The 121414-nt window shown below is 39.9% G+C and overlaps 5 protein-coding genes and 1 long non-coding RNA gene across 13 annotated transcripts; 3 read left to right on the forward strand and 3 right to left on the reverse strand.

Annotated features, from left to right (window-relative positions):
- Positions 1-8250: 8250 nt before the first annotated feature.
- On the reverse strand, positions 8251-63616 carry mib1 (MIB E3 ubiquitin protein ligase 1). Of its 7 annotated transcripts, none has more exons than XM_034314510.2 (23): positions 63451-63615; positions 62211-62450; positions 59114-59285; positions 57293-57422; positions 54951-55055; positions 53885-53951; positions 51530-51734; positions 50437-50620; positions 49178-49322; positions 47957-48090; positions 46208-46315; positions 43044-43241; positions 42748-42899; positions 22042-22174; positions 20477-20563; positions 19099-19257; positions 13518-13699; positions 12805-12994; positions 12267-12345; positions 11792-11878; positions 9792-9860; positions 9305-9405; positions 8251-9016 (listed from the first exon to the last, which is right to left on the reverse strand). In XM_034314510.2, exons 2-23 carry the CDS (start codon positions 62437-62439, stop codon positions 8876-8878), a joined length of 3057 nt encoding a protein of 1018 aa, XP_034170401.2. In that variant the 5' UTR covers positions 62440-62450; positions 63451-63615; the 3' UTR covers positions 8251-8875. The 7 variants fall into 7 exon arrangements, with proteins under 7 accessions (XP_034170401.2, XP_034170400.2, XP_034170399.2 ...); XM_034314509.2 differs by having other exon boundaries at positions 9792-9863; XM_034314508.2 differs by having other exon boundaries at positions 11759-11878.
- LOC128317131 (uncharacterized) lies at positions 33185-39393 on the forward strand. The gene is made up of 2 exons (XR_008300645.1): positions 33185-33536; positions 33639-39393. It is a non-coding gene; the product is annotated as an uncharacterized LOC128317131 (long non-coding RNA).
- A 1357-nt stretch (positions 63617-64973) lies between the features above and the next one.
- Positions 64974-76380, forward strand: yme1l1b (YME1-like 1b). Its single transcript, XM_026946259.3, has 18 exons — positions 64974-65161; positions 65827-65937; positions 66778-66958; positions 67599-67697; positions 68439-68548; positions 68757-68907; positions 69171-69254; positions 69520-69693; positions 69817-69969; positions 70479-70611; positions 70698-70760; positions 71388-71500; positions 71653-71808; positions 72368-72519; positions 73368-73494; positions 73987-74060; positions 74952-75038; positions 75157-76380. The coding sequence occupies exons 1-18, from the start codon at positions 65129-65131 to the stop codon at positions 75298-75300; spliced, it is 2145 nt and encodes a 714-aa protein (XP_026802060.1). The 5' UTR covers positions 64974-65128; the 3' UTR covers positions 75301-76380.
- Positions 76381-76387: 7 nt separating this feature from the next.
- LOC113546399 (patched domain-containing protein 3) lies at positions 76388-82716 on the reverse strand. Its single transcript, XM_026946253.3, has 4 exons — positions 79664-82716; positions 78724-78845; positions 78485-78630; positions 76388-78397 (listed from the first exon to the last, which is right to left on the reverse strand). Exons 1-4 carry the CDS (start codon positions 80435-80437, stop codon positions 76881-76883), a joined length of 2559 nt encoding a protein of 852 aa, XP_026802054.3. The 5' UTR covers positions 80438-82716; the 3' UTR covers positions 76388-76880.
- An 89-nt stretch (positions 82717-82805) lies between these two features.
- Positions 82806-94555, forward strand: rab18b (RAB18B, member RAS oncogene family). 2 transcript variants are annotated; one of them, XR_008300644.1, is made up of 8 exons: positions 82806-82965; positions 85324-85379; positions 86198-86259; positions 87279-87351; positions 89225-89343; positions 90526-90592; positions 92335-93581; positions 94366-94555. XR_008300644.1 is itself a non-coding variant. In XM_026946314.3 (7 exons), exons 1-7 carry the CDS (start codon positions 82898-82900, stop codon positions 92505-92507), a joined length of 618 nt encoding a protein of 205 aa, XP_026802115.1. In that variant the 5' UTR covers positions 82806-82897; the 3' UTR covers positions 92508-94555. The 2 variants fall into 2 exon arrangements, 1 of the variants encoding a protein (XP_026802115.1); XM_026946314.3 differs by having other exon boundaries at positions 92335-94555.
- A 5260-nt stretch (positions 94556-99815) lies between these two features.
- Positions 99816-113442, reverse strand: mkxb (mohawk homeobox b). Its single transcript, XM_026946298.3, has 7 exons — positions 113142-113442; positions 112455-112695; positions 110251-110398; positions 109907-110060; positions 108267-108551; positions 100869-100902; positions 99816-100776 (listed from the first exon to the last, which is right to left on the reverse strand). Exons 2-7 carry the CDS (start codon positions 112616-112618, stop codon positions 100584-100586), a joined length of 978 nt encoding a protein of 325 aa, XP_026802099.1. The 5' UTR covers positions 112619-112695; positions 113142-113442; the 3' UTR covers positions 99816-100583.
- Between the last annotated feature and the right edge of the window lie 7972 nt (positions 113443-121414).

Here is a 121414-nt window from a genome sequence, read left to right on the forward strand (position 1 = left end):
AATGGATGTTTTTTGTTTTTCGCACCATTCTGTGTAAAACTCTAGAGTGTTGTGTGTGAAAGTACTCAGACCAGTTCGTCTGGCGTCACTGAGATCACTGGGATTTTTTTCCCCCATTCTGATGTTTGACGTAAACATTAACCGAAGCTCTTGACCTGCATCTGCGTGATTTTACGCATTGCTCTGCTGCCACGTAATTGGCTGAATGAGCAGGTGTTCCTAATAAAGTGATCAGTGAGTGTATTCACTTTGACTTTTCAACAGTCGACTGTGTTTAAATGTAGCTACCTTTTGACTCACTCGAGTAGATATCTGGCTCTATACTTCTACTTTTTCTGAGTAAGACTTTCTGACACTTTTTTTTCCTTCACTGTAAGTAAAGGTCCTCTGTATATTTTTTTTTTGCGCTCCTGAACGTCACACACCCTCTAAGCTCTGCTTGTTTTCCCTTGCTGTCAAAAGTCATGCCTTTCACTTTATGAGCTCCCAGGAACATTGTGTACCCTCCCAATCATTAACACTGTGATAAAATACAGGCCTTAAGGAAGACTGAAAAAGTAAGAAAGATTAAAAAAAAAAAAAAACAACACTTTAACCTGAACACTTTTGCTCCAATCTGAGAGTTGAGTGTTTCTGCAGGTTTACTATCCAGCCAAAGGTTGCGCTCGGAGAGATTTATAGAATTATTAAGTAAGCAATTATGATAACCCGAACGTTTTAAAGATAATCGAATGATAAGATTGTGCCAGAGGAGCACTAGCACTATCCTTGGCAGCACTGCTTTCTCCTCAGTAGCTATCTCCATTCGTCCTCCAAACATGACACGACGTTGTGTCTCCTGCCTGCTCTGTTTTCATGTCTGAACTCGGGCACTGAGAGCCCACTGGCACCACCGAGCAGCGAGGGTTAAAATGACCCTAACGTGCTAGTGGCATTTTTATCAAAGCTCATAAAACCTTGAATGACTATATATTGATAAAGGCTGTTTAAAGTGTCATTGGAATGATAACATTTGCACTGTAAATGTGGCCGAGAGGCTCCAGCTCCAGTCACAGCCCGGTGATAAGCACCGCAAACGGGGGCCAAACACCTCAACACACCCCTGCAGACTTTCTACACAATTTATAGAACTATGCAATGAAGAGCTGCTGCCAAATAATGAGCAACACTAACAGTACATCAGTACAGTACACAATAACATAGTTACTATTATCTGATGCTCATACAGGTTAAAGGGAAGCAGATTTTATTTTACTGCTAGCATTTTAATGAATTAATGTAAGAGAAAATGATATGCTTCCCATTAGGAGCCATTTTGTAAGCAAAAAAATGTGATTGAATTTCAATTAACTTTTATCCAAATTAACTCCGTTTGCTCCACATTACATAATGATTAATTACAATGAACTTAAATAGCAGCATTTCACTGATATAAGATATGAGATAAGCAATATCTCATTTCTGCAATATAAGCCATATATGATGAAAGCAATCAATGTAAGTTTTAGAAATCCAGATGAAGTTCCATAATTAGGCCGCAATAGAAAATGCATATTTTCTTTCTTCCAGAATTTTTTTCAAATTAGTTTTTTTTATACAGCATGGAATTATGTTCACGTTGGGATTAATACCCACAGAAATGCAAAGAGAATTTTGCAAATAAGTAAAAACAAAGCATAGAGTATTCATAGGTCGGATTTTGACAGAATCATTTTTCAAAATATTTTCTTCTCTAAAATATGCATACAATTTTGGCTGCTTTATAAAATGGCAGTAATAAATAATACTAAAAATTGGGGAAAATTATCATTTTAAAAAATGTAAATAAATACAGTTTATTCAATAAAATCAACTGTGAATTTATCTTAATTCTAAATTATACTGATACATCCACTAAATTATATACAGTGTGTATAATTAGCAATAGAAACAGGGAAATAATTTTTTACTATTTAATTTTTTTAATATAAAGTTTTAATATACTATTTTTCTTACACTAATTTGTATGCAATTTTAGCTAATAGGGAAAAAAATGGGGGGAAAAAATAATAATAATAAATAATTGGCATAGTAATAAAAATATTGGCATACTAATAAAAAATATTGGCATAGTAATTAGATGAAATGCTAAGGTTTTTAGATTTTTAATTTTCTATTTAATTAAAATCTACTGATCAATCCATTAACTTGTATACAGTTTTGTGTTATAAATGAAAAATGAATACTAATATTTCTAACAAATAAATATCAAAAGTGATCATCATTTTGAACAATTAAACAGAAGACAAATAAGAAGGCAAAGCAGAGAGCTTGTTTAAACAAAATGAGGTAGATGTGTGTACGAGTGTATGTGTGTGTGTGTGTGTGTGTGTGTGTGTGTGTAAAATCAGGTTGCAGTGCTGTGAAACTGGGATGAGTGGGGTGTAATGCTTGCACACACTCCTAGTGTATGGAACCGAGTGCTATGGAGACGTTTGCACACATACACACTTTGACCAAGTCCAGATCCATAAAGGCAGCAGAAGGAGGAAGGGAGCGGACATGGTGGCTCATTTATGGTTTAACAGTGGGGGGGGGGGGGGGGGGGGGGGGGATGGGCTGGTGATATGTTGTCTCAGAGCTCGGGTCCGAACTCCACGGCCTCCCGGAGGCCTCGTCCCATCCCATCTCGGTGGCCTTTGCCCGAGCCTGTCATTAACGCCGAGCCATAAATATCCTCCATCAGGCAGCGGCAAAGAGACGCTAGAGGACCTTCAGTCGTTCAGAGCGATGTGTCACAACAACAGGGCAGGTCTTCACTGGGCGTGGTGCTGAGGAGTGAATTTTAGACATTTAGTAGAAGTATAACTGATCAAAAAGCTCCTCACTGAGATGGCTCAGGAAGAAGCGGCCATGTTTGACAACCCCTTGACAAGTCCAGCGTGCGCTGCCACCTTGTGGTGCATCTTGGGATTGAACTCAAGACTAAACAAGGAGACTACACTCATCATCTCCTGATTATCTCCTGATCATGAGCAGCAGGAGATCAGTGTGCTAGCTAGCTCGGGTCGGTTCCCTCCTCCGTGACTCGCCATAACTCACACAGCAGGGCTCTGCGTCTGCTTACTGTTCCCCACTGAGACACACCGGCCCACGTTCTCTAATCTCTATACAGTCAAAGTGGAGGTAGAGGCATGAACAGGAGGCCATTTTATGATCTCAGGTTAGTTTCATGAGCAGTTCAATAAAGTAGAGAGGATTTAGGAGAAGAAAGCAAGCCTTTGAGAAGTTCAGTGTGACCCAAAAAACATCAAACCTGAACCTTATACAAGAAATGAGGTGCTCATGAGAATCCATTACACACACATTTTGTGAAACTCAGTCATTTCATATTAACAACCAGAAAAGAAACTGATCCAAAACAAGTCCATAAATTAATACAAATAAGACTAGCTAATTGGGACAAAAGTAATGGCACCCTATAACACGAGAAAGTTAGTGTGTGTGTGTGTGTGTGTGTTAGACTCACTGCAGTGGCTGAGCTGCATTTTTGGATGATTTAATGCAAATCACGCTTAGGAGGTGGTCTTTCACTGTTCATTCACCATTTTGTCATTTTCAGCTCTTTGTCAGCCTTGTCTTTTATGGAGTTTTGTGGGTGTCACTAAATGCAACACATCTTTCAACACATGGACATACGAACAGCATGAAAACAAGAAAATCAGTATTACTGAAACTTGCTGAAAAATCAAGAGAGATTTTTTTGTTTGGTTTGGTTTACGAAAAACATTTTTTTAAAAATCTAAAAAACTAAAGTTAAATTGATAAATGAGGCCCACTGTCCTAGAGTTAAAAAGCCGTCCTGATTGATGATCAAGCAAGATTCCTCAAACTTTAACTCAGGCTAATGTTTCTGTTGCTAAAATCACCGGTTGTAAAAGTACCCAAAGTTCTTACTCGAGTAAAAGTCCAATTCCTGGGATAGACTCTGGATCCACCACGACCCTGACCAGGATAAAGTGCTTACAGAAGATGAATGAAATGAATCAGATAAGCACAGGGAAGGAATATACAGCTTATTTTAACACTTTAAGTCATCACCTAAGTGGAATATGGTCATTAAAATGTCTTGTAATCTGTCATCTGTCTGACGTTCCTTATGTTTATTTAATCCCTGACTAAAAATGACTTGCTCTTGAAGCATGTTCTACCTTCCCTAAAACTCCAAGGCCTGTTCCAGTTCAGCGGTGCAAGCAGAAGAAGACTCTTGCCTTGACCGAGCCCCATATCCAGCATCCCACGGCACACACTAAAACACACACCTCTGTAGGGAATCAGCCAGGGAGATGGATGCATAACAGAACATCTACTTATCAAAAAGATCTCAGATACTGCAGAGCTGACTGTCAACACACTGACGCATGGTGATCTATTCCCACTCCATTCACACATCTGTCTTTAAAAATGCTCCCAATTCGTTTTTTTTTGGCCGACGCAGCACTTCTCTGATCCGCAGCGGTGGCGTCGGAGGCAGTGAGGTGCCAAGTCACAGAGAGTTACAAATCACTATTAAGGAGCAGTGTGTACTCTGGATTTAGCAGATTCAAGGATATCGAAGGCTAAGGGAGAAAAAAGAAGGGAGTGAGTGTGATGAATTTCTCTGGTGAGAAGTGACTTAGCGTCAACTTATTCAACAGAAGGAGGCTCGGGGGGAATCAGCGGTTATGAATAAAGCTTTTGAACAGCACGAAAATGCTTTATTGAACCTCTCAAGGCCAAGCTGCTGCATCAGTCTCCTGGTGTTCATTTTTCTCTCAGCGCCTTAAAATACAGAATGTAGCTGCAAGCCTAATGAAATGATCTCCGTGTTCACCTAACCTTTAATCACAGTTTAGGAAATTACCACAATTTTAACAATTTACATTACTAAAAAAATGACTCCTTATTCCTGATTCTAAATCATAACACTCTGAATGTTTTTGCTCCACCCTGTCCACTAAATTCTCAATTCTGATTGCTCTGAAGGTGTTGATTCATTTCCTGTAACAGCAGCTCTGACAGTTGTTCCAGCTACAAATCATGGTTACATTCATCCAATTGTCCTAATATGTTATTGTTTCTATAGTAACAACTTATACAGGGATGTTTATGTCATTTAAGCGGGATAAAATACAAAAAGTTTTTGTCCTATTATCTTCAAGAGAAAGTTAATTCTGCTTTAACATAACGGAACGTATAATGTAACGTGACTATAAATGGATAAAAACTATGATATACTGTTCTACAATAAATTAAAAAATAATAATAATGTAATCACTCGTGAACCATTTTCGTATTAGAGGAATGAAACACTTTGGGAAGTGCTGTTGTAGGAAAATAATCAACTTCAAGGTGGTAACAGTAACTCCAGTATATGTCAGGTCACATCACATCACCTTAAACCGTTGATGTTACAGGAACAAACACATCTAAGTGTTTTATTCCTTACACAGAATATAGAAATGGGTGCCGAATGAAAGTGTAAATAAATGTAGTGGAGAAACGTAACAAGTGCAGATGCTTCGGGACTGGAGTTCTACATGATCTAACTAACTAACTACCTAACTAACTAACTACCTAACTAACATGCTCTACCACCCAACTTTGGCCTGTATAAAACTATTGCTCAATAATGGTCCCTTGTCAATGGTAGAAAGTGTAGAGGAAGTGGAAATTGTGCTTAGCAACAGTAATTGTGCAGCTAACAATCTGATAAAATCCTTCCACAGTAATATGAAACTAACACGTGTCACAAGACAATTCCCTTTTTTCAGATTAAATTCAAATGTTACCCCGGTCAGTGTCACGGTTAATCCGGAACCTATCCTGAGAACACTAGGCATGAGGCGGGAATACATCCTGGATGGGACACACACTCATTCACGCCATCTACTGGCCTGTTTTTGGGCGGTGGGAGGAAACCGGAGAACCCGCAGGAAACCCTCACGACGAAACTCCACACGGAGAGTGAGCCGAGCTCAAGATCATAACTTGATTATCAAAAAGCCAAACATCACCACAGTTGTTTCATTAGATCTTTATTCTGCAATGCATTTTTTTTAAAAGCTCTTTGCAATACAGAGTGAATGGACATTTTCCCATGATAAACGTACTGCATACATCAAACATTTTTTTTTTTTAAACCTGGATAATCTTTATGTACTGAAAATAAGGTACAAAATAGACCTTTGAAGTAACCATGACACAATACAATACTACCATTAAAGTACATTAGTGCATCTAAGCCTCGGATGTTAACATGTTTACTGAAAATGATACAAAATATTAAAAAGGCAAAAGTATGAAGCTACTCTTCCCCACCCCCCATGGAGAAAAAAAAAAAAAAGAAAAGTTTTTGCACTGGTAGTCTATAGAGTCATATGAAAATGGCTCCAATAAATTATATAACAAGTTCCACTCATTTAAAGACCTCGGCGTGGTTAAAACACTGTCCGTAAAGAGGATAGAGGTTATAATCAGAATAGCGACGTGAGCTTCTAGACATGCTGAACTACACGAGCACTCTGTATTTTGGTAAATATTTCTCTCAGGCTACAAACCTTTCTCGTCACTGCTCAAGCGAGTGGAAGAAAAGCTACCATAAAAACCTAGCGTCCTACTTTTCATACTAGCTAACCATAAAAAAAAAAAAAAAAAAAAAAAAAAAAAAAAAAAATCTCTGCTACCTGAAAGACGTCTCTTCCTGGCTTTATATTAGATTGTACGCTCAATTTCAGTCTACAAAGACGAGTTAAAAACAAAAAAGGTAAAGCACCTTTTACCCAGAACATATCAAATTATGTTGAGATTTTTGTTTCGTAGATGTTGTTAGCGCTTCATTCTTTCATTCGTGCCAAATCAATCATGCAGCAGGACAGTTTTATCATCCAGTCAGTTTCGTTTCATCATTTTAAGACGACAGGGGGTTCGAGTTGTTTTTCAGAATCTGTGCTCTTAAAATCCGACCTCATGTCCTTAGCAGCTCCATTTAGGAACGTGGAAAATAATACTAAGTGTGTGTACATACTGTAGTAGAGCTGGTATGTAGAGTACATCATTACATACCATGGTGGATGAAGGTTATGCTACTTATACATACTCAAGATTGTAGTTTTAATTTTAAAATGAGGGCTTAAAAAAAAGGGATGTGTCAGTTAAAATGTTGTGACTATAGATTACAATATCGAAAATGGCAGCTAAAAGATTTTGGGCAGTTTTGACAAGATAATGACAGTGTTTAGTGTTTCTCGGCTTTGCTTGCTCACGCTGACCATAAACGTGTTTGCAGAAGCTCAAAGAAAGCAGAGGAAGCTTGTTGATCTTGCGCTTCATGTAAGGATGCACCGATTCGACAGCGAGCATGAAACTCCATCAGTATCCAAGCAGATTTGATTTCTGTTGATCTGATTCACTGGCGTGTTTATATACATTGTGAACAAGTGGGATATTTCCTTATTTTCATGCAAAGTTAAGTACAGTGCTGGTGAAAAGCTTTTAGAAACTTCGTCTCAGCTTCAGACATGGGCCACAGAATGTCTTGTATCTTTTCTGGTCACGAGATTCAGAATCATAAAATGTTGCAATCGGGATCTTCATATATCGCCTAACCAATCAAATTTAAGATGATGTATACCAGATTTACTAATTGCGATCGTTCCAAATGGCCTAATTCGGTGAGAACTTGGATTAGCTGGATTGAGTTGTTTATGATAACTATGCACTCTCATTTTATAATAACAGATTACATTCTGACAAACTGAAAGAAAACCATTAAAAACACTACAAACAAAGAGAAGTGTTTCCAAACGTCTGACTGGTAGTGTACCTCGGTTCGGATTAGGGACGTCCCAATCCCACTTCTTCCATTTCCGATACGATATCAGGTGGCAGGAAACCTGATGGATGTGATGTCGGGCTAGCATCTTGGTTTTTTCATGTCATCAGACATGACCGTTCCACGTTTATTGTGTTTGTTGATCTATCACTGCTGTTGCTTGTGAGAAATCAGCTCCATCCTGTTATCCAGGTCTACGGCGGGGTAGTTAACAAAAGACGCGTTTACAGCGTCGATAACACGCGGGCTCCTCTGAGACACGTGAAGCCAGCTAACTGCATCTTCTCAAACTGCTGCCTCACAGTGTAGCGCAACACAGCGTAACACTCTGAGGAAACTGTTGTCCCACCTCTTCCACATACATGAGCTCACAGATACCCATGACTGGCTAGTGTTGCTATGATTAACAGGGGCTGGAATAACCCCGACCACCCAGACAGTTTCGTTCCACGGATGGCTGTGGCCTGGTGGGGATTCGAACTTCGTGATTTGAATGCTTTTCTGTTGGAATCGGTGCACCCTTTTCTAAGCTTGTAGGTTTGCACCGACACTAAAAAAATAGTACAGGGTAGAAAGCACATAAAGTTGAACGCACATAAAGTAGAACGCACAAGCTTCTGCTCAGCAGTCCCATTAGACGCTGAAGGTTAACATGCTGCATAGGAAAGACCTGTAGTGTTGTAGTGTTCTGAGCTCATAAATGTTAGACAGAGTACTGATACACTCTGTTAAATAGATATACTCCCTAATAAGCAAGTTTACATTTATGGAGAAGCCAAAAACTATGGACAATAAAGCAGAGCACAAGACGCAATTGTTTCCTCATCCACCATGCAATGAGCTTGTAATGAACCAAAGAGAATAAACCATGATGTAGCAAAACTTGTCCAGAAGGTTGCTTTAGACAATAACAAAAAAAATAAAATAAAAGAAAAAGAAAGAATTGACGTTAACACTGATGAGCATGAGCCACAGGAGCAGTGGATGCGGTGAGAAGCACGGAGGAGTCGGAGGCCTGGAGCTCTAGTACAGCAGGATCCGCCTCTCGATAGCCTTCCGGCAGATGGGGCACTCGCTCATGCGGTCGCCGCACAGCTGGCACGTGCCGTGGCCGCACATGAAGATCATGTTCTTCAGACGATCCAGACACACCGGGCACATGGTCTGGAACAAATAAAAGACGGTAGTTTCGATTTTTTCACCAAATTCCCCTCACACAAGTAGCAATGGCTATACATTAGGCTCTGGTTATTCAGGATTGTTACTTGTTGGCCACACTCCAAGCAGAACTCAACAAAGAACCTTCTAGACAAGTACACCTTGGGCCTACTTGCAAAATCCGATCGTTAGTCATCTCTCAAGACTCACACAGCTGTCCACTTGTGATTGAACCATCCACCATGGATATTAATACAAAGTTGTGAGCTTGTGAGTCGCTGCAACGAACCCTACCTGCTCTTTGATATCCTGGAGCTGCTGCTGAAGCTTCTGCACATCTGCGTTGACGTTAGTGTTGTCCTTGTCCCTCTGCAAGGCTGGGATGTTTCCGCTGGCTGCAATGCAAAGACAAAGATGTTGAGAACTCTTATCATATCAACGCCTGCTGAACCATTGGGCTTCAACAAGAACCTTGACCAAAGTGGGATTCTCTTTGGTATCCTTTTTTTTTTTTTTTTGCTTCAGTTTAGAAACTCAAATGATTACTGGGGGGTCATGAGGAAGGCAGCTAGCTTCATTTAGACTTTATACTTTAAACATTGCCTAAGGGAAGATTTAGCTCATTACCAGGAGCTGGAGCCAACAGACAATGACTCCGGAGACTCCCGAAAGAGCAGAGCGGCCAGTGCCAGTGCAAATGCAAAGTGCTCTGCGGTCTGAGAGAGCAGGAGGGAAGTTTTGGAAAAGAGAGAATTGAAGGGGGGAGGAAGGGAATACTTACACCAACTTAGCGCCAGATTGTTGGGCTGGAGTAGATCCTGCGACCCCCCTGCCACTGAGTTAGAGCCCCCTGCTGAGAAGCAACCAATCACAGGGTTACGTAATGCATTGCGCTCTGCAATCGCTCAGGGCTAACCTAGACTGCCCTACAGCACAGTGTCACTGGGTATTCGAGAGCAGGAGTAAAAGGAAAGAGCAGTCTGTTAAGCCGATACTAAGAAGAGGAGGCCTGGCCATTTCACTGCTTGGGGTGGAGGGGGGGAAGGGTCTCAAGCAGCCGAGGTGATCACTGATAAAACACCCCCCCTTCAAAAACCCAGCAGAAGTGCATACGATCAATTCTATCATCGCGTCATTATTGATGAAACAGCCACGTAATGATAAAAAAAAATCTGGTGAAGTGTGTAAAAATCTAACACTCCGGTCTCAAGTCATCTGTGACCTTGAGTAACCCTCGATTCCCACCCTGGGTTATTTTTTTCCACGCCGCTGTGGTGTTCGTCATATCCACTTTCGGGCTGATGAGTCCCTCGGACGTAGATGCTAAAGTGTTCTGGCCTGCAGGGTGTGTGACTACAGCTTCCAGGCAGGATCCATTCGAGGTGGAATCTGAGAATGAGAGTATGTGTGCGGTGTTTGTAGCAGAGAGGAGAACGTTGGCCTGTCTCGGCGAGGATGGATGACATTTTGTGGGACGCTAAACTAAAAGTGGCCCCTTATGACAAACAGAACGCAGGCACTGGGGCGAGGGAGGGGGGCGAGATAAGAGTTACGAGCCGCATTCCTTTGTTGACTGAACTCTGTGTGTGTGTGTGCGCGCGTGTGTGTGTGAGAGACTATGAGACGTCAGCTTGGAAGGATCTGTCTGACATCTAAGCGTGGCTACAAAGAAACAGATCCCTCGAAAAACAAATACCATATAAGTGAACTTACACTAGTGTCCCTTTGAACTCAAACTAAACCAACAGAAAAAATTAGACGAAGGGCTGTGAGCACTGGGATCGTGATGAATGGAGGTGAATAATAACGTACGACAAAAACACAATATACTCATGGCAGAACACAGGACTAAAAATCTTCAGGGGAAAAAAAATTCAAATTGCTTGACGTAAGGTTGTGAAATCTGGAGAGACACAGGAACTACTTTGCGATCACATTAAAGGAAAAGTCCACCCTGAAACACATGAAATATATTTTTAATGAAATATTTGGAATGTTTTTAGCGATTCTGGTTCTGATTTGTTGTTTGGTGCTAGATCTTCATTGTTCCTGTGAAAAGTTAGCGGTTGTCTGTTGCGCTAACGTCACAGGGGGACAGTGTTATGTTTTGCTAGCACAAAATTTCAACTCTTAAACATAAAACATGATGATCAGGTTTTTGAAAGCGGAAGTAGTAGAAATATTGATGCAAACATTGGACTGAAAGTCCCAGAATGCAATGCAGCTACACGATGCAGTTGCTCGGCTAGTTAGCGATCTACGAGATGAGGAGCGTGATGGTGTTGACGGCGGTATTAGCATGAAAGTTGAACTTTTGGAAACTATTATGTTGGAGCAGAGTGTACAGATGTGGAGGTGACACAGCTGGACAGACTAAAGCACTGCTGCATTGCTCTCTCTATATAGAGATGAAGCGAGGGCTAAATCCCACTTTAAAAAAAAACAAAAAAAAAAACAGTCAATTCAGAATTTTATTCTAACATAAATCTTGGACGCCGCATCGTAATCATAAAAATGAATAGGGTGGATTTTTCCTTTAAGACTTTAAAAAGTGTAATACCACATAAGCCTATAGCAGAAAAAAAAAACATATTAGAAACATGAATATGAGCAAAAGTAAAACAGAAGCAACAAGCCAAGTCAAAACACTGAGTATGAATACAATATGAAAAGGAAAGAGAAATCAAAAAAAAAAAAAAAAAAAAAAAAAAAAAAAAAAAAAAAGGGAGCTTGTGGAAGTTCACTCACTAAGGTCCTCATCATCAGTGGCATCCTCCATACCTTTCCCTCCGCAGCACAGGACGAAAGGAGTACGCCGCTCCACCACCGCCCGACACTGCACACACTTCTTCATCAGGCTGGCACAGTCTGCACACGCACACGCACACACACACGCACACGCACACACACACACACACACACACACACACACACACACACACACACGGAGAAGGGAAGCGGTTAAAACCCCATCCACCTCGTCAGTGAGCGAACAATAAGGTGAACACATTTGAGTGTCAGGTCCTACAAGTGATATGACTTGGAGCTGTATGTCAAATGGTGTTTTAATTTAATTCGGAGGTTCTATAATGATATACATGTTTAGATCCCATGTAGTGAGCATATATAGTGAACTGTTTGTCTGATGAAGTAAGATGGTGCCATATGATGGTGGTTGTGTGTGTAAGAGCTGGATAACGCTCTTACACACAGACACACACAGATGTGTGGAAGGAAGGTTCGAAGGCTGACTTACTCTCACACGCGCACATGTGACCGCAGGGCTGGAAGAGCACGGCTGCTTTCTTGTCTGAGCAAACCACACACTCTTCAATCTGCAGGCCAGAGCAGAAAAGAGTTACATACACAGGCACACACGTCACACATAGCCATGACACACTCTGTGTACAATCTCAAAGTCACATGACTGAAGAAACGATTCAAATCAACGGTTTGACGACAACAAGCTAATGCAAACAATTTCTCTGTACAGTGCTGGAGGATTTCGTCTTTATTACCAGGTTAGCTTTGCTCAGACTCAAAATTTTAAATCCATTTGTATATTTTTAATGCAAATTCTGCTAAGGCTTATGGCCACTACCATGAAATGGTATGAAATTATCTATAAAACTTAAATAAATAATTTTGAATAATTTAAGAACACTATTGTCTTAACAACTAATACTAATTATGGATTTTTTTTTTTTTTTTTTTTTTTGAGCTAAACAGACTTTTGGTAGTGAACCCACTTTTCCACCCTCCTGTAAATGTACCGCTGAGGTACTGTGCACTACCTTGGTCCTGGACTGGACCTGCTCTTTACAGATGAGACACTTCTTGACGCGAGGAGAACACAGCGAGCAGGTGGCGATGTGGCCGCACGGCCCGAACAGCGTGTCCCGCTTCATGTCCGAGCACACCATACACTCCTCCAGGGTCTCGTTGTTGCTGTTCAGAGACGGGCTGCGGGACCCCACCTGCCCACTGAGAGACGCGGAGAGGGGGAAAGGACGGCGAGAGAAACGTGACGAGAGGAAGAAGGGAAGCGCCAGCAGGACAGAGAAGACAAGGAGGAAAAGGGAAAAGTCAAACAAAAGATGAATGGGGCGAAAGGAAAACATGACAGGCCGTGAAGATGGATGAGAGTAGGAAGGAGCCGAGGATGGAGGGGGCAGAGAAAAAAAGACATCAGTGGGAAAGACGGGAAAAAATGAATGTAGATCAGACATTGGCAAAAGGTGAGATTATATAAATAAGGCACACAACCGCCTTGTTATTTTGTTATGTATTCATTTTTCTACAGCTTATTGTTCCTGAGAACATGAACATTATGTCTACATTTTTAAACTGAAACACGTAAAATTTTAAATGTGTGTGTATGTGTGATTCTTAGGACTTTTATTTTACCACAAACACCTTGTTTAATCTTTTATAGTAGACAGAGCTTTTGAACTAAAAATGAAAAATGCTGTATAAATATAAATCTAGATTATTATTTTCTGAGTACCTGGTCTTTTCTTTGTGGCACTTGGCCAGTGCTTTGCACAGGCTCGGGTCAGGGCACAGGTCAAGCGGAGACTGGCCCTTCTTGTTGCGGATGGTCAAGTCGGCGCCGTTGGCTGCCAGGAAGCAGGCGATGGAGGCAGCGCTCTTCTTCTCTGCACCTTGAGTCCCCAGTCCCATAATCAGCTACACGGAAACATGAAACGAGTGAGAAAGAAGGCATTCAGAATAACACAAACTACTGAACAGAGTAGTAATGTGTGTGTAATTCCAGCTAGACTGCTAAATACACTATCCGCAATCTTTTGAGGAACTAAACAAGGTTCCTAACTCTCCTAAATGAGAACAAGAAAGTTCCTGGAATATACTGATGCCATATAATTCTTATTCTGGCCTAGGAACTAGAATAGTGCCTAAAGTTTGTGGGTTTCTGAAAAAGATTTTTGAGTTATGAAAAAGTTGCTGGGCTCCTGAAAACGTTTCCGAGTTCTTGACAAGGGTTCCGAGTTCCCGACAAGTTTTTTGAGGTGAACTCATGCTGCCGCAATCACATATTTTTAAAAAGGTCATTATGTGAAGTTTGTGTATGGCCAGCCAAGAACCTTTTTTATAGCAAAGATCCACCCTAATATTTCCCATTCTGCAGCTGGAGCTGAAAATTACAAAGGTTCCAGGAACTATGGCCTAGGAACTAAAATTTGCTTTGGTTCCTCTGGTAGAAATGCACCTAAAGTTCCTGAGTTGCTGAAAAAGTTCCAAGTAACCCAAGGGTTTTAATATGGCAGGCAAGAGGGCTGTTTGGTCATTTTGTAAAGAAAAATAGCAACTCTGGTGCAGCAACTGAAAATTAACTATGGCCTGGGAACTAAAGTCAGTCTTCAGTTCTGTTAAAACGGTTCTAGAAACATTTTAAGGCAACTCAGGAATGCCTAAAGTTCCTGGGTTGCTGAAAAAGTTCTGGGGGTGAAAACATGCTTTAGCAATGACAGGTTTTTAAAATGGCAGGTATGAGAGTTTCATCATTGTGTGAAGCTTGTGTATAGCCAGTCAGGAACCGTTAGTTCAGTCAGGAACCTCCATAATAGTTCCTGATCTATAGAAAACTAGCAACTCTGGGAAATAAAATTTAGGAAATTCAGGAAGCAACACTGGCCTTGATTCCTGAAGGTTCCTGAAAATGTTCCTGCAGTGGAAACACCCATAAACAAGCTCCCTTTACAATAACAGAGGGGAAAAAGACTTGTGTATGTAAAAGCAATAGCAGATGAGTGGACCAAAGACGTATGACTGCCTTTGAGCCACTCTTCCTAAAGTAAATGGAACAATCACGCAGTAAACGGCGCAGACGACCCATAAAGTGCAGAGGCGTATAACATGTTCATCTGGAATGTTTTGCAGTACATTGTGTGAATGAAGAGAACAGCACACTTCAGCATTCTGAGCCTCGCTGGAGGAGTCGTTTTAAATGAATGGCTTACACGGCGGGTAATGGGCGAGAGATTTGTCACGCCGATTTGCCTGCGTTATAAATGACAAGCCTCTGGCACCGGATCAGCCTCCTGCCATCGGCCGTGTGATTTAGACTGGTCGCAGGGAGCGGATGCGGCCCGCTGGCGGGTCTGAGGGCAGAGGGAATGAGGAAGTGGTGATCGTATCTGTGCAGGTCAGAGGTCAGGTGTTGGGCGTGATGGAGGGAGAGACAGAAGGTCTTAGGGATCTGACTTGTACAGACAGCACGAGGTGTTAATGAGGATGAGAGCTGGTGTTTAATGGGAGTTCGGACAGCAGGTCAAATAGAGGTGCGAATAAAAGAGCAGGAAAAAAAAAAAATCTTTAACAAGATGATGTGCTCACTCGTAGAGCAAAATGTCCACAAAGTCCACCATAATAATTCAGTCAAGAGAACAACCTAGACTATGCAGAGAAGAAGCACTAATCAGTCTAGAATTTAGGAGTCCTAGAGTAATAATAGTTTTTGTAGAGCCAGACCAACATATTGGATCATGAATCAGTGTTTCCTCCAGGTGACTGACTGATTGATGATATCTGGAGGAGAAGCCGTTTTCCTTTTCCTCCTGCCTTTATTTCATCGTCCACAAGAGGGCATTTCTCATCAGTCGTCTAACGTTTGGGTCTAACTTCATCTTCACAACAAAGCCAGTAATCATGGCAATTTTTTCAGCGAGTCATATCATTTGACTCTTAGTTGACTCTTTCAGGTCCTAAAGTGGCTCACTGTGATACTAGAAAATGGGTTTTTCTATTTAAAAAAAAAAAAAAAAAAAAAAAATGATGTACTGGATCTAATTTGTGTCTCAGCACTATATCTACATCAGAAACATGCCGGACACTCACACGCTGTTTGGAGAGATGAAGAAATTAATGTTTTAATTAACAAATGTGCCATCAAATCGGTGTGTGCATTATATGTAGCGTTCCTAACACATTATATCACCATGCCCCACTTTGCACAGTACATTATAAGAAGATGTAATGTGTTATAATGTGTTATAGGCACTACTTCTAATGGTTTTTTAAGTGTGTAAATGCATTATAAACAATGGTACAAACTGCAACTGCAACCGTAACAGCAATTCCTTTATCTACAAACAAAAAATAGAAGAGAACCTCATCCAAAACTGGACAATTGAAGACTGATCTTTAATTGTCCAGTGTGGGTGAGCCTGTGCCCATGATAGCCACAGATTGCTGTTCTTGGCTAACAGGAGTGGAACTCAATGTGGTCGTCTGCTGTTGTAGCCCATCCACTTCAAGGTCAGATGTTTTGTGCATGCTGAGATGCTTTTCTGCTCACCACAGTTGTAAAGAGTGATTATTTGAGTTACTATATCCTTCCTGGCAGCTTGAACCAATCTGGCCATTTTTCTCTGACCTGTCTTATCAATAAGGTTTTCACCCACAGAACTGTCGTACTCAATGTTTTTTTGTTTTTTTTTTTACACCATTCTGTGTAAACTCTAGAGACTGTTGTGTGTGAAAATCCCAGGAGATCAACAGTTTCTGAAATACTCATACCAGCCCATCTGGCACCAACAACCATCATGGTTAAAGTCACAGAGATCTCACTTTTCCCCCATTCTGATCTTTGATGTGAACGCTAACTGAAGAGTACCTGTATCTGCCTGATTTTATGCATCGTGTTGCTGCCACATGATTGGCTGATTAGATAACTGCATAAATGAGCAGGTGTACAGGTGTTCCTATTATAGTGGACGGACAGTGTATGTGAATAGGTCTGAACATTCAGCTCAAAAAGACGACTGATGTCACGATTTCCAATTTTTGGTCAAAGCTGCATGATTATTTTGATGAAAATGGCAATCAAGGTTATTTATTATATTTATTCAGCTTAAATATAAAAGAAAAACATTCGGTTTTATCAGGGTTCTGACTGCTTTGCTCACATCCACGCCTTGTATTTAAATTGAACAGGTGTTGCCTGCCTGCAGCCACATGTCAAAACTGAACACAGGAAAAGAGACTGGAACATAGGAACACATCCCAAGCGACGCTATTACAACCTCAATCAGCGTTAAGCTCCATTCCAAGTAAATCACGTCATCACTTCACATTTAAACACGTGTTGAGCGGAAAAAAGAACGATACCAGACAATATAGCAATTACAAAATTGCTTGTGTAGCGTTTCTGCTGCACATAAATAGCTTTTGAAGAACTTCATTCAACAGTGACGTGAACAAAATGTTTAACACTTCAGTCAGAATTTGTAATATTATATATATTTGTTAAGTCATATATATATATATATATATATATATTTTTTAAAATAAGCTGTGTTCTGCACCTTCCATCTTCTGAAGGCGCAGTTGCACAAATACTGGAAAAAATTGCATCATTTATAATTACGGTCGGAAAAAAAAAACTGGTATACACTAACTTTATACTTTAGATATCACTCAGAAGAGTCAGTCAGAGAGATGGGTATATTACATCGTCTGCACACTGGCATGATTTATTTCCTTAAGCTCGGTTCATTTATCATTTTACTGTCCAAATATCAACAAAATATGTAAATATCTGCAAAAATCCTACATCAGTGAGACCCTGTTTTTTTTTTTTTAGCCACTAATGGTTACAGTTCCATCTCATTACCTTCTGAGAATACAATCTCAGCAGCTGTCTGTGGTAAACATTATATTAGCTGAGAAGCATTAATCCACGCGCCCTGTCCTTAAGGCTCCTGTACTAAAAACATTTTAAGTTTTTTTTTTTTTTTTTTTCTGCCGTGTTTTAAGGACTGGTCTGAGAGTCACCGATTTGCTGTAAAAGTTCATAAGAAGGCACATCAGAGTGCGCATATTCTCCCAAACTGCCAATACGAACCTTAATGGGCTGCGAACAAGCGATTCATTTAGCAGCTGTTCCGCTATTTTAACTTCGCTATAGCTGCCATTTCTCCTCTCGTGGTGCTCTCGTTTTCCACTTAGGTCAACGGGACAGGCGAGACAGTCGGGGTTGGGGGGTGGGGAAAAGAAGGGGGAACGTTGTCGTTCCAATGACTCTGGATCGTTTCCCTTGATTGTGTCCCGGCTCGCCGCTTCTTACATCTGCTCTGATGGAGCCGCTGGGCTGGGAAATTCAATTTTCTCCATTGCGCTGCTGGATTGTACAAGCGAACGTGCTGTAGATTTCAATTAGGCTTCTGAGCGTGCCCCGGCCATCCTCCTGCTGATCTCACCAGCGCCCTCTGTGGCTCATCGTGCAAAGACGAGGCTTGGTGTGATCAGAGAAGCTGAAGAGCACATGACAGCCACACAGAGACTAAATAAGTCACTGGGCTTCACTGCTGCTTATGCAGGAGGCTTGGAACGGAGATATTTATCTTTTAAAAACAGTGTTCCAGTTTCTCTCTGATTCTGGGTCAGCTCTCTTCCTCAGCTACATCATGGACTTATATTTAAAATCAGATCAGATCAGATAAATAAGATAAATTACATTCATCCACCAAATTAGGGCTGTCTGACAACCTGGTTAACTTCTTGATTCTGATTGGTCAGAAGCTGTATGATAATACGTTATCATACAGGGATTTGCACGTAATCGGATTTTAACAGTTTTCTGTAAGGAGATGTTTATTTGACATTTATGGAAGGAGTCTCCAGTTTCAGCTAGACTGTAGTCTTCAGGGCAGAGGAGTTTACGCTTTTTACGGTTTCTTGGTAACACGACAGGCTGCGTTTTTGGCTTACTAACATTCCACAATGTAAGTATAAATGGTTAAAAAGTATGATGTGTTGATTTTTACTAAATACGAAATTGTATACATCTACAAATTGTTGTGGTATAAGAGGAATAAAATACTTCAGGATGTGCTGTTAATGTGCCGCACCACAGCACCCCGCTGATGATTATTTTCCCACAACGGCCTTTCCCTTTGTTCCTAATTTAAATACATTTTTGAGTCTTATTTAGCATTTGAATATTATTTGAATAATTTTAAAAAATTGTAAACATGAATAATAGTTTAGCCTGAAATATCCAAATATTCACAATTTCTTTCTCCTTATTGTACATGTATTGATTAAATCTGACGTGAGGTGTGTACCGTGTTCTTGGAGGGCTCCCAGGGCTCCACCTTGCTGACGTCCTGCATGTCCTGCAGCTGCCGGAGCTGGGACAGGGTGTGATGACGTAGGGCCTCGTGCAGCGGCGTGTCCCCGTCCTTGTCCTGCACGTCCAGCTTGGCCTCGGCTCTCACCAGCAGCTGCAGAGACACAGACGACTCGCGTTAACTCAGCTGGGAGAGCGGGCACTGCTTTCTGTTTCAACAAGACTCCTAAAGAAAAATACTTCTTTCTGATTGGCTGGGAGGTCTGCACCACTTAGCCTACGTAGATCTAAAAATACAAATGATAGCTGTCTATCAGTGCTCCTCTTACATGCACAGTTACTAGCAAAAATGAATTAAAGTTACATTTCAACATCCAACCAACATATTGAATTTTCATTACATTTGGTTAAACTGCACTGATAACAAAAAGAAAGATGCATATCATGTCTAAAATTTATTTACGCATGTTTTAATAGCTGGTTTTTAGTCTGTGTGTTTCCATCGTAATAATTAAAAAGAGAGAGAAAAAAAAAAAACTGAAGAAGGAATATAGCTACTATACAGAGGGAATATACATTTTTTCATGGATGTTCCAAAACATTAAAAGTAACTACAAACTACAAATAATAATAATTGTTGGCAAACTGCTGTGGTATAAGAGGAATAAAACTGCTGTTACTGGAAAATAATCAACTTTGGGGTGGTAACAGCAAGTCAGCATCATTACAACACACTGTAGTTGATTAGTTTCCTTTAACAGCATGCCTCAGTGTGTTTTACTCTTTATATACACGAGGCACATCGCTGGGTGTTATGTCCTGCATATGAAATTGATTTCCATTTGGTTAGTTTTTATTTGAATTTTTTAATCATGGATTTCCATGTTTCTTAAGGTCAAAACATTTAAATATAAATAACACATCTAAGTATGGTTATTTAGTTCTTTGGTATTATTAATGTAATATATTAATAACACACTGATATCATCATGTGCAAGAATATGTGGCCGCAACCCTGCTACACATCCACAAGATGGCGCTCAAACAATCTTTGAATTCCCCATTCAGACCACACACTCGTTTCTCTCCTAGTAGCGCTCTGGAGTCCTTGGGGCTGAATTAATTCAATCACAGAGGCTAATTCTGCTGCAGGAGGCCGTGCGTGGTAGAGCCAGGCTGGGCCATTCTCGCAGTTTGCGTCCTTAACATTGACAAGCTCAGAATGAGGAGGGGGAGGAGGAGGAGGAGGAGAAGGGCAGAAGAGGGGGATGAGGAGTGCTCGATTGAGATCAGTAAATGAGAGCTCTTTGATTATGAGTGAAGGAGAACAGGAATAAGGAAAAAGCGCAAAGGGAAGACCACCGATCACTCACCCGGACGATCTGTGTGTGCTGCCGCTCCACGGCCAAGTGCAACGCCGTCTGTTGGTTTACGTTCTGTACGTCCAGACTGGCACTTCCCTGGGAGGGAGAGCGAAAGAGACAAAGTGCTTAAATCGCATTTGGCTGAGAGCGTTCTGTCTGGAAGTCGGTGCTCATGCAGTACAAACTATATTCAATCAAATGCCATTAGGGAGATCTGCAATGAACCTGCCAATGAAATATGCAGCAAAGTAAACGATCTGGAATGCTTTAATACATATAATGGACTACATCCTATACATTTTTTGTTTCATTTTCCCACCTTGTAACCTACCACGGCACTGGTTTTTTGGCGCATCTGCACGTTAGCATGTGCCGCATTCTGCTCCCACGGGCTGTGTTCAGAAACGTGAGCTACTGGGACGTAATTTGTATTCAGATATTCCCTGAATGAACCCCCTCAGCAACACGGACTCTCTGCACTGCTGCAGTGCAGCTCCTACTGCGGCTCGGCGGCGGAGGAGGCTCAAGTCACACTGGTGTGAACCCTCTCTCCCTCTCTAGCCCTATGCCTTTCTACTACCAGCTAATGGAATAAGGAGGAAGCGCAAGCACTGCAGCTGGAGCGTGGTTGCGCTATGGTGGGCCACTGGGGAAGCTAGACTCAAGGGGCTAAACGTGGAGAAGTGGCACCCGAGCTTTAGCTCGGGTTACGAGGCGGCTCCTTTGTCTTGAGTCTTAAATTCGCGGCCAGTGAGTCAGGAGTCATGATTGGAAGCCGAGAACAAACCGTACCATGATCGAGAGCATGTGTCAGTTTCCTGACATGCAACAAGACCCCATCCCCCCAAATCTAATGGGATAAGTGTGACAATGATATTGGTCTACAATACCAACACCAAGGGTGCCAATACTTTGAGTGTCAAATTTCTCAGACAACTTTACAATAAAAGCATTTATACAAGGAGTATTTTGTGATGTTATATTCTATATGTGGTGCTCTACACACATTCTACAGCACTGGTACGCACCCTACCCTACGTAATGAGCATAAATAGAGAACAGGAAGTGAACTTGGGATCTAATTTTAAAATGGCAGATTTTAAAACTGAGCATTAGAATGAATCTGAAACATTAAATTGTAGCGCATAGTCACAACCCGACTACTGAAGATCACTGTGCTGTAACGTTCAGCAGAAAAGTGATTCTATCTAGCTTTTTTTTTTCTTTCCCAAAATAGTGGTTGTCTGTCTTGAATGGCGACTCGTGAGCTCCGTGATGATCTAGCGAATAGCATGAAGACTATGAGACTCTCGAGAGCTCTTTTCTGAGCCCACCAACTATAATTACCGTAAGTGGATCAATTATCAGCCTCAATTAATGTTGAGCGTTTTATGGTAGTTGTAAGCGCAGGTGCTTTCACACTTCCAAATGGATTGGATAATCTTACAGGATTACTGACACTCCAGGAGGGAGACGGACTGTTACAACAGGGCATGACAAGAGTGCGAGAGCGTGAGTGTGTGAGAGCGTGAGTGTGTGAGAGAGTGTGTGTGTGTGTGTGTGTGTGCATATACCTGGTGGACTAGAAGCTCTGCCACCTCTACGTGATTGTTAAGCGCAGCCAGGTGAAGGGCAGTGTAGCCATCGTCCTTCTTCTCATCTACTATCCAGGGCCGTGGCAGCTTGGATAATAGCACGCGCATGGCACTGAGAGATAGAGAGAGAGATAGAGAGAGAAAAAAAAAAAGAAAGAAAAAAGAAAGAGAAAGAAAGAAAGAAAGAAAAAGAAGGAAAAGAAAGTGAGAAGGCAAGAAAGAGGCAGAAAAGGAGAGAAAGAAGGAGAAAGAAAGAATAGAAGGGAGAGAAAAAAAATGAAGCGAGAGAGAGGTTATTCTTGTCTTATAGAAGAGGAAGTAAATGCTGTAAATCTGAAACAATACGATCGCAGAAAATAAAAGAGAATGCAAAGCACCGTAAATGCTGACAATCAGCGTAAACTCGGAGGCACCGAGTGTGCTCCTGAAAACACTCTTACATTTCAAACAGACATTTAGACTATGAGGACACCACTGATTTTACGGCTAATACAAGCTGCTGTTAATGGAGGGCTTGCAGTGTGGGGTGTGAAGGTTATGTAGAGGGTACGGAGTCCTGGGAAGCACTGCAGGGCCTGATGTGAGCCTGGGATCAGCTTTCTTATCCTCTTCCTACATCCACTCCACTAGGACCAACACACTGAGCCTGACTCCAGATCAGCGGTAGATAGAAACTGTGCTCATAGATTGGAGCAGTGTTGGGGGGGGGGGGGGGGGGGGGGGCGCGCAAGGAAGCTGATTGGGAATCCGTGCAGCACCTGCAATGGGCAAGCAAACCTCTAAACGAGGAAAGCTCGGGATGAGAAATCGTTTACAGCTGGGAAAAGAGTAGGTATGGGAACGAAAGGTAGGCCAAGACAAGAGCAGGAAGAGAAAAGGTTGTGTGTATCACACACAAGAGAAAGAGAATATTTGTGAGAACAGAAAAAAAAGGGGAGATGAGATCTGAGAAAGATTAGCGCAGCTATTGTGAGTGTGAAGAGGTTATGTTCGGGGAGGATACAAGCAGAGAAATGAGCAGATAAAGGACGTGCTGCCTGCAAAGTATACAATTTTTCTGCCCTATAGGGAAAGCCAGCAAGCTGCACAGGCTTTATGGCTGACAGTTCTCACTGGATCTCACATCTCCAATCAATGTTTAAGCCAGATCAAGACTTCCAGGAAAGCAAGCAGAAGGAAATGAAGTGGGGGGTGGGGGGAAAATAAAGACCAAAAATTATATATCTATCTTGTAGAATAAATTGATAAAAATGCCTGTATTGAGACAAGTGCTGGACTCCGGCAGCCTCTGGGGCTACATGATGGATTCCGTTAAAATCAGCCTTTTTTTTCTTTCCAAGAGAGAGAGAAAGAGAGAGAGAAGTGTCAGCAGCAGTGTACACACTCGGAGGGCTGCAGAGCAAAGCAGCTGCACTGCAGTGTACATGCTGCACACATAAAATCCATACAACCGCAAACCTCGCACACAAACCCAGGTTTTTTAAAATCTGGGTTTGGTTCAGCATTTGTATCTGGAGTCTGATGCATTTCTGGCAGCATTTTTTTTTTTTAAAAGATGCGACAACAAAAAGGTCAATCAAAATCTGGTGTATTCGAGGCTCCCTGCTTTGGTACATCTCATAATAAGGAGGAGGTAGACGAGGTGAAAGGAACTACTTGGTAATGCCAGACCCTAGTCTTGGCCACTCGGTTGTGCAACTGCCAACCTCACACGCAATCCTAGGTATAAATCTGGCTTTGGTTTTGGACTTGCATCTGCACTCTGCTGCATGGCATGGCATTTTTTAATAGACGTGATAAAAAAAAAAAAAAAAATCAATTTTTCAAGAGTACAATTATAATCCTACCAAAGGTCATAGCATCAATGTCTGAACCCAACCCTAGGCAGTTATTCCACTGGCAAAAGAAACCCCATTAGGTTTACTTTTTTCTACAGATGTGCTCGAGTCTTCGGTCTTGGTGTACATGAGGTTCCCTGCTTTGCTGGAATCACATAGAATGGGGAAGGTCGGCAAAGATGAAGGAACTACTTGGCAGTGCCAGCCCCCAGTCTTGGTCACTTGGTCATGCAGTGCACTGCAGTGTATACATCTATACAACTGCAAACCACACAAAGAAACTCCCGTTTAAACGTGGCTTTGATTTTGCACTTGCGGCCGGACATAACATTTTTAATAGACGAAATGAAAAAAACTTACAATCAAATGTGCAATTTTTGGATCAAACGTCATAGCGACAACATCAGACTCCAACACTTGTCAGTTACTCCTTTGGCAAATGAAACCTACACTCCAGAGACGTACTTGAGTCGTGAGCACTCACAGTTCCCTGCTTTGGCAGGATCTCCTAGAAAGGCAAGGGTAGGCGAAGGTGAGGGAACTACTTGGCAATGCCAGCCCCTAGACCCCTGGGTTTACTTTTGCACTTGTATCTGGACAATTTTCTAGGAATGGCATAAAGTTTTACTGGACAAAAAAAAAAAAAAAAAGGTCAATCAAAAGTGCAATGATTCGCCTACCAAAGGTCATAATGTCAACATCAGACCCCAAACACCTTAGCAGTTACTCCCTTGGCACGCGAGAACCCAGTTAGGTTTATTTTCATAGAGATGCGCTTGGCTCATGAGCCCTGGTGGGATCTCCTAGAAAGGCAAAGGACTGGTATCGTGAAGCAGTCAGGACTTGGCAATTCCAACCCCTAGTCTTGGGCACTCAATGTGGTCAATGGATGATGCTCACTTAACACACTGGAGTGACAGGTTGGCAAAAATAGGCAGGCATTAATATTAATATGGCTTTCCGACATTGCTGCATTGCAGTTATTTTGTCCACTGGATAAGCACTGAAACAGAAACTGCAGAATTTCGAGGTACACGCCACCTTTAAAGCTTTCAGGAAGTGATTTGCTTAGCAAAGAAAAATTCTGCTATCGATTTGAATGGGGTTGGGTGGAATGAGGTTAAAGGTTTCACTGACTGACGAGCATTGAGGCTAAAGAAAAAAGAAAAAAACGGAAAAAAAACGCAGAAAAAAAGGAAGGAAGAAAAGAGAGGTGAAAGAGAAGCATGATGGAACTGGGTCACCCTGTGAGACGCAAAGGTCCCTTGGGTGTGCACCAGTGGGGTCTGTTGTCTCGAGCAGCAGCTCTGTAATTTGTTGTAGCTCAGGAGCTCAACGCTGCTGAGGAAAGCTTGGTGTTCGCACAGCACACTTTTATTCCTTCCTTGAGGTGGTCAGGCAAACCTCACAATAGGGTAGCTGGGAGGGCAATAATTATAATGGAAGACCAACCGCATGTCCAGGCCGTCGTGCCCAGAAAGGAAGTGAAGTGGCATGTCATAACTATATCGAATTAATGATGACCTTGCGATGATGTGTGTAGAAAAGAAATACTTGGACATGCTCCTCTTCTCCCCATTAAACAAGGCCTGTTACGAATACCAGAACTTGCACTGTTATTCAAACCATCATAACAGTTTGTCAAGACATCTGTTTCATTTCAGATATGCATACCTTTGTTTCAGTACGAAACTAGGAATTCATCTAAGGAATTGAAATGGGGATGGACCACTTGTTTTTTCTAACATTGTGTAGACCAAATCCACAATTTGGTCATTTTGCCAAATGGGAGGGAGAGTAATGCCATCTTTTCCACCCAGAGAGAACGACCAATTTTACTCGCTTTGACTGGTGTCAGAAGATCACAAGTTCGAATCCCGATGGCAGTCCAAGAAAGCAAAATTACTTGTGCTCTTCTTTTCTGCTACGCCATTCTAATGGTTCTAATCCTTAAACCTGACCAAGGCACACTATTAGTAAGGAGACAGACAAGCAATGAAGGATAAGAAAGTAAAAATATATTCTAGATCAACTGAGAAAAGGTATGAGCTCTTTATATATAATATTTAGAAATTGAGGAAATTAATATGGCTGGAGGAGCATCTCAAGTGGCTCAATAAAGAGCAGCCAGTTGTCAGCTGTGACTTGCATAATTTTCTCTTCACTTTGACCTTCCTCTGTATTCATCAGTGCTAGACTGCATGCTTTGATCTAACGGTATTCGCAAAGTATCCAAGTTCATCTGGTGAATTTCTAAAGAGCTTTTGCTACCGAGCAACTTACATTTGTCGTTGTTCAAAACTGATATCATTACACAAGGTCAATGGGAGGAAAAAAATGAGCATGCATGACAACTCGCTTTAACAAAGTATTCATTTACCATTACAGATAGTCCTTACTCAAATCGTTCAGAGTCAACGAGGGACCCAATGGCACAGTAATATCCATGACCCAATTATATATACATGCTTAGTTCCTCTAGGCACTCTGGTAAAAAGCTCATCCTTTTTCAGACTGCTTTGCTCTAATAGCAACAACACTTTTGGTTTAAATATGAATCAAAGTAGCACTATTTAACGGATACTTTTTCTATTCAGGTGATTGTGACGTAAAAGTGGCATTTACATTTATTTATCTGAGATAATAAAATGATCATGTTACCAAGATACAGTTGAGTCTTTTCTCGGTAGAACCTAAAGCTTGAGACTAAAAGTAAAACTGAAGGATAAAGCAGGACAGAGAGATAAAACGAAAAGTGGAGAATTACTGTCTTCATGTGATGGAGAATTCAATGCCTTGGACTAGAGCCTTCGATCCGTGGCCTACTCCCGCTCAGCCGATGTGGAGGAATAGAGCAGTCTCTGCTGATATGTAGTGAGGTTATAAATCTTAGCCTTTAAATCACTTCATTTCCAAGCCGTTTACCAGCCGTGAGTGAGTTAAGTCCGCCCAAGCAGAGTATGTATACAGCCAACATTGAAGATTTTAGCATAGAATTATTGGGATAGACATCAAAGGAGATTGAACAAAGTCTGAATATAATAGACACAAAATATCTAGCTACTGTTATGCATGCTAGCAAGATTTGTGCTAAAAGCTATGTCTGTGCATATACCATGATGATGGTACAACACAAACATGGTGTAAGTTAGTTAAGAGTTTTTAATTCTGAGTTATAATCAGCTAGCAAGAAAAAAAACATCAAATTCCCCAACCCCAAATAGGTTGTCGTCCTCGGATAATTATTGCTGCCAACAAGAGACGTCTTCTATCAAGGACTTTCCCAGGATTCACACCAGGAAACCTTTCTCGCAATCTTGTAACCATTGTGTCACCTCTGAAAGGAGCATGTTTACCGTAACCAGGGCTTAGACTTTACTTTTTAGTTCACCAGCCAAAATGGCTAGTAGTTTTCTATTTCTTTTAGTGCCTAGCTAGAAGTTTTACTAGCCAGGATACTGTTATTGCTAAAAAGAAAGTCCTAACAGACCAAGCAATTAATTCTTAAATTGATGGCATCAGTGCAATTTCTCAGTATTGATAAACTATTGAGGGTTAGAAGAGTTGTAAAGCATAACATGGATAATTATAAGAATTCTGGACTATATAATAAGACCCAGATGTTTGTCTTAGCTTTGTCTGTAATGCTAAAAATCAGATGTTTACTTAAAGACTGCGACTATACACAGTCGCTACAACAGCTGAATAGCGCAATATGAAGCCTTTTGGGAACTGAATAGCGATTTGATAGACATGACAGCACGGTCTCATAACCCGAAAACATTACAATCCATTCTTCAAAATGACGCGGAGTTCCAACGAGGACAAACGAGGCACGCGAGAAGCCTTTTTGGTCTTTCCCCAAGTCTGTCCTGCTGCTTCTCACTCGACTCGACTTCGCCGTTGTGTACAGCCGTGTCTCTCAGAATTACAACAGACAAGTGAAACTCCTGGCACTGGGCCACAGTCTGACCCAAACCAAGAGGAAGCATGAGCTCCATGATTGGCCCCTGGAGAATTGTTGGACTGATGAGTCCTTTGTCCTAGTCTTGGTGGACGCATGCTTGTAGGGGAAAGGTCGGAATGTGCAAATCTTCTACCCGAGTCATATCAGTATTGCAACTGTATTTTAGATTATTGATGAAAAGTGACAGTTATAAATACTATTTGGATGGGGATAAGATTTCTGGACATATATCAGATAGGTAACATTGAGGACATCTGTAGAAATTATGATGGATTTGGAAGGAACGTGTCTGTATAAATTTCAGAGATGGACATGTCCTGTATAATGTCCTGGTCCTGGACTGAATAACAAAGATGGGATGCTGTGAACCTTTTCTCGTGCAGTGATACATAGTACACTGTGTTCAGAAAAGCTCATTGTGACGGGGTCAAAATTCATCGAAGAGCAGAAAGCCTATCAGGTTGTAACCTACGTTGTAATTTCACATTGAGAGTGGAAAAAGTTCTGACATGATTTATCTTGGTTTCATTTTTTTTTTTTTTTTTTTTACCTGGGGTTACACCACTGCTCATTTTATACTGAATAAAATATGGCATATTTAAACAAGATTAAAATCCCAGACCTACACCAGTAACAATTACATTATCCCACCTCCCCAGACCTCTGGCATTCGCTAGAGAGTTACATGGCCAAGATCTGCCTACTTTCATAAAAATCAGACGATAAACCAACACTGAAAATGACCAGCCACACATCTTTTTCGCCGACAGTGCTAGAATATCTCATTTGCCAATTGCTGTTTCAAAAAAAAAAAAAAAAAAAAACTCCTTAATAAAGTAAAGATGGGATGCCGTGAACCTTTTTTCGTGTAGTGATACACAGTATACTGTGTTTGGAAAAGCTCACTGTGACGGCGGTCAAAACTCACGGAAGAGCAGAAAGCCTATCAGGTTGTAACCTTTATGATTCTGAAGCTTGTGGCCAGAAAAGTATACAAAAGTTATCAGACACTCTGGGTAGACTGTCTGAAGCCGAGTCTAACTGTGGGCTAACCATAAAAAGCAGCAAAACATTTATTGCTACTTTAACTATCAGCAACAATGAACTATTTGTCAGTGCGAGCTGTCAATATACTTTTGATGAAACCTTGTTTAATTGAGAGGATAAATTTCAACCCAGCACAACTGATACAGTTGGACTGAACAAATTAAAATTCCTTACACATTACAAAAGACATTCCGTGTATGTGATGACATTCAGAGGCATGAGCCTGACCACACATCACGATTCAATATCTTTTACAGCATACTTTAAATATATAAAGAGACGGTGCACAGGGTTGAAGGATCGAGGTGGAGTTGCAGCTAAAAGGAATGTAAGCAGGAGCTCGGAGATCGGCTGCTACAGGCTTCCCTCAACGCAACTCGGGGTGGCCTGCCATAAATCACTTTTATGCTGTGTGCCGCTCAGCAGCTTTAGCCACCCGATGATAGAAAGCTTTAAGGGAGAACGAGTGTACCAAGTGACTACTCAAGAAGCCTTGTCACAAGCATTCAGGAGTAATAGGGCTTGCAGTGAGTTCGAAAGTGCACAACACCAAGACTGAAATAGGGAGGAGGGAAAAATTGTGGACTTTGGTCTTAATTTATATGTATGGCTTTCACTTGCTTTATAGCAAGCTCATGTAAATGAGAATTGGCCCCCAGACAGATCTGCTGAGAAGAAAGAAAAAAAAACCAACAAAAAAAAAACCAAGAATTAAAAAAAAACAACAAAAAGAAACCCGTCTTGGTCCTAAGAGCCATGCCAAAATGAATCAGCACCCAATAACATTAAGAAAGTCATTTGTCTTTTTCCACCTGGAGAGTCACAGTAATTAAAAGTCCAGGTTAAAACTTTCACAAATCATGACCGCTTGCCTATTCAAGCCCCGCCTGGTAGATACTGATGTGATTCATGAGATTCTTTGTTACATGGGGATTCAAGCTCAGCACTTATTATATAGGCTTGTTTAAACTGAGGAGACACACAAGGAGTCTGCTATATCGTAAACTTTATTTGTGCGTTATTTGGAGAGTAATTGAAGGAATGCTTTTAGGCACAATGGCTAAATTATGACTAGAACCATCTTGGATATTGAAAACTTTCTTGGCTTGCTGTGTGTCAGTTAAGGGATGTAAATGAAGCTTGGAAAAAAAAAAAAAAAGAAAACACGAGGCAGTTTCCATTGTTTGAAACATCAACATCTGCTCTCCTTGTTGCCTTCAGTCTGTCAAACAGGCCTATAGCTATTAAAAACAGTGACTCAGTTAAAATGACTTACTTTTATAAAGCGCATTACACAAAGTACAGTAGAGTTTGGGGAGTGTTTCAAAATGTTGTTAATAACCTACGTCTGGGGTGACACGGGCAAACCAGGGGTGAAAGCCATGATTTATTTATTTATTTATTTTAAACAATGCTTTACCATTTATTTTTTACTTCCACGTAGTGTATACACACAGAGAATTTATGAAGATGACAATAACAATAACACTAGCAAATTGGTACCAAAGGTAGCAATAAAAAATAAAAAACATTATATATATATATATATATATATATATATATATATATATATATATATATATATATATATATATATATATATATATATATACACATACACACAGTACTATTCTCACTCTTAAAGATAACACACTGCTATAATGCTTATGAAATGATGATGCAATTTCCAGAAAGTGAACGCAAAGTGTAAAAATATTTCCATTTAACAAACACCACGTCCTTTTGTGGCTCTTCCCCTTATTGACTGACTACTCAGCTAAACCATATGGGTTGAAGAGATTGATTGGCATTGTTAGCTCCCATCAGGAAATGAGACTAGAGAGCAACGAATCACTTTTTGAGCTAAATGCTCAGTCCTAAAAAGAGATGAACTGTACAGCTTTGCTAATGGTTACACTGATAGCAACTGAAAGCGTTCCCAGCACACAGATCAGATAGAAAGAGTCAAATACCAAACAGAGTTGGTGAAAATGTTGTGGTTTGTTTGGCCGGGTCTAGTGGCGAAGATGCATTAGTCAGGGGAGTGCATTACACCTGGCACGTAGTCAATCCTTGTACGACCCATAAATACCGAGTAATCGAACGGCTATATATTAGGGCTGACAACACCGTAATTGAATTGCACTTCACACAATACAAGAAGAACTGGAGAGAGCGAAATAAACCAGATCTGAATGGTAGAGCACAACAATTAAGAAATTTGGATTTGCAAGCGGAGACTAGAATGAGTCGATGCTAATCTTAAGATTAGCTTTTAGCTGGAGATTATCTATTAGTTGGAGTATAACTAATAGGAACTAGTGGTGTAACACCGTGTCACTGTCTGCACCTGCATCTGTTTATTGCTGCAAATATCTGTATCTAAACCTTAAGTGGGTGTGGCTTAAACCAGAAGTGTTTTTTTTTTTGTTGTTGCTATTAAATATGAAACCAACTTCTAACGTCTCGGGAAACACAAAGGTCAAAATGCCAGCACTGCCACTGCGTTCTGAATTCTGCTGGACTACTTTTTAAATCTCAGTCTCTCAGTTATATTTCTTCGTACCTGCTCACGATATTTTCTATTGAATTTTGTTGGTTCTATTTCCCTGTCCTACTTTAAACCACTGCAACCCTGAACAGGCAGTTAGTACAAATACCATAAATGCATGCCATGAATGCAGAAACTTTTAACCGGGACTGTGTTTTTTTTTAGTTGTTTTATTGCACAAGGAGCACATCATGACCCAAAGGTTCATGAGCAAACGATTCTGGATATTACTCATCTAGGTAATGGATTATCCAATCCATTTGATCAGACAGAAATTTCAATCAGATTGGCCTTGTATTAGGCGTGTGCTAATATATACTTTTTTTTTATTCAAATTGAGATATCAGTCAGGTTTTTAATGGACGTTTGTTAGCTAAAACCAGTTGGCTCTGGAACTTCGTAATCAGATATTTCTGTAACTTAAGCATTAATGATGGCTCAAAAAGGAACAAGAATATCTGAATCCCTGAGGTAATGCTTGCCTCTGCCCCAGACGTGACCTAAATTATAAAGTTGTGAGTGTTGGTAAAAAGAGAGGGGGAAAAAAAAAAAAAACTACATTTGGAAAAGTAATAGGTCCATGTCACACTTTAGTACTCACAAGACCCTGACTGCAATTTTCTCTCACGCCTTGCTCTTTCACACCCAACTGTGCACGTTACTATGTATAGAGGTAAGCAGAGACGAGATCTACTGTACCATATGCAGCATGTTCCGGCACTATTTAAAAAGACAACTAAAACACACAGAGATTGCGTGTGAGAGAGAGAAAGAGAGAAAGAGAGAGAGAGAGAGAGAGAGAGAGAGAGGTGGTGGTGGTGGTGGTGTATGTGTATATGGTGGGGTGGAGGGTTCAAAAGATGCCAAAAAAAGGAGGGATGGAACTATTGAGAAGCACAGGAGGGGGGAAAAGGGAGTGAGCGAAACACAAGTGGGACCATGAGAGACCACTTTATTTGGCAGTACTAAAAATAGAGCAGCGAATGGCAGCCAGGCGAGCAGGTCCTTTGCGATAATGCAGCCGAGCTTCTTGCCTTGCAGGATGCACAATCGATAGGTGGAACATCGGATGGGAGGCTTCCCGGAGCTTGTGCACCACCGTGGCGGCGGTGGTGGTGGTGAGGAGAAGGAGGGGAAAAGGGGGGGGGAAGAGAAACTGCTTTGGAGGGTGGAGGAGGGGGTTATTTTTTGCACCGCTTGACTAAATATGGTCACAGGGAGATGAGCGAGACCCAAGAGAGAAGCCTAGTGACTGATGTGAGCGTTTTTTTTTTCCCCTCAAAGTGCTAACGGTTTTAAGCTCTCTGCACTGCGCCGTGGTGTGCCTGATCCTTGATCTCTGATCTCTGATCTCTGACCTCTGCCCTGCATGAAACAGATCAACACAAAGTACGCCGATTCCTTATAGATCCTTGGTTCACCTTTGATACTTCCCTCACGACAAATAAAGGGAGTCATAAAGACTTATCAGCCGGTCGCAGCACACTACACCTTGAATACTAATCACAAAGACACATCCTTGTTAAAAGAAGCTACTTTTTCCACCTTCTGAGGACAAATGACGAGGATAGGGCTTGTGAGATGCAAAACTGGAGCACAGCCATCTTAAAGATCTTTACAGAATCTCCCGGTCATGCGTGTGAACACACACAAACACACATACACACATATATGGCAGAGACGATTGTAGGAAAAGTGCTGCAATTATATCTGCCTGGCTTTAGAGTAGCAACAGCAGCTCCTCATGTCAGCATGATGCCTATCCCCTCCTAAAGGTAAGGGTGCCTTCTTCTATCTCCAGCTTCACTGCTCCCTCGCTCCCCTCCTCCCATACTAGACTTACACACACACACACACACACACACACACACACACACACACCCTCTCTCTCTAGCACACTCTCTCCATACCCCTTCAACCCCACCCCCTGGTTAGAGCAGCTGATTCAGCGAGTCGGCATCCGATGGCTGCAGCATCTGGAAGAACTACGCCGGAGGTCATTACAGCTCTTCACACAGTGAAGAAAAACGAAAGAGGGAGGAGTGGAGAGCTGAGGAAAGTGTGCTGCCAGGTAATATATGCTCCATGTTCCACGCTTCCTCCCCCTGAGTGAGACTTTGCATCCCGAAGCCGGACAATCCGCATTGACGTCTTTCCCCCTTTCTCTCTAAAGCGTGTGGCTCATCAGATTGGGTGTGCGTGCATGCATGCATGCATGCAGGAAGAGTACAGTTTACCGTTCTGCAGCAGCGCTACAGCTAACAGATGAAGTGACTGCATCTCAGTGGGATGCGCTACCGACTCAACCTTTTACAGGAAAGGCAATACGGAAGCAGGTGATGCTGGAACTGGGGGGAAAGTTGCTACTGTCCACATGGATTTCCTCGCTCCCTCTCTCATTCTCTCTCTCTCTGTGTCTCTCTCTCTCGCTCTTATCCTCCCTCCCTGCCTCTCACTCTCTCTCTCTCTCTCACTCACTCTCTCACTCACACTCTCTCTCTCTTTCTCTCTCTCTCTCGCAATTCCAGCGCTGCCCAGTCTGCTGCAGCACAGCCTTCTCTAGCTCATTAGCCACTTATGGCTGCAGCGCAACTGATATCTAATGAAGGACTTCTTAACTTAAATCCACTCCACTACAGAGAACAGTCATTTTTTTGGACCTCTGACTTGGACTTTTCCACTTTGCGGTACTTCAAAATGGAATATAGTTTGCTGCTGGGGCACTGACACACCTTTAAAATAGCGCTGCTATATTTGAATTTTTTTTTGTGGCAGCCACCTTTCATTTTGGGAAACCTTATTTGGAGTTCCTGGACTCGTCCCATCACGGTAGGGCGAAAGGTTTATGTTATCTGGATAGCTCCTGATCAAGAGACATTGGTGTCACTGTGGGACGTGAGGTGGGGGGTTGAGAGTGGACTGACGGAAAACAGCTGTGGTGCTGTATTAATTCTCTTGGGTGGTGGGGTGGGATGGCTTCACAGGGTAGCTCCTGGGTATTTGTGTCAAGCACTAAACTGATGACTGTCAGGATAATAACCCACTTTTTTGTGCATGCTGCAGCAGCACCACCTCCACTTCCCCCACTGACTACTGGAGAGGAAACACCCCTCTTTTTTTTTTGCTTGTATCAACGCCACGAGGCCTTGAAACCCAAAGCAAGCCCTCCCACATTGGACCTCTCGGATCTCTGTGACATTTCCTAAATGGGACGTCATAACTCGGACCAGGGCCTTTGCGTCCAACCCCCTTTTGAAAATAGTGGCGTCACCGGGCAGTCGACCATTCGCGTATCGCGCTCAGTCATGCAACGCCAACATATCTAACTCTGTGAAGCACTAAAACTCATCCAGGATTTCCACCAGTGCCCAGAATAGCACGTCTAAGTGCCCTTCTGTTATTTTTCCACCCTCGTCCTGTCCTCCCGGCCTTGTGTCCGATAGGGCTTCAGCAGGGAGGGGGGGAGAGGGGTGAAACGGGGCGGCGTTGACTTGTGGAATGTGTGGAGCGGGAGCAAAGATTCATTAGAGAGTGACTGAACATTTCACGCTAGCACGCAAACGGTTATCGATCTCTAGCATCCTTAGAGCTGAACCACTGCTTCTGGAGTGCATACAATCAGAAGACAAAATGGGACATGAGTAAACTGCGCTGTAAGAAAAAGGGGAGGGCTTTGCAAAAAAAAAAAAAAAAAGGCTTTAAAAAAAAAAAAAAAAAAAAACAAAACCCTCAGTGCACCAGGGCCAATCCGCTACTGCTGAGTGGGCATTAGCCCTTGCATGTGACCTCTGGCCTCGTCTGTGTACCTAAAGCCCAAATCCCAGTCACAATAGCTTCCTGTTCCACTTGGATCAACCTCGTGTTCAAACATCAGCAACCGGACTGATATATGACTAGTGGATGTGGTCAGATGACTGCATGGAGATGAAGAGTGGTGAAATGTGGGTATGAAGGATTGTGCCTTAATTTCCAGGATTTTACAATGCATTTCCCTCAAGGAGTACAGGAATGAGACGGCAAGGACACCTTCCCTTGTGTCATTCCTTTTTCAGTACTTTTTTCCAGGACAAAAGATTGTAGTAACCTTTTTTTTTTTTGCATCAGAAGTCCTGGGTGCTGCTGTTCTTTTCAGTTTTTTCCCTGTGGATCCTCACAGTTCTCTAGAGGACAACCAGGGTCACTGGAGCAGACGGCACTGTGTGGACCCGTACACACTTAATGTATGCTGGTGAGAACAGCCAGTTCTGATGGGTTGGGTGAGAACAAGCCGGCAGGTCTATTTTAAAGCACTGCTCAAAGTCACCTTACGTTATATAGAGAGTATTGCCATAAGATTGCACTGTGCAGAATGGAAAAAAAAAAAAAAAAAAAAAGAACTACGCTTCTGGACTAACCCAGAACACAAATGTTTGTGCTTGTATATCAAATCTCTGGAAGAAAAAAAAAAAAACCTGATGTTGCCAGAGCAAACCAAAAAAGGTAAGGACGCTGAGCTATTCTTCGGGGTTACCTACTTGGTGTACATACTTCTTTATGTGCCCATATGAACATATGACAGCTATGGAATGTAAAGAAGTATGTATTCTTGGTCAGGTGCTGATCATCAAATTAGGTTATTACAGGTAAGTATGGAGACGTTGTGTTGCTGGGTACTGAATTCAGAAATGCAGAGGCTGACTGCAGCACGTATTCTGGAAGAAGTCACTGCTCCCTTTCAGAGATTTCACCAGCAGGCCAATCGTGCCCCTCCCTAATAAAGCAATTTGCATGCTAGATAACGTGTTGGAGCAAGACTGCTAGCAAGAAGCACAATTTTGTTTTATATGGCGTGTGATGGCTAATTTTGGACAGGTCGTCACTGCTACATAAGATCATCAAAAAGACAGTGATTGGCGATTTGCTGCAATATAGGCCTTGAATGGTTGCCAGACGCATCTCAGCCTGTACCTCTGCCACGGCTGAATGATGAATGCCGTAATCTTTTCCAAAGTCCCTGTAAAAAAAAAAACAATGGAAGGGAATTTCTAAGGTGACACTTCCAGAAAAATGCACGGCGCTTAGCGGGATCCCATTGATCCTGTTTGTTCACATTTGCAAGGCTTGCCAAAAGCTTTGACGGGCAACAGAAGTCAGATTAGGACATAGAAATGTGACAAAGCAGGAATTTCCAGCTGTCAGCTGATTTCTTGACAAAAAACATGAGGCATGTTAGAGGGACCACACATTCTACACGCCAGATTACGTCATGTTTTCCGAATATTCCGAGTTAGCATAAATATCACTGTCGTTATGCAGCTTGGGATTTTGATACCTGAGGCCGTTAACTAATCCCTGAATTTTGTACTCCCCCCCTTGAAACTTTACGTTGTTGTCCTCAACACGAGGGCTCGACATACTTGATCTATAAAGATAAATAGCAGGTGAGGGAGCAGATTTAATTGTGTTGGAGTCGGACAGCAGGGAAGATAATGAAGGACAACTTTCAGACAGAGTCGATGCCTTTGGTTGTGTCTGAAACAGAAAGCAGGTGATTCCTCTTTCTGTCACGCACTCTCCCGTCTGGTCATTGTGATACTTTGCTCTTTCCAAATTTGTGCTGTTGGGTCACTGCTGTCGCTCGTGAATCTGTGATCCCTCCCGCCCCCTTACCCCCCTCGGCCTGACTGACATCCACAGCAGATGCTGACATTATAAAACGTTCAGCTGCCGTCCCTGGCTTTTGCCCACTTATGGCCTGCATATTTGGGGGTTTGAGAGTTGCCTGGGATGCCGTGAGCCAGGAGGGGGATCGGCGTTGTAAATAGCACTTCGCCGCCCGGTGCTTAACAAGTGCCATTTTGAGCACAAGCTTTTAAAAGCAATATTCTTTACCGAGTACTGAAACTGTTGTCTTGAGGAATGCACAAATATCAGCGTTCCTTTTCTGACATCAGTACGACTCTCTGAGGAGTACTTTTCCTCCCCACTCTCTGTAATTAAGCTGGAAAATGATCAAACCTTCGCAGTGCACCCTGGGACGCCGGTGTTGATACGAGTAGAGAATGTGATGACTGTTATGGAGCGATGAGGACATGTGACGAACGCCTGAGCGACACCAGGCCCCATCCATCAGCTGCTGTAATTGCTACATGATTCCCCGACATGGCTCAAGTGTACCAGGACAGATTATTATTATCCTTTTCTCTGGGTGCAATTTTTCTTTCTCGGCAAAGAGCAAAGTAAAGGGGACGGCGGCTTGCCGGAGGGTGCAGGGATGCTGAGACGTAGTGGGAAGTCAATAACACAATCCTGTCGCGTGTTCAGATGGAGGGGGAGCAGATCCCTTGAGTAACTATCAAGTGAAATCTTTCCACAGGAGTTTCTGTCGTCTCCGAGCTGGACCGTCTGACCATCAGCTTTCCCACTGAGAAGCCCAATGCTTTGCTAAAGCTGGTAAAATGGAACCAAATCACATCTTCAATGGATTTGGTCCCCTTCAACCAGCTGTAGCTATGCTTTGATGACAACAGGAATGGTTCTGGTTCTCCTATGATGGTGTTGTTTTCATTTAAATAAGTGTATTTATTTATTTATTTATTTATTTATTAAAAGGTTGGGCAATATGACAACATAAAACTGATATAGTGATAAACTACGTCATAATACACTCTTCTGATATATTGTGTGTATTGTGATAAACTCAATTACAATTAATTACAACAAAAATTTGATTGCAAAATGATTGATTTGATTAAAAAATTTTGATTGAAAGCTGATGAAGGCTGATGAAAAGATGCAAAATGTTCATTTAATTATCCTTTTTTACTGTTCTTTTCAGCATCAATTAACTTTTAAAAACAATAAATAAAACTATTTTTATACTTTAAAAATATTTTTCATACTATTGCAAACTCATTGGAAGCAAACGAATCTTTAAGTTATAAAAATGTTTATTTAAATGTTAACTTTTGTCAATAAAGTGTTAAAAAACATTTGCAAACTTTACATGAAATTATTTTGCCCTATTTTCTTTAATGCAAGTAAACTCTCAATCTCTGACTGAACGCAGATGAAAAGATGCAAGGTGTCATTTTAATTACAGATTTTTAAAATTTATTTTTACACCTTTTCAACATTAATTCAGTTTTGCAAGTTTAAATGTACACTAATTCGTAAACCAATTAAAACTAGTCTAGACTCTGACTGGTGTTAATCAGTTGTTAATTATCGCTTTTTAATCAGTGTTAATTTATTTTTGCAAACATTAAATAAAACAACAAAAAAAATTACACTATTTTTAAAACAAGTGAAACTACTGTGAACCCCGATCTTAATTTAATTACAGAACATTAATTATTAATTAATAAATAATTAATTATTAAAAATCATTAATTTGGTTTGTTAATTATTAATTTATATATTAATTTATTACAAACCTTAAATAACACTATAATTTTACTCTATTAAAAATAGAGTAAAAAAATAGAATAACAATTAAAACTGGTGGAAACTGATTCCAAGCAGATCTTAAATCTTTAGATTGTAAAACGTAAATTTAATTAAAAAAATATATTTTTGCATTCTTTTAGTGTTAAATCATTTTCATAAACATTAAATAAAACTTTTTTTTTTTTTTTACACAGTTTGTTTTACATACAGTTCAAACTATTGCAAACTCTGACTTGAAGCTGACGAATCTTTACATTTTCCATTCTTGTCAATGTTAATTTCCACAAACATTAAATAAAACAGATTTTTTTTCTAACGTGACACGAAAATTTTGCTCAGTATTTTTTTTTTAGCAATATTGTGTATCATAGAAATGCTTTGTAATATATTTTAGTTATATCGCCCATCCCTTAATTTATGTCAGTAAGTAATTGTTGTTTGTACTTTACAGAAATATCTTTCCTTTCCAGAAATAATAATAAAAAAACCTCTACAGCTCATTTTCTGTGTTTTTTTTTAAACACAAATCTGTATAAATATTTGCTTTCTGATCTGTCCTTATTTGAAGTACGTGTACAAGACGGTCAGTTTTGTGCTGTGGGAGAGCCAGTGCTGAATACAACAGCAAGGAATCCTGAGAGTTAGTTAAGCCAGGACGCCTTACAGCACACACACACACACACACACACACACACGAACATCTTCATGCCTTATACAGGCAGTGGGAATGAGGAGACACTGCGACACGCTCGAGTTCAGGAGTCTCTCAGTAATCTGGTGCGGAGAGGAGAGAAGATAAAAGCCAGATGCTATAGAGCGTGGGGGGTTGCGCACTCTCTCACACACACACACACACACACACACACACACACACACACACACACACACACACACAAATCAGAGCTAGCCCATCAGAGGTCCTCCTTGCACAACGCTGCCACGGAGACATTCTGGATCTGGATGAGCTTTCCGTCTTTCCTCTCTGTCACACTCTCTGGAATTTAATTTCCTCACAAATTATTTAAATTTTATCATTTGTAATGTTAATTTTTTCTTTCTGTCACTGGTATTATTTATTTCATTATCATTATTTGTTTTAGTTTTTTTTCCCCTTTAAATATGTTTTTACTTCACGCTGTCAATTGGTGTTTATGAATAAAGTTTATATTATTATTATTATTATTATTATTATTATTAATACTGACCGGGCAGCACCAGTTACACGACACAGCATAACTCCACACTCCACGACTTTTGAGGAAACTTGTGTATCTCCGCAGATTTCCACCAAAATCTCTTCTTATCCTCACTATGCACAAAGACACATTCACACGCAACAGCTCGTTGAAGAGCTTTTCACACAAAGGCCAAAAATCTGAGCACTGCCTCATTGCGATAGTCCTGGACTGCCAAAGTCGTTAGAACAATCTGCCTAAACTGTTTTTCCAGCATCCCATTGAGCTCGCACACAGCCGTGTGTTCGAGGACGGAACTCCAACTGGTAATTAACAAACAGCTTGGCCCATTCGTAGGCAAGTTTAAAAAAAAAAAAATGTATAAAGCGTGCAGTGACGCCTCTGCAGGGTCTGTTACAAATGCTGCTGTAAGTCACGGGCTATTAATCGCATTGTTTGGGCTGCTGGAAGCGAACGCTGCGACAGCACTGTAAACAGAGTGGCACAGAGGGAGGACCCGGACCTTTCTGACAACCGGGGACTGCAATAAACACACACACACACACACACACACACACACACACACACACACACACACACACACACAGAGAGAGAGAGGGGGGGGAATACACTACAGAGAACTTCGCTACAACAAATCTACCACCACAAAATCAACTGTTTAATGAAGCTCTGTGTTGATATTACAAAACTAACACAGCGCTAGTAAAAAAAACTTGAAAAAGAGTGAATTCAACGATATTTTTATTTAACGTCTATTAAAAAATGAACACAATTCAATTCAAAAACGGGTACAAAATTTCAGCATCAATTTATCTGCATCCAATCATAGTTCGTCCTTAGTTTTTTCAAAAGCGCGCACACGTATCAGGGCAGGGTAACGTGCGTTAGGTACTCACTCAGATATTTTGCCACCCCATCTGGCTTGAGTATTTTGTGATTAAGTTCCTCTAACACACTTTGGTTAACATCAGATTATCCTAGACTACTGTGTCCTGGGGGTGTGCGAACGTTTGCAATCAACTGCAAGCTATTTTACCAGGTAACATAGTTTGGGAAATGGAGTGCATCATTAGTACCGTATGACATTCTTATTTACTGCAACATGGGGCACTATAAAGATTAAAATAGCTTCTGTACTGAAAAATGTCTTTTCTGAGCTGTTAAATAAAAATACACATTTTTACAGCCACTTTTCAGAGCTATTTTCTGCAACACTGACCAATGTTTTAAAAAAAAAAAATCAAAAAAAAAAAAATCACTGCACTCACAGATCAGGGTTGCGAGTTTTCCCCAACAACGAACTAACCTCAGCTAAATACTGTGTGTCATGAAAACATCTTCAGGTACCGTATCACGTTTCTGCCATACAGCCCACCCATAACGCAGGCACGAAATTAATTCCAATAAAACGAAGTACTGCACTAAAAAAGTTTTGCTACGAGACGCCATAATTGCATCCCACAATGGTAATAAAAACATCCCAGGATATCACTAGTGAGGAATAATTAAACAAAAGCACAAAATATCTCTGTGTGTGTGTGTGTGTGTGTGTGTGTGTGTGTGTGTGTGTGTGTGTGTGTGTGTGTGTGTGTGGACAAACCCACGCCTGAGTGTTCTTGGCAAGCAGACGTCATACTCAGTAGGACACGTGGCATATTCGATTCGATTTTCTCAACGTGGGAGAAAGTGTTTAAACAAAGTTTAAGTCTGAACATAAACGTGGCCATTTTGTAATTGCTGAAAGCAGCCAGTGGGAGCTCGGTTGAGAAATAAAGGTAAGGTAAAGGGGGTAATCTCACATGCGTGGTGTTTAGTCGTTCTGAATGGAACTCTAGTGGGTTCTCTGCCTCGGTGCGGGTCTTTAGGCAGGTGATGACACAGCAATCCCGCTTGGGTGTGAACCAAAACAAGCACGTTCGCTTGGAAGCGCTCTGAGCGAGGTGGTCTTGATCCGCTTCCAGCTAAACTCTAGTGATAAAGCGAATCGACTCTGAATCGACCTGACTGAATCATATATGCCGTGAATATTTTTTTTTCAGAAGATTTGAGCTGCGAAACTGAGCCATGAGGTGCAAACTGAGCCAAAGGACAGAGCTGTAGTGCTCCTGAAATGAAATGTGTTCCGAGGGAAAAAACAAAAACAAAAAACAAACAACACTGGATGTGACGTACACAATGTTTAAGGCAGTTATTTATCACCAGTTCTGCGTTCTCTGTTTTCCATTGCTGTGAATTCTAATCAGCTAAATATCAAAAACAACTGTACCTGCCACGCAGACATGTCTGATATCTCCAAAGTGATATTCCTGATTCTTCCTGATGGAGAAGATGGCATAAAGACGGAATAACATTCCCGATAACGGGATTGAACAGCCCCAAGTTGGTTCAACTCTCGGAAAATTTACACAACCCCATCCTCTTTCAAATGAATAAATTCCAACTATTTATTCTCAGGCAAGGGATAACAAGCAAGACTCCACTTGCCGCTCGAGGAAAACGACTGTGTCCCAAAAATCAGCCGGATTGGGAAAGGCTTTATGCTTAGGCTGTGCTCGAGAACTGTCTTATACTAACAACCACAACTTCCTGCTCACGAACCACGATTCACACTCAGTCTGATCACAAACTGTAGTAAATGGAAAAGAGAAGCAGCTGTACCTGGGGTTCCCCCGCAGCGCTGCGTGATGGAGAGCGTTGAAGCCGTTGTTGTTGGTGATGGTGACGTCAGCGCCGGCCTCCAGCAGAACCGACAGCATGTCGTCCCTCTTCTTGCTGATGGCGTCGTGGAGAGGTGTGTCTCCCTCCGAGTCCTACGGAGAGCACAGAGCTCCACGGTCACGCATACCGCTCCGGTACACAAACCCGAAAGCTGTTTTCATGTCCGTCGTTATGTTAAGTGCTGTGGGACGTCTAAGAAACAAGTTAGCTCGTGTCCCATCTTTAGCGAGGTTTACCTGAAGGCTGGGGTGGCAGCCGAAGTCGAGCAGCGTCTTCACCACCTGCAGGTGACCCTTGTTGACCGCGATGTGCAGCGGCGTCTGTCTGCGCTTGTTCCTGGCGTTGAGATCGGCTCCCCCTCGGTGCAGAACCTCGATGACGGAGCCCTCGTCACCAAACGCGGCGTGATGCACGGCCCGGTCTCCGTCCTTATCCTTCACAACAAGCAAAAATCCACCCTGAATGACTTGCATATTAATCTTGACAATTAAGCGATCAACATGCTGGTCTATTTTCCCCTTGGTTAGCGGTTTCCTACATTACCCACAATGCAGTTCTACATGCTGATAGTGTTGCAGTATTTAACTCTCACTTCATCTCTACCTAAAGAGAGCGATGCAGCAGTGCTTTAGTCCTTTAGACTGTCCGGCTCTCTCACCTCCTCATCTGCTCAAACAGATCGATTTCCAAAGCTTCAACTTTCATGCTGACGCTCGTCATCTCGTAGATCGCCAACGAAAATATCCTCTTTAACTGTGTTGTACAGCTGCACTGCATTCTGGGAATTTGAGTCCAGTGTTTGTACCAAAGTCTCCACATTTTCAAACGTTGGATTTCTCATTAATACTGCACTGAACGTAGCTAGATTTATGTTTGTAGTTAGACACAAATTAAATAACACATTGATTAGTGTGAAACTGAGTTTTTGATTTATATGTTACATGCTTGGTTTCATGCTAGCTTTGTTGCCAGACTAGCAAAGCAAGCTAGCTTCACTAGCTACGTACACTCACCAACAATCTCTTGTACTTTTTTCAAGCTTTTTCTTTTTTTTGTAATATCTTTAGACACATTAACAGAGAGGTCACATACGACAGGATAAGATGAAACCACGGTTATAAATTTTTCTTCCATTTTGCAGGAACTGAAGCTATGAGGGGGGAACTAAAGAAACGTCGGACCACAAGCGGCATAGGACTGGTCTGTGGAACCATTAGAGCTAGTAGTTTGGATTTGTGGCTTCTTTACAGAGTCATATCTAATTTGCATAGAAAATCTCAATTCAAATATCACTTTGTCACTTGCTAGTGTGAACTTCTCACAGGAATAATGAAAACATAGCACCAACCAACAAATTAGCACCAGAATCTCTAATCACATCACAAACATTACGTGTTTCATGGCCTAAATTTTCTTAAAATTCTGGCAAAAACATAACACACTCGGAGGAAAGCGCTATCCGCCGTCTTCTGCATACATGAGCTCACAGATGCCCACGACTGGCTAGTGTCGCTCTGACTGACAGGTGAGAAAGAGTATGCCCCTCCCACCCAGACAGCACTTACAATTTCGCTTTCTTCCATTCCTGGCCTCCTTCGCATAAACACACACACACACACACACACACACACACACACACACACACACACACACACACACACACACACGTCTCGGCCTCGAAACACATCAGAACATAAGCGGCTGCTCCTGATTGTAAGCCGAGAGCACGTCACCTGTTCAGAATAACAATTCTCACCTTTCCAGCCTACAGCCCTTCTCTCTTTTCTCTTTTCTCTCCTCTTTAAGTAAACAGGTGATGTGCCACCTGCATGATAAGACATGCTCCTGCTCCGAGATCTCCTTTTAGTCAACATGAACCTCCAAGGCTTTTATATAAAGTTATGTAAAAATTCTCCTTTAACTCCACTTTATTTTTAAATCGATCCTCATTACGAGTTAAAACCTGGACTGATGTGGAGAAAAGCATTTTCCCAAAACGATCATTCTCAGAGGAAAAAAAAAAACGACTTAAGCAGCTCAGAAATTTGAGTCTGATTAATAGTCTGAGCTCAGGAGAAACAGCAGCGAGTTAGCCGTTGGTTTTACAGGCTGAGTTATTACGCAGTATGAGAAATATGAGAGGAAGTATTTATAAAGCCTGAAGAATTTATATTACAAGTAATCATGGAATTTTCTTTTGAAACTTGGACACATTGTAAGAGCCACAACAGCATTTTCTCTGCATAGCGTTCATTCCTCTGCATAGCGTTCATTATTCCTGAATAATAGTGTTTCACTGCTGCACATGTCGACAAATTCATATTATAGTTGGAACCGTTCCACGACAAGACGCAATGCCACATCACTAACGATCATAAAGACGGTTATGGGGCAATTCCTCCAGGAAGAACATAGATCATTATTCATAATGACAATGGGGTTTTCTTTAATCACTCATTTTTTTCTTTAAATTTCTTTCTGAAATTTTTTTTTTCAGAAAGATTATTATATTTTAGTTATTTTATTCACTTTCTATAAAGGAAATGTATTACAAACCCTTTTTGTTAAAAATTATTTTTGGTTCTCGGAGCAATATTTTTTTCATAACTGTATTCATTTTATGCAAAATTGTATTAAAATCTCTATGTTATTATATCATTATTATTATTATGAAGAAAAGGAGAAAAATTACAACAGAATTTTTTTCTTTAAATTTTCCTGAAAAGCTTGCAATTTGTTTTCTTCTTGCAATGACAAGATTTTTTTAATTTAAGTCCCTATATAAAAATATGACCTTCTTCCTTTATAGAATTATTTATTAATTTTATTAATTTATTCATATCATGTAAAAAACATTTCTTTATACCATCTTCCCAAAAAAAGCTACTTTTTTTTCCCCCTTGAATAATATTTATTTTATTTTATTTTATTAATTTCATGTATAGGTATATTATATGTACTTTATGTTTAATCATATTTTGGATTCTTGGATTATTATTCTTATTATTACTAGCCTAGTATCAGATCTGGATATGTATTTTATAATATGTATTATTTTTAATATGTTATATACTCATGTCCATTATTTTTGATACGAAAAAAGGACAGGCATTGTTATTGAACTTTGTGTATTACTAAGGATAATGTAGAGTAGAAATCCAGCAACTAAATCAGAAATGAATGAGAAACAGTGTATATCAGTGACGTATGATGAAGGAGTCATGAATGTGCACGGCTGCTGCGTGTCGTATCTACAGCGAGGCCGTGTTGCAGTGGACACTATAAACACGAGGAAAGCCGTCTCGCTGTTTCACCTCTCTGTGTTTGTGGTGATTCAGCTGAAACGAGGGGCTCGAGGGGCTCGAGGTGCTGAGGTGCGCTGGACAGTGTGCAGTTTTACCTCAGCCTCCAGGTCCACGTTGTGTTTCAGCAGCAGCTTGAGGACGTCCACGTGGCCGTTCTGACTCGCCGCCTGCATGGCTGTGTGTCCTGCGCACTGCCCGTTCACCTGCGAAACAAAAGGCACGGCTGAGGCAGACGTACACACGTATACACCTGAGGGCGTGCATATAGATGAGTGTGTGTGTCGAAGAGAGATTGTGTGTGTATCCTTGTGTGCGCTCGGGTGTGTGATCTGCAGCGCTGCGGTAAGTTAAAGCGGCGTGTGATGGCATGAATATTGATGCCCGAGCTCCTTGGAGCGTTCGCAGGACACGTCTCGTCCTGACGGGCGCACCGCTCGGACGCACACCCCCTCCTTTTCCTTCTCCTTCCTTCCCTACTCTTTCCTTCTCTCTCTCTGTTCTAAGTGATGAGTCCCATGGGAACCGACAGGGCACTGCGCCACTCACTGCTCCACCACCAGCACGCCATTTTTTTCCCCTCTGATGATCCTTGTGCAGGCGTTACAGAGGGTCAGCAAACTCGTCTGTCCCAGGAGGAACAGGACGCTGCTGTAGCTACAGAGCAGCTAAACAGGATTTCTGACTTAGAAAAGGTCAAAAAGCAAAGGCGTCTAAAGCAAGCGCAAAGCTGGAACAGGGCCAGGAGTTATAATATAGTACATACACATGGTACTAAACTTCTCTAAACTCTCACCATATAAACAGGTTAGCAGGGAACATTGACGTTTCTATCACCATGTTTCAGTACAACAATCAGATGCACATTTTAAGAAAGATAGAGAAAAAGATTTAAAAAACTAAATAAATAAAAAGCTAAAATAATTTAACAAGTGCAAGATTCAGAAAATAAAAATTTAACAACTGAACTAGATGAATTTTTTTTTTTGATTAAAAAATTAACCAGATAAATATTGAAAAAAATAAAAATAAAAAATTGAACCTGACACATTTGTATTCTAAATACAAAATTAAACCAGGTGCATATTTAAAAGAAAAAACAGATTCATCATTAAAGCAAAAACTGACCAGATATTTGTTTCCAGAAAACCTGTTTCAATTTAATCAATTAATTAATTAATAAATGAATAAAAAAATAGAGCCAGAACTTCCATTTTAAAAGATAATCTATTTTAAAATTTACAAAAAAAAATTTTTTTAAACTCCATGAGCTCATCCAGTCCAGTACCACACACACACACACACACATACACACACGTCAGTGTGACTGCAGCACTCAGATCCACTAACACACAGGCTGCACTCAGTAACTGTACTCTACACTGTAATCCAGCAGCTCCGCGTATATTCTACTCGCTGTTACACGTGACGTGAACATTAGTCTCACGTCAGCGAAACCCCTCTCCTGCACTGAACACCAGCTCGTCTCTTTCTCTCTCACACACACACACACACACACACACACACACACACACACACACACACACACACACGGCGCTGCGCTTTGATGAAGAGTTTGATCTGGGAGATGGTGATGAAAATGCGGCGGCGCTTTTCAGGACTGCGGCACTTCAAAGCTCTACGTCTATAAAAGAATGACATGCGATCCTCAGCCCGTGTGTTGTGATCTCAGAGTGAACTGTGATCTCAGGAATACTAAAGGCTAAGAAAGATGATTATTGCTGAGCACTGAAGGCTCTGAAGGTACTGAAAGTACCGACTGAAACAGACCCACACACACTTGTTCCTTATCGTACATAAACATTTATTTTTTTTTTTTTGCTTACGTCCACGTCCGGCCTCTTGAGGATGTCCTCCACTTTGGCCAGGTCTCCGTTGGCCGCAGCCTTCACCAGCTCCTCGTTGATGTCTCCTGACTCCTGAGTCTCAAACAGTTTCTTCAGCAGCTGAGACAGACGCTCTGAGGACAGAGGGACAGGCTTGAGTCAGGATGAACCAGAAAGTTCTCTCTCGTGAGTTTATATACGTCAGTCAGGGATGAGTGATACGGAATGATTAGCACAAGACATTTTAATAATATGGTTCTATAAGCACTGGGGGTGTATCGGCACGACCTCTAGAATCAGAGTCATATAAATAAGAAAAGACTTCTACAACCAGTGCATTAATTATTAAAAACACCTGAACAAACAAATAAGAAAGAAAAAAGTAGGTTCTAGAAAAAAAAAATCCAGAACCAGAATTATGTTCTTTATTTTAAAAAATAGTTGATGTCTCATAAAAACCAAAAGAGCAAAAAAAGAATGCAGATAACCCCAGAAGTATGTTCTATAAAAAAAAAAAAAAAAAAAAAAAACTTTCTACAACCAGATCCATGTCTCAAAAAAAACAAACTTGAATTAAAAAAAAATGTACCAGATGCATGAAAACAAAAAACTGAAGCAAAAAATGAAGCTGATGTATGCTGTAAAAAAACCCAAAAGAACCAAATGCATGTTAAAAATAAATAAATAAATAAATAAAATCACCAGGTTTGAAAAAAATTGAAGTTGATGTATGTATCAAAAATTTAAAAAACGGACACGTTAAAAAAACAGACACTTAAAAAAGATGCATGCTAAAAAATTAATAAGAAGAAGAAAAACAGATGTATGTTAAAAAAATTAACCAGATGAAAAAATGTAAAAAAAATAAAAAAGTATGTTTTAAGAAAAACTTCAAGAACTAGATCTACATCTAAAAAAAAAAAAAAAAAAAAAAAAAAAAAAAAAAAAAAAAAACACAGACGTATGCTGTATATAATTGCAAAGAGCGTCTATAAACCTCTGATTAAAAAAAAAAAAAAAAAAAAAAAAAAGATTAAACCAGATGCACGACTCAGAAAATATTTTGGGGAAAATTTCTTTTTGAAATTCTAATTCTGCGGTGGTATAACACTAAAGACTAATTATTAATTAGAGTTTAACTATAGGCTAATTAACACAAATATAAGGACAGTGTGTGTGTGTGTGTGTGTGTGTGTGTGTGTGTGTGTGTGCGCGTGTTACCTCCAGATGCATTAGTAATGGCAGAACCAGCAGGAGCCACTTTAGTGACGGCGGCCGGGTTGTAGGTCCAGGAAGTACCGCACACCTCCACTTTCAGGTCGCTGTCAGAGTAGATCTGCTGCACTCGGCCCATCTTCCCCAGCGTCTGCAGAGGCGCACACACACACACACACACACACACACACACACACACACACACACACACAGCCAGCAGAGTGAGTGAGTGTGAGAGAGTGAGAGTGTGTGTAGCTTTTCTGAGCACTCTCCTTGACCGTGCCCTTTCTTTAAACCCCACCCTTGAACAAGACATGTATAGGAGTGAGAAGAAGGAAAAATGTAAAATAAATAAATAAATAGACACACAGAGGAAGACCACAGAGGAGGAGAGGAAACGGTTCAGCTTTAAAAAGGAGATGAGGCACATTTAAAAAGATAATACATGAACGCTTGGGAGCTCCGTGCCCATTTCTCATTTTTATTGCTCATACAGTACACACGGATATTGGAAATCCGTTAAGCCTTGTCCATAGAGGGAGACAAAACACAAACACAGTCGCATTTCCGTCTCAGACTTAATAATAATAATAATAACAACAACAACGCAGAAAAGAAGGAAAAAATGTTGTACAAAAAAAGACATAAGCAACAAGCCCCAAAAAAAACCCTCATGTATGTTACATAAAAAAATAAATAAATAAATAAAAAAATAGAAACAAGAAAAAAAAACTTCTAAAGCCAAAAAAATAAATAAATAAATTCAACCACATGCATTTTTTTAAAGAAAAAAAAAAGATGAGTATCAAAATGCACATGAGCACCAAAATTAAATTAAGCGGGAGATGAAGTAGGGCTGGGCGATAGCGCAAAAATAAATATATTGTTATTCTGAAAGACATTTGTACAATAGACAGCATTAAATAAATAAACTGCCATTAAAACAGCAAAAAAAAAACGTTCAATAATTTGTAATTTATTTAATGCCTAGTCAGTTTGTAAATTATTATTTTTTAATCTGTTTTGAACATTTAAAAAAAATTCCCAATCATAGTAAAGGGTACTGTGACGTAATTTATTACGATATTACGGCCGCTCAGGGAATAATGTTCTCCGTACATCTCAGACCTGCTCATGGTTAAGCTTTGAGAAAGATCCTTAAAGCAGTACTGTAGTGTTGCTCTACTGAATCTCTGCGTACAGAAGAGATCTCTCTCGTGTGTGTGTGTGTGTGTGTGTGTGTGATTACGGGATGAAAAGCTCACCGGCAGCATGGCCTCAGCCCACTCTCCGTGTCCCCTCTGCAGCAGCTTGATGCGGTCGATGTCGTAACAGATCTGCACCAGATCCCCCACCATGAACTGGGAGCTTCCTCCTTCAGCGCCGGCCGGGACCTCGCCGCTGCGCGCCATGTTAGCTTTGGTCAGGACGGCCGGGTTAAACGTCCACCTGCGACACAGGACACGTTTATGAATAACAATCAGGCAGGAGAGGAACCGAGACCCGTACAGATGTGTAATATCATCAAGATGCTTCACTGCTCAGCAAATACGTGGCGAAACCTCAGGATTAAAGTGAAAGTACCAAACATCTGGCATCATGTAGGTTCCAGCTGAATGTTTTTTTATTTGGTTCCTACTCAAGATTGGCACCAAGAGTCACTAAAAGGTACTCGGAGGCGCGGCTAGCAGCACTGGTGTACGCCGAGTTGCTGACGGTGTACCATGTCAGACAATGTGCAATACGCAAAAATTACAAAATAGACAAACAAAATAAAAAATGAAATAAAAACCAGACAAAATAAAGTTGCAATAAAATAAAAACAAATGATATGATTAAAAATAATAAATGACAGGATAAAAAAGACAAACTGATGGGATAAAAATAAATAAACTGACAGGATACAAACTAACTACACAACAGGACACAAAAATAAAATAAATACATACATACATACATAATACATATATCTGAAACTTGTTACTTTGATGTGTCGTGTCTGTTGACAACGTGAAATCATTCTGACTTTAATCTAGTCGTATGCTGATTATGTTCCTGCCGTTACGTCTGGTAAAAAGTTTTCGTCAGCATCATTCTCTCTCTAGACAAAATAAGAAGGTTAATCAAATATAATTAAAAAATAATTTTAAAAATGAGTCCTTCTTCCATTTTGGACTTAAGGTCGGTTTTATGCAGAGCAGTAAGGAGACGGTTATATTATGTATTATATGACCGTTAAAGTTCTCTTCTTCTACTAGATCTGAAAAGGTCTTTTTGTCGTGTTTTCTCTCTCGCAGTGATATCAGTGTTGTGATGAAAGTGTTCTTCAGCGCGTGAGTGGGAGTCGGGTGTGCAGACCTGTTGCCGCTGGGATACTGGACGACGATGTCGTGGTCCTCGTCGATGCCGCACACCGTGCCCGTGGTGGTGAGCGTCTCGAACATGCCGTCCGTCCAGCCGCCGTGGCCGTGCTGCAGAGACTGGACGATCTCCAGGTCCAAGTCGATGTTGACCAGGTCTCCGATCTGCAGGCCGCCGGGGTTCCTGTTCCCGTTCTGCTCACCTGGAGGAAGCGCAGGGTGAAACACCGTCAGACACATTTACACCACGTTCTCCATCCTGATTGGTCAGAAGGCATTGATTCGTTTTCAAACACACCTTTCAATTTCGAATCAGAAGCTTATATTAATGCGCACCTAACCGTTTCTATAGTAACAACACATTCACGCTGGGATGGTACGTTTTCCGTTACAGGAATGCCTTCAGGACGTTCTGCAACATTTTAAGTAACTATAAACGAATAAAAAGTATGACATGTTCTTAAATGAAACATTCCAATCCTGGGTAAACTGTTGTACTATAAAGACTGAAACACTTTGGGACTTCGGGACAGTTATAGGAAAATAATCTTACAACAAAAAACCATTTTATTCCTCTTATACCACATCAACTTGCCAATGATTTTAATCTTTTAATACTATAAAAAAAGTCATACTTTTTATCCATTTATAATTACATCAAATGTTCTTTGAGTGTCCAAGGAATCAAGTTCCTGTTCTTGCTCACGTTACAGCAGCTATATATAGTCGCTCCATCATTAGCCTCTCTTTCCCCCCTTTCTTGAAGTTAATAAACTAAAAAAAACAAACAACAAGAAAAAAAAACAGTTTCTAAGAAACCATAAAAGTGTAAATTCCTCTGTCCTGAAAACTTTATCACTGACTGTTACAAATCTCTGACACTGGAGACTCCTTCCATAAATCACAGAAAACACCGTCATTTGTTTTTTAATGTTTGCGAAGCGTCCAAAGCTTCTGTCTAAGCTGTTACCATGGAAACGAAATCATATTAGAACAAGTGCATTAATATAAACCTGTGACTTGCAGAGCCGCCGTTATTAAATCTTCTGACCAATCAGAATAGAGAATTCAGCCAGCGCTCTGGTATAAATCTGTCATGTTTTGATTAATATCTTAGCTTTAAATACTGCTCTGCATTCTCCCTGAAAGATTTCATGACTCAGGCTAGGCAAGCTGTCTCGCTGATGCTAATTTTGTGCGAGCAATGAGACACTTGGCAGGTCGTTATGAGTTTAAATGTCACATCCATAACATTAGAATAGCTCATAATAAACTATTGGCTGCACAACAAATAGCAGAGGATGCGCTAATGCATGCTGAAAAATCAGTATTAATCTCTATCAATGTATCATTTATAATAAACTTTACATTTTATTATTATTATGAGTTAAAACAATGAGCACTTATCTTAATTTTAAGGAGCCTTAACGCACTTTTAGCCCACTTTATTCGATTGAGCGGGTTCGCTCAAATGTGGAAGCGCTATTGAGCGTTTGTTAAGTGAGTACATTCTGTTTACTTCAGCTGCGAGACTGCGGCCGGGACCGAGAGCGGGATCGGGTCGATTATGGCTCCCGGCCAGGAAGGCTTTTAAACTACGAAGCTCAAAAAAGTGCTGACACCTAGTGGACATCTCACACTACTCTAATAACTGGAACACGGAGGACGGCTGTCAGCTTCTGGAAGGATAAAACCCTTGATTTAGGGGTGGGGCAATATGAAAAATATTACATCGCTAATCTTAAAGGCATTTCTATGATAAGTGATATGCACAATGATAAACAGGTTTGTTCACAGACTGCCAGCAAAACAGCAGCTTTGTATTTTAGTTGGATAATTTACGTAACGTCTACAATAACAAATATACCATTTAAAAAAAACCCATCTATTTATTTAAATAAATAAATAAATAAATATTATTCAAAAGAAAGATTTTTTTCCTTTACAAATCAGTAAATAATTTTAACATTTTAATTTTAACAAATAAGTACAAAATTTTAGCATCAAATCAACTGCTCCCAGTCAGTTTGTAATTAAATTTATCTAATAATAACAATAATAATAATAATAATAATAATTTAAAATAGGTATCACAAAATCTCAGAAAAGCACACTGTGATAAAAATCTATCATGATCTCGCATGATATTCTATTGCATCGCTCAGCCCTTGGACTCACACACTCTCACACACTCTCACACACTCTCACACACTCTCACACACTCTCACACACTCTCACACACTCTCACACACTCTCACACACTCTCACACACTCTCACACACTCTCACACACTCTCACACACTCTCACACACTCTCACAGGCACACGCACGAGAACATGGCAGTAATACTCACCCAAGACTGGACAGTGGTCTCTGTAGAAAGTTCCTCCTTTGGCATCTTGCACACATTTCAGGTCCGACTGCGAGGCAGAAAAACAAACAAACAAACAAACAAACAAAAAAACAAAAAAAAAACAAAAAAAACCAAATTTAACTTCTCCAAAAATGACTTTGCATAAACCAGAAGTAGAGAGATTAAAGTTAAGTTAAAATATATGTCACCAAAAACACAATTTCATCCCCATATTAGGAAATGTTTACATGTAAAGAGATTGATTATTTATATCTCTCTCTCTCTCACATACATATATATATATATATAGTTAGGATTGCTTCTTATTATATTTGTAACGTAAGTGAGTTTTAAAAGCAATATTAGATGGGTATTGATAAACTGTTTGTGGGAAGTGCAAATCTTTAGCGTATCCATTCAGAAAAGCAGAAGTGAAGAAGCTCCACGCAGAAGTATTTTATAATCATACTTCCTGCCATTAGTTATTTTTTGTTTTATCTGTCAATAAACAAAAAACTCAAAACGGAACTGAAAAAAAGAAAGAAAAAAAAGCTGCCAATTTCAGAATAATGCAAATCATTATAAATAAGAAGATATGATAAACAGTTGTCTCAGCTAACAGTGGACTGAACTATATTCTCTATTATTATCTACTTTTTAAATACAGGCCCAATAAATGTAGCAAATGACCCCAACGTGATGATTTTAATAACAAAGCCCGGAGCTGTTCCTCACGCAGCCGTCCTATAGGTTCAAATTCAAACCCAGCACAACGACTCTCGGCCAATAAGAAGGCAGAAAAGCGGGTTAAACAAAAGCGGCACGCTTCTCCAGACAGCCGTCCCTCCCCTCTGTTCCTTTGACACACGAGTCCACTTGGTTGTTCCCTCAGAAAACAAAAAGACGCAGCAGATTTCCTTTATCATGGAGATGGAGCTTCCAGCTGCCTGAACAAAAGCGGCTGCACACATGCCGGCTGCTGGGGCTCTCTCAATGGGCCTCTAACCTGGGAACAGCTGTTGCTTTGTGAGATGCGCGCGCGTGTGTGTGTGTGTGTGAGACTCACCATGCCCTCGAAGCCGACTCGGTAAAGGTTCTTAGCCCCGTTGTCCCAGAGGACGTAGGCGGCACTGTGAGGACTCGCTGCACTCCAGTCCTGGATCTCCGTCACCTAGGGGAAAGAGGGAAAAGGTCAAATGGCATCACATGTGCGAGGCCACATTCCCTCCAGGTTCGCCAAGAATAAAGTATTGGCACCCCCCACCTTCCTTTGGATGTGCTACATACTGTGTGTTGACTTTCAACAGTACTTTTAACATTTTAAGTAATGAACAAACTTGGGTGCTTGCTGTTACGGGAAAATAATCAACAACTAGTTGGTGTGATGAAGCAGAGTTACTGTTACCACTTGAATGGGATTATTTTCCTATAACAGCATCTCCCGAGGTGTTTTATTCCTCTTACTCCACAGCAGTTCATCAATGATTAAAACATTATTTGAAGAATGACATACGGTTTTCCTTTTCTGGTTATACTCAAAGGTGCAATAGTCATTCATTTTTAAACTCCTTACTTATACGAATAACCTCGAAAATATATATAACATGATGGATTAAGATGGAATGGATTAAGATAAGGATGGAAAAACCAATGGATTAAGCACTGGCCTTAGCAAGGTTATTAAATCAGTGGGAAAACCGGTTTGGAAAACTGGATCCTGGTCTGGAATGCTTGTTTGTGTTTGGACGTGCCTCCTGTCAGTCATTTCATACACACTATACCCTACCACCTAAAATCCTGGGGGCGGAGCTTCATGAACATGGGCAGGGAAAAAAACAATCCTTCAGATGTCGAACCCACCTACCAATTAGAGACTTTTGAAAACAAGACACTAATCTTTCCTAATTAAGATGACTTATTTATCTAATAACTAATTTCCTATAAAGAGTTGTTCCCTCATCATCCTCTCTTTTTTCACTCTCCTTAAAAAAAAAACAAAACTGAAGACAGGGATGGTTCTGATGAGAGATGCCATCAGATTATTTTCAAGGCATTATCAGAAATCGTCCAGGTTTCGTCTTTATGAGTGACTCAGCGTCATTACAGCAGACAGTGTCATTACATCCCGAGTTATAAAAGCATCATCGTTAAGCGATCATCTCACCTGGCAGCTGGAAACGAGTGAATTAATGGAAACCTGTCAGTGAAACAGAAGTGATGTTTATTTACTACAAAGCACTCAGGTCCTGGGCCGCTTTTAGTGTCGTGCATTAATTTTCTGCAGTGAGCGTAACAGCAAACAGTGAGTCAGCATGTAATACTGCACGCTGCACTGGAAATCCGCTATTAGGCTTTAATGACACGTACATCAACACGCACTACTGAGGTACGAGTACGAGTACGACTACCAACAGCACTATTACACCTGCTCATACTGCCAAGGTCACAGCTACTGTAATTAATAATAATACAGCACAGAGCACATTTCAATCAAACTAATCAGTAACATATGGAAAGAAACGAGCTGCTCTGATGCTAATGCTGCTGTGTGTCTCTGCTTCTGAGACGTTCGCGTCTTAATATTTCAGGAAGTCATCTAAATCTGAAATAAATAAAAAAAAAAAAATACAATTCTTCCCTTCAGTGTTCTCTCCAAAGCCACGCCCCCAAAACACTTCACATCCGGGCCAGAACACCCGACACCGAACTTTCTGAAATAACGTGCAGGCAAATCGAGAAGCCTCCTTATCCTGATTGGCAGGATGTTGGTGGTCCACTTCATCTCATTTTCAGAGCGTTAAGTTCAACAGTGGTGTGTAAAATTTGTTGTGATGTGTAAACTGGTGTGCATGCCTCATTTACCAATCACTTAGTAAAGCAGTGTGTAAAGCTGTGGTGTGTAAAAGTTATTCTTTATAAAGTTGTGGTGTGTAAAGCTGCTCTATATAAAGTTGTAGCATGTAAAGTTGTGGTGTGTAAAGTTTTGTTGTGTGAAGTTGTGTGTGGGGCTCAATTATTAACCACTAAGTAAAATGGTGTGTAAAGTTGTGGTGTGTAAAGTTGTGTGTGGGCCTCATTTATTAACCACTGAGTAAAATGGTGTGTAATGTTGTGGTGTGTAAAGTTGTGGTGTGTAAAGCTGCTCTATATAAAGTTGTAGCATGTAAAGTTGTGGTGTGTAATGATGTGGTGTGTAAAGTTGTGTGTGGGCCTCGTTTATTAATCACTCAGTAAAATGATGTGCAAAGTTGTGCTGTATAAAGTGGTGGCGTGTAAAAGTTGTAATGCGTAAAGTAATGCAGCTCAGCCAGTGCAGCGCATCAGCTGGTATTATTTCTTCTAAAAAAAAAAAAAAAAAAAAATGCTAGTATGCGTTTTACAGTCCACAGCAGTATTTTATGTTATTACCTTTCCTCTCCTGCCGTTTCCCCCGTCCTGGTCCTCCCACTGCCAGTCCACTCCCCGCACCACGCGTCCTCCGGTGAAGATTCCTCGCGCCGTGATCTTCTTAGATTTGCGCCGAGACTCTAAAAGGACCCTAGACACAAAAAAGGACACACTTGATTAGATAAAACCAGACTGGATGTTAACTTTTTGCTAGAAATGCTGTGCTGTTAAAGAATTCATCAATTTAACTGAGATAAGGGCCACACAGATTTGAATAAGATCCACCTAAATGTCATGGTTAATACTGCAATAGTTTTATCGAAAAAGTGGAAAAATACCATTTTTTTGGAAGGAAAAAAACCCTATAAATTGTAGTAGACTGTTTTATAATCCTGATCTTACTTAACTGCATTTTCAGTGCAAATCCAATGATGTAGTAAAAATAAATAAAAATACCCTGTGCGTTCCTTTTTATCAAAAATAATGATCCCATCATACTATCAACATTAATCTGAGCTCCTGTGCAGCCACAACTGAGATCCTTCCAGGCTAATATTTATCCCTGTTAAGCCTCTGATCTTGCCCAAAACACATAAATAACCGTCAGCTTCATTGTTTTACAGACTGTTAGAGCAGACGAGGCAGCTGGCAGGCAAAGGAAAACGCCAGCAATTCCTTTACAGAGAGGAAAATATCCCGCCGCAACGCAGAGCGACGCTCCCAAGAGAACTGCACTTACACGGAGCAGCTGTTAGACAAACCCATTGTTTCCTGTCTCACGATGCGAGCTGTTAGAGAGCGCAGACACGAGTGAGCTCTAACCAACTGCTGGCCTTTTCAACCTTAATCGCCTCACCATATGGAGACAGGAGACTTCATTCAGCCCTGGGGTTAGGGTTAAAGTACACACTGCTCATCTTAAAGCGCAGAAATAAAACACAACCCAGTAGACTGACTTAAAGCAGAGACTAAATATATCCTAACAAACATGTACGGTAATCTTTTTCATATACCAGAGATTTCTGTTCTGCTTTAAAAGTGGCAAATATCTTTGTTAACAAAAAAAAAAAAAAAAAAAAAAAAAAGAGTGTGTGCTCCTTTCTGATGCAAATCATGCATCTAAATTAAGCCTCGCTCTATTTGCGTTTAACATCTGCAATAAGATTAAACACTAATTTATGCTACAAGTAGTATTATATCACTTTCACACTATTCCTAATGTCGGATTGGAGGGAAATCGATTCTCTTGATTTATTTTGCTATTTATTGCATATAATCACAACTACCAAAAAACATCTGCAGAAGAGAGTATGGAAAAGAGCTGAACTGAAATCGTACTCGTTAAACTCTTATTTACTGGTCAGAAATACAACAAATAAATGAAATATGGACACAACTTTTGGGCTTCTGCTTGCTTTTCATATCACTGTTCTGCCAAAAGCTACACAAGTCACCCACTAACACGCGCTAGAGACAGGCGATATGACGCTATAAGACTGATATCAAAATAAATGATGTCACAATATGTTTCTCAGCTGTATCATGTGATATTAATGTTTTTCGTTTCAAATAAATTAATTACACACTGACTAGAAGCAACAAAATTTATTTTGCAGAGACATATATATACACACACACACACACACACATTGTGTGTATATATATATATATATATATATACACATACACATACACACACACACACACACATTGTGTGTATATATATACATACACACACACACACACACACAAGTATAAACAGCTTTTTTAATGTCACACTGACATTTTGTTAGTGAACATATATATAGTGTTATATTTTTGTCCCAGGAAATAACTTCTCACCTCTCGCTGCCTGGCGTGGTAATGCGGTAGAACCTGTGTCTTAGGTGGTGCTTGTCTCCATGGTAACATGTAGTGCAGAGGTCGTAGTTCGTGCACTCGGCACATTTCCAGCGGATGCCGATGATGGGCTGCTGCCTGCAGGTGTCGCACATGGTGCCGTCGTGCTTTATACCTACAAGACAGAGGCACGAGGTCAGAGGCCACTTTTGTCGTATTTATGGAAGGAGCCTCCAGTGTCAGCGCTATGTAGGAAACAGCAGTTTACACCTTGCAGTTACTCTGGAACAAAAACTGCTTAGGTTCGAGAGAGAGAGAGAGAGAGAGAGAAGGAAGAGAAGCTGAGGAGGTAGTGACTGTTCACATCTCTTATAATTAAAGTGCTAACAGGAACTAACTTGTTTCATGGACATTATAAACATATAAAATATAAACGGATAAAAAGTATGATGTGTCACTCTTTAATTAATTAGAACAGTGTTTTTGTTATGGTGTAAGAGAAATTAAACACTTCAGCACACCTGCTTATAGGAAAATAATCAACGTTATGATTAAATGCAGTAACTGCATTTTCGTGTCACATATTGTTGATTATTTTACAAAAACAACACACCCCCAAGTGTTTTATTCTACTGAAATTTTAAAAAAAGGCCCTGATGCTTATACTGAACATCTTTCCAACACACTTAACACTGCTTAACTCTACAGTTACACACTTAAAGAAGTGGAATCACTCAGATGAGGATGGGTTCCTCTCAAGGTTTCTTCCTCAGGTTGTCTCGGGGAGTTTTTCTCTCACCACCGTCGCCTCTGGCTTGTTTAATCTGATTCGACTAAAACCCGTAACTCATAATTCTGACTGAGAAAAACAGAAAAGAAACGGCTCCATCAATACAGAATTCCTTCTCAGAAGGTCAGGAAGGTGTCTTCGTCCTCAAGTCTGGCATATACCATCATGCCTACATGGCCGCTCATACTAATATCACTTCACTACTTTAAACGAGATTTGAGAAAGTAAATATATCACTAATGTTAGCTGGATAGCTTGTTGCTAACAAAACACACGCTTGCATAGAGGTGCCCATGCTTCCAACACTTTACAGTTCCAATTTCAGACCTCCATCTCCTGAGTTAATTCAAACACAGCTTGAAAACAAGAAACCTAATCGATATCTGCAAACACAGGCAATGGCAAACAAAGGGAAAGTGTAAGAGCGGACATGTTATGTATGATGTACATAGCCGTTTCTGTTCTTAGATTTATTGTATACTGGAAATTAGAGAGGCGTGTCCACCACTGTGTGCGAAGTCTGAGAAAACGAAGGAATTTTTGCCTCCCTTTTACCAGTGGCTAGTTTCAGGGCTTTCTGTGTGTTTTAGAGTGAGATGTACATGCGATGGAAATTTTGCTCGGTGCTCTGGTGGTTCCTCGGACTCCATTTTGAGAATCAAGATCCTAGAATGTACTTCAGGCTAGTGCACGAGAGCGTCAGAAGACAGGCGAGCCAATCACCGCTGCCTACTTAGAGACTTTGCCGCTAGATTTGGTGACTTTTTCAGAGCCCTTTAGTGACTTCAATTCACAAAAGAGTCTAGCGACAAATCTAGTGACTTTCTGGGCACATGCTAGCGACTGTCCTGAACTCCATACGGTTCTCATCACAGCTGCTGCTTTGCGAGTTGAGAGAGCAGACTCACTCGACTCACCGTCAGTGTGTAATGCCTGACTGTTAAACAACATGTCTTTAAATCCATAATGCAAAGTAAAACGTATAATCATTGGTATGGTGACGTTTTCAGGAGACATTCAACATTTATGGAAGGAGTCTCGTTTGTAGAGGTAAAATGACAGGCTGCATTTCTTTGAGAGAGACAGACAGAGAGAGAGAAAAAGAGAGCAAGAGAGAGAGACTGGTGAGATTATGACTGTTTATCACAGCTATAACAAGTGAGAACTGGAACTAACTTGTCTCTCTGACCTTCCGCCTCATTAAATTAACTATGAAGCTAAAGCGTTGTGGTACAAGAGGAATAATACACTCTAGACCGTGCTTTTGCGACGATTGCACGTCTTGCCACATCACACCATCCTGCTGCGCATTATTTCTGTAAATCAGCACAGTCTACTTCTAAGTGAAAACGTTCCTTCTTCATGAACCCTAATTTATGGAAGGAATCACACACTCCAGACAAACACAATAAACGGCAGGGTGGAGTGATACGGCACAACACTCACTTCCCACAACACGCACTTCCCCCAGGAAGTGCTTTATTTTTGTATAACAGCACAGACTGGAGTGTGTTGTTCTGCTTACACGACGGCGATTTTCCAGCGATTAGATTGTTTAATTTATTAACACACAAAATGTTGCACATTTTAACGCTTTATAGTTAGTTTTAATATTGTGGAATGTCCAAGAAACAAATTAGTTCCTCTTCTCAAGTATGTTATGGACACGATAAACAATCGTTCCCTCAGCAGCCTCACTCTATTTTCTCTTATTCTCTTGCTCTCTCTCTCTCCCCAAAAAAAAAAAAAAAAAAAAAAAAAAAAAAAACACACAGCTTGTCATTTTACAGAGAAACCAGAAAGTATGATGTAATGGTCTGTCCTGAAGACTTTCCTGAGCTGATAAACTTCACAAAGTACCGAGACTCCTTCTATAAACGTTAAATAAAAGTCCTCTAACAAATAACGTCACCACATCAACGATTATAGTTTCTACTTTACAAACACCACTACGTTTTTTTCTTTATTATCATTAATCGTACATTACTTCATTCGCCTGCTGTCACACAAATCCCTGTGTGTGAGCTGTTACTATAGAAACAATAACATATTAGAACCAGCGCATTAATATCAACCTGTTGTTCACGTTACAGCCGGAACTACTTTCGAAAACAATGCACACCTACTGACCAATCAGATTCGAGCATTCAACCGCGCTGTGGTATAACATTCGAAATGCTAATGAGCATGAATAAATTAGGATGCAAATTAGCCTGTTGCGTCATCTAGCGACTTTCTGAGCGTGCTTTAGCTACTTTCCCCTGAAAGGGAAGCAGGGAAGGAGGTGAGGCGGGCAGAAGGTGGTGTTACCTGTAGGCGCGCTGTCCAGTATCCGGACGTCGTAGGCCCCGGAGCAGCGGTAGTTGGCCGCGGTGCCGTTATCCCAAACCACGACCACCTCCTCGGGGCTCTCGAAGCTCCTCACGGTGCCCACATGGCCCTCTCCGCCGTCCTGCTTCCCCCACTTCCAGTCCGGGCCGCGGATCACTCGAGCGCCCACTCCTTCCATCATGACTCGGTTATTCCGGCCGCTGCTCATTTAACGAATAACTCCAAAGAAAAAAAGGACAAAAAAGGAGGAAAAAATACAACACACACTTTTGCTAGCTTCGAAAACATTTTTTTGTTGTTAGCAAAGCAAGCCAAGTGCAATACAGCGACTGAATGATCAATAGCTAGCTCTGTAACCGTTATCCTCAGCTGTTAGCTAGCTAGCTATCTCAACATATCATGAGTTAACTTATTACCCATACAGCATGATTAGCATTAAACAGATCTAACTCTAAATACCATCAACTCACCACTCGAGTGTCCAAGTGCTAGTTTATTGCTAACTAACTATCTATCTAACCAACTAACCACTTTACCTACTCATTGGCCTACTCATTAACACGCAAAATGTCTTTTTTTTTAAATTATTATTATCACTGATTAATATTTATAGTCTTATGTGAAGTTTAAGAGGTTTACATTTTATTATTGGTGTGTTTACATACACTTTAGACACATTTTTTGGCTAACTAGCTAGTTAGCTAACGTTTACAAACTAAGTTGTAAGGCAGGTTAGCTTGAGCACAGCTGAATGCTGCAAAACAGATAAACACACACACAAGAACGACATTTAAACATGAACTGTGTAAACAAATAAACAAGCAAAAGAGCTTTAACTCGACTCAGAGCTCAACAGATGGATCCGAGCTCCTGTTTCTGCTGGTAAAAAAACACACACACACAAAAAAAAAGGAAAGAAGGAAAAAACCTCCAAGCCAAAGAGGGGGTCAGTTTAGTGCTGCTGTTTGTCTTCACTTCCAAAACAACGGCTGTGTACTAGCTTTCAGCCAGAGCTTATGATTTCTGAGATGAAATGAAATGAAAGGTAAAGAAAAGAAATGAAAGAAAGGAAGGAAAGGAAAGGCAGGAGCAGCAGGTCTCCTCCTGTAAAATTCCACATTTCTGTAAACAGCAGCTCGGAGCTCACAGCCTTTTGTCCGACACCGCGCTTTATTCCACAATCTCCAGGCTTCCTTTCCGCTCATTAAGGTTTACTTACTTCCAGCCTGCGCTACTGTTTCTCTTTAATTCCCTCTGAACGCCGCCGATTACAGAGAAAAGCCGATGCTGCTGAAGGAACCGCGCGGATGCAGCGAGCTGAGACTCGGATCAGACACACAGAGTCGCCATTTACCGCGGCCTCCAGCCTCCTTCCCCCGCCCCCTCCTGTGACGTCACTCACACACACACACACACACACACACACACACACACACACACACACACACACACTCACACACTCACACACACACACACACTATTATTATTATCATTAGTAGTAATAGTAGTAATTATTATTATTATTATTATTATTATTATTGTTGTTGTTGTTGTTATTATTAAATACAATTATAGCCAATATAATAAATTACAACTTATGTAATTACATGTTATATGTGTTATTATAGTTTTATAATCATAAAATAATTGAATAATATTTATCTGCAACTACGAGTGGGAAAAAATAGTGACATAATCTTGTGATAGATAGACAGAGAGAGAGAGAGATAGAGAGAGAGAGACAGAGAGATAGATACATAGATAGATAGATAGATAGAGAGAGAGAGAGAGAGAGAGAGAGAGAGAGAGATAGATAGACTTTTACATGTTTATAATCATAAAATATTTGCACTTTATATAATGTCTGTAAAAATGTAAGTGGAGGAAAAATATCATAACCTTGTTATTTTGCAATAATGTGAAAATTTATACTATTATTATTATTATTATTATTATTATTGTTGTTGTTGTTGTTGTTATTATTAAATAAAATTATAACTAATATAATACATTACAACTTATGTAATTACATGTTATATGTGTTATAATAGTTTTATAATCATAAAATAATTGAATAATATTTATCTGCAACTACGAGTGGGAAAAAATAGTGACATAATCTTGTGATAGATAGACAGATAGAGAGATAGATGGATAGATAGATAGATAGATAGATAGATAGATAGATAGATAGATAGACAGACTTTTACATGTTTATAATCATAAAATATTTGCACTTTATATAATGTCTGTAAAAATGTAAAGTGGGAGGAAAAATATCATAACCTTGTTATTTTGCAATAATGTGAAAATGTATATTATTATTATTATTATTGTTATTAAATACATTATTACTATGTAATTATTATTAAAAAAAAAAAAACTTATTCCACTCGAAAAATGTCCTAAAGAACGTATTTATAATAACTACAAGCCATTAATTATTGTTGCCATTATTCGAGATACACTAATGTGACTTTTGGTTTCTGTCTAATTTAATAATAAAATTTATTACACTTGAAAAAGCAATTTTAAAATTAAGCTCAAACTATTTACATAGAAATGTGTCACAGAAAAGATTTATAATTGTAATGTTTTTATTTTTATATTAATAAAAGTATTGCACTTGAAAACACAGTTTAAAGGGATGAACTCAAATTATGATGTTTGTATTTTTTATGATTTTCAGTTTATTAATTAATGCACTGTAATGATGTAAACACAGGCGTGTGATATCACAGCGTCCACACGGGGGCGCTAATGCCGCGGCAGCTAGCGGAAGCTACCGGGAAAAGCTCGCCGAGGACGCCGGTGGAGGACGTTTCATTTAAACTAACACAACTCAAATCTACTTATATGTGTCGTGTCACTTAGAATTTGTCGTTGCTTTATCGGAAATGTTTTCTTTCTCGTCCACCGTACAGCCGCAGGTAACTGAAGAACTGTGCTAGCTAACCCCGATTAGCCAGTAACGTGCGTTAGCTTGACATGTATTGCAGTTAAGCAAGCTAACGCTAACGCTAATACCAATGCTAACTTTTTAGCTGTATGTCGTCGGTTCTCATTTTGTAAATCAGCTTGTAATCGGAGTACTAGCTGACTTTAAATCACTAGCTTGCTACTTAGAGTTTGATAACTAGTGAGTATTTTAGCTTAGATGCCTTCAACATGACTAGCTGGTAGCTAAATACTGGTTCAATCCCAAAATGTCCACTTTGTTGTATAAGTAGTGCACTAGGTAGAGTGCGGAAGTGGTTATTTTGTAATGTATATGTAGTGCGCCTATGTAGGGAGCAAAGAGCTATTTAGGATTGGGCCACCTAGTTTTAGGCCTAGAGTAACGGAACTGACTGAGAAACATTACTATTGCCATTTTTATTATTATTATAAGACATTATTATATACATTTTAAATTTAATTGTAAACAAAGGAACGTTTAAATGTCGTCTTAAGTGTCGCCTGTAAAAAGTGATTCATAATACTCTTTAAATCATACTTTTACAATTTATCGTGTTGCATCAGAAGCGTAACTGTTGCACTGCGCATGCGTGAAATGAAAACGTGAATGAAGCTAAATATTATGATCCATTTTCAGGTCACAGTTCCACTGAGTCACCTGATCAACGCCTTTCACTCTTTAAAAGGTTCAGTGGTCAAACCTCTGCACAGAGAAAGGAGACCGGAGCAAGAGCTACACATCCCAGAGGTACATCTGTCTAATTCCCATCGAAACACCGGACAGGTACACGGGCCAGAACTGATTTACCTGGTCGAACAATCTACCTGTTGTTCCAGCTGTTTGACAGCCGAACCCATTATATCATCAGATTTTGACGTAGTGCCGCCGCCTCAGCTCCAGGGTCGTGGGTTCGATCCTGAGCTCGTGTTACTGTTCATTCCATATCCATCTGGGTTTCCTCCAGGTTCTCTGGCTTCCTCGCACCTCACGAAAACATGCCAGTAGGTGGACTGGTGACTCTAAATGGCCCCTAGGTGTGAACGAGTGTGTGAATGGGTCCAGGATGTGTTCCCACCTCGCACCCAGTTTTCCCGGGACCCTGACCACAATAAAGTGCCTCCTGAAGATAAATGAATGAGAGCAGTGTTTAAAAAAAGTTTTTTTTTTAAAAAAATTTTATTTAATACCTGCGAAAAAAATATTTAACACTGACAAGAAGGAAAATTTAGTTTTTAAAAATTCTGTAAAGAATATTTTACAATTAAAAAAAATTCAATATAGCATTTAACACATGGATTCAGTTTCCAGTTGGTTTGTATTTATTAAAAATTATTTAAAATTATAAACAGATACCCTGTTATATGCAGCATCTCAGGAAAAAAAGTAATGTAACATAATTTATCACAATATCAATATTATAGCGTTATATTACCCAGCTGTAGTGAGTGCAGGTACTGTGATGCTGCAGTCATGTGGACCATCATAAATGATCGCTGAGTGTTTTGAGCGAAATATATTTGTTAGAGAAGTTTTATATGGTGATGTAATGATATCTGATGATCTTTATCCCGTGTTTGTGTTTCGCAGCCGTCATGGAGCCTCAGAGATGTGGGATTGACGGATCTGGGAGTAGAGCAGCTGGACGAACTTGTGGACAGACTGTTGCCGTGCGTGACTCAGGACGTGTCATCAAAACCCCCTAGAGCTGAATCACACCCCTGGAGGACGTCCTACCTGTCCACGGACTCCTTCTTTCACAACAAATATGGTGAGAGAGATACAGACTGGCGAATTAGTAAGACAGGTTGCCTGTTGTGGACGTGAACTTTCTAGCCTTTATTTATTTATTTTTAATAGTTTTAATGATAACCTAGTAGCTATACAAAGCTTTGAAATGCACTCATAAGCCTTACACACTCGTCTTCACACTAGCTTCTGTACTAGCGAAACGTACAAACTGCATACACTCACTTGAGGCACCAACGATCTCTGCTACTTCCTTCCAAGCTTTTTTATTTGTAATGTCTCTATACATTTAATACGAGAATATGATAACCACGGTTTTTCAAGTTTTTCTTCCAAATAGTAAATGGGAACTAATTGCAGGTAGGAAATACAGTTGTTATTGGGGAACTGAAGAAATGTCGGGCGGAGAAATCATTCGTGCTAATCATTTGCATCATCTGTCGCTTTAACGCATGCTTAATTTGCACAGGATTAAGGAGATCCTGATTTAAAATGTAGATTTGTTGCACGTTCATAGAAATTAAACGGTTTCTTTGTCGCATGTGAGTGTGAACGTAATGTAATGTTAACATTTCAGAATTCTGGATGTTTCTTAAAATGTCTTGGTGAGAACATTGAGGAACAGGGTGTGATGGAACGTTTGCTGTTTTTCTCCCGTCCAGGTTTTTCTGTCGCCAAGATGGGAGCGGCTTCGCCACTTTTTTGCAGACAGAGCCCTTCTGCTCTTCAGACCTTGTGTGCTGATCTAAACGTCTGGCCAGGTAACTTACTCTCACGCCAACATTTATAATACTTACAGCAAACCCCTCCATTTTGTTTCTCATCAGAGTGATATTAGGACAGTGTTAGTTTCTCCGCCTCCATAATGACGCTCTCTCATCCAGACAGTTATGAATCAATGCATAATGAGTGAATGCCCATCACTTTAATTTTTTTTTTCCATGAATCTGGATGTTTGCGTCATGCAGAGTGACATGATCACATATGTTGCAGATAAAAAGATAAAATCACATCTAAAGGATTGATTTGCTCCTCATCAGCTCCTTGTGTTGATCTAAAATATTATTTAAAGATTTTTGCATGGACAATACGACAAAAATGTCATCACGATTATAACGATAAGGCATTTCTATGATACATTTTATGCATAACAATATACAGATTTTTTTCAGAAGAAACTTCCAGCAATGTTGCATTTAACAAAACTGTGAAAAAGTTCAGTGATACGTTTATTACTCTTAATGTCTACAAAATAAATTATTCAACACTGAAAAGGAGAGGGGAGGGAATATACAAAGATTCAGTACAGACTTTTAATGTTAAACCAGCTGTTTGTAATCAGTTTGTATTTATTTTTTAAAAAATATATAAAAAATGTCATGATTTGTGCAATAAAAAAGTGAAAAGTGCATTGTGCATAATTTTGACAAATAAGACTATGGATGATTTTTAAAGATATAATTTAAAGACATGTTCTGGTTTTGCTTTTTTTTTTCTTTCAGTGTTGATCCAAAGACGAGGCTTTAAAACCCTGAAGTCCAAAACGAGGCGTCTTCAGAGTGGCTTTGACCAGTCACAGGACACGGACACATTCACTCCGTCTTTTATGAAGGTCTGATCCACATGCAAGTGTGAAAATCCAGTTAAGCTGTGTTTGTGTGTGTGTGTGTGTGTGTGTGTGTGTGTGTGTGTGTGTGTGTGTGTGTGTGTGTGTGTGTGTGTGTGTGGTGGGGGGGCAGTTTACCTACAGCCGAAGTTTTCTTATATCTCCCAAGTTTTCTTATACTGTTTACCTGTTTACATGACTTTTGTCTCTTTAGGGCTTGCTTATGCGGGACAAAAGCCAAGTTCCTGAGACTTTAGACAATCTTCTGAAAAGCAGAAACATTCCCGACGCACATCACGACGCTTTCAAGACGGGTTTCGCTGAGGGCTTTCTGAAAGCTCAGGCTCTCACACAGAGAACCCAAGGTAAGAGCTGCTTCGGTTCATTATCTAAAAAACTTAAAGAATCTTAAAAACAACTTTAAAAACTTTAAGCTCTGAAAATAAAGATAAATTAGTGATTCTGTAATATACCATGAAATTCCAAACTCGCAATCTTGTTGCAGAGGAAATGTTCAAGTATTCACATGACTCCTGTGTTTCATTCAGGAGTTATTTTGACGTTTATCTGGCAACATGTACAACCTGCAAGCTTTGCTAATGCTACTGAAATATATTTTCCTCTTTAGAGTCTTTAAGGCGAACACGGCTGATCCTGTTGATCCTCTTGCTGGTTGGATTGTACGGACTCTCCAAAACACCGTTTCTGTCAGGTAAAGGCTTCTGATCTGATCTGTTCCGTGCTTTCCAAAACCTGCTTTGTGTGTCGTGTTCGTGTAGCTGCAAATGATCAGCGATTTACCTTTCGTGTATGTGAGAGATCTAAAATCTGAAAAAAATATCTAAAACTAAGCTCAGTATGCTCTCATACTCTAATCCCTATGAGCACGGCAGCAGGTTTTGTGAAGTGTGGTGTGTGTGTGTGTGGCGTGCGGCGTGCCTTTGGTGTGTGAACTGTAATCTAACCGTTCCGGACAGTGCGATTCCGAACCACATCAGGCCTGGACTCGGCAGTGGACCCCGTCCAGATGAAAAACGTCACCTTCGAGCATGTGAAAGGAGTGGAGGAGGCCAAGAACGAGCTGCAGGAGGTAGTGGAGTTCCTCAAGAACCCACAGAAGTTCACCGCCCTGGGAGGAAAGCTCCCTAAAGGTAAACCCGTCTAGCTTATTGAAGAACACCAACGCAGACGTGACGTATCATTTGTTCATTGTTCGGTGAGTCTTTAAGTAAGTTATGTTGCATGCTAATGTCCTACCTGATGTTTCTCGGCAGGGATTTTGTTAGTCGGGCCTCCAGGAACGGGGAAAACTCTGCTGGCACGCGCCGTGGCAGGGGAAGCTGACGTGCCTTTCTACTACGCCTCAGGATCAGAGTTTGACGAGATGTTCGTTGGGGTCGGCGCAAGCCGTATCAGGAACCTGTTTCGTAAGCACCGCCCTGATGCAGAATTTTCTCTGACCATGTCTCGGGTACACTCAAGAAAAATTAGAAAAGATTTACGATAACGATATTTTTGCATTCCTTTTCCAGTGTTCCACTTCTCCCTCTTTAGTTAGAGTTCATATAAAAGAACAGTCAGTAATGTTCTCTACACATGTGGCCTACTCTGGAATGGAAATGGAAAATTAACCTTACGAACCAGATAAGCACTTTTTAAAATAGTGTTTTCGTTTTGGAATTTTGTTCACGTCTTCAATTAGTCAATGAAAAATTTAGTTTGTTTTCATTTTCGTTCCTTGTAACATTTTTGATCCCAATATCTATGTTTTAGTTGTTACATTTAGGATTATTTATTATTTTTTTTTGCCAAGGCTACTCATGAACTGAGGGCTCTCAGAACTCTGAAGCTATATATCATGATACACAAAGGTTTTATTTAATCAGCATGACTCGTTTATATCCTAAGAAATGTAAGTTTTGAATTTCTCCATTAGGGGAGGCCAAAGCGAATGCTCCGTGTGTGATCTTCATCGATGAGCTCGACAGCGTAGGAGGGAAGAGAATCGAGTCTCCTATGCACCCTTATTCGAGGCAGACCATCAACCAGCTTCTGGCTGAGATGGATGGGTGAGTGAGATTCGACCCTTCATGTACACACTGCACTTATTTCTGAGCTGAATGTGTATCAAATGTTGTTGTTTTTTTATCTGCAGATTTAAACCAAACGAAGGTGTCATCATTATCGGGGCTACGAACTTCCCTGAAGCTTTAGATAAGTGAGTATCTTCAGTCAGGGCTATTCAACTAGCGTGTAAGCACCTAGCATGACTGAATAGTGACTTTAGAAAGCTTCACTGTTAATCATTAGTTTATAGCTATAAACAAGACTATTCGAAGCGGTTGTGTTTTGTTTCTTAGTGGCTTTTGACTAGCGCCATGGAACAGATGAGATGTCTATTTCGAATTCGACACAGGGCAAATAAACGTATATTTCTCTGTGCAATCATCTTGAAACATTGTTTTGTTGCCAATAAGCCATATCATCAGTTAAAATTCTATAAAGGTTTTTGAAAACTCTCCACTTTCTAACCTAATGGCTCTAGTCCTGTAGCTAGCTCCTGCTCTACTGAGCTGCCTTCAGTTAAATAATATATATAAATGCATGTGATTGGATAAACAACAACAGAGGGTCTGATACAGATTGCTGAACTACAGCCATTTTTTTTTTATCTTCTCTCCTACACTTATGTTTCAATTACTTGATTTGGTCCACTGAAAACTTCACTGGGTCAGCATCCAGACTGCAGTGCGCCAGTTGATGACCCCTGCTCTAAATAGTCCATTACAGATAAGAGCCGTGAATCAATAATCAATCCAATGGGTTTCTTATTCCCGTCCTGCAGCGCCCTGATCCGGCCGGGACGCTTTGACATGCAGGTCACTGTCCCCAGACCCGATGTGAAAGGACGGACGGAGATTCTGAAGTGGTACCTCAAAAAAATCAAAGTAGACCCAGGTATATTAACATATATACATTTCAGGAATACGGTGCCACCATTTCAATAATTTACCTTAGTTAAATATTAATTACACCATCTATCCATGACCATGAGTCAGTCAGTTGCAGCTTTGTATTACAGTATCGTTTCCAAATGTGACCCCCTGCAGCTGTGGAGGCCGAGATCATTGCCAGAGGAACGGTGGGTTTCTCCGGAGCCGAGCTGGAGAACCTGGTGAACCAGGCTGCCTTGAAGGCTGCTGTGGACGGGAAAGACATGGTGACCATGAAGGAGCTGGAGTTCGCCAAGGACAAAATCCTGATGGGTTAGAATCACTGCTAAATCATGATTATCAGATGAATGATCAGAATTGTGAAATTGTTGTAATACTAACTCCATTGTTACTATTGCCAAGTCGCTGATACGACTCTAAAGTCTATTTTTGTACCAGATGTTTAATTTTTCCATCCTGTTCTGTGTTAAGTAATTTTTTAGACTGGATTTAATTAGACTGGATTTAACCTTTCTTAAAAATCTATGTTGTTAACACTTTGTTTGGAAACAATATCTATTATTCAGGGACTTTTTTAAACACTCGCTAGATGGCAACTAATAGTCCAGAAAATTCTGGTGAGACTCTAGACTTCACAATTAGGTGTGTCTTTTTTTTTTTTTTTTCTGATTATGAAGCGGTTTGTGTATGAAATTAAAATTGTAAAACTTAAGACTCTTGTGAAAATGTGCATTGTGAGTATTGACACTTTCTGGATGTTTTCATTCCATATTCTTACTATAAAGTAAAGAGCAACAGCGGACAAAGAGGACTGGAATTGTCTACCAGATGTGCTAAAATTTCCCTTTTCCTGTTTCTGTCTTCCAAACAGGCCCGGAGCGCCGGAGTGCCGAGATAGATAAGAAAAACAAAGTGATCACAGCCTACCACGAGTCAGGACACGCCATCATCGCATACTACACCAAAGACGCCATGCCCATCAACAAGGCTACGATCATGCCGAGAGGCCCCACTCTGGGTCACGTGAGTCAGACTCGCTCGGTTTTTGTGCTAATGAATCGTTAAATATCTCTAACCCATAAATCTGCACAGGATTTTCGATGAGTCAGCTGTTATTCGCTTGTTATACAGCTTTTACATATCGAGTTTAATTCAAAAGCCTGACGAATTCTCGACTCTGATTGGTCAGAAGACGTTGATTATTCTTCTATAACGGCAGCCGTGACAGCTGCAGATCACAGGTTTATATTAATGTGCTCGCTCTAATATCGTTTCCAGTTAGCGTTTCTATAGTAACAGCTCATTCACAGGGATTTCTACGGCGGACACAACAAATAAACGGATTAAAGAAAACCTGTAATCGTTGATAGGATGATGTTTACTGTCAGAGATGAGATGTTTATTTAATATTCATGGAAGGAGTCTCCAGTGTTAGCGCTTTGTAACAGTTTTCAGGACAGAGGAGTTTACACATTGTGGTTTCTCAGTAACACAACAAGCTACTTTTTTTTTTTTTTGGTCTTATTAACATCAAGAGGGGAAAAAAGAGAAGCTGGTTAGGAAACTACTCATCAAAATAGTTTTGTGGCTGTTCCTTAGCATTAAGTGTAACTATAAATAGATTAAAAGTATGACATGTAGTTATTTAATTAAAAAAAAAAAAAAAAAAAAGAGGGATAAACACCTCAGGATTTCAGGGTGGGAACAGTAACTCTGCTTTGTGTCAGGTCACATCACATCACCCTGTTAATGATTATTGTTCTATAACAGCATGCCCCCAGAGTGTTTTATTTATTACATAATTGCTTTAGTTTGTAGGAAGTTATATTGCTTTTTCCTGAGTGTTCTTTCTCTTTGTTTTGTCCATGCAGGTGTCCATGCTGCCAGAGAATGATCGCTGGAGTGAGACTCGAGCTCAGCTTCTCGCTCAGATGGACGTCAGCATGGGGGGCCGCGTGGCAGAGGAACTCATTTTCGGAAATGACAATATCACCACAGGTGAGTTTGCGCTAATATAGACTCCAGTGCGTCTGAATAAGTGTCACTTTATATTGTATATAGTGTGTACAAACTTACTCAAATGCTTTCCTAAAGTTATAGTTTGCAACTGTTATCTGGTGTTTAGAGGCCATTATTACATTTAGGCCTGAAATTACATTTTACAAATAAAAGTCTTGCGTTGTCTTAAATTGGAAGTGTCACGGTCTTAGATTTTGTCAGCCGCAAATGTTCTTATGCGATTGAATCTGTCTTGAAAATATTTAACACACACTGGAGATATGTGGGAAATAAATGTAAATAGAATTATGTTTTTAACAAGTGAGTTATTTATTAATGGTAAGTTTATATTTTTAAATTTGGCGTCTCAGCACTGCAGTTTTGGTCTTAATTTTAAGAGGATTGATTGTTAAATTTCAATTTAAAAAGTCATTTTACAAATAAAATGTATTTGTTTCGTTTTTCTCTAAATGTTTTCATGCACTCTGACAGGTGCGTCCAGTGATTTCGACAGCGCTACGAAAATCGCCAAAATGATGGTAACGCAGTTCGGCATGAGTGAAAAGGTTTGTTTCGTCTGTTAAATTTTCTTTGGAATTTTGGTATAACAAAAAAAACACAATAACATAGTAACATTTAACATTTTAAGGCTTTTCCCCACAAGCAAGAGCCTACAGCAGAGAGAAGCAACTAGAACTCGACACCAACATGTCTAGTCTGTCTTGTTCCTAATGTGTATACCAGCACTAGCCTTCTACTTCTAACACTTAAGCAAGCTATTGAAGAGAAACTGTTTCAGACATTTGACCTTGCTGTGGCCTTAACTTTGTTTGGAGCAATTCCAAAATCTAATCAGTTCGTCTGCAGGTTACACTGATAACTCCATATACATCCTACAGACATTCAGCCACTTGTTGTTGAGATATCTCCCTAATGAGGCATAGAAAGGAATTTGATAAGAAAATACAAATAATTACGTTTTATTTAAATCTAAATTAGTAACTAATTCAATTTACTTTCATTTATTTGCTTCTCTTTATTTGATTTGATTTGATTTTTCCCCATTTTCTCCAACCAGGGTGAGCGAATACTTCCTCCGAGACACTTGAATCTTATTTTTATTTTTATTTTATATGTATACATTTTTATTAGAATAATTTTTACATCTGAAAATACAAACAAACCAAACCATTCTTTTAATTCTACTGTAGTTTGTGTACAAGTGTCAACAATTACTTAAATATATTGCTGAACATAAACCACATTATTATAAGTAATAGTTAATATTAATTAATTAATATGTATATAATATTATATTAGTAATTAATATTACTGTAATGAGTGCTGATTATTTCCATAACTCACGGTTGCCATACATTCTCAGGGATGTGCCATTGCTCATTTCCGAGGTGCTGAACAACTTTCCTTTGTTTTTTTAAATGATTTTCATGGTCTAGCTGGGTGTCATGACGTACACAGATCTGTCGAAGCAAAGCCCAGAGACGCAAGCAGCCGTCGAACAGGAAGTCAGGACACTTCTGAGAGTAAGCTTTGTCCTCAGCGTCCACCGATTAACCCCAATACAATTTTACATCTACATAATTCATCCTAATTTATTCGACATTTAATAATTGTGTGCTGTTTTTTTTTCTTTCCCCACAGGATTCATATGAGCGTGCTAAAGCTCTCCTGAAGGCCCGTGCGAAAGAGCATAAGAACCTGGCTGAGGCTCTGCTGAGGTATGAGACGCTGGACGCCAGAGAGATTCAGATGGTCTTGGAGGGGAAGGCGTTGGGCAGCAGATGAGTCTCACACCGTGTGGTGTGTGTGTGTGTGTGTGTGTGTGTGTGTGTGTAAATGTACATAAGCGCATAAGCAATACAACCTCCTGATAAGCTTAAGTTCGAGCCTTTTTTGCTCTGTACGTACATATAGGTAAATGATGAACATGTGTTTAAATCCACACTACTCCATAATTCCCGCTTGCCTAAAGGCATTTCCCACTAAGTTCTCCACAGTGGAGAGGTGATGTATGCAGAGACACGGAGTCAGATGACGTGTAATCGCTGCTCATGGTGGCCTTTAGGAAAACATATGGAAATGTACAGGACATGAGAAATTCTCAACGCACTTTGTAGATATAATGACAGTGATGTATGTTTAGAGTATGCACTGTCTTGTGGGGGGGGAAAAATGCTGCTTTTCGGATCTTCTAATTTTGGCACAGCATGCTGGATTACTTTGTCAGAATTCCACAGGAAGGTCTGTAGATCAATACGGAGACTATGTGTTTATTCGTACTGACTTTACCAAAGACAGGGTTTCACAAACTAGAAATCAGAAACAGATGACGTATAGCTAGAGAAAACACTGCTGTCACAATAGTCACAAGGTCAGTTAGTGCAAAATCTGGACTTTAAAAGTGTTTAAGTCTGAAAATTTCATTTAGTCTGGTTCTCATTTCCACCATTCTCTGTGATCATGAAACTAAAATTAGAGACAATATCTGAAATATTGTATATATGCTACATTATGTATTGGGGAAAAAAAGCATTATTTAAAAGCCATACACAATCCTAAAGTCTCCTTACAGGCTTGGCTGAGGTTGCTGGTTATTTGTGTATTGCTGCATTAGTGAAATACACGGTATTCTTTAGAACTAAGTATAGTTTGGTTTGGTCTACCTTTACCTTTCCTTTATCCAATCTATGTTAATCATGTATATATCAATAAACTTGTGTTATGTTGGAACATTTTATCTTTGTATATAGATGTATAGAAGAATGTAAGCTTGAAGTTTGATGGATTTTTATTTGGAATTGAGTTCGTGCATCATTAATGATGAATGAGTGGTTAAATGAATAAAAGTTATATGATAAACTGTGATTTAACTGTTAAGAATTTATTTGTTACTTATCATGAATGGAACAGTGTGAAAAAGCCACAAATTGAATCGATTTTAAAATATTACACATTATATCTGCAGACACACAAAATATTTAGACGTTTTGAATATGACTTGCCTTCACAGGATTTCAGAAAAGCAACATGCCCTCATCCTGTGAACTCTACAGCTCAAGAGGCCACATATTGAGATGATTAGATTCATGATCAAAAAAGAACAACAATATAAGAGCAATGCAGTGGAAGTTTTGCTTTTCAGTGTGGTATGTTTTGTCTGTCACTAATGAAAAGCAGCACCATCTGTGTATTGTATTTCACATTTTTTTTCTTTTGATTGCATTTCGCTCTTCTCCATAGACACAATGTTTGAAGTGAGTACAAAAAAAAACCTACAAAAACAAAACACAAAAATGCCTTTGACAGTCTTTCTAGTCATTGTACTTGAAAACAATGGATATTAGATAGTCAATAAAGCAGAACAATTAAAACTTGATGCAAAATCCAGAAAAGGTTAAAAACACCGGGATAAAAGCAATGCCATGAAGCAAACCAAACAAAATGACTAGAAACGTGATGGTGAAGAAGGTTCTGAAGATGTAGCTTACTGATACAGAGAGTACCACTACACCAAGAATTGTAGAAAACGCCCCCTGTAGTATGGGATAGCCCAGATGTGACAGCGCCTCCACGGCTTTATCGTTCACACAAGGCTTAGCACTGGATACAAACGTGTAGGAGATATGAGCTGAGAAATCCACAGAAAACCCGATACTAATGACCAGGTTGATCATTGAAATGGAGTCCAAGCTGATACCTAGCAACGCCATGAAGCCTGTGACTCCTACAATGACTGATCCGATGGCAAAAGTGACCCATAAAGCACAAACTGGACTTGGGATGAGTGCAAGCGAGATGACGAGCATCACCGCAGTAGCTATACTAACGGTCTGAATAGTGCTGCTTGCAATCACAGTGTATTGATCATAATATATAAATGTAGGATGGTAGACCACTAATGGGAATTGGCAATTTTGGGCAGTTTTTCTCAACGTTTCTAGCATGATCTTCTCAGATGGAATGTTAACTGTTTGAAGAAATAAGCGTGAGGCTTGAATTGTATCATCAGTCATGTTGACGTCCAATCTGAGCATTGGTTGACCTTGTAGAAAAGGGTGCAGATGTTCCATAAATTCAACTTCTGAGCTGATGTTGAGGTGCTTTTCTTTGGCATAACTCTCAAAAGAATGAAGCCAAGAAGTGGCCAAATTCCCAACGAAAGGAAGGCCTTGGAATTCCGAAATACAAGATTCCAGTTGAGCTCGTTCTACTTCGTCCCAGTATGGAAACGTAGCATTGACTGCCAGCATGACGATCGGACCATACTCAGCAAAGTGCATCTTTTCGTCTTCGTAGTATTTGACTACGTACGATTGATCCACCGCCAGGTTCTTCAAGTCAATCCCTTCTTCGATCGTAGTGCATCCGTAGATACTGATGGAAATATAGCTGATGTAAAGGAGAATCACTGTTGCTTTGGCAAGACCTGTGGTCAGAAAAGGTCCATAGTACTTCCTGAAGAACAGTTTCATGAAGTGTTCCTCTTCAGTTCCAGTTTCGTGGTTGTAGGCTCCCCCCACACAGCAGGCAATATAAGCTTTGGAAGATCCAGGTAGGCTTTCTTCCGGAACTTTCAGGCATGTCAACCAATGCCGATTGCTTTCCTCCCTTCTGCCGTTCAATGCCAAACACGCACCAAAGAAAGTGATGTTATAGAGGTAGCAGAACAAGATGGCCGTGCCAGCATATAGGCAGAAGGACTGTACCGAACCAAAGGGGTTGCTGTAACTGAGATAAAAGGCCACTATGTCGGTCAAGGTGGTGATTGTGATTGAGATGGCTGCTTCTCTGTAGGTGGCAGCCATGCGCTCTGCTACACTGTCTTGGACGTTGGTCTGCTGCCAGCAGGAGATCATGATGAACATATCATCAATGCCAATCCCTGTAAAAGTCAATGTTGTAGCAATTCATGCACCATGACTTCAGAAAAACCTACTTATGAAGTATATGTGGTTAAGAAGTATCTTACCAAGTACCAGGAATGGAGAAGATGCCACGGTTATGACAAACGGGACATTCATAAGCAAGAGTAAACCAAAGCCGGAAAGCACGGCTAGCCCAGTTGAGATTACGCCGAGAGAGGCCACCCACACTTTATTCCTCACACTGTCAAGCCTACAGAGCAAAGTCAATCAGAGCATTATAAAGTTATTAGTTGTTTTATATTCTTCTTGTAATTTTAATAAAACTGTAGAGTGTGACACAAACCTTACACACGACAGCACTGAAAACAGAATGGCAATAAAGTAGGTGATGGAAAAAAGCTGTGTGATGGACTCTGTACTCTTCTCAAATTCTTGTTGCCTTGATATGGATGTGAAATAGGACACCTGGAAGAAAGCCCACTCAAGTAATCAATTCAGTTCATAATTTATGGCCATTAGTGCTTCCTGAATACTCCCTTTTTTGGTGTGATTTTTTTTTTCAGGCTAAAAGTGTCTCAGTTTCTATTTGCAGAGCTCAGCTTTGTTCCTGTTTGTCCAAAATTCAGAACAGTTTGGTCATAATTTAATGGCCAGCTTTAGTAGGTGTAAGCAAGACAATCACTAACCTGTGCTAGACTTCAGATTTTGCTACCATCCTAATCTGCAACACGTGATCCAGTTAATCAAGAGCACTCAAGTACTAGAATTGGATGTGCTAGAACTAAACTCTATAGGAATGTAGATTTCCACAAGAAGAGAAAAGACCATTAATCTTCAGTAAGAGCTTTATATTGGTCAGTGTCATGGTGGATCCGCAGCCTATCAGTTTCACACCTAGGGGCTATTTAGGGTCCCTATTTCGCCTACCAGCGTGTTTTGGTGAGGTGGGAGGAAACCTGAGAACCTGAAATAACCAAAGCCGACACAGGAAGAACCCAAACTGAGAACCCTGGAGCTGTGAGATGTCAACGCTACCCACTTTGCCAAAATGCCACTTTAGTGTAAAAATTTACCTGGTTAATTTAGGCTGAATTTAAATGCTCAGATTGAGGAGCTGATGATTGGACCCATATGCCTGCCATCTATCAATGTCTCCTAACACACCTACTAAACCTGGTGAGAAGAACTGAATCTGGTAAATTAGGTGTGATGGTCCACTAAACTAAACATACAGAAAACAGTTGGACTCTTCTAGCTCATGAGATAAAGAAGTCTTGACATACCTGTGTCACATACGTTGACTTGTTGCTCAGCAAATTCACAAAGTCATTCAACCAGGCTTTCTCCAGCATGCTGTTAATTTGCCGTAGGTAGTAAATGAGTCTCACTGCCTTGGCTCTCTGAACAAATCCATTCCCGTCCACTTCTACCTGCCCAACTGAATGTTCGAGATGAACAACCCCGAGTGTGTTGTGATGTACAGGAAAAGTCAGGTTGAGCCCGTGGATGTTGCTTGCATTGTAGTCCAAAACCTTGAGAAGAATGTTGTCTTGACAGGACTCGTTCACTCGAGCGCAAACATCATTGTAGGAAAACTCCTGTCCGTCATATTCTACAGTCATCCTCCTCACATGGTCGTCCACACGCAAGATTTCTGCAAGAGCATCTTCGCTGAGAACATTCATCCCACAGGTGAAAATTGCGGATGCGTATATACCGTCAGTGCTCAACCTCAGAGCAGAAAACAAGTCTCCTTCGTCGTCGTCATCATCACTATCATCATCATCATCATCATCTTTGTTATTGCTGCTTTGGAAAAAGGTCTCATAGAAATGCTTCTCCATCTTTGCATGGCCATCATGTGGCGTGAACTGCTTCACAATGTCGTTAGACTTTCTGTCCTCGAGAAAGTAGAAACCAACGCCGAGAACTGCAGACAGACTGAGCGGGATAATAATGAACCACCACGGATACCGTCCGATGAATCTGCCGACTCTTTCCAGACAAGATCGGATTGGTTTCTCTACACAGTTTGTGGTGAACACCATGGTGACCATGAGGACTTGATATGCTCCGAGCACTCAGGTTGAATTTTTCACACCAATAGCTATTGAGCCTTCAAGCCCTACCTTCCCTTTACTTCCTGTTATAAAGCTTCCCCAACTTAAACTTCTGTGTTTCTCTCACTGGTGGTTTCTGAACTCCAATCAGAGACACATCTACCTCTCCTGTTCCAGGCTTTTCTGCTCTAGTGCACCTGATCCAGCTCATGAAGAGCTTCATAATGAGCTCATGGCCTGGATCGGGTGTATCAGAAGGGAGAACCTGAAACTTTCAGATGATAACACCAACCATACACTAGGTTGTTTGAGCTGAAGCACCGAGGAGGAACACAAAGGTTCTACTTTAGCTCCCCATTATCTTATAACTGCAAGATCGATTAGGAATTGTCTCCCGAATAATCAGGTAATAGTAAAGCTTTCTCTAAAGACCTGTAATTTTCTGATGCAGTGGTCAGGTATCTCCTGTGTCCCTGGAGGCCATTATGCACTTTGGGAACAGAACAATAGGTCTTTGTTCTTGGACGAGGAAAACTATTCTCAGGAAAAAGGCACACTGCTGATTCATCCAAAAGGGAAAAGAATATACTTATTCAGTATACTCAGTCATTTAGTTTTTGTCTCTTCCTGTAAGAGTATGTACTGTATTTGAGAATGTTTATTATGAACAAGCACAAAGATAAAGTGTTCTGCTATTTTACTTCTGACTTTTTTTTTTTTCAGAAGAAAAATACCAGAACACTTTATCTTTGCTCCTGGAAATGCTTTTTTTATGAGGAGAATTTGATTAAATAATACATTATTTTATATGAAGAAAAACATCCCTTGATAGAATCTTTTGTCCCAGTGGACAAAATGCCTGAAGTTAAGGCTTCACTGCTAATTTATGATTCTAATCAACCATGGCTTATGGTTAATGTTAAATTAAGCCTCAGAAACTAGTGATGAATTTAATTACGTACTTACGGTGTCACATGTAAACAAACTAGGGGCTTGACTTCAAAAGCACATCAGAAGCATTTAACCAGACACACTGAATTTATGAATATGCTTTCAAAGTCGCTGTTACAGGAAATATATTTTCATAAAACCACATAAGATTATCAGCAAATCTGAGTTTCTTTTAAAAGGTAATAGAAACTGCAGTTGGAGGTACACTAGCTTGGCGGGTTAGGGTGCGCGTTCATCCTCTAAAGCACTTCTGCTTTGTTTTGTCTGTTTTACAATAGAAATTATTTTACTTTCTAACAATGTCCAGATTGTCTTGCTCAAAGGAAATGTCCTTAGGTCTCATGAATAACAGTTTGCAAACATACAAATGGTAGGATCTAAATAAAACAAACAAAAAAATCATTAAAGTTTAATGAAACACATGTTCACACACAAAACCTTTTATAAATTCCAATCATGTGTGTCAGCAAATTAATGTTAATGATGGTACAAATACACTATATGGCCATAAGTTTGTGAACCCCAGACCATCACACCCATATGTGCTTGCTGAACGTCCCATTCCAGATTTATTCCGCGTTTGCTGTTATAATAAGCTCCACTCTTCTGGGAAGGCTTTCCACTAGATTTTGGAGCGTGGCTGTGGGGATTTGTGTTCATTCAGCCACAAGAGCATTAGTGAGGTCAGGCACTGATGCAGGGTGAGGAGGTCTGGCGTGCAGTCGGTGTTCCAGTTCATCCCAAAGGTGTTCAGTGGGGTTGAGGTCAGGGCTCTGTGCAGGACACTCGAGTTCTTCCACTCCAACCTTCACACACCATGTCTTCATGGAGCTCGCTTTGTGCACAGGGGCATTGTCATGCTGGAACAGGTTTGGGCCTCTTCGTTCCAGTGAAGGGAAATTGTAATGCTACAGCATACAAAGACTCTATACAATTGTGTTCTTCAAACTTTGTGGCAACAGTTTGGAGAATAACCACATATGGGTGTGATGGTCAGGGGTGCACATACTTTTGGCCATATAGTGTACTTCCTTCCGAGTTTATTTTTCTTTCTAATGTCTCTATACACGTTTAATGAAAGGTTGTATATGACAGGATAAGATGAAATCACGGTTATATGTTATATATTCTTCCATTTCTAACAGTAAAAGGGAACTAACTGCAAGCAGGAAATAAAGCTGTGAGTGGGAAACTGAAGAAACGTCGGACCACGTGCGTCATAAGATTGATCTGAGGAATTTGTCGCTTCACCGTGTCACGCCTCCACATCTTGGTTCAAACGTCACGCCTAAATTTAACATGAAAATGATTATTTCATTTAAATACAAAAGGTGTGGGGGGGGGGGGGGGGGGGGGGGGGGTTGGGTGTTCACTTGCTACTGATGATGTCACTTGGTGACCTATGTGGCCCCGCCCACCACAAACTTCGTCAACCTTCTGTCCCAAACAGTGTCACGTCACCGCATCCAGCATTGTCCAGAGTAAAGCTGCGGAAAACCTCACAACATGGACGACGACGTTTTAACCACTTTAAAAATATTAATCATCGGGGAGAGCGGCGTCGGAAAATCCAGGTAACACGGATTAAACCTGAGGAATTATTTCTGTTTTAATGTTTAGAATAAAAGAGCTGGCTCACGGTGACATCCTTCTGTTCAGAAGTTGCGAAACAAACTTAGCATAGCTGGCTAGCTTCTTTATGTTAGCGCTATGATAGTGAAATTAGCTGTCCTGTCGCGCTATTTTCAGTAAAAAATAAAGCCTTTTATAGTTCTATAGTCTTATTACCACCTACATGTATTGGTTTTGACACGCCAGATGTTTGAATGTAATTTTTTTCTGACGTGAAATGCAACTTCATGCGTTACAAGCTAAACCAAGCTAACGGCCGTTCTTTTTTTTATGTGCTCAGCTGTCGCATAAGTCCCGCCTTCTACGCTACGATTGGTTGGGCTGGTCTCTCTCTCAGTAATGTGATTGGTCGACTTGATCTGTCAGCCAATCATAGCGTAGAAAACAGGTTTGTCGGAAAAACGGATAGGGAAGCAAGTTAGTGTAGCATTAGCTAGCTACATATATTTTGTAGCTATATATATTGAAGAATATTTCATTTAAATTTTACCTAAATGGTGGTAACGTAGACTACAACTTCTTTCCGGCATCCAAATAAATGCCTCAGAGCTAGCTAACAAGATTAGCCTGCTAATAGGACTCGAGTCTGTATGACGACGGTGTTGATCTAAAGCACTGTAGTTGTTTTTTTCTTCATGAAACCGAAATTATATCTCTGAACAAAGAAGCAAAGCGTTTAACATCATCTCAAGGTTGTCATGCTTGTTATTTGATATTAAAATAGATTTTGTTGGTACATGGGTTAGGTCAAGGAGTCCAAACACACCCTGTTATTCTGTAATTTAGCTACATCCTGTATAGGGAGCATTAAAAGCATGCTTAAATGAAATCTTTATCTTTATTTCTCTCTAAATGTTTGCTTGAACCTATATTAGTGTACTGAGAAGTCTGGGTGAAGTCCATGACCCAGACACAACCCACTTTAAGATCTGGTTCTACAGTTTAACATGGCTAGAGAACACAAATCTGTACATATCTGCAGTTTTGTCTTGTATTTTCTGTAGTTTATTGATCTATCAGGAAGATGTATGGTCTAATGTCCCAAAAAGATATAGTCGAGTCATGAAACATCAGTTTCATCAGACTGTGTCTGAATGAGTTGACTCTTTGAACCGATTCTTCAAAGAACCGACTCGTTCCGAGTCACACGTCATAGAGTAATCTGCACAGAGAAATACACTGATGGTCCATAACTCTGGGATATATTGTTAGCACGTTAGACCAAACATCTTGCTGGTAGATTAAAAAAAGCATATAATACACGATAAAATTGCAGATAGCAGATACTCTACACAAGTTAGAGATGTGTCGTTCAGAACGAGTCGACTCTTTGAGTCGCCAGTGGTGTTACTCTTGTTCTGTGATGAATGTAATCAAAATGTTTAAAGCCAAAAACCTCTTTTCAACAACTGAGTGTATTTAATGGAGCCAATCGGTTATCGGAATGAATGGAAATGAATCTTCTTAATGAAGAACACACAGCAGGACAATAATATCAATGCAGGGATGATTACATTTGTAGTGCCATTAATTCAGTTTTATTAGATTTAGTTCCAAGCCAGAGCCGACATCAGTGAGGAAAAACGACTCAGAGACAACGTGAGGAAGACAGAATCCAGGCTCAAAAATGAACATATCCTCTTCTGGGTGACACCGGATAATGGGATTGCAAAAAATGTAATGCTGTTTTGTTGTTTAGAAGGTAGAGTAAGATTTCATACAGCTATTTTGTCCATAGTTAATCCAAGAAGAACTCTGACGTCATAATGTCGTCTAACGAGTCATTTGGAAACTGAACGAGTCGACTCTTTTTGGTTAGTTGAGCCAAACGATCTGATTCACTGCAATGGACCGCCATCTCAACCAGGGTGCATTCCCGGGATAGGCTCTGGATCCACACTTCCTGAAGATGAATGAATGATTCCGAATACAGATGAAGAACGTTACTGATGAAGTCTTTATCTGATTTTAAAAAAGGGCGTGGGACAGAAATTTAAACTCAACACTTGTTGAAGGCGAATGGTTTGCAGTTTGTGGTTATATTTGTGAAGCCTTGGGTGTTTGGGTTTGTTAGAGACAAGCACTTAAGAAATTTAATCCAAACTAGCATAAAGATAAGCACAATGAAAAGATAAGTCAGAAATGCGACACTGACATGTCAGGGATGAGGAAGGGGAGAGGATTTGCGAAGTTGTGTGTCTTACTATTCATAAAATAATCCTTTTCACTCTCTCTATATTAAAAAGTATATTGTATAAAAAGTACTCTTTTTTTTTTTTTTTTTTTTTTCCCTTTCGCAGTTTGCTCCTGAGGTTTACAGATGACACGTTCGATCCAGAATTAGCCGCAACAATCGGTGAGTCAGAGGATTATTTTAGCCCACATCCCGATTTGGCTGAAGTATTACTGCTTGTATTGCTCTCTGTGTTTATCAGACGCATGACATCAGTATAGACTTTAATCAGGCGTAAATAAGATTCACAGTGATTATGTTGGCCTTGTAAAAATGACACAGGTTTAACATGTGTCTGAAGATGTGTCTGAAGATCCGTCTGAAGCGACAGTGAAGGCAGGAATCTTCCTATGATCAGGTGCTTTCGGTTTCTGGATGTTAACATAACCGCAGACCAAAATTAGACCAAACTGCGGCTTAACTTTTAGCCTGGATTACTGCTGATGTAAACGATTTAAATACTGAACACAGGACCTCAATTTTTTTTTTAACCAAATGAGAAACATAAAGAAAAGATAGTTCTTTTATGTGTCTAAAAACCTTTTTTATATAGATATAATCCAACAATTTGTTCCTTAACTTTAAAGAATTAAAACCTCTGTTTTACAATGTGCAATCAGTGTAAATCATTCTGTGTTGTATTTACGGCACTTTCCCACGTTTTTAAAATTGCCATTAGAATAAAGTTAGTATTATTTTTTACGCTTGGTTTTAAGTTTTAATCAGAAACACGTTGATGTGTTTGGAACCGTTTTAAACCCATTAAATTTAAGTGGAAAGGCAGTTAGACTTATAATTCTAAACGGCTAAATAATAATCATCATAGCCGTAACCACTTCTGATTGTAGGTAAGGTGTTGTTAAAAATAATGTATAATGTAATGAAATTGCTGAACAGTTTTAACCGTGCACCAGGTTAAACGAGGTGTCTGTGTGTTCCAGGTGTGGACTTTAAAGTGAAAACTATAGCAGTAGATGGCAACAGAGCCAAGCTTGCTATATGGGTAAGTACTTCCTAGTTACATGTAGTCGTATAGCTCTTAAACAGCTTCTAATGTTTTATCTCGGTTTATTGTACCCTCAAATTTGAAACTCTCAAACGAATTTTATGTTTGTCGATTTTTTCACGTGTTCTATTGCGTGTTCTTCGTAATGCACTTAAAATATTGTTCCTAAATTTAATGTACATATTCATCAATGGATCTGTAGAAACCCATCTATCTTACTGTACGATACATATCCACTGACCTACCATTTTATTAGGAACACCTGCTCATTCATGCAATTGTCCAATCAGCTAATCATGTGGCAGCAGCGCAGCACATAAAATCAGGCAGATACTTTGAGTATTTCTGAAACTCCTGATCTCCTGAGATTTTCACACACATCAGTCTCCAGAGTTTACACAAAATAGTGCAAACAAAAAACATCCAGTGAGCAGCAGTTCTGCGGGCTTGTTAACGAGGACAGCAGCCAAACCGGTAGTTAGAACTGACATGAACTCACATAACCACTCTTTACAACCGTGGTGAGCAGAAAAGCATCTCACAACACATCAAACTTTGAGGCAGATGGACTACAACAGCAGAAAACCACATCAGAGTGCGCTCCTGTAAGCCAAGAACAGGAATCTGAGGCTACGGTGGGCACCGAAACTGGGCAGATTGGACAAGATTGAAAAAAAAAAATTGCCTGGTCATTTTCCAGTTTGCTGATTGGGTAACTGCTTGAGTGAACAGGTGTACAGGTGTTCACTGGTTATCAAACCCTTCTTTTTATCCTTTATTATCATTCTTTTTTATCCTAATCCTTATTCTTTTTATCTAATTTAATGTAGAACGCGTCTGGCAATCGAGCAGTAGTTCTTTTTGTCCACAAGGTGCCGCTGTTGCCATTTCAATGCTGTTGATTCGACTCAGAGAGGGTCACACTCATCCTGGAGCGTCTCATAAGCTGACGAGTTCAGTCACAGCATGTGTTTAATATCTTATTGTATCTAATTAAATGGTTTTTTTTCCCCCAGGACACAGCCGGACAGGAAAGGTTCAGGACTCTGACGCCCAGCTACTACAGAGGTGCACAGGGAGTAATACTGGGTAAGTGAGACGACCACAAACACACACACACACACACACACACGTCGTTCACTTCCTAGTGGTGTTTCATCACTGAACTTTTGTGGAAGCAATGATGTGACCAGCAGTAATAATTGATGACTCAGTGTCTGAACGACTCCTTTCATTCTCCAGCTTTTACTTTCAGACACTCGATCTAGAGAGCAACAGTAACCAAGCATGGGCGGGGCTTAGGATTGGTCAGTTAGGTATAAAGATCCCTGTATGTTTTTAAGCTTAAAAGAAACGTGAGCGATGTTTACATGCACACAACACTGCAGTGAAGATCTAAGGCAGAGATGGTATGCAGTTTAAGGAAAAAAAAACAGTAACTATAAAAGGAACCTTTTGTAAATATCTGTTCAGATATTAATACAACACTTTGCTATTTATAATACTAAGGAATCTGGAATAAAAGTAATTTATACATGATATATTATATAGTAATTACACATCATCATAAAATGTTATTTCATTATATATATATAATCATTTACTCTGTAACCGAAGTCTTGCGCTTCGTCATTTTGGTCTGGGGCTTTATTAAATGACTCTCCTGATGACTAAAGATTGGAAAAAACATCTCCTAATCTCTTTCCAATCTTCAGCTGTCCCGTTTCGATGATCCTGTGCCCACTGTAGCCTTGTCTAACAGGACTGGAATCTGGTTTTGTGCTCTGAGATGCTTTTCTGCTCACTATGGATGTAAAGAGCGGTTTATTTGGGTTACTGTGGCCTTCCTGTCAGCTCAAACCAGTCTCTCATCAACAAGGCCACACAAATGCTGCTCGCTGAATGTTGTGTGTTTTTCGCACCATTCTGTCTCTCTAGAGACTGTTGTGTGTGAAAATCCCAGGAGATCACAGGTCAAGACACAGGTCAAGGGCTTTGGTTAATCTTCACATCAAATATCACTGAGATCTGAGGTTTGATGTGAAGACTAACCAAAGCTCTTGACCTGTGTCTGCATGATTTTATGCATTGCCCTGCTGCTACCTAATTGGCTGATCGGGTAATTTAAATAAAAGTGGTCTATTAATGTGGCCCGTGAGCTTATATAGCTATGATTTAAATCGTGACATTTTCAAATTCTAGACACTAATTGTATGCGCATTTTTATAGCAATGTGTTTAGGTTTAAATCAATCAAATTCCTTGAGTCTGGAGTCTCTTGCTTATGATTTCATACACAAAGAATTTATTTGATTGAAATTTCTTACTTTTAGTTTAAAAAGTCATGTAAACTGCAATGAAACAAACCAGAGAACGATGGTCTCTCGTGTCGGGTGTCAAGCTGTCATCACTTGTTCCGTTGCAGAAAGGGCTGCGCATCGTCACAGAAAGCACGACCGAGAGTCAGTGGAGCAATCCAAATCTAATATCAGCTGGACCAGGTTGAGAGCTCAGTCAGACAGCGCTGTTTACGTGATCAGATCTCTGTCTGACTAACAGGTTTATCGGACCGGTGATGTGTATGCTAACGTGTCTGAATCGATTACCTAGGTAGTACGCCACTCTGTGTGTTTGTTAAACACGATGTCCTGGTTTATTGTTCCCCAGCACGCTAATGCTTTGTCTTTCGAGTGGAAGAGAGTGTGTATCTTTCTGAGAGTACACAATGCGCATGTTGCCCCACACACACCTGTTTTGAATCAGCCAGATTGTAAATATTGAGAGCTGGAACTTGTTTTGCAAGGTGCTAGCACACAGCGCATTGTGTACATCTGTGATCGTTGGTCAGTGCTAGTATCCCGTCTCAGTTGTTTCCTGTCTCAATTGTGATTCGCTTTGAATCAAAATGTCCACCAGGTGAATGAATATAAATGATTCAGATTGTTTACTCCTGTGTGTCTCAGTGTACGATGTGACGAAGCGGGACTCGTTCACAAAGCTGGAGAACTGGCTCAATGAGTTGGAGACGTACTGCACACGCAACGACCTCGTCAAAATGCTCGTCGGCAACAAAATCGACAAGGTTTGTTCATGTAGAAACTATTAGCCACACCATGAAATGCCTGTCTGCCACAAATGATTTGATAACACACTTGGGGTTGTGCTGTTACAGGAAAACAATCAACTTTGGTGTGGAGTTACTGTTACCGCATAAAGTGTTTTACTCCTTTTGTATTTATTTATTAAAGATCGATACATCGTACTTTTTATCCATTTATAGTTACTTTTAAAGTTGTGGAACATCCACGTAACAAGTTAGTTCCTCTTATCGCTTGCGTTATAGCAGCTATAAACTGTCGTTCCCTCACCAGTTTTTCATTTTTGTAAGTTTATAAGACACAAAACTTAGCTTGTTATGAGAACCGTGAAACGCAAAGCTCTCTGTCCTGACATTGGAGACTCCTTCCATAAATGTTAAATAAAGAAGATGCACAGATTCCTGTTCTTGGCTGACAGGATTGGAATCTGACGTGGTCTGTGCAGATCTGCCTCAAGGTTCGACGTGTTGTGTGTTCTGAGATGCTTTTCTGCTCACCACAGTTGTACAGAGTTACTGTTGACTTCCTGTTATCTCGAACCAGTCTGGCCCTCTCATCCGTAAGGTGTTTCTGCCCACTAGGGCTGAGAACTCCTTCCATAAATATGTTTAGCATTCAAGTGTGTGAATTGTTACTATAGAAACGGTAATGTGATACAACAAGGGCATTAATATAAAACTGTTATTTGTCATGTAGCCAGAACTACTTTCAGAGCTGCTATTATAGAAAATTAATCAACACCTTCTGACCAATCAGAATTGAGAATTCAGTAGAGCTTTGGTATTGCAGAAATCTTAAAGAAAGCTGTAACTTTACTATGTTCTCTAGAGTCACCCTAAACTTTATAAAATATTATAATTAATCTGAGTGTGCTGGGAAAAGTGGTATTGTCATTGTTTGTAAGAATTCATTGATTTCATTCATTTGAATAGAAGGGGTGTGGTCCTGGGGGCGGGTCTGATTTGCATATTCATAGCTTCTGGCTTTCATGATCAGGGTAAGCATGGGGGAAATCACCATGTTAAGCAATTTAATATTTATTATAGAAACATTTCTGTTCTTTAGAGCATGATTAGAGTAACTTCAGGATGTTCAGTGACTGCTTCTGTCTCCCACGATGTTGAGGTGTCAAAATATTGAAATAAATGTTTGTTTTTTTGCTGCAGGACAACCGTGAGGTGGACAGGAACGAGGGCCTGAAGTTTGCTCGTAAACACTCCATGCTATTCATCGGTAAGCTTGTGTACGGGCAAGCGGTCAGGGGAGATGGAGGGATGGCCTTAGACTTACCAATATTTGTTGTATTTTTCAACTATTTTTCAAGAGTGTTGATCATTAGAGGCTGTGGATCAGCACAGCGTATTCCTCTGAACACTGCCAGAACTTTTTTTTTTTATGTTTTCCATGATATCATTTTACTTAATAACAGCAAACTAAACTTTTCTTTCTGCCTTTTTTTCTTTATTTTCAAAAATAAAGCAAAAGCAAGGAAAAAAAACATATCAAGAATCATCATGTAGTAAATATACACGAGCCGGAGTTAATAAAAAGTGTTCAGATAAAAATCTGGAGAATTAAGACGGTGATGTGTTTCTGTGTTGCGTAAAGCACTGAACTCGGTGTGTAATCTGACCCCCGCTGCCTGCTTGCGTCGTCGAGTTGCCCCATGCCCGTTGCCTTACACTCTACACTGATGTCATCATCGTTGCATCAGAGCCTCGTATCCTTGAACTCTCAGTTCACGTGTTTCGAAATACAAAATGTAAAATAGCAAAAGGAAACGAAAAACTTTCACATGATCAAATTTAGACATTTTCTGCTATGTATAGTTATGAAAAATACACACTTTCCTAAGCTGGTGTCTGTTCATGCTAACATCGGTGAGGAAATAATCACTGATTAATTATTTCAGCCATTTCTGTTCAGTTGGCTAAATTTCTTGTCTTCTTAATCAGTGTCTTTTTATACAGTGTGTGTAAATGCTCTTCTCTGTTTTGATGATGATGATGATGTGATAGAGTAGGGGCATTGAATACATTTTTTACAGCTGGTATCTGATTACAAATCGGTCAGGCTTATGTGTGCTTCTCCAACAACTTGATTAAACTGTGAGAAAAGAAACGAGGTTTTAGACATCTTTAGCAGACTGACTGCGTTTGTTAGTCTGCCGTCATCCTTACTGGTATTCTCTACCTGACATTCCAAGTTTTCAGTGTGTTTAAGCCATACGTTTCAGTGCCAGTAGTGAAACGACAAATAAAGACAGCTTTTAGGGGAAAAAGAAAGCTAGACATTCTTCGAATTACATCATTTTCGACCTCCATACGTTCAGGCTACAAAGTGGTAAAAATATGGACGCCTCCATGTTCATCTTTTGTTAGCAACAAACTAGCCAGCTAACGTTAGTGCTACGAGTGATGTATATTTTCCTCCCGAAAGCAGCAAACTGTATAGTCAATGTTAGAGATTTAACAAGTGTATGTTGATTGATCTAAAGCAAATACTAGTATATACAGTATAACATATTTAAAAGTAAAGATGTGCTACCTCGGTCGAGGTTGATGGTGTGACGGCCATATTGATTTAATGTCACGTGCTGAACCCGGTGCTGAGGAGACCTTCCTGATTTTCCAAGTAGGAATTCTTGGAGTTGAGGGGGGATTTTCTTTTGGTTTTTCCCTAGTCGGGTATGGAAATTTAGGAATTATAAGTTTTAGTCAAACACAGAATTATAGCATATAATAAATATTATATTACGGCTCCCCTTAGTGGTCAGTCAGTGATTACAAGCCAACAAATCAGGTTGGAAAATGCAAAAGAACTGTCAAATTTCATCTAAATGTTACATTTCTATGCATAGTACGTAATCAATAAAATAACTTGCTGATGGATAATCAATATATTCATGGCTCAGTTATCAGTGTTGTGTAATTCTGGCGTAGATCTTACCCCTCGTTCCTGTCTTTTCTCCTCAGAGGCGAGCGCTAAGACCAGGGACGGCGTCCAGTGTGCCTTCGAGGAGCTGGTGGAGAAGATCCTGCAGACCCCGGGCCTGTGGGAGAGCAGCGTCCAGAATCACGGCGTTCAGCTCGGAGAGCAGCAGGCGCAGAGCTACAGCGCCTGTGGCGGATACTGCTCCCTCATCTAACTTCCACAATTCCACCGGACTGAGACATGAGATGAAAAAAAAACAAACTGCGATTTCCTGCTTCTGAATGAGAGGCGAAGGTCGGCTCCGTCCCGGGCAGCCGGAGGACGTTCACACACCCTGTGTTTCCTTCCACTTCGATTTCTGTATGGTATTTTATCTAACTTATCATGAGCTGCATTGAATTACCGTTGCTGTCACTATGTCATTATACTGAAGCAGAAGGACCGATGCTGACATCATTCTCTCTCTCTATGGTATAGTTATTACAAATTAAAAACAGGGGCCATTAAAGAAAGAGGGTGGGATTAGTTTCTCTACTCCAGGGGTAAACTGTCCTAACTTTTCCATCAAGTTCCACCCCGTGCTTCTTCTCCAAGCCTCTTTCCTCTATCTAATATAATATATTTCCTTATTTTTGTAATAATTTCGAGTGTTGGCTGCTTTTAACCGGCACCAAACACCCTCCTGTTTGCTGTTTTTATAATCCATCTCCTCGCTTAGCATGATCCTGCTAGCATTTCTTGAGAAATATTCATACTAAAATATAAGGAATGGCTTTTCTGAGTTCTTATTGTTCTCCCTTTATCGTCTCTGGTGACTAAGCAGTGATTTTACATCCGTAGAACATCTTACAGTGCAATAACTCTCTTTATTTTCATTTATGGACCACTGATGTGTACAACTGTAGCACGTGAGTACTGGGTTTCTTGCCGTCCTGCTTACACAAACTACTCAAGCTTGAAAAGTTAGTCTTTTGAAAAGGTTTGGCTGTATCCGAATGGCTCGATTTCAATTGCTTTTTTTTTTTTTTTTTTTTTAACAACTCTCCTTATTTTAGACTTTGTTAAGCCTCTAATCGCTGTGTTAAACATGACCGTCACTGTTGATAAATCACTAGAACTGGGTTTAATATCAGTAGTTTGTGTCCTGATTAATTTCATTTACACTATTCCTCATCAGTGGAGAGCTAAACACACTTGGAGGGTACCATTCCTTGTCGCTGCTGTGGTACCCTAAACCCTTTGTATCTTTACTACAAATCTTTCACCTCCATGAAGAGCAGTCAGAAAGGTAAATATGTTCCTTAAATCCTTTTAAAGGTGCACTATGTCAACATTTCCAGACTAAAATTACATATTAAAGGTTCAAACTCTAAGAGTACCACCTCAGCGATAAGTATCATTAACACCTTTTTATCCGAGAGTGTATATCTGAGAGCGTATATTAAACCTGATATTATTTTAAAGCAGGTATTAGTACTTTCTCGATGGGAGAAGTACGGCCTTCATCTGAAAATCAATAAATCCGACTGTTCGAATCCATTTTTAAAGGGGCTATATGTAAAAGTCATGTTAAAAGCATGTTATGAGGCTGTAGCCTCCTGCTTTTCCTGATATCACCCGAACATCCTGCAAGCAAATAAAGAGCATGTGCAGTCGTCGTTTCCTGTTTGCACCGACACATCTGCTGTATTCTGATGAGCTGAAACTTTTGAAATACTGAAATGAGCAAGAATTTGTGGGGTGAATATAAGAGAGGATGGGTTCAGTCAAATGTGTGAGCGGGTACCAGTACTGTGAAATCTGAAACAGATATGTGTTTAACGTGCTACATCCAGGTATAATGTGTCACGTGAAGTTTAAAACAGCATTCGCTGACTTTTAAAAGGTTAATAAACCCACCTGGCATTAATCAGGCGTGAGTTTAGCACTTTCCTTGATATACCTTGAAAATTATTCACATAATTGTATCATAAATTTCTGGATAAAAGCATCAGACAAAAGAATAAACATCTTTTGTACAGATTGATGGAAATTCCAGCAATTAACCAATTGATCGTGTCTTTCGCATACAGCTCCTTTGTGTGTGTTGATCTCACAAGCGGTTTATCGAGCCGTCGAAGATCCTCGCTGCTCCGATTTGCTTGACTCTAGAGGATGTCGCTGTCTGGATTGCATTCTGTACTACGTTAGGATTGGATTGGAAGTGTGTCAGAGAACATCAGTACTGTTTTCTTTTGCAATAAAATTTCACTTATAATCCAACTGCCTTATAGTTTTCTGTTGTAGCTGACTATACATCGTGTTTATCAGCTACACTTTCCATATACAGTGCCTTGGACTTTCCCACATTTTGTAGTGTTACAACTAGGGCTAGTCAATATGACGATGTAATATCAATATTGTGATGTCATCATACACTTTTTTGATTTGATGTAATTTTTATTTAGTTAATCATTAAAATGGTTTGTCTTTCAGTATTAGAATCAATTTTTCTGTAGGCATTAAATAAAAATATTATCAAGTCTGTTGCTGCAAACAAATTGCTGGCAGTTTGTTAGCTAAATGATATATTGTGATACATATCATGTGTCGTACAAATCTTATACAAAGTATCAGGATATGATATTTTTGCCATATTGCCCAGACCTAGTTACATCTTGGATCTGAAATGGCCTTGGTCTTAATGATGCTGTTTTTTTTTTTTTTCTTTAAATAGTTCTCTAACTACCTCTGTTTTCTTCCAGGATCAGGTGTATTTATACTGAGATCAGATCACAACCCTTTCATTCTTTAAAGTTCATTCAACGTATCATGTGACTTCTGATGGCAACTTTTTGCACCAGGACTAATTTAGGGGTTTCACACTGAGAGTGGTGAATATTTATGCAATTTAGGATTTTTGTTTTTAAGTAACTGAAATATTAATTTGCTACTTTGTGTAGATGTATAATCCCAGTTAGGTCCATTGCAGTTCCAGGTTATAATGGTACGAACTGTGGAAAAGTTCAAAGGGGTGAATACTTATGCAAACAGTGGAAATGAACCACCTCTGACTAGATATGAGTTTTGATATTCTCAGAACTGCGCATCGGAACCAAAAAAGTTGCACGTGGTGTTTGCTGTCATGTGGACGGTCAGATATGAAGCTCTCTGGACAAAGAAGAGCTACGTTCATTGACGTGAGAAGATACTGGACACGACGGATTGCTCGTGCGCGCACGTTTACCGCATTGATTTGTTTATCTTCAGTAAATGCTTCATTATGCTAAAGGTAGCTGTAGTTTAAATGAATAGAAAAACCCTGTTTATTTAAGTTAAGTATTTATTATTCATCATATTGTGCTGTGAGTTAGAGAAATTGAAAATGAACTCCAGATGACCAGAGACAGTTCATTGGATAGACAGGAACTTGGTCCTCCGACTCGGTGTCTTGTTACTATGGCAATAAGCAGAGAGAAGACCCCAAACATGGCCGTCTTATGGCAACAAATACAAGGATGAGTAGAGCCATTCATATTCCGTGTTATTGCAGTCACATGTGGTTCACCCCCTCGGCACGTCTATCAATCACTCGTCCCATCGAAAGATGAACTCTGCTTTCATGTTCTTGAGCATGTTAAAAATGCATACCTCAGAAATGGGTCATCATTAAATATCACCAGTGTCAAGCTTCTATTTTTGCTAAACGTGTTTATCTAATGTAGATTATTCGTGATGCTAACGGCGCTCCGACGGTGAGATGGATGTCAGCTTGAACGGAAATTGTATAATGTTACAGAGAGCCTGATTGTCCCACTATTATGGCTGCTGTGGCTGTTTTTCTTGGTAGATTTCTCCCTCTATTCCTTGTATTAATTAGACTCACATCTTGGACTGGATCTTATGGAGCATCTGAGGTGCCATGGTGATTATTTTTTAACAAAATATTGATAATATATAATCAATAATATATGATTCAATAATATATTGAGTCCATGAATTGATTTTCAGAAGATAATACATTCAGGCAACAAGAATATACGCTATATGGCCAAAAGTCTGACACCAAAAGATAATATAATGAGCCCAAGGGGTTATATGTCAAGCTTATGAGATAATATATTGAGGCCACTAGATAAATGTTGGAGCTACAAGATAATAAATTGAAACCACAAGATGATATAGGCAATGAGATAATATATTGAGGCCACTAGATACTATGTTGAGGGCATGAGATAATATATTGAGTATACGATGTAATATTATGAGGCTACTAGATAATATTTCGAGGCCATAAGATCATACATTTAAGCCACCAGATAATATATTGAGGCCATGAGATAATAAGTTGAAACAACAAGATAATATAGTGAGGCCATAAGGCAGTTTTTTGAGGTCAAAAGGTATGATGAAGGCACGAAATAATATACTGAGTCCACAATTTAACATTTTGAGGCCACAGAATAATATATTGAGGAGACAAAATAATATATTGAAGCTACAAGATGATGTATTTAGTCCACAATTTAACATTTTGAGGCCATGAGATAATATACTGAGTCTGCAAGATAATGTAGTAATATCACGAAATACTATACTGAGTCTGTGAGATAATATATTGAGGCTATGAGATAATACATTAAGACCACAAGATAAGTATCTCTTGGCCACGCAAATCAAAGTACTGGTCACAGATTGTGTAACTTCAGCCCACAAATTAATATATTGTGGAAATCCCACAACTAATACATGGCCTCCAGTTAATTGAATGTCTCAGAATCATTTAAAAAAAATAATAGTTGCCATGAGTTAAGAATTTAGTACCATAAAATAGATCTGGAGAAGCTTGGCCATATATTAATTCATGGCCACGCCTTATTAAAAAAATAACCACGATATCACCTCAGCAGCTTGGTATTCAGGCAATGACTGCATGAAGTCTAGAAGCCATAGCCATCACCAGACAATGGGTTTCTTCCCTGGTGATACTCTGCCAGGCCTTTACTTCCTGCTCGTTCTTGGGGTGATTGACATAGCCATTGCAGAACCTTCCACTTCTTTACATTTACATTTATGGCATTTGGCAGAGCGACTTATAATTATCTCATCTATATAACTGAGCAGTTGAGGGTTAAGGGCCTTGCTCAAGGGCCCAGCAGTGGCAGCTTGGTGGTGCTCGGATTTGAACTCTCAACCTTCCGATCAGAAGTCCAACATCTTGACCACTGAGCTACCACTTCTTTGCCTTACAGAAGTCTTGGGTTGCTTTCGAAATATGCTTTAGGTCCATCTGCAGTATGAAGCACTGTCCAATGAGGTTTGAAGCATTTGGCTGAATGTGAGCAGATAATACACTATAGCTATACACTTCAGAATTCATTCTGCTGCTATTGTCAGCAGTCACATTATCAAAAAATACAAGGGAACCAGTTCCACTGGTAGCCATATACTCCCACGCTATAAGATGAGGTGGTACGCTTCGGATCATGAGCAGTGCCTTTCCTTCTCCATGCTCTTCTCTTCATTTACATTTATGGCATTTGGCAGACGCCCTTATCCAGAGCAACTTACAATTATCTCATTTATACAACTGAGCAGTTGAGAGTTAAGGGCCTTGCTCAAGGGCCCAGCAGTGGCAGCTTGGTGGTGCTGGGATTCGAACTCTCAACCTTCCGATCAGAAGTCCAACATCTTGGATATCTCATGTCTCCATAGGATGTTGTTCCAGAACTGTACAGGCTTTTTTAGATTTTTTTTTTTTTTTTTTAGCAAACTCTACCCTGGGCATCCTGTTTTTGAGGCTCACCAATTGGTTTACATCTCGTGGTAAACCCTCTGTATTTACTCTGGTGAAGTCTTCTCTGAATTGCAAATTTTGACACAGATACGCCGACCTCCTGGAGGGTGTTCTTGATCTGCCAGCTGTTGTGAAGTGGTTTTTCTTCACCACAGTATTTTCATCTGCTACAGTTGTTTTCCATGGTCTTCCAGGCCTTTTGGTGTTCCTGAGCTCACCACTGCGTTCTTTCTTTTTGTACCAAACAGAATGTACCAAAATGTTGATTTTTGCTACAGCTAATGTTTTTGCTATCTCTCTGATGGCTTTGTCACTTAAAACCAACTCTAAACCTTTTATCTGCTTACTTTCTAATGAGGGAATAATCTGTGTGTTATTCCCTCATTAAGTGACATAATGAGGGAATAACACACACCTGGCCATGGAACAGCTGAGCAGCTAATTGTCTAATAAATTAGGTCACTTAAAAAGGGGGACGTCATATAAAAAATGCTGTAATTCCTACACCGTTCACTCGATTTGGGTATAAATACCCTCAAATTAAAGCTGAAAGTCTGCACTTCGTTATTTAATTTCAACTCCAATATGCTATGGTAGACAGCTAAAATTACAATAACTTTATCCATGTCCAAAATTTTATGGACTTGACTATATATGGACAAGTGCATCGGTGTGATCTTTCTCTCAGAGCCGAAACACAGTCAGGTGTGGTTTATCATGCTTGGTTTTTTAGGCCCGTCATACCACTTCCAGATGCTTTCCCTCCCAAACCACAAACCACTTTTGAAATTGTAACAATGATAAAGGACAATTTGTGGGGAAAAAAAATCCTAATGCTGTTTCACTGTGTTGATACAAAGGGCGTAGCTGAAATGCTCTCAGGTGGAGGAAAACTGAAAGCTTACATAACTCATCAACCTTTAGATAAGAAGAGATTTAAAAAAAAAAAAAAAAAATCAAGCAGCTGTAACACAATACGATCTGCAACATATCTCCTGTCAAAATACTGTTTGATGGTAAGTCTCTTAGACTGATGACTCATATTTAATATTATCAAGGCGCATAACTGAAATGCACATGCTTATCCATTACAGACAATTCCTCCAACATCAGAGGAGGTTTTAGATATGAATGGCAGTAAATGTTTCAGGATGGAGTGTGCTGTTTCTCTCTTAGATAAGAAACTCCTTTTCTATGTAAGGAATAAAACACTTGGAGGCGTGCTTTTATAGGAAAATAATCAAGGACAGGGATGCAAAGCGGAGTTACTCTTAGTACACCAAGTTGCTTTCCTATAAATCCTATATTTTCCTATAAATCTATCATTTGTGTAACATTTGTATGTTTAGAGTAACCCCATCAATCAATATGACTGAAATCAGAGACCACTTCAATCATATAGCACTGAAAATAAAGAAACGAGACCTTGCTTTTCTTCTTCTTGTGATCTTCAGAAAATTCACACGAACTTCCTGTTGAACATGTGACGTAGAACATTCGCTCTATGTATAAGAGAATTCTTTTTGCTACGTCGCTTTTTATTAAACATGTAGGTGGTTTAATACCTGTGTTACGTCACACTTGCTGTATTTGTTTCGTATTAGCTTCCCATAATACAAACAGATGATAACGGATGAAATCAAAATAGCTCTTGCTAGCAGACTCTACTGTACGTCAAAAACGGGGTGTGTTCACTGAAAAGGCCTTCTCACCAGGGACATTTTTACATAATGAATACAAACAGAATCAGGTCATCTGGTTTTATTGAAATGGGAAATGCTGGAAAGAGGAAAATATTTCCGAGACAATATTTTGAAAGCAGCGAATCTGGTCAGGACTCCATGAGTGACGATGATCTGAGTCACCGTCAGTGATCCACAGAAAGCTGATTACTCACAGATGGGTCAGTGAGAGTTCAAGAAAAGATTTTCATAAATGTGGTCTGTAATAGGGTGAGGCGATATAACCTGGCCATTATTTCCCCGGGGGCTCATCAATCATCAGATACACAAGGCAACGTTATTATGGCTGTACCTATATAATAAAAAATAATGAGAAACAACTGTTGAGCAATAATCGTTGGACAATAATCCTGCCTCAGTAAACATTACACTTAACTTAGAAAAGTGGTAAACATGAATATGAATATATTACGTTTCGACCAGGACGGTCTGAGGATTGCAAAACCTGTCAGAATGAAAATGATATTTAAAAAAAACAAAAAAACAAAACAAGTGGACATTGCTATATGATTTAAAATCAGAAATTCGGTGGCTTTAACAGTCCAAACCAAACTTCGATCCATGAGACATCACTTCCTGTTGGTGTTTGTGTACAGTCTGGATGTCATTAGTCATTAGGCACATCGGTGAAATATCCAAATCACGTCCTTATAAAATACTGCAATTGATCATTTCCAAAACTAGCGTAATGATTTGACGTCCACGTTCAAGTCTTGAAGAAGTCTCTTGCTGACCGTCTGCCTCTGCCTCAGACCTCCGCGTCAGCCGAGTACTATTGAGGAGGAACGATCGGCACTTTGACAGTTTTTATCTCCGCTATGTGCGAGGATTTCTGGATGATGCAGCTGGTGGTGCCTGCAGGCGTAGCCTCCTCGCTCTGAGCCAGGTTAGTCAATGCCATGGCAGCATGGAGCTCGTTCCAGTATGTAGCGCTTTTTCCTCGTATGCCTCCTTTAGGATTGCACCTGAGAGGAGATAATTAGTGATCATGAGTGATGTATCAAGTGTGAAAACACTTTGATTAGAAGGGAATTAGAGTATATAAAGAGCGACTTACCCATCATGGAACTGGGAGCCACAGTCCATGGATTCTAGGAAGGAATTAAAAAAACAGCCTTCAGTATTTCCTTAGTTTGTCCTAAAGACAACACCTCCAGTTTACTTATTTACATCTATTCCATATTTTACTACAACCTCATGAACTGCTTCTGAAATAATCCCATCTCTGATTCCAATTTCCAAGGAACAAGTACTGTATGTAATTAAGCACTGAAGTATGTATAACTACTGCTGATTTTAAATCCTTATCGTAGCACGGTAGGTATTTAAATCAAAAACATTCCTTATAAGGAAGTATAGAGCAACTATTAAGTAGTAATATCATTATATCATATGTTATAAGCCCCCACTGCTTATGATGGTCTATGATAACACATAAAGTTTACATATAAACGTGCGCTGTTATATGAAAATAATCAACGTTGGGATGATGTGATGTTCCGTGATATGAAGCGTAGTTACTATCACCACCACAAGGTTGATTATTTTTCCATAACAGCATGTCCTGAAGTCTTCTATTATATTTATATAGTTTATACACTAACAATTTTTCATTTATTAATGAACAGCATGCACTTTTTATCCATTTATAGTTGCATTTAACGTTGCAAGTTTCCATTCTGATTTACTTCAGAACAGACTTTTTAGACTTTTTTCAGTTGAAATGAAAAACGCAGGTTGTCATGTTAGCAAGAAATTGCAAAGCTCAAATAATTCGTCTGTCCCAAAGACATTGCCGTGCCGGAAAACTTCTGACGATACAGACACAAAGCACTGACACTGGAGACTCCTTCCATAAATGTCTCGTCACAGAAAGCTTCAACTTGTGCGCGAGATGTTACTGTAGAAATGATAACATATTAGAACAAGTGCATTAATATAAACCTGTGATTTGAATTATTCCGAGCTGCTGTAATAGAAAATGAATCAACACCTCTTCTGATCGATCAGTATCGAGAACTCAACAGTGCTGTGACCTATGAGAGAAATAAAAACCTGAAAAATGCGACATAAATTAGAATTGAATCGATTTTTTTTTCTGGAGGAATCCAGACGCTCGTTAAGAGCTGGAACGCTTGCACACTTTTGTTGAAAACAAAATAGGAAAATGTTTTGGACACGGAATCTCGTCACTTTGTGCTGCAGTCTCAATATTTTGTCTTGGCAAGAAACACAAGATGATAAAAACAAGATTAAACAGCTTACAAGCGAACCACTGAAACCAATCTAATGCAAACACAGACTGAAAGCATTGTCTGTCCTGCTATCTGCCCGTGCCATTGTGTCTATCTGAGCTCATGTTGGCATCGTTACCTTGCTTGCGTGTAAATCTAAATTTCTAATGGCATGTGCGTGTTGGCGAGAAAACCGGCATCTGCGGAGAGTTACAGGCGAATGGCCGTGGGCTGTTTGACCGTTCTCGGGCACTCAGGCCAAAACAAATGCAATTATGTGTGGAGATGGAAAAAGCATATCTGCGCTGTGTCAGGAACACAGACGCGCACTCTGTTCCACTGCTCCACAGCTCATTTGCATCATTTAAGCTATTTTACTTTTTGTTTTTTTTCCCCGTGTGTATGTTTCTCTGATTCTCCTAACACTGTTCTCACAGGCCACTCTCCAGGCTTTGCACTGAAAAAAAAAAAAAAACAATTAACAAAGGAGAACTCCTAAAATCAGTTTTTTTTGATGATGAGCGCACACTCATTTCAAGATCCTCATGTTACTGTGCTGGATTTCAAGGCTACAGAGGAGGCTCTACAACGCCACACCTGTTTTGGTGCTTTGTTGAAAGTTGCTCAATTTTTTTTTATTGTTTTTTGATGTGCACTTTAATAAATCTCACTTTGCGCTTGGATCCACAGTGCCTCGTTTGTTACAGAAGACTTCGCCTACGAATGGATCCAGCAGAGCTCAACCTGGACCTGGACTTTCTCCTTAGGAGAAGCACATGGAGGAATTATTCCAGATATTTCACACAGATCTGCAGGAGTTACAGGTAGCATTTTTCCACTGAGCTGAGATAGATTTCAAGATTTCTTCATGCAGTGCTGCATATCTATTCTCCATCATTCTGAGATCCATTCCCGTATCACTTTTCCTACGGGGATAACTGGAGACTGGTTTCCACGCCAACGCCACTGGTTTCTGAAGCCATAATCCTGCTCAAGACATCCAGAAAGCTTTGTCCTTAGAACCTGCTGATGGACAACGGCCCCCCTGAGGAAACATTCCCTACCTGAAATATGTTTCTAGCATTCTAGAAAGTTCCAGCATTTTAAATTTGGTTATTCCCGAAAATGAAAACTGCATTTAAAGATTAACGTCACCGAGACGCCGTGCCTACCTTTACATTTATAACCTAATCTACAAAATGTACAAAAAATGTGAAATGAATTTGATTATCAGCATCATCCAAATCAGTCTCTGTCTCTGTCTGGTGTTTAAACACGAGCCTCATTGTGGTCTCTTCCCTCATCTGATCATCTGTTCACGCTAACAGTGAAATAATCGCTGATTAATTCAGTCAGTTCTTTTTGGCTAAATTGCTTATGAATATCTTTTTATTAAGTCATTTAAACATTGTAAAGCTTTCTCCACTCTCATTTGTAAGGACTCTTCTCTGTTTTGATGATGATATGAGTAAGAGCATCACAGACATTTTCACAGCCGCTAGATTACAAAATGAATTGATTAGCATTATACCTGTTATAATACTTAGCTAGCGAGGTTATAGACGTCTTTAGGCAAACGCAAGCGTGATTATTGCAGGGCAAGGTTAGAACATAGCCTAGATAAAAACATTTCCATGTCCTTTTGATAAAATGTATGTATGCATTGAAAGAAGAAAAACATCATTTTGATCAAAATCTGATTTTTCATCATTTTTGGCTGTTTCAGAGAATTCAGCTACGGTGGCAACCGATTGGTTTTTCCCCAGACTGCTACACATGTACTGTACATGCATAAGAGTTTAGAGGTTTTTCCTGGTCCGTTCACACTAACCAGCTAACTATCGAGCCCTGCAACATTAGGATCAGGTGTTTTTCAGGTAGGGAGAACCTAAAACACTTCAGGACAGTAGACGTCCACGACTGGAGCTGAGAATCTCTAGTATGGGATACTGGTGCTGTATATTGCATATGCACCAGAGGTATTTATTTTGCACTCAGACGCATTTTTAGCATTTTTGACTAGTGTACATATGGCCTTTTGTAAAGTATCTGCTTAAGTTTATCTTGTAATAGTGGAACTACTTCATTATTCTGCTGAAAGCAGCCAGATCAGGGAGGAAAAAATCTCTCACAAGGGAGACGTGAGAGGGAAAATTGGACTGCGACCTCTCGCACACAAAATACGCTTTTTTCAATCGCCTTCGCCTGTAACATCTCCAGCTCGGATTTCTTAAAACAGCACCTGCGCCAAAAGCTACTTTAAAGCATTAATAAATCATTTGACCCTAATTCCTGTGCGCTACTGAACGTCTCTCTTCAGGCTCACAGGCTTGATTGAAGCTCTGAGGACGAAGAAAGTCTACTTTTCAATTTAACCGTAATCAATCGCATACTCTCGTAATAATATTTAATAGGCAGTGTTGTAATCAATGACGGATCCCAGATGCCAAAGTCAGGTTGTGTTCAGGAAAAAAAAACTTAATGAACATCATGTGACTGAACTGACCTGATGGAATTCCAACTGAAACAGAAAGATGACTTACAAATTACACACATAGCGAATAACCAAAACCTAGACTGTGCCACATTTTCACACTCTGTTGCTTTGAGTCAACATCTGAGTCGAGGTTTATTGCCTCCTACTGTTGCCTCTGTGGGACGTCGAACCCTCGTAGGTTCACCCTCAACCCATTTTGTGTTATTCTCATACGGATCAGAGCCAGATACAACTTCAAACCTGCAGTAATGGTGTAAAAATATTGACCGTAGAACTTTATGAATCTGGTCTGAAGTAACTTTCCATTAAAAATTCAGGTCGTCAGATTGCAGCTGCTTTTTTGCCAGATGTGTGTAATTACTCAGGAGTCAATTAAACAATGTGTAGATCAGAAATGCACAACTCTACTAACTCTACTACCCCAAAGACAGCTCCATATCAGTGAATATCACACCTTGTTTAGCCACAAATATTCTCCAAAACATAGGAATGTACCATACATGGTTTGTGTAAGGGGTTCAAAAACTAATTTTACACACATGATCCAGTTCATCATTCGTCAGTATCTAAATATGAGAATCACGTGTATAGATGAAGTTTGCAATTAAAATTAAATTGTTACAAAATCCCAAAAAAAAGCAAAGAATCCATTTTCCGTTGTTTTTTCTCGATCTTGAGTGCACAACTGAAGCACTCTCTTTTAAAAATACTGCCATTGGCTTTTTTTTTGTTTAATCACAGCTGAGCTTCCAAAGTTTTTTTTACTTCCTGACCAATCAGGTCGCAAGTTGAGGGAGGAGTGAGAAAAATAAACATGGAGGACAACGTAAGGATGAAAAATTTGTTGTTAATGAGTGAAGTAAGAGCTATAATGTGCAGCTGAGTTGCCTAGAAACTTAAATCACTAGGCTCAAGAATGGTAGCTGTAATATAATAGTAAGCTAGTTAGCTAGTTAAATGCATTGATACAGTCTAAGTTATTCGCTAATGACATGAAGACTGTTCCTTATAGCGGGCGATTAGTTATGACAGGTGTGGGCTCGATGTTTTGCTCGCTGTATCGATGTTTGTCGCACAAATGTGAAGCACATCAAGTTTAAACGTAGCTACACACTAAACTGAAAGATTTTGTTTTGCGAATGTCAACAAGGTATACGTTGTTGTTTTTTTTTTTTAAATCTGATGAATTTGAATTTACTCGTCTAATCTAATAGCCCAAATACAGAATCTGCTTGTCCTGGGTGTCTGGGCTACTGATTTATCCACACTGTGATAAAATGAAATCGAATCTTGGCTAGTTAGTTAGCTGATCCTAGCTACGAATGGAGAGAGTATTGTTATGGTCATAGTGTGTGGTTTGCGTGAGGCCCAAAAAGCGCTCTGGCCAATGATTTTTCTGTAAAAAAAAAAATTACAAGTGTGAAAGATAGACACAGTTTTGAGAGCTGGAGGCATTTAGTCACGTGTGTTGTTTTTTTCTTTGCTGTCTGTTGTGTCTTGAAACCAAAAATCTCATGTTTATTTTGAGTGTTGCTTCCAAACTCCAGACTTTGCTAACATTATTCAGATGCCTCTCCTGCCAGGTTTGTTAAATCATTATTGGAACTAACTTCTAACTTCTGCCCATATGCGAGAAATGTAAGTATAAAAGCGTATATAATGTAAAGACCGTGTCCATACGTGAGGCCTAGAGATGGTGAAATGCCACAGAAGACGCAGAAGCAGTCCATGTCCCTGTGGTGCGGCTCCTCACTCCACAGTGGTGAATCCTCATGGAGGAAACAGCGTGAAGTGAATTTTTTTATGCCTCTGATGTTTCTCTATAATTCCACTCTGGTTTGACGAGAATGTTTCCATTCACGTTGCTGTGTGATGAAATGGCAGCGGGTTTAGCAGCAACGTCCAGACGCGCGCCAGCTCTCCAGAACTGCCAGAGAGACACGCTAAACTGTTTAGCAGAATCTTTTTTTCTCTTCAGCTTGTTCTATATGTTTAATGTGATCTTTCTGGTGGATAATAGGATTTTTCTGTTCTGTTTTCGGCTTTTTTCGGGCTGTACTGGGCGGCCTGTCAGTTTGACTGAAAACAGTCTTGGCGCATGGCGGACACTGCTGTATGTGGAAAAGTACTGAAATCGGGTGCTGTAAAACTGATAGATTTGGATAGCTGAAGAAAGAAATAAGGCAGAGCACAGAAAGAAATGTCATAGCAGGAAAGCGTCAAGTGGTCTTCAATTTTTTTTGAAAGCCTTGCTGGGGAATCAGGCTGAGTTTTGGATCTGCAGTAAGCGAGATTTCAGAGCTATGCCTTAAAATGCAGACAAGTACATTTACTTTACTCTGTTATGTGAATGTGAATTCAGTCACGCTCAGCCTCATTTTCTCCTTTTTTGACCTGAAAGGCAAATTTCTCTCCTTACACACAAGCATTTACATCAAATGACCATTTATGCTTTGTCACTGTAAATTCCACGACCACAGACGTCTCGGTTATTTTCAGAAAGCTGACCAAAGCTGACCTTGGGGAAGAATTCTCATCATGCCTATGCCACGTACCTCACTAACCCAATCTCCAGCTAAAAACTGAATTTCTGCATGTAAGACGTGATAAGATCGGGCAGATAACCGCCGCTGCTCTTACGCCTCATTAGAAAAATGTGAAGTGTCGACGCTTTGTGGTTGGATACCTTGTTTGGCTCGGACGCAAGCCACACAAATAACTTTCTTAAATTACAAGTTCCAAAACGGAGAACATTCCTTAATTGTCCAGAACTGTTCCATAATGGCAAAGAGACAAAACCAACAGAGCAATAGAACATTCATGATAAAAAAAAAAAGGGCTGTGGTGGAAATTATGCAAACGATGAATTAAAACCCCACGACTCTGGCCTGACAGAAACATTCTCCATCCCAAGACGTTAGCAGGTGTTCCTATAAGCTACGACACCACTGAGTAATAGAAGTTTCCATCCTAAAAAAAGTCCAATGATGGCACAAATGCGTTCTGAATTAACACGTCATCTTGGAGATAGTCATTGTGGGACTTGTTATTTTTAAAATATATACAGTTGGACTGCAGCTCTTAATGTGAGTAAAATATTCCAGCAACAGTCGATAATTAAGTAAGGAATAAAACACGACAGGGTGTGATTCCTGTAATCGTACGTCCCAAAGTGTTTTATTCTACTTACTATACCACAGCAATTTGCCATTTTTTTCTCTGTTCATGTTAATATGACAAAAACACAGCTTGTCATGTCACAGAGAAATCGGAAAAGCGTGACATTCTCTGTCCTGAAGACTTTCCCATGGTGGAAAACTTAAAGTTTACTATTACGAAGTGCTGAGACTGGAGACTCCTTCCATAAATGATAATAAATAAACATGTCTTGCCAGAAAACTTATAACCCATATAAAACCATATAACCCTTTACACATTTTCCTATAACAGCACATCCTACAATCCTACAGTTTTTTTTTTTCTTATGTTCAGTATATTTACATATGTTTTATGGAAAAGGTTTTAAGCAAGATGGATGAACATTTGGTGTAAGGGGAAAATCGTGTAAACTTGAATTTCTCACATAATATATACTGTCTATATTAGCTAATTATTGGAGCAAGTACCTTCTTAAAACAATAATGTTGAAGATAGAAAACATTTTCAACTTCTGTAACTAGGTCACAGTTTACAGGAAGTCTCCTCACACTTCCCCAGGTCTGACCTGTGCGGTAGGTGAAGTTGGCCTCTGTTTCGGACGATGAAGGCGACAGCAGCTCGTCATCATACTCGTTGGAGCTGAAGGAGCCCGAGTGGTTCCTCTTGCGCGAGTCTGTGTTGGAGGCCATGACATGCCGCAGGGAGTCGTTGAGGTAGCGGTTCAGCAAACTGCTCTTGTACTTTGGCGGAGAGACGTAATCGAGGCCTCGGCTCTCCTGGATCACGCTCTTGTGTGTGGGTTGGCTGGACTCGGATTCGCTGGGCTGCATCTGGAGAGGGTTCTCACCATCTGGAACAACAAAAGATGATGTTCTTCCATTAGGTGTCCGTGATCAGTTTACAGCTAATAGAATATACAGGATCAACAAACATCTGATGGCTGTTTGGACCTCAGGTTGTGTTCAAATTTGGTACAGAAGTAGAATCTTTGGAATTTTTTTTTTATCTTTATATATAGGTGTAAATTGTCTACATAAGACATCGGGTTCTTGAAAGGTTCCTTGGTAAGGGCTTTTCTTGAAACCTGGTTTGAATGCAAGACAGTCTATTCTAGTATTCTTCACAGAACCTTTATGGGTTTACTAAGATGGACAAACCAACAAACGCTTTAAGGTTCTAGATTTAACCTTTCTTTTTTTCTAAAATGTTGTCTGATAAAGTGATTACGTTTTTGATCAATGGTGCACACCTGCCTGCCAATCAGAAACAAGTATTTTCCTGGCTAAAAAATAAAATTTCTTATGCCTTATATTTATTTTTATAGCATATGTAACATAACATCCAGAGGTTAAACTGTGTGGAAGCTCCAGCTCCTTTGGCTTGCATGAACGGCAAGATGTCACTGTGTTAAATATAATGGCTGCTATTATGGCAATTACCAGTAATGGTAACATGACACTCTAAACAGACTGTCAGTGGGTGTAAACTCTTAGAGGCACTTGTGAAAGCATGTGACATACTGTATCTTCTATGACATGACTGGACAAATTTGTAGCCAGGGCTTTCAGGACCAGCAGATTTCATGTCCAGGCTATTTTTTTTTTTTTTGTAGTTGTTCAGCGAACAAGTGAGTTCAACAAGTCAACATTCCTTAATGACTTTTGCAGAATAAGTTTTTATTTGACATGTAGCTATGATTAACCTTAATGCACTTCATACAGTATATATATAATACAGTGATGTGACGCACATCAACAGTGTAACTATAGCTACTCCTGAGCTACTCGTTCTAAATCCCACAACCTGCTGCACTACACACATTGACAGACGTGTCGATGATAGAATTTTTTTTTAACTATGTGGATTAATTAGTATGAACAGATGACAGACGATCTTTTCAGAACCAGGAACACAAAGGTTTGTGGAATCACTGACGAAACCTTAAATGCATTTAACTAGCCAACTAGCTCAACCTACATTATTGCATTATGTTAGCTACTACTTTTTGAGCTAGTCAGACTCCAGGCAACCAAAATATGGGATTGGGCAACACACTGGAGCTCTTACTTACCTGGTAGGCTACCTACTGACTGATGCTTTGTCCACCCTGTTATGATGTCGTTAAATCATTTTAAGATGGGTAAGCCTAAATAAATAGTTGTAAAGGCTACTATGGGAGCTGGTATTTTCTTTTCTCTTTCTTACCTTCAGAAGCTGAGTCATCACTGCTGATGCTGAGCCTCTCTGCGTTTCCCTGAACGTATTTGTTGTACAGTTTGATGCGTAGAGCCCAGCTCAGGTCGGGTTGTCGCACCGTGTTCTTCAGCCTGCGGCGTGCATTAGCGAACCAGTTTGATACCTGCAACATAACCGTGTTTCAATTTTTAAAGATTAGAATGAACGAGAGACTTTACAGTGGATTAAAACATGCCGGATGTTGCTGTTCTGTTCTAACAGACTTTGTGTCTTAGTCTTAGGAAAGATCTCATTCATGTTTTGGACTCTTAAAACTGACCGCGCTCTTGTGTGTTCACTTCCTTTGAGCTCACCTGAACCAGGGTCATATGGGAGCCGAGGGCGAGCAGGATCTTCTCGGTTTTGGTGGGATACGGGTTGTCCCTGTGTTTATACAGCCACTGTTTGAGCGGCCTGGCCATGTCCTGAAGAGCCTGACGCTTGTGCCGCACCTTCCCTCCACTCATCACAGAGAGAAAAAATAGAGACAGAGAAGGAGAGAGAGAGAGATCTTAGTTTCCACTAGCTATGTATTCACTCCTGCGTCTTGAGTCAAGAGGTTCTGGTTAGTCTTCCAAGCTTTTAGAGGATAATTATTTAATCATGCGGTGATTTTATTGAGTCCTGCAACGCAAACACTACACTTGGGAAATTACTGAAATAGCACAGCCTTGGAAAGGCCAACAAAAGATTTTCTTTCTCAAATTTTGTTTGCAATTTAGTTTAATGAGGCCACACAATGCTAAATAGAGGTCACAATTTGCTATTTTGAGTTCTCAGATTATTAAAATTGTGCCCATATTTTGGATAATTTGTGCTCTCCTCTGAAGGAAATGCCTGATTTAATAGATATGCTTCTTTTTCTTCTGCTATAGTTACATCTCAGTTTAACCACTTAAAATCCCAGCTTATTATTAGTTCTTTATTGTAAAACATATTTTTCAGTGAAATTAATAGAAAACGTGTGTAGTTACAAGAGTCATGGATGAAGTTTTAATTTCATAAGTCTCCATTATGGATAGAGATTCTTTAAGTACAGTAAAGTGTACTTTGGCATGCGGATGCGTAATGGAGACATATTTCATGTCCTTGTTTTTCATATCGTGAGTAAAAAAAGCTCCGAACACAGATATTAAAAGATGCAGAGCTTTACTGTTCTCAATACGCTGATTAGTATGGAGTTGGTAATCGATTGCAATATTTTGCAAGGGATCAAGAGGTTAAATGTCTGTAAATGAATGTACACAACACATTCTCAGAGGAGTATCCGTGATTTTAAGAATCTCTGTCCCTAAACTGGGCAGGACCCATAGCAGATCCATAGCAAATAAATCACAAACTAAGAGCACAAATAAATTAATAGTGTGCATTAGAATTTCGTGATCTCATAGCCACATTAAAGAAGAAACTTTTCCTGGATTGTTCAAGGCTCCGTATTAAAATACATCCTTCCCACCATGATGTGGCCAAATTAAAGTGTCAGCAACATGACAGTAAAGTGTCATTTAAATTAAAAGAACTGACCTGCAATAAAACTCCTGTGCAAATCCAAAACAGTTCAAATCTAAAAATGTTTAAAATATATTTACAGAACAAATCGAAAGGTCTCTACAGAAACATCCAAACTGTAAACATCTCTATACCTCCAAACATGTTTAGAAAGGAAATCAAAAAGTGTGTGCAGAAATGTCCAAATCTGAATGTTTTATCAGAATTGTCCAAAATTAACAAAAATTGCAGAAGTGTCCAAATACAAACTCAAATGATCACAGCAAAAGAATAACGAAGAGAATGACAAAAGTAACCGAATCCTCTGCGCTCCTGTATGCACAGCACTACAAAAGACAAATATGAAAGTAAATATTTGACCTCTAGGATACAGTTAGATCCTGAATTGTGCGAAACATGGAACAAATCTAGATTTAACTTTCAAGGAAATCCCAAATTAATGAATGGCTTCATTTGAATCACCTCATTTAAAGCACCATCAGGGGAAGTTTGTTTAAGCAGCAGATGTCAGTGTGGAGTAAAAGCTGTTCACTCCTGCTACACGCACACACACACACACACACACACACACACACTTCTCTTCACACTGATGACACTCTATACTCACAAAACAACAAGATGAGAGCAACTACCTAATGAAAGCATGTACTGATGATCTCTCAGGCAGTGCTTTGGGCATGTTTACATGGTTTTGCAGCATCATTTGCAGATAAAATCTAGAGCCATTTTAAGCATTTCTAAGCATTTGAAATGGAGGCACCTGACAGACAGAGACACAGTCCCATAAACTAAGTGCACTGATTGTGTTCAAATTCAATCCAAATCTAGTTGAAGATTCATATACGGTGTATTTGGTGCTTTATATGTATCATTGTTCCTGTTTGGTTCCTGTCTGTATGATCCATGTGAGACTGGATCAGACTCTGCACTTTACAGCACAGACTGCAATTATTTTAGTCTCCACTGTCCATTTGCTTTAAACTCATGCTTAAAACCAGACGGCTCATACCTCTGTCTCCTGTGCTGCAGCGCTCCGTCCATCCTCTTGGTCAGTGAATCTGCATGCTGTCCATTGAGCACTTCTAGATAACTCAGGCTCTTCCTCTCTACGGCTTTTCCAGTCTCCTCAAAACTCAGACGCTCGTCCAGTTTACTGAACACCAGCGCACTCATCGTCAGAGGTGTCCGCTCACATCAAGTTTGGAAGTTAGTGAGGGTGTGAGTCCACGGATAAGTCCCAAATTCTCTCCCTGGGGACAGACTGAGAGTTAGGGGAAATAAACAAACAAACACACACACACACACATATACACACACACACACATATATATATATATATATATATATATATATATATATATATATATATATATATATATAGGTATTGCATTTTACAAATGTATGTAACAATACATATACATACATATATGTAACAAATATATATATATGAAAAAAGAAAAATTAAATATTAAAATATAAATATGAAAAAAGAACCATTAAACTTATATAATAATAATAATAATAATAATAATAATGATAAAAGAGAAGAGCTGCATATGCACAGTGATATTAAATGCAAAAAAGTAAATAATTATAAAATGCATTTGTAAAATGCAATACCTCAAACTGTAATGTTTAAAATAAATAAATAATAAGTTTATACTCTGCAGATTTATGACTCCAGAGCATCACTCACTCCTGCTCGTGTTCCATCAGCTCGGAAATCCTAATGGCGATTCCGGTGGCGCGCGCTACTCACTTGTACGCCCCTCTCTCTCTCTCACTCTCTCTCTCTCTCTCTCGCACGCGCGTCCCGGTGACTACTGAGCGACTACTGGAGGCTCGCGCCACACCGACACGCCGCGCGCGTACAGCGACACCGCCCCGGAACCTGAATAAGAAGCTGAAGCAGAGAGAAGGCTCCCGCTCGCGCCGAGCTGCAGCCCACTGCAACACCGAGCGCGTGCCAAACCGCACTTTTTTCTTTTCTTTTTTTTTTCTCTATACACCCGTGCGTGAAACACAGAGCTCCAATCAACACCAGGGCAAAAAACTTTTCAACTATTAACCGATATTACATTACACTGTTTAGCATTCAGACAACTCTAAAATTAGGAAGTGCTTTAAGACACACATGTATACGGCCACTTTAATAGGAACACCTGTACACCTGTTCAATCAGCCAATCCATGAAATCATTCAGATTACAAATAAGAGGGGAGAAATGTGATCTCTGTGACATTGTTGGTGCCAAACGGGCTTGTGTGAATTTCAGAAACTGCTGATCTGTAATTTTCACATGCACAGCAGTCTCTAGGGTTTGCACAGAATGATGCGAAAAGCAAAAGTGTCAGTTCTTCAGGCTTGAGAGAGGTCAGAGGAGAACGGCCACACTGTTTCAGGTTGACAGGAAGGCTATGGTAATGTGAGTGGTACTCACATGACCACTCTTTACATCCACGGTGAGCAGAAAAAAAAGCAGCTGAGAACACACCAGTGAGCATCACCTCTGCGGGCTTGTTGGTGAGAGAGGCCAGAGGAGAACGGCCAGAGTGGTTCGAGTTGATAGGAAGTCTGCAGTAACTCCAATAACCACTCTTTACATCCATGGTGAGCAGAAAAGCAGCTCAGAACACACCAGTGAGCATCACCTCTGTGGGCTTGTTGGTGAGAGAGGCCAGAGGAGAACGGCCAGAGTGGTTCGAGTTGATAGGAAGTCTGCAGGAACTCAAATAACCACTTTTTATATCCACGGTGAGCAGAAAGGCATCTCACAATATACCAAAGATCACATCGGGTTCCACTTTTGTTGGGCTAGATCAGGAATCTGAGGCTACACCGGGGACAGGCTCACCAAAACACTGATGATGATGATGATGATGATGATTGTTATTATTAGTAGTAGTATTAGAACAAGCTTCAAGCTCTGCTGATCACTGAGCTCATCCCTCTGTGGCTGTAAACCCAGACAGCACATTCCAGTGCAGCAGTACAGTCCAGTAACACAGCTGCACACATCATAAATCCCTTTTCCTCAGAGATCTCACAGAGCCTTTCCACTGTTAGCATCTAGCGATATGTGCTACAAGCTCTGAGGAGAGCACTTGAGCCTGCAGGATACAAGACACACTCGGCTTTTCCTCTGATTTATGTCTTTTCGAGCTGTGGTCTGTTCTGCCCTGCTGTCTGTGAGGTGAAGGATGACTGGTGTTAGTATCTCTGCTAGTTTTGCATTTCGACATCGCTTGTGGTCACTGTAGATAAAAAAAGAGGGGTCTGTTTTCTTTCTGAAGGACGCAAGAAAATTAGGAACACAAGTTGAGCTGTTCACATTTGATATTTGCACAAAACTCTACAGAAAAACAGAAAAGGATGTGTTGTAAGTGTTTAGTAGAGAGTAAAGCATCAGTAATTTGATTTCCTGGATTCTCTTTGCCTTAAAGGTGCTATAAGCTGGAAAGAAGCCCATTAATGCTTGTTTCTGAGTTCACATTTGACGTGTTCAGGAAGTGAACATTGTACCGTCTTTAAAACAAGAGCTACTTCTCTCAGTGTTATGGACGTCTGCAAAAATGGCACTTGTACTTTAATCTAAGCTGTGATTAAAGGAAAACATTTAACGTTATAAGTTGTAACTGTTCGTCTGAGTGACAACCTTGGACTCGAGTCTTTAGGCGCTAACAGAGAAGTAAAAGCAAAATATAGGCCACTATGTGCCATATAATATTTATGCATAGTAATAATTTTCTGTTAAAAAAAGAAGAAGGAAAGCATCAGTTTATTTCACTTTAATGTTACCTTTTGTTCTTGTTTGTAATTTGAAGGAGTCATGTTTTGTCATGTTTTTTTTTTTAAATACTACAGTTCCTCAACACGTCCTACCTTGACTTCCTGATTCAGCTGACAAATTCAATACACTACTATGAGGCATTTTATGGGTGATTTAATATTGAAATATTACTGTATTTTTGAATATAGCAATGATAAAATATTATAGGAAACTGCACACTGTCTGGAAGCCAGATCTGCTGAATCTGCTGAATGTTTTTTCCTGTTCCAGTATTGCAAGGAACTATCATGAAATGTTGCGTCTGTAAAAATAGTAAGTGCTTTAAAATGAGTTCATTAGGAACTGATGATCTCCTGGGATTTTCATGCACAACAGTCTCTAGACTCTAAATAGAATGGTGTGGAAAACAAAAAAACATTCCCTGAGCAGCAGTTCTGCAAGTGGAAACGCCTTGTTGATGAGAGAGGTCTGAAGCCAGGCTGGTTTGAGTTGACAGGAAGGCTACGGCAACTCAAATAACCACTCTTTACAACCGTGGTGAGCAGAAAAGCATCTCAGAAATGCTCAACATGTCAAACGTTAAAGTTTAAAACAGCAGTTCACATCAGGTTCCACTCCTGCCTGCCAAAAAATGAATCTGAGGCTACAGTGGACACGGGATCACCAAAACTGGATAGATGAAGATGAGAAGAAGACCAGGTGACATTTTTTTTGGCTGGTTTCTTTGAGTGAGGTGTGAAAAACTTCCCGAAAAGTAAACATACATTGTCAAGTTCAAGGTCAAGCTCAAAAACATTTTAGAGCCTGCTGCATTATAGAGCCACTCTGATGGTGCAATTTGTATGAGAAAATGTAGTTATGTGGCTGTAGAGCACTAAAAATAGCTGTAGATTTTTTTAGACATTTTTATGAAAAACACCAGACAATGCAACTTTACGGTACCAATTTGGAGGTGACGAGAAACCGCAAGCTTTGAATCCAGAATGTTCTGCAACAGACAATAAAATGATGGTGTATAATTATAATATGCCATGAGATCAATATGAAACAGCCTCTTAGTCTGTTAAATGTAGAAAGAAATACTTCATCACTCCATCTAGCACCTTTCCCTTCTTTGTGTTTGTGTTTAAAATTTAATTTATTTATTTATTTTAATTTTTGTTACTGACCTTTTGCTTCTGCCAGACTGTCTTAATGGTGAACGGACATGAAATTCAACCGTTCAGCTAGGTTTGTCTGAAAATAAGCCTTTAAAGAAAGAAGAAAAAGAAGAAAACATCCCTCTATGAGTGCATATTTTGTTTATTTTTTAAATTTGCTGCGTTTGATTGGCCGGTAGTGGCTCGTGAGGGCGCAGCTATTAATCTGATTGGTTGTTGCATCTTTTAAACAGCACATTCACACTCCGAGCTGTGTAACGGAAAGCGCTCAGTTTCCCTCTCGTGCTCTTTCTCATAACCAGCTCCACATGTGTTATCTAAATAAGCACCGTGCCAAGACGGCTCACTTTTCTCCTCCTGCTGCTAGACAAACGTGTGGATTAGCTTGTCATTGGCTTAGACATAACTTCTGTGTCAAATTGCTACTGACACATAAAATATTCGCCCCATTCATGTCAAGGAAATAAAGTTATACTTAGCCTTATTGCGTGACTCTCCTCCCTCTTTCATCATAGCGAGACGCCGTTTTTGCCATAGGGCTTGTCTTCAATACTTTCTCAATGTACACTGGAATTAACTGATAGTCTACACCTTTGTGTATTTATCACACATGTTTTGGCACTCCAAGTCTTTTTTCTGAAGTGTTTCAAGATTTACAATCCTAAAGGTTTAAAAGAGGAGTTCTTCTAAGAATTAATTATAACAAATAGCAGTCATCAGAGAAAAGCAAAAAGAACACCTAATAATAAACTGCAAACATAAATCCATGGTGTTATAAGGTTTTTAATAATGTGTGGCCATGAATTCATATATTGCAGCCACAAGAACTTTTCCATGGCCACAAAGTGCTTACCTTGTTGCAACTACTTTTTCTATTACTGTTGTAAAAGACCATTGTGGATACAGGAATCTAAGCATGTAAATAACTCATAATATTAAACTTTACTTCAATCTTAGAATGAAGTATAGCAATATACTGGAGTTCCTGGTGTTGCGACATGGATATAGCATTAGCCATGTGACCTTCTTCGAATTCTCGTCCATTTTTTGTCCATTCACGCCAAATAATTAGCTGGAGGCTACGTATTAAGTATGAAGATCCACAACATATTGAGTCGTGGGCTCCAGTTATCGTGTCCATGAGCTTTCAAAATCATAATATTTCATAGCCAAGAGACAACCGACTTTGTAGCTTCGAAATATTAACTTATGACCTCGTGACCTATTAATTCTAGGCCATGCCTTAAAAAAAAGCACAGTGACACTTCAGACGCTCCGTAGTTGTGAGCACACTAACAGATTTGCTAACAGAAATGCTGAAGAATGTAATGTTTGTGTCTTATTCCTCAAACCCAAGACAACAATTTCAGAACAGTTTGCTTTGTCCAACAATCTTACGAACATTTGTAGCAGACGTAACTTCAACAAAACCTAGGGTGGACATAAATAATTATTTCTTACGACTTCACTGGTATGAAATTGAACCTTGTTCATTCAAATTGGTACAAATTCCTCCTGAGACCAGGTTGCTGTGTCACCTCAAGGATCTTGCTTCCATCGTTTTTCCTTATTGCAATTAAAGAGTAAGATTCCCTCCAGTTATTTTTCCCGCTATAAATATCATGACCCTACATGTAAAGAGGTTAATTAGAGAGCTTGAGCTTGCATTCGCTAGAAGGTCTGGTACATGTTGTCACTAAATCTGGCCAAAACCTGCCTACGTTAACAAAACAGACATTTGATTGACTTGCAAATGACCAACTGCAGACTCTTTCCTGTAGCCTGTAGGCAAGCGTGAGGATATCTCTGATTTATATCATCTAAAAGATATAGATTCCGTAAACTTTTTCCTATCCTATGACTACGTCTCGCTCATGACATTCAAAATGTAACTGCTACCACCCTGAACCTATTTATTATATTCCTCTTAGACTACAACAATTTGCCAATAATAATTTCATTAAAGAACAATATGTCATACTTTTTATCCATTTATAGTTGCATTTAATGTTGTGGAATGTCCAGGAAGCAGGTTAGTTCTGGTTATCATTAATGTTGTAGCAGCAATAACATTAGTGTGAGTAACAGTCGTTCTCTCACCAGTCTCTCTTTTTTTCTCTTTCAAAGTTAACAGGACGAAAAAAAAAAAAAAAAAAAACGCACCCTGTCACGTTACCAAGAAAATGCAAAGCGCAATGAGGGAAAACGCAAGGCTACAGATTTGCATCTGATTGTTACAAAGTGCTGAAACTGGAGACTCCTTCCATAAATGCTAAATAATCATCATCTCACAGCTACTTGTGTATCACAATGTGAATGACAAAATGCGCAAGCAGACGATGTACAATATGAAAAATGAGTAAGAAAAATTAGAAAATGATGAGTTAGGGAAACCTATTCAAAAATGTTCATAATGTAATTTTAAGTGTTAGAACACGTAATATTACAAAACATTATTCATTCAGCCTGCTATGATTTCATTTCCATGTGAGACCAGAGAACCTCACATTTTTTTCTTCTTATAATGTCACATCACTAATCAACTATCTCCAAAGTTAAATCCCATAAAACCCCTTTTGCGTCATGTTTTCTCTTCGCTAATAAATCAACGGGGCGGAATATCATCCACAGGGTCCAGTAAACTGATCCTGATGACCAGCTTACATCAGCGCCATCTTCATGTCTTAGCTGTTTTGCCCATTAACCGAGGAGCAGCTTGATCGAGCGGGTTTATGCTTCTATAAAAAAAAACAACAACATGGCTGAATTTGATGAATGATCTTTTCCCGCCTTATTTGAGATTTTACACCTGGTTGGCTCGGGTCTAACTCGAAGTCATGTGATCCTCACAGTATGTTCCCCAGATTTTTCTAATGCTGGAGCCAGGGTCTGCAAACTGTTACAGTATGGGAAACAGATCACAACCTACACTTAAATTGGTGTGTAGGAACTTTATAAACTAATTCTCTCTGTGCAATATCAAACAAACTTCCATTAAATGTGAAAAAGATTAATTTGGAAATCATATACAGTGTTGTCAGTGCTTGTAATGCGAACAAAGTTTATTTACTCATCATAGAAACTTCTCTCTAAAAGGGGTTTAGCTTGATAGTATTCCCAGCCTATGAATTATTGGTACTAGTATGAGGATGACAGAAAATAAAAGTCACTCTGGAGAAATTCGTCTGCTGAATGCAGTAAATGTAAGTATAACCTTTTTTCTCTAATAGAGAGAATGTTTTCAGTGAAGTCTGCACTTAACTAGGGATGATTTCGCCATGAAGTCTTTTAATCCTTAGTGACTATGAAGAGATTTTCCCTGGCTATTTTATAAACAAAGACACATTTTAATATCACGCTCATGTTTTCAGGAGACAGACGAGAAACATTTAGCAGCAATGTATATGTGAAAAGAAAGTATCTGATGTTAAAATTCAATATTTGATCTTAAGTAGAATCATTTATGGAATTTTGGCAGACACACTTATCCAGAGCAACTTGCAATTGTCTCATTTATACAACTGAGCAGTTGAGGGCCATGATCAAGGGCCCAGTAGTGGCAGCTTAACCGCTGTGCTACCACAGATTCCAAAGCAACAACCAACTGTGATTTACACCAAGGAATAATACAAAAATGTGTGATAATAATAATAATAATAATAATAATAATAATAATAATAATAATATGATGCACTTATGTCAGAGTAGTTTCAGCTGATATTTGTCTCATGATGGAATCATTTTTGGCATTTGCTATTTGGACTATTTACCTCTTCATTTAGTAGCATACAAGTTGAAACTTTTTTTGGAATTATTTACTACTTACACAGCTATTCGATCAGGTTTAATAAGAGGTGAATATCTAGGATTATATACAACGGGAAGCTATGAGAACTGGAGAAGAAATGAACATGTTGAGCACTTTATCTACAATCAGCACTGGATGGATGGATTGCAGTCAGTGTTAAACAGTTAATAATAATAATGTTAATTACACAAATAACAATGTTGTCTGGATTTGACGCACTGTATCATTCTTCATGGCTATATTCATGTCCTTTATTTTCCCTTTTAAATAAGAACCTTGCACGAAAACACAGCGAGGTTTCTTTCAGAATCACTGCAGCTTTTTTGAGGCAGTGTTATTTCAAGGGGTGCGTTCAAAACCTAATTTAAACAACCGTTCAGATTCGCTGTTACAATCTCTGGCAGCTCGACTCTGCTCTGGCCTCCAAATGTCATTTAACTCTGGTTGTGAAGTGGGATTTCTGAGCAGCGCAATAACTAAATGAGACATTGTACATGAGGGAAAATGGAGTATTAATGGTGTAATACAGCTGTAAATGGACATCTTGTTTCCAGACTCAAGCCTGACAATGATATTATTGGAGAAATAAGAGCTGGATTAATGTGATATCCACTTATAAGCATCCGCTTATCCATCTTTCTCAGGGCATCGCAACTTTTTATGCATCTTAACGTTTTAAGGAAACTTTGTGGATAAAAAAATAACCCTGCTTCTAAAAGCCAATGCCCAGTGTGACATTGCTTTGATGAATTGCTGGATGAACACACAGGGTTGTGCCACATATGCTCCCTAAAATCCCTGGGTGTTTAAATACTGTAGTAACTATATCATATAATTATGACTTAGCCATCAATCATTCTTTTCATACTAATGCATCATTAACCCAACAAATAGTTCCCATATGTTCCTCCAAGCCCGAGTGCTTTCCCGTGGACTCGCGCTCCACATGTGTCCTTCACCTCACAGGCTTCTCCGTGTTTCATGGATCAGGTCATGTTTGTTAGTCAAGAACCCCATCCATAATTCAATATTTGGAGACTCCGCAGGCTTTTCTCCATTGACCAGTTCCTGAGCGGTTCCTGAGCGGTTCCTGAGCGGAGCTGTAAACACCACTTCAGGCTCTTTGAGTTACCACGGGACATAATCGAACCTGACAGCCACCGGCTCACTTGTCCCATTCCAGCGCTTCTTTGGAAGCTTTTTGGTGTGTG

The sequence above is a fragment of the Pangasianodon hypophthalmus genome, chromosome 21 (assembly GCF_027358585.1).
Source record: "Pangasianodon hypophthalmus isolate fPanHyp1 chromosome 21, fPanHyp1.pri, whole genome shotgun sequence".
Taxonomy (NCBI): Eukaryota; Metazoa; Chordata; class Actinopteri; order Siluriformes; family Pangasiidae; genus Pangasianodon; species Pangasianodon hypophthalmus.

What these genes read in the sequence shown, in the direction of transcription:
- mib1 (XM_053227484.1), bottom strand. Translation starts at nt 62,439, where the DNA reads ATGAGCAGCGGCCGGAATAACCGAGTCATGATGGAAGGAGTGGGCGCT. An exon ending in ACTGGACAGCGCGCCTACAG is followed by an intron (nt 59,286 to 62,210) that starts GTAACACCACCT and finishes TCTGTCTTGTAG; the next exon opens with GTATAAAGCACGACGGCACC. An exon ending in CACTGATGATGAGGACCTTA is followed by an intron (nt 9,864 to 11,758) that starts GTGAGTGAACTT and finishes GTTGCTTCTCAG; the next exon opens with CAGGGGGCTCTAACTCAGTG.
- yme1l1b (XM_026946259.3), top strand. Translation starts at nt 65,129, where the DNA reads ATGTTTTCTTTCTCGTCCACCGTACAGCCGCAG. An exon ending in CGTCCACCGTACAGCCGCAG is followed by an intron (nt 65,162 to 65,826) that starts GTAACTGAAGAA and finishes ATCCATTTTCAG; the next exon opens with GTCACAGTTCCACTGAGTCA. An exon ending in TCTCACACAGAGAACCCAAG is followed by an intron (nt 68,908 to 69,170) that starts GTAAGAGCTGCT and finishes TTTCCTCTTTAG; the next exon opens with AGTCTTTAAGGCGAACACGG.
- LOC113546399 (XM_026946253.3), bottom strand. Translation starts at nt 80,437, where the DNA reads ATGGTCACCATGGTGTTCACCACAAACTGTGTAGAGAAACCAATCCGA. An exon ending in AGTCAACGTATGTGACACAG is followed by an intron (nt 78,846 to 79,663) that starts GTATGTCAAGAC and finishes GCTTTCTTCCAG; the next exon opens with GTGTCCTATTTCACATCCAT. An exon ending in TTCTCCATTCCTGGTACTTG is followed by an intron (nt 78,398 to 78,484) that starts GTAAGATACTTC and finishes TGACTTTTACAG; the next exon opens with GGATTGGCATTGATGATATG.
- rab18b (XM_026946314.3), top strand. Translation starts at nt 82,898, where the DNA reads ATGGACGACGACGTTTTAACCACTTTAAAAATATTAATCATCGGGGAG. An exon ending in TGCACAGGGAGTAATACTGG is followed by an intron (nt 87,352 to 89,224) that starts GTAAGTGAGACG and finishes TGTGTGTCTCAG; the next exon opens with TGTACGATGTGACGAAGCGG. An exon ending in ACACTCCATGCTATTCATCG is followed by an intron (nt 90,593 to 92,334) that starts GTAAGCTTGTGT and finishes TTTTCTCCTCAG; the next exon opens with AGGCGAGCGCTAAGACCAGG.
- mkxb (XM_026946298.3), bottom strand. Translation starts at nt 112,618, where the DNA reads ATGAGTGCGCTGGTGTTCAGTAAACTGGACGAGCGTCTGAGTTTTGAG. An exon ending in TGATGACTCAGCTTCTGAAG is followed by an intron (nt 108,552 to 109,906) that starts GTAAGAAAGAGA and finishes TTGTTGTTCCAG; the next exon opens with ATGGTGAGAACCCTCTCCAG. An exon ending in GGCTCCCAGTTCCATGATGG is followed by an intron (nt 100,777 to 100,868) that starts GTAAGTCGCTCT and finishes ATCTCCTCTCAG; the next exon opens with GTGCAATCCTAAAGGAGGCA.